General features: G+C 31.3%; 19 protein-coding genes, 1 long non-coding RNA gene and 1 pseudogene across 32 annotated transcripts in view; 8 read left to right on the top strand and 13 right to left on the bottom strand.

The window, feature by feature from the left end:
• LOC107032197 overlaps positions 1-2,076 on the bottom strand; it is a 3,763-nt gene extending 1,687 nt beyond the window's left edge. The window contains exon 1 of one of the 2 annotated variants that reach the window (XM_027912049.1): positions 1,447-2,076. In XM_027912049.1, coding sequence (XP_027767850.1) covers positions 1,447-1,943 — 497 coding nt within the window. In that variant the 5' untranslated portion in view covers positions 1,944-2,076. The remainder of the gene's footprint in view (positions 1-1,446) is intronic. The other variant, XM_015233781.2, reaches the window with a different exon arrangement.
• Positions 2,077-2,380: 304 nt separating this feature from the next.
• LOC107032459 (actin-75) lies at positions 2,381-5,457 on the bottom strand. Of its 2 annotated transcripts, none has more exons than XM_015234060.2 (5): positions 5,349-5,457; positions 4,418-4,483; positions 3,924-4,317; positions 2,808-3,421; positions 2,381-2,723 (listed from the first exon to the last, which is right to left on the bottom strand). In XM_015234060.2, exons 2-5 carry the CDS (start codon positions 4,475-4,477, stop codon positions 2,658-2,660), a joined length of 1,134 nt encoding a protein of 377 aa, XP_015089546.1. In that variant the 5' UTR covers positions 4,478-4,483; positions 5,349-5,457; the 3' UTR covers positions 2,381-2,657. The 2 variants fall into 2 exon arrangements, with proteins under 2 accessions (XP_015089546.1, XP_027768027.1); XM_027912226.1 differs by lacking the exon at positions 5,349-5,457 and adding an exon at positions 5,172-5,261.
• A 3,837-nt stretch (positions 5,458-9,294) lies between these two features.
• Positions 9,295-10,162, bottom strand: LOC107002040 (cyclin-dependent protein kinase inhibitor SMR3-like). Its single transcript, XM_015199967.2, has one exon. The coding sequence runs from the start codon at positions 9,969-9,971 to the stop codon at positions 9,474-9,476; it is 498 nt and encodes a 165-aa protein (XP_015055453.1). The 5' UTR covers positions 9,972-10,162; the 3' UTR covers positions 9,295-9,473.
• Positions 10,163-14,406: 4,244 nt separating this feature from the next.
• Positions 14,407-16,185, top strand: LOC107002744 (dof zinc finger protein DOF2.4-like). The gene is made up of 2 exons (XM_015200898.2): positions 14,407-14,596; positions 14,794-16,185. Exons 1-2 carry the CDS (start codon positions 14,546-14,548, stop codon positions 15,838-15,840), a joined length of 1,098 nt encoding a protein of 365 aa, XP_015056384.1. The 5' UTR covers positions 14,407-14,545; the 3' UTR covers positions 15,841-16,185.
• Positions 16,186-21,143: 4,958 nt separating this feature from the next.
• On the top strand, positions 21,144-25,519 carry LOC114074461. Of its 2 annotated transcripts, XR_003574853.1 has the most exons (4): positions 21,144-21,278; positions 24,119-24,806; positions 25,012-25,150; positions 25,379-25,519. It is a non-coding gene; the product is annotated as an uncharacterized LOC114074461 (long non-coding RNA). The 2 variants fall into 2 exon arrangements; XR_003574852.1 differs by having other exon boundaries at positions 24,119-25,150.
• Positions 22,705-26,791, bottom strand: LOC107002745 (WD repeat-containing protein 44-like). The gene is made up of 7 exons (XM_015200899.2): positions 25,059-26,791; positions 24,631-24,721; positions 24,396-24,553; positions 24,161-24,212; positions 23,993-24,072; positions 23,813-23,906; positions 22,705-23,728 (listed from the first exon to the last, which is right to left on the bottom strand). Exons 1-7 carry the CDS (start codon positions 26,679-26,681, stop codon positions 23,058-23,060), a joined length of 2,769 nt encoding a protein of 922 aa, XP_015056385.1. The 5' UTR covers positions 26,682-26,791; the 3' UTR covers positions 22,705-23,057.
• Positions 26,792-36,645: 9,854 nt separating this feature from the next.
• LOC107002028 lies at positions 36,646-39,089 on the top strand. The gene has a single exon (XM_015199957.2). The coding sequence runs from the start codon at positions 37,381-37,383 to the stop codon at positions 38,881-38,883; it is 1,503 nt and encodes a 500-aa protein (XP_015055443.1). The 5' UTR covers positions 36,646-37,380; the 3' UTR covers positions 38,884-39,089.
• A 1,670-nt stretch (positions 39,090-40,759) lies between these two features.
• LOC107002027 (heat shock cognate 70 kDa protein 2) lies at positions 40,760-43,931 on the bottom strand. Its single transcript, XM_015199956.2, has 2 exons — positions 43,611-43,931; positions 40,760-42,597 (listed from the first exon to the last, which is right to left on the bottom strand). Exons 1-2 carry the CDS (start codon positions 43,822-43,824, stop codon positions 40,877-40,879), a joined length of 1,935 nt encoding a protein of 644 aa, XP_015055442.1. The 5' UTR covers positions 43,825-43,931; the 3' UTR covers positions 40,760-40,876.
• Positions 43,932-45,392: 1,461 nt separating this feature from the next.
• On the bottom strand, positions 45,393-50,132 carry LOC107002742 (THO complex subunit 4A-like). Its single transcript, XM_015200897.1, has 5 exons — positions 49,792-50,132; positions 49,561-49,710; positions 48,651-48,719; positions 48,396-48,577; positions 45,393-45,906 (listed from the first exon to the last, which is right to left on the bottom strand). Exons 1-5 carry the CDS (start codon positions 49,945-49,947, stop codon positions 45,747-45,749), a joined length of 717 nt encoding a protein of 238 aa, XP_015056383.1. The 5' UTR covers positions 49,948-50,132; the 3' UTR covers positions 45,393-45,746.
• Positions 50,133-54,678: 4,546 nt separating this feature from the next.
• On the top strand, positions 54,679-56,944 carry LOC107002316 (short-chain dehydrogenase TIC 32, chloroplastic). Its single transcript, XM_015200285.2, has 8 exons — positions 54,679-54,868; positions 55,111-55,342; positions 55,465-55,544; positions 55,638-55,791; positions 55,875-55,953; positions 56,131-56,215; positions 56,300-56,346; positions 56,502-56,944. Exons 1-8 carry the CDS (start codon positions 54,757-54,759, stop codon positions 56,682-56,684), a joined length of 972 nt encoding a protein of 323 aa, XP_015055771.1. The 5' UTR covers positions 54,679-54,756; the 3' UTR covers positions 56,685-56,944.
• A 153-nt stretch (positions 56,945-57,097) lies between these two features.
• On the bottom strand, positions 57,098-59,106 carry LOC107002314 (annotated as a pseudogene).
• Positions 59,107-60,566: 1,460 nt separating this feature from the next.
• Positions 60,567-62,685, bottom strand: LOC107002315 (DELLA protein GAI-like). Its single transcript, XM_027912072.1, has one exon. It carries the CDS (start codon positions 62,646-62,648, stop codon positions 61,029-61,031), a length of 1,620 nt encoding a protein of 539 aa, XP_027767873.1. The 5' UTR covers positions 62,649-62,685; the 3' UTR covers positions 60,567-61,028.
• Positions 62,686-62,779: 94 nt separating this feature from the next.
• Positions 62,780-70,405, bottom strand: LOC107002317. 2 transcript variants are annotated; one of them, XM_015200287.2, is made up of 4 exons: positions 69,892-70,405; positions 64,898-64,964; positions 64,523-64,783; positions 62,780-63,456 (listed from the first exon to the last, which is right to left on the bottom strand). In XM_015200287.2, the coding sequence occupies exons 2-4, from the start codon at positions 64,937-64,939 to the stop codon at positions 63,025-63,027; spliced, it is 735 nt and encodes a 244-aa protein (XP_015055773.1). In that variant the 5' UTR covers positions 64,940-64,964; positions 69,892-70,405; the 3' UTR covers positions 62,780-63,024. The 2 variants fall into 2 exon arrangements, with proteins under 2 accessions (XP_015055773.1, XP_015055772.1); XM_015200286.2 differs by having other exon boundaries at positions 62,847-63,456; positions 64,523-64,964.
• Positions 70,406-72,020: 1,615 nt separating this feature from the next.
• On the top strand, positions 72,021-77,256 carry LOC107002555 (ras-related protein RABE1c-like). 2 transcript variants are annotated; one of them, XM_015200617.2, is made up of 9 exons: positions 72,021-72,090; positions 72,285-72,396; positions 73,728-73,800; positions 74,193-74,293; positions 75,782-75,847; positions 76,181-76,278; positions 76,390-76,452; positions 76,533-76,625; positions 76,839-77,256. In XM_015200617.2, exons 2-9 carry the CDS (start codon positions 72,324-72,326, stop codon positions 76,920-76,922), a joined length of 651 nt encoding a protein of 216 aa, XP_015056103.1. In that variant the 5' UTR covers positions 72,021-72,090; positions 72,285-72,323; the 3' UTR covers positions 76,923-77,256. The 2 variants fall into 2 exon arrangements, with proteins under 2 accessions (XP_015056103.1, XP_015056102.1); XM_015200616.2 differs by having other exon boundaries at positions 72,072-72,213.
• A 186-nt stretch (positions 77,257-77,442) lies between these two features.
• LOC107002554 (kinesin-like protein KIN-5B) lies at positions 77,443-84,775 on the bottom strand. Of its 2 annotated transcripts, none has more exons than XM_015200613.2 (24): positions 84,641-84,775; positions 84,300-84,506; positions 83,406-83,535; positions 83,141-83,296; positions 82,714-83,051; positions 82,502-82,640; positions 81,977-82,074; positions 81,745-81,901; positions 81,592-81,661; positions 81,411-81,487; positions 81,079-81,132; positions 80,894-80,974; positions 80,700-80,811; positions 80,520-80,606; positions 80,011-80,186; positions 79,753-79,914; positions 79,572-79,679; positions 79,305-79,463; positions 79,132-79,215; positions 78,851-79,056; positions 78,388-78,489; positions 78,199-78,308; positions 77,959-78,110; positions 77,443-77,863 (listed from the first exon to the last, which is right to left on the bottom strand). In XM_015200613.2, the coding sequence occupies exons 2-24, from the start codon at positions 84,476-84,478 to the stop codon at positions 77,666-77,668; spliced, it is 3,135 nt and encodes a 1,044-aa protein (XP_015056099.1). In that variant the 5' UTR covers positions 84,479-84,506; positions 84,641-84,775; the 3' UTR covers positions 77,443-77,665. The 2 variants fall into 2 exon arrangements, with proteins under 2 accessions (XP_015056099.1, XP_015056101.1); XM_015200615.2 differs by having other exon boundaries at positions 84,300-84,503; positions 84,641-84,774.
• Positions 84,776-86,017: 1,242 nt separating this feature from the next.
• Positions 86,018-88,440, bottom strand: LOC107031855 (60S ribosomal protein L23a-like). The gene is made up of 3 exons (XM_015233343.2): positions 88,299-88,440; positions 86,851-87,214; positions 86,018-86,284 (listed from the first exon to the last, which is right to left on the bottom strand). Exons 1-3 carry the CDS (start codon positions 88,312-88,314, stop codon positions 86,200-86,202), a joined length of 465 nt encoding a protein of 154 aa, XP_015088829.1. The 5' UTR covers positions 88,315-88,440; the 3' UTR covers positions 86,018-86,199.
• A 3,929-nt stretch (positions 88,441-92,369) lies between these two features.
• LOC107032400 (ras-related protein RABC2a-like) lies at positions 92,370-105,465 on the top strand. Of its 7 annotated transcripts, none has more exons than XM_027912073.1 (15): positions 92,370-92,449; positions 93,861-95,219; positions 97,118-97,285; positions 97,603-97,768; positions 98,298-98,408; positions 99,295-99,482; positions 100,823-100,980; positions 102,149-102,314; positions 102,824-102,882; positions 103,813-104,025; positions 104,365-104,433; positions 104,569-104,634; positions 104,773-104,894; positions 104,988-105,116; positions 105,220-105,465. In XM_027912073.1, the coding sequence occupies exons 2-15, from the start codon at positions 93,973-93,975 to the stop codon at positions 105,334-105,336; spliced, it is 2,979 nt and encodes a 992-aa protein (XP_027767874.1). In that variant the 5' UTR covers positions 92,370-92,449; positions 93,861-93,972; the 3' UTR covers positions 105,337-105,465. The 7 variants fall into 7 exon arrangements, with proteins under 7 accessions (XP_027767874.1, XP_015089480.1, XP_027767875.1 ...); XM_015233994.2 differs by having other exon boundaries at positions 102,824-102,963; XM_027912074.1 differs by lacking the exon at positions 98,298-98,408 and having other exon boundaries at positions 102,824-102,963.
• On the bottom strand, positions 105,324-107,027 carry LOC114074199 (transcription factor MYB113-like). The gene has a single exon (XM_027912078.1). It carries the CDS (start codon positions 106,140-106,142, stop codon positions 105,579-105,581), a length of 564 nt encoding a protein of 187 aa, XP_027767879.1. The 5' UTR covers positions 106,143-107,027; the 3' UTR covers positions 105,324-105,578.
• A 5,015-nt stretch (positions 107,028-112,042) lies between these two features.
• Positions 112,043-113,517, bottom strand: LOC107001936 (transcription factor MYB113-like). The gene is made up of 3 exons (XM_015199888.2): positions 113,367-113,517; positions 112,844-112,973; positions 112,043-112,682 (listed from the first exon to the last, which is right to left on the bottom strand). The coding sequence occupies exons 1-3, from the start codon at positions 113,488-113,490 to the stop codon at positions 112,136-112,138; spliced, it is 801 nt and encodes a 266-aa protein (XP_015055374.1). The 5' UTR covers positions 113,491-113,517; the 3' UTR covers positions 112,043-112,135.
• Positions 113,518-120,769: 7,252 nt separating this feature from the next.
• LOC107032058 (heavy metal-associated isoprenylated plant protein 6-like) lies at positions 120,770-122,693 on the top strand. Its single transcript, XM_015233617.2, has 4 exons — positions 120,770-120,942; positions 121,060-121,265; positions 121,366-121,456; positions 121,795-122,693. Exons 1-4 carry the CDS (start codon positions 120,819-120,821, stop codon positions 122,337-122,339), a joined length of 966 nt encoding a protein of 321 aa, XP_015089103.1. The 5' UTR covers positions 120,770-120,818; the 3' UTR covers positions 122,340-122,693.
• Positions 122,694-134,304: 11,611 nt separating this feature from the next.
• Positions 134,305-135,552, top strand: LOC107032359 (transcription factor MYB113-like). The gene is made up of 3 exons (XM_015233956.2): positions 134,305-134,465; positions 134,554-134,683; positions 134,764-135,552. The coding sequence occupies exons 1-3, from the start codon at positions 134,336-134,338 to the stop codon at positions 135,281-135,283; spliced, it is 780 nt and encodes a 259-aa protein (XP_015089442.1). The 5' UTR covers positions 134,305-134,335; the 3' UTR covers positions 135,284-135,552.
• The last annotated feature ends 6,286 nt before the right edge of the window (positions 135,553-141,838 follow it).

Here is a 141,838-nt window from a genome sequence, read left to right as displayed (position 1 = left end):
TCCTATCGGCATTCAATTAATTCTACAGAAAGGTATCTCTTATGACATGTTCATTGTCCCTTTCCTATTTGCTTCTCATTTTCTTTTCTTTTTTTCTAAAATTTTCATAGTATAGGGGGCAGGTCACAGTTTGGAGGAAGAAGAAATATGGAATTTTTAACAAGGTTATCATTTATCAATAAAGCAAACTAGAAATACTATATACCATGGAAGTAGGCATTTAGTTAGCTTTTCACTTACCTGCTTATGTTTTCCTGCAAGCATTTTCAATCATTATCAAGGAGGGACGAAAGAAAAAGGAACTCCAGAATATTAAAATAATCGACCAGAAGAAGTTAGATGACATGTTATTAGTCAAACTGCCCCTATCATATATAACTTCAGTTCCAATTTTAAAGCTGCCACATATCTGTTCAGATATGAGTACTTGATATCTTTTTATCCTTCTATAGCAGACACGCTTCACCAATAGTCAACAAAGACATAAGTATAACTAAGAGAGTTGATTGGTATCTAAGCGAAATAATGTCAGACATGAAAGAAATGCTAGAAGTAGCTTCACATCCTTAACCTTTTCAAACCAAGAGTAGCTCATGCTTTGTATCTAGTTTTATCACAGTATCAGTCTCACGATTTCCTGCAGCTTAGTTTAGAATGTATCTAATGTACATTTTCCTCCCCAAGTTTTTTTAATGAAATGGCTGTGTACATTCTTCTACCTAACAAGCTAATTTCATGCTTGTTTGAAGCTTTTAACTTAACACTTCTCTACATTCAAATCTACCAGTATATAAATGGTCTCTAAAGACCACATGCACTAAAATTGAAGTATAACTGATTTCTCCCTCCCTTTCTTACCTTCCTTACCCTCATTATGTCTCAGTTTCTGTCAACCTGACTGGCGACTGCGGAGCTAATTGTTAGTTGTTCGAGCAGGCTTTATGCTACAATCCTTCCTACGGTAAACAACGAATGCTTGCAAACAGGTTTTGTAAGAAAAGGTGTTCAGAATTTAGGTTATAACTCTATATTTAGAAGGTTGCAACTATAAAATGCCCATTAAAAAAATATTAGAAGGTTGTCCATTTGATTTTCAATATTCTGATTTTGTTTTTTCCATCCTGTCAAGCCCGAAAGAAAGAATTATGATTTGATGCCAATATGCATTTCTGGCAAATTATGAAACATATGATCCATACATTCCAACTCAGATCGGAGAAATATATCCAGGTTACATAAGATAGCTAGCAAATTAGTGTAACCTAATTTTGGTAGCTATTTTGGAATGGTATCTCATAAACAATAGGAGCATGATATGTACTAAATGAGTCGGCACTCTACATAATTTACCTATAAATATACAAGGTAATTTGTTTGAATCCGTAGGCAATCAAAAGGAACAGTTTCAACAAAGGCTTGGTAGTCAAATTTACATACAAATCATACCTTCTTACGTTAAGAGGACCTTCACCAGGAGATCCACTGCCACCACGAATACAAGTATTGACACATTTGACCGTGCAAGTCTCTGCTTGCCTTGACTTAGGTCTTTGAATCCTCGCCTTCTTGCAATTCTTCTGACTATCAACACAATCGCCGGATAACGTTTGCGGTACATTCGAAAATGTCTCCCCAAGTACCTCCTGTTGCGTTTCAATCTGCGCCGGCACCGCCAACGCCTCCGCCCCATTCACCGCCACAATCACAGCACATGCTGCAGCTGCCGCCAGTATCGCCGCAGTTATTGGCTTCCGCAACTCCGTAGCAGTAACGTATTTCCGTCCTTCCTGAGAAACATCGACAATGACAGTACTTGTGGCAACTGCTTGAAGTGGTTTGCGACCACTGAGTAAGCAGCCATAGCCATGGGTTTGGCTGACCAACCACTCTGGATAATCTACTGGAAATCTACAGAGAGTTGAACACAAGCAAGATATTCCCATTTGTCAAATTACACAAATCAGTAATTTCGATTTTTGCAATTCGAATTGCATTTGTGGAAACACCTCTACTTTGGATTTGGGATGTTTTTCCACCTTATGTTCATTTTTTTACACTTTGGTCCGCTATTCCTATAATGTGACTGACAGACTTCCATCGGCTTAATGGAGTTTATTCGTGCCAAATAACTCTTCTCATTATTTAATGCATTGGGGTCATAATTCAAATGGATAAATCATGGTACATATTTACTAGTAAATGAAATGATTTATAGCATGCTCTTATTAATTAAAACTTTCCCAAAAATATCTTCTATTTGAGCCAACTCGAATGTAGAATTAAATTTGAAAGACACATGTAATATAAGCAATTTAAGACGTAATAGGCCAGACAATTTTTTTTTAAAAAAAAAAGGCTTCACTCTACTGGGCAAAACATGAAGTACAACAAAACTTCCTTGAGCAATGCATATAATGAAAAGCACACTTCAAGTGAGTTGAACAACTTATTACATTAGTCCTCCAGGACTATAAAAGAAATAAAGAGTATATCGAAATTTGACAAAATCATCATAGACAATCAAATGAAAACTAGAGACCTGAAATTAGTTCAAGAGCAATAATAACTATCCAAAAGCTGCTATATCAAGAAACAAAACAAAAAGAACATAGGCGTAGCGCGATATCAGAGAGATATAGAGATCATCTTTGCTCCGATTAGAAACATTTCCTATGCACAATTGATGGGCCAGACTCATCAAACTCTGCCTTCGCAATCCACATCTACATTTCAAAGAACACAAATATTTTGAGCATCGTTTCATCGTGTAACGAGTATACTAATTGAAAAACTAAATGCTTAATTACCTGCTGGAAGGTACTGAGGGATGCCAAGATGGAACCTCCAATCCACACACTGTACTTCCTTTCAGGGGGCGCAACAACCTTAATCTTCATGCTGCTAGGGGCTAACGCGGTGATCTCCTTGCTCATTCTGTCAGCAATACCAGGAAACATAGTGGATCCACCACTAAGTACAATGTTCCCGTACAGATCCTTCCTGATATCAACATCACACTTCATTATGGAGTTGTATGTTGTCTCGTGGATACCAGCAGCTTCCATTCCGATTGTGGAAGGCTGGAACAGCACTTCTGGGCAACGGAAACGCTCAGCTCCAATGGTAATCACTTGACCATCTGGAAGCTCAAAGTTTTTCTCAACAGAGCTGCTTGACTTAACCATATCCAACTCCTGCTCAAAGTCTAGAGCAATGTATGACAGCTTCTCCTTCATGTCTCTCACAATTTCCTTCTCAGCACTGGTTGTGAATGAGTATCCACGCTCTGTGAGGATCTTTGCCAAATGCTCTGTGAGGTCACGACCAGCAAGGTCAAGACGAAGGATCGCGTGAGGAAGTGCATAACCTTCGTAGATAGGAACTGTGTGGCTAACACCATCTCCGGAATCCAAAACAATACCTACAAGGCAGACAAGAATCATATACTTTTCGTCTTAACCAACAACAACAAATGGGACGTGGGAAGGGTAGTGTGTATGCAGAACTTACCATGCCTTGGAAGATAGACAGTCTATTTTCGATAGACCCTCAGATCAAAGTAAAAGCATATCAAAACATTTCAAAAACCACCACAAGTTACTTCTTCTTTAACTATCTTATGAGATTTGATTTATGTATTATCATGCTTTTCGCTCAACAACCTAGAGAGATTAATTCTTCACTTGTTACCAAGTTAGTAAAATCATTCCATAAATTTCCTCATCTTTTCTAACACTTCTCCATCTATACTCACAATCATGAGTAATAACTAATGACATCTCCGAAATAAATCATCAAAAAAAAGTGTGACAAATATCCATGAGATTGATTCCTAGTAAGAACGGATCCTTAATTATAGAAAATTGGAACATGAACAACATCCAAAAAAAAGAAAAAGGAAGTACAGAATGTGAATATCTTACCAGTAGTACGACCACTAGCATATAAAGACAGAACAGCTTGAATTGCAACATACATTGCAGGGCAATTGAATGTTTCGAACATGATTTGAGTCATTTTCTCACGATTAGCCTTTGGATTTAGAGGTGCCTCAGTGAGAAGAACTGGATGCTCTTCTGGAGCAACTCGAAGTTCATTGTAGAAAGTGTGATGCCAAATCTTCTCCATGTCATCCCAGTTATTAACAATACCATGTTCAATAGGATACTTCAATGTTAAAATACCACGTTTCGACTGAGCCTCATCTCCAACATAGGCATCCTTCTGCCCCATTCCAACCATCACTCCAGTATGTCGAGGACGTCCAACAATGCTAGGAAAAACTGCCCTTGGGGCATCATCTCCAGCAAAACCAGCCTATATAAGATACACATACTACAGCTGAGAACAGATTTTTTTTCTTTTTTTTCGAATTTCTTCAATCAAAATGTTAATAATTGATGGTTCAATTCATTACCTTAACCATGCCGGTTCCATTGTCACAAACAAGAGGTTGAATATCATCAACATCAGCCATTTTTTACTAATATTGAACAACAAATAAGTTAGCAACAAATAATACCTTAGACCACAAAAATATCCTATAACATTCCATGATACATACATACAACTAAAAAACACTACGAAGCTCTAATCTAGTTGCATATATCCTATACTCCTTCTGTCTCAATTTATTTGACACAATTTACGTTTTAGCCACTACTAAAAACAAAGACACGTTTCTATATCAATAACTTACTTTAGACATCAAAAATATCTTTTTTTTCTTAAACTTTGTATCAAGTCAAATAACGTCACATAAATTGAAATAAAAGGAGTAGTATTTTACAAAGGTTGGATAAATTTCACTACAAAGTTTCCTCATGATCTCCAAGTTCTTTGTAGCTTTCCTTAAACATCCCAAGAAATGCTCATGACTCACTCAAATATTGTTGATTTACATTGACAAAATATTAGACTGTAGTTTCACATTTACGAAATTTTAGATAGTTAAAATTTTCTCATAATATATTCAATTTGCACAACAAGGATTTCTAAAAAATCAATCTCATTAACCAATCAATTAAAATTCAAGAGAAGTTAAACAAATACACATAAATAATGAAGGAAATGCACAAACAAAGATATTGCAACAGTCACCTAATGGGAAAACGAATACATTGACGTCAATTCAGGTTTCAAGAATCTAAACTTTCAATAAAGGTACATACATATTCAAGAAAGTAGTAATGGACGCAAATCGCAATAATTAATAATTCAAAAAATATTTCACAGATCACATGCACTAGCAGAGTTTGAGCTAGAGAAGAATAATATATATAGTAATAATAAAATGAAGAAGAATAAAATTAATTGAAGAACATATATGATTGTGATCATATTCTCACCTCTTTTTTTCTTTTTTTCTTTTTTTTAATTTTAAATTTAGAGGTAGAATTTGCTTGTGTATGAGTGAAATCGAAAAATGGATAGTGCTTTGTTAAGAAAGATGAGAAAAAGAAGAAAATAAACGACAAATTCGGATCTGATGATGAAGCGTTACCCTATAACGTTAAAGGGGTTGAGAAAAATTAGAAACGGCCACACATTAATCCACTGATTTTTCCCATTATTTCTAACTCTAATAATAAATTATTTAAGTTTCACTTCATTAAAAAAATTATTTCATGGCTTAATACATTATTATGTCATTTATCTTTAATATTATGTCTTTCAATTTTGAATATGCATAAGTAGATATATATATTTTATTTTAAATGATATAATACACTTAAAATATTACATAGAATATAAAAATATTATATAAAATATAAAATACAATAAATGTGTCTATTTATTTAATTTTATACAAATTTTAATATTTATTTATACACATCTATAATTATGTATTATGCGTTATTTCGTCTATTATGATTGAACCATTTTCTATTATACTTTTTTTTTAATATATAACTTTACTTCACAATTTAAATTAGTAAAAAAAAATTTAAAATAATGAACCACTGAAATTAGCTACCTTAGTATAACCACCGCCACAAATCACTCATCATCACACTGAGTCGGCTCTACGGTAAAACATTTGAATCGTTTGTTAAAGGCCCAAAAAAGAAGTACATATGTACAAGGTTAAATCATTAAAAAAAAATAGAATGGATGTGTAATTTCTATTTTAATATTTTATAAGTATTTTTTTATTTAATATTTTATATAAAGTTATAATAAAAAAATTATGTTATTAATAGATATTAAAATTTTAAAAAAATAAATAAGACAATTACATCTTAATATATTTTAAAGAGTTCGATGAGATTATAACTCGCACATTTGTTCGCATAGCGTTTAGGTAAGTCAATAATCCACCATTTATTAACTAAGTCCAATATAGCTATAACCATTATTAGTAGAATGTTAAAATATTCATGTCATCTTTTTTTCTTTTTCTTTTTTTTTTGAATTTTACTGGCTGTTTAAATGAGAGTTGCAATTAATTAAAATGATTTTTTCTTCCATTATTAATTTGTACTTGCCTTCACTTTTGATTTTGACTTTTCCTTGGTGTGTACTGTACTGTGTAGTTTATTGCTTTTTCTGAATATGAATATTGTATTTTATAATTTCAACCCATTTTTTTAAAATTGATTTTTCTTTATTTCCTGTTTGATTGATTTATAGATAAAATTAAAAGACATCACATATAAATTATCATAAAGTTTATATTTTGTCAATTTAAAAGTGTATGACTAACAATAATTTTAACTTCAAAAATTTCTAATATAATAAAAAGATTATTTCATTTTAACGATTAAGCACTCACTAAAATAAAGTATATGCATATTCTAATTGAAGTTTAACTCTGATTGATCTTTCCACGTACGCTTTTGATTGACTTACTACGTACGCTTTTGATTACACTGTAAAATGACAAACTAAAGCTCAATCGTATCACGTACGTTTGTTATACTTATTACATGACCAACATGCCAAAAGAATCATTCAAATCAGAAACGATGAGAAGCCACTTGTACAAATACCAAATTCTGTACTTTAGTAATTTCTTTTTTTTTGAGGAATATCAGAAAAATTTGTGATCGTTATTTTTTGAGTCCATACAAGCTAAATTTTTCTAGTGCAGCAATTTCATAAATTAGATTAGAAATTTAAATCGCACTAGTGTAATTGCAGTGTGACGAGCTTGATTGAAAAGATGTTAATTGATTCTTAGCTTTCTTTATGAAATATCACCTGCTACACCAATTCAATCATTCTTACGTGTGTTTGACTTATGGTAGTACTAGACTTTCAAGTGTTATTAGTAATTCTCCCTTTTAATGCCTTTATATATATAATGAAAAGTTTAACATAAATACTTGATCGTCAAAGCTATCGAGCACGATGGTCCACCCATGAACCACCATCAAAGGTGGTGATGAGATGTATAAGATCTCTCCGTTCCTTGACAAGTAGTCTGGGATTTGAGCAGGGGAATAGACAAAATTTGATACAAGGGGAACATTGCCCTAACTATAATGAATCGGCTTTTGATATAGTGTGAATCTAAATTAATCGAGGCTCAAAATAGATGTCAAACATTAAATAAAATTACCATGAATGCTGACCTTCAAGCTAAAAACAGTAACTAGGGCTACAAATACAGCGTTATGATTGCTACTATCATTCTTGGCAGTATATATTATTTTTTCTATAGGCATATCATTTTCATGATAAATATTGTAGAAAATCTTATAATAATAAAAGAAATTGTTAAATTTGTTGTCTACCTAAAGTTCAAAAAATCAACCACATTACCAAAGCGTGTTGTGACTTGTGAATTGAATGGTAGTATTTAGAAATATTAATATATTATATCTCCAAAATATAATATTGTTGAAATTAAAGCACCATATATATTTATGACCTAGCTAGAAAGCTTCCCAAGCACTGCATCTGAAACAGTACTAGGTTTTCTTCTTTCATTACTAGGGTTGAATTTCTAGTATATTTTGTTAGAAAATGCTATTGGGTCGGTTATATCATTGTACCAAAAGAGATATTTAATATTGATGATAAATTATTATTTTTTAGCATTAATATTTTGAGTTAAAGTTATTATATTCACAGTTGTTAAATCCTTTAGCGATAATTTATAAAATGATGGTAATAAATATTTATACTTATTATTATTTTTATCAAATATATAATGTAACAATAATTATATTATTACCGCTAAATCATTCATTCGTTGTAGTGGATCTATAAAGAAGCTAGTTAGATCATTAACTCGTATATGTTCTCCCCACCATAAATTTAATTTGCAAAATTATTTGCCTCTCAGACCTTAGTAGATAATATTTAGCTTGTGAATATGAGAAAGTTGATTCGTCTTTGTAAGGAGTTTATACTATCAATAACTCAAAATTGTGATTAATGCAAATTAAATCCACTTCCACAAGGAGAAACTCATAAATTTCCTACACTAGTACTTACTACTATCACCGTTCGGTATTGTTTATCATGATTTCTATTTTTAGAGTCAAACTATAAAAACTTTGACTAACATTCTAAGATATATTTTTTCATCATACTAATATGCAAAAGATTGCAATTTATAGTACTTTTCATATAGCTTTAGGATATCTAATTTTTTTTGTTTAAGATATCGAATTAATGTGATCTAATTTAACTTTGAAAATTAGTCAAATTGATTTTCAAAAAGTAAAACATGACAACAATCCCCGACAAAGGGAGTACTACATATCTATTTCGGTTGCTTAACATCTTGTTTGGATCGTCGTTATATATCATTCTATAATGTATCATATTATATCGTATTATATTGTATTATAATGTATTATTTTGATTAATATAATATTTGAATAGATTATTTTATATTTTGTTATAACATAATGTCAGATATCAATAATCTAAGGGATAAATCTACAAGAAAAATAGGAGACGAGGTAAAACTATAATAGATTAAAAAAAATAAGCGAAATGATAAAATGGAGAATTATTACGTAATAAACAATGATAAATTGAGAAAAAAAGATAATAATATGATAACACCAAATCAATTGTGGCATAGAATGATATGTTTAATTGTATCATAACAATAAATTTAATCATAATGTACTATAAGTTTAAATAAAAAATATTCTATTTAAAATTTAAACTAACAACGCTATACAAATCGTCCAAGATAATCGATCATCAAAGGATGATTCCTTAAAAAACACAAGTTTTTGGAATAATATGCTTCAGAATAAATCTTCAAAAATGGATAAATACCAAAATCAAATGATATGGAGTACTTGTAATTATTATCAGCCAAGGAGATGCAAATATAAAGGTAATTGATTACGGATATATATTAATTTGTATCCTAGGGTAAATAAATACATATAAATTATAAATGTTACAATTATTATATATGGTATTATTCTATGTAACTCAAATCCATAGAATATATATAATGGTCGATGAATTTTATTCCTCACCTTTAATATAAATGAAGTTCATTCTTGATGATCATTTCTTCTTAATTTCTTGATATTCTCTTCCAAATCTTCAAAGTCAACATGAAGAGTTGGATGTATGTTCGGTGAATCTGAAACTTTTCTTTTGATACTTTTTTTAGGTGCTGGTGGACACGTTGTCATCACTGGGATTTTGTGATCCGAAGAAGTTGGAGTTGTAAATCCACCATCATCATCGTCGCTATCATCATTTCTCGATTTATATGTGTCATCATCTTCACACAACGTCTGTGTTGATCTTCTCTGTATCGTTCCAAATTGTCCTGAACATGGGCTTCCTTTATCTAGATCCTCTTCTTGAAATAGTATTTCTTTTTTATCATCATGATCTGGATTGTTTTCATCTTGGTTTTGGTCAACGGTGTCATGTTGACTAGGTGCAATATCCTCTATGCACCTATCTGGAATTTTGTAAGTAATAACCTTTTTCTCATCATCTTCTTCTTGTTTTACTTGGAAAAGGTCTGGATTCGACATATCGAAAGAATATTCTATTTTTGAAGAAGGATCGCAAGTAGACCTGATCTGAACAAGCGCAATGACGAGAAAAACTATGCTCACTTGATTATTGAGTGATTTGTCATGAGTTGAGTTATGAGATCAAAACTTTGAGTAAAAGACGATGGGTTGAGGAAGAGTGGAGGAGAAAAAGAGAAAGAAAAGTGGTTTTTACATTAGTAATAAATAAATAAAAGAGAAGGAGATATATAATATTGGTTGAGGAATAAAAATGCCATCTAAATATTTTTAGTCAGCTGGCTAAACACATTTTCACACTCCTAGCTGTAACAATTTGTAGATATTGCTCGTATAAATTTAGTGTATAATGAAGTATTAAATTATACACATATCATATATGAAATATACATTTCATAATATTGTAAAAATCTAGTACTTATATAATTATTTTTATTGAGAGATTTTTTTATTTTTTAAATAGGAATAGGGGTTTGAGAACTGGTGGAGGAATTTACATAGTGGGGAATCAATACGATGTAAGTACTTGAAGCTAGCCAATTGAGCTACTATGATTCCTCGGGCCATCGTTAAATTTGTTAAGCTATTGTTTAGAGTAAATATCAACATCAAAATCGTCATGTTTACGGAGTTTTTTCAATTGTTACTCTTACTCTGTTCATTTCAGACTTTGACTTACTCTTTAGAAACAATAATTAATATATCTGAGTATTTCACCACAAAATTCATGTTGATTAATATTATTTTTTATGTATATATATGTAGTAGATGTTGAATGTCTTTGACTTCTTCGTGCGCTTACTTCTTTATATTTGAATTTCATTATTGAAAATTTCGATTCCGCCACTGATCGAAATTAAAAACAGAGAAAGGTAAAGTAGAGCCTCACGACCAACGTATATTATAATGGATGACAATTATTTCTCCATTCTTAATCAAAAATCTCATATTTGAATTTAAAAAAATGAACCCACCTTTAATACTATAAGCTTATTCTCAAAATACTTTTTAAAAAAAAATGTAAATCTGAGTTAATCTGACCTCAAAGTGTCAAGACATGCCCTAATTAAGTGGAAAACAAAAAAAGGCGGACTGCCCTCGGAGATCGACCCAATGCACACAAATTCAAGTATTTTACTCCAAATTTCATTTTTATGTGTCTTTGTCAAAGCACATAGAATTAGAATATAGTAAGTGCAAATACAAATATCATGTTCATAGTAGGTTAGAACTTGGTAACTGTAGAAGTTTAATCATACAACAAGGCACGTGTGGTCATCTTAGTTTTCAACTTCTCATGACTTTTTAACAACTACTACTACTAATTCCCTATATAATTTAATGCTCTATGGTGCATGATCATATCTTATCTTAACCAATTTTTAGCATCCAAGGTTTATATATATATCATGCTTTTACTCTTGGTATATTATGGTTGAAATGTAAAGTCAAACACTTTTTGTTGATTTTTTTTTTATTTGCTTCATAGTTAGGAAGATCTCATTTTCTATCTTTACATTAAATTGTTCTTTATTAGACTTGTAAAGAGCTAGTGAAAATGAGTACGTAGTCTTGTACTTATAGGAAATGAACTAGAAGTTAAAATCCGTTGATTTATCTTCAATTTTATACAAATTTTCGTATCTATATGTTAGATGTGGATGGTTCTGAAAGGTAACGTCTTTTTCCTATCGGGCCCTGAATATCCAATGGGCCTACTCTGTCCAAGCCTGTAGGCCTATCTTGTACTGAGGCCCAATTTTAGCCACCCTATGGATCAGAGTTATGGGCCATCTAAAACTTGCAAGGATCATTTTCACTTTTGTCCTTATTTTACGTTCATCTTTAGTTTATGTTCCTCAGTAACTTAAAAAAGAAGTCACAAGGTGTATATTTATGTTTTCGTATTATAATATTTCATATGTTATGTCCAGATATGAATTTTGTTTCTATAGAACTTATATCCCATTAGGTGTAAATCAATTGCTAAGGAAAAAATAAATGAAAAAGAAACAATTTTTTAGGACAAAAATTAAAGATTAGTTCATTTTAAGACAAAATGTACAATTTTGTCAAATTGCAAGAGAGTAATAGACTGAGCTCGACTACAAATTTACCCTCTAGCAAAGGCTTCTCGCGAGTACTCCTATACTCCCCTATAGATATTATGTATCTGGCTTAATAGATGCAAAAGACCTATTCGAGATCAACATTAAGATTATAAGGATCATTATAGTACTTGAACCAACAAAAAATAAATTGGGGCGAGAAACTTAGACTCTCAAGAATCTGCATACCACCACAAAAGAATATACTATTTCATAATTTAATTGACTTCAGACTGAGCCATACAATGAATATTTCGCCCCGAATAAGATCATATTCACACATATAACATTAGCCTCATAAATTTTTGTTATACTAGCTATTTAGACAGAATGTCTGATTCTATTCACTTTAGAATGTGAGGTCCCAACTCCCCAGGAAGGATTATCCTTCTCTTTAATTTCTGTACCACTAATTTTATAATATACGTCACATAACTATTCAATTTCACAAAATATTATATCCACCCCCCCCCCCTCCTTTTAGTAGGTAGGGGCAGGTTTGGGGGGTGGGGTGGGAGGGGGCTAGAAAAAGTTACATTTGATTTGGTCCCTCACAAAATTGAGAATATTTGTCTAAAGCATCCAAGACTGTCCTTTTTTATAAAATTAATTAATTCATCATTAGTTTTAATCATTTATCTTGGGAGAGTAACATATTATATCCTATGCGAGTATTATTTTATTGTATTGGTTTCCTCGCTACATAGAATATTCAGAAAAATAGTAAACTTGACTTTATTTCAAGATGCACATAATACCAGCTAAAAATATATGAGCCATGTAAAATTACATGCAAAGTATTATTTCTATTGGATTGTATATATTATGAATGCCGTGGATAATTAGATTAGGAAAATTATCAAGAGACATATTTATTTTATCATATTTTTACAAATTTCCTCTTCAATCCCTCTCAGTGCATCACTCTCCTCTCGCTAATATATCCCTTTCTTCTTGGATTTACATTCCTTCCCATACATCCCTATCCTATGTATCTGAATGTCTGCTTATGTATCTTTATGTTCAATAATATATCCGGGAGTTCAGTAATCAGTGGCGGAGCTAGAATTTGGTCTAAGGAGTGTCAAAATATAAAGAAATAAAATCATGTATAAGCCAAGAAGTGTCAGTATCTAATATAGATATACATAAAAAAATATTTTAATTCTAGCTATACAATATAATTTTCCGACGAAGAGGTGTCGGTCGACACCCCTTCTGGCTCCACCACTGCCAGTAATGTATTCAAAAGTCTAGTAATGTATTTGAAATTCATAAATTTTAAAGATTTTTTGTAATTTGATAAATAGTAAGAAAATAGTATAATTAGCTCTTCACGCTAAAATTTTTTATGTAAATTACACATTAGATTAGTGCTTATTGTATAAACCTCAGAAATTATATGTAGTTAATTATAAGTATGACAATGGAAATGGTCTTAATTACATTGTCGTTCAAATCAATAGACAACTCACTCACTACTTTTGTTATACGCATTAAACATGACAATATATATGAGACCACGTACTATATTATCTAAAGGACCATTAATTTGGTACTTAAATTTATGCACAAAGGTCCTCGATTGATTATACCATGCATAGGGGCCAATGATAGACATTTGGTACTTAAATTTATGCACAAAGGTCCTCGATTGATCCTACCATGCATAGGGGGCAATGATAGACTAAAAAATCCCTCTAAACAATTTGGTTGATCACATATGAAAAATAATTATTAGAATTTATATAGTATAATTTTATATAAGATTAAATAAGAAAGGAAGTGTATTTGCCATAAGTGAATAAGAGTATATCTAAATGCAAAAAATGCTCTTAAATAATGCAATCCTCATAGTCACATTCTATTCCTCTCTACATTTCAATTTGACAATTCTTTAATTACAATGTTGCATATGACAATGTTAAAAGTGGTTTTTATACATCTTTAGTTTAATACAACAAGATTTAAAAGTTTTTTTTTATTTTTTTGAATTCTGTATCAAGATAAATATTTTTCTTCTATGACTATATTATTTTTTTTTGGTAAATATGAATCAAACGACTCTTATAATTAGCAAGGTAAGATGAGTGTTAACTCAAGAAGTTTAATAATTAAGAAGCTTAAAGACTAAGCAAGCAAAGATCCTCTTGAACTCTTAAAAAGCAAAATAAACAAAACAAAAATAGACAAGTGAGAAATAAACCAAGTACCTAATTGTGTATATATATAAGAGAATAATATATAAATGCAATAGTATATTATATAGTCCTTTATTCAACCTCCTTGCTCCTTATATATATTCTCAATTCTCTTTAGCTTTATTCTCTCTTGCTTTCTCCCTTTCTTTCTTTCTTTCTTTCTTTCTTTCTTTCTTCCTCCATTTTGATGTGATATTCTCCACTAACAATATCCCATTCCAAACTTTTACAAAAGTGAATTTTACATTATTCAAGAAATTAAACTATGGTTTTTTCCTCTATTTCTGCTTATCTTGATCCATCCAACTGGCAACAGGTATGTTTTTTTTCTTCTTCTAACAATAATATGATGATTCTAAATTCTAATGTCAATACCTAGCTTCTTGAACAAAAAAGTAAAGAATTCATAAAAGATAAAGGAAAAAACTTATTCAACTTTAATTTGTATTTAAACTTCTTTAAATTATTTGTACCATATACTAAACAGTTTCTTTTTTTTAATTCATTTTTCAGCAAGTTGGATATAGCATCCCAAATCCTCAGCTTCCATCAGGACTATCACAACCAACACCACCGCGGCCACTAGCGAGCACTACTCCTCCTCCTCCTCCACCACCACCTCCACCTCAGCCTCATCATGTGGGTGGTGGAGGTTCAATCAGACCAGGCTCGATGGCAGATCGAGCCCGGTTAGCAAACATCCCGATGTCAGAGGCAACTCAAAAATGTCCTCGTTGTGAGTCAACAAACACAAAGTTTTGCTACTTTAACAACTACAGCCTCTCCCAACCTCGTCATTTCTGCAAGACTTGCAGAAGGTATTGGACGAGAGGGGGCGCTCTAAGGAGCGTCCCCGTGGGTGGAGGCTGTCGTAGGAACAAAAGAAGTAGCACTAGTAATAGTAGTACTAGTGCTAAATCCAGCAATAATAATACCAAATCTCAAGGTTCTAGCCAAACTACTAATTCTGGTTCTACAAGCAATAACAATAGTACTTTTTCAAGTCCATCAGCAGCAGCTAGTTTACTAGGTCTTATGAACCCTCCAATTCACCCACTACGTTTCATGTCCCCGTTAGGACAATTGACTGATCAACACTTCACCCCAAATGAAATGAATTACACATCAATTTCTTCGTCATCACCAGCTCCAATCGTCATGGGAACAAATGAAAACATGAATTTTCAGCTTGGAATGGGTAGCAACTTAGAGCAATGGCGGCTACATCAACAACTAGTGAACCAATTCCCTTATAATTTATACGGGGGATTGGATTCATCTCCTGCTTCTGGTTCTGGCTCTGCCTCTGCCTCTGGCCTTTACCCTTTCCACCCGGCTCATTATGACGCGAGTGGTGGTGGTGTCATAAGTCAAATAAGGCCCAAAGTTTTAAACCCTATGTTGACTCAGCTGGCATTGATGAAAATGGAAGACGATCAAGATCATGTTGCAAGTATGCCACGTCAGTTTTTAGGGCATGAAAACTGGACAAGTAATGCTAATTGGAATGAGCTTTCCGCAAGTTTTAGCTCTTCTTCTACTAGTAATAATGTACTATAATTACTAATAGATGAAATGTTTAGCAAAAGAGCCAAAATAGGCTGAGTTCGCACTATCTTGTTTTCAATCCTCTATTTGACCTTCTTTTCCTATATCGATGTTAGTAATTTAGAAGCTGACAGTTTTGTCAGCACTGTAGAAGGAAGTCATATGTTAGGAAGAAAAATTGTCTCAAAACCCTAGAATCTCTAGGTTTTTTTTTTAGGGGTTTATCTTTCCATTTTTTTTGTAGTTTGCTTTGTTTTAATTTATGCTGATTATGATTTGGAGAATGGGTGTACTTTTTAATAGTTATTTGTAGTAGCTTTATGTTGGACATGAAATCTAAATTTTAATTTCTGAGTATATATCTTAGAGTAATTTTAGATAAGTTATTGTCTTAACTAATTTTTTTGATCACCAATTCTATAACTCTAAATATTTCTTATGTTTTAACTCCGAATGAGATATTCCTAGTGTTAAATACTTTAGTTATTGTATGTATGCCAATGCTCCAACATTTGATCCATGAAATGATACAAAAGATATTCCCCTTAATGCATGTATTGAAATGCATTTATCCAGCAAATATTTCCACGATCAATTATGCATAATATTGCTCATTTGAATAATGTTGATTGTCTAGTGCAAGTATATGATCGTCTATTGCATATACAACTTCTGTTTATATATTTTGCTATTTTGTTGCTAATATTTTTCTTTTAATCGTGCTTTGATTACAATTTTTTTTAAGTCGAGAATCTATCAAAACTATCTCTTATCTAGCGCTTTCTTAATCCCTTTATAGAATTATGTTAGATATATATATGTTGTTAGTATTGTTTTATATTGCTCCCTCTACAACGCCCAATCACAATCTTTTATGGTGGTCAATATCTTGGTTATTATTAATGTCTCATATTCTTTTATTCTCCTCCTATTTCAATTACTTTAGCAATAGTACTAGCAATTGTTATTAATTATGGAGTAAGATGTTCTTTTTGAAATATTTTTAATTATTACTCCAATAACTATTATACTCTTTCCGTTCTACGATAGCTATTCACTAATTATTCAACAATACTTATAATATAATATATAATACTTCTTATTATATCATCTTTTAATATGTAATTTTGATTTCAAAAACATTGAAAATCTACAGAACTTTTTACCAAAATTAATTTATTCAGGGTTTGTTTGATTATGAATAAGTTATAATTCATAATTAAATTATTTTAAAATTAATTGTCTTAGGATTGTTAAATAAATATAATATTACAGTTATCCTTTAAAATTTCCTCACAAGTGACACGGAGGGAGTACGGCACCAATAGTATTACTTGAAAAATTCCAATTTGTTACTTTTGTCCAATTCTAGGAATTATTCTTATAAATCTAGCTTAGATCTAGAGGGAATATAATATTCATTTTCCCAAGAAACTATAGTCATGTTCCCAATGTTTGATTCTACTAATTGCAATAATTTCAACAATGATTTCTTAAACAATTTTGTACTAATGATTCTATAATGATAAATTTGATCATACAATTGCTACTTCCTCCCTCCCATTGTACTTGTATTGTGTATTGATATGACATTATTAATGAAATATAGTAATATGAAGTAGAAGAAATATAAAAGTGACTAATAAGGGTTGTGGATGGAGTAGTAAGTATTTATTCGTTTTTAATCGAATGTTTTGAGTTTGAATTTTTTTAATCAGTATAAAATTATTTTTGTATCTAAGTTTTTTTCTGCGTGAATATGAATTTTTGATAGACTCCAGCTTAAATATCAAATACTGACAAGATATCAATAAAAAAATTACGAGAAGTGAAGAGAGAGAGTTATGCACACAGTACCATCCACACATACGAGAATATGGGGACAACATTCTTAAAAGACACCAAAATATGCCCACCCATTTCCACACACACACAAAAAAATCTAGACCACCCTGTTACATTCCCAGACTCCGAGGTTTCTGTGTTTACTGTACTTTAACACCTCACCAAAATAATTCTAGGATTTCGTGCCCAATTGTCCAACAATCACGCTAACGATTTGATAGTTTCTACTATAACACACTCACTCCATTCACAAATAAACTTTATGATATAAATTCGGACGGCTTTATTTTTAATTAGAAATTTTAAATTTAACTAATATATAATTTATATATATATTGATTAGAAATTATCAATGTTAAATATGAAGACTGTAGAAAAAATGTGTCGCAATCACTTGTCTTAACTCTTTTATGCCATTATAAACTAGATTAAATGTTATTTAATTTTAGAGAAAAGACATAAAGTCACTATTGAAGTTGTCTCGAATTTTCATAAAGACATCTTAACTTTGCAACTGTTTTATTATCCCACTAAATAATTTTAAAAATTCGAGACAACTTCAATAATAATTTTATATCTTTTTCTATAATTTTAACACAACTTATCTTATTGTGGTATATATATGTGTGTAAAGTTGCATGAAAATTAGAAAATAAGGATGAGGTAAGCAGTCAAATAAAACAAGACTGAAACATGCATGACAAAGTGGTAGGATTGTGTTGTTTCTGATTTGTTGGCACGAAATTCGAGAAGAATAGAACAGTCTTTAAATTGTTCTTCTTCTGGCTTAGAGATACTTCTTTCTTGATTTTGATGAATGTGGCTGACTAAATCGCCATATGGGCACTGCATTACATTGTTGCTTTTTGTATGTATTCTTCATGCTTCTGACAAAGAAAATATCATGTTTTCAGTCTGGTCCACACACCACCATATATATATATAGTCAAAGTTGATCAATTGTTTACTCACAAAATTATAGAAATAGCAAACGTAATCAGGTTTTATAGTTATAATTTTAATAATTGTGATATGTAGAGACGCAGCCCATGTCCGTAATTATAATTCAGATGCTATTTGTATATTTTGTTTGCAAATTGCAAATATACTTATAAACTACTTGTCAATATACAATAAAGTAATTATTATGATTTTTTCTTAAATCGTATCAAATAGTTAGGATAATCATAAATATGAAATTTTGGATTTTGTATAATTATGTATAAAATTGTACAAATCAAACAAATTATACAAATCAGGCGAATATCAACAATTAAGAAAATTATAGCTATGAATTACATTTTTTTTCAAATTATAACTGATATAGACTAATATATTCTATTCTGCATAATTTTTTATCACATATTTACCTTAACACAAAAATTATTAAAGAGAATCCAATAAATCCATGGTGCACATTTAACTAATTTATTATTTAATTTGCTTTTATTATATTAATTTGATAGACTTTTTATTTACTTTATTATTATTATATTTTCAAAGTTTTTTAGTCATGGTTTTGATTTGTTTCTCATGGGAATAACATAAATAGTATGAGATTTAATTTTCAGAGCCTTTAATAACAAATTAAGGTATGTTATATTTTCATCTAAAAATCTTAGCTTAAAGTTATTTTGAAATAAGATACATAATTACTTGATATACATTTGTCTGTTAATAAGATATACATTATTAGTTGCAATTTTACGTCTTTAATTTTCATAAATAATACTCACATAATATATGTGAATATGATATATATTAATTTTTGGGGGAATAATGTACACACTATAGTTCATAACACATGATGACAGTAATCTAAGATAGTATTCCCAATTAAGGGTGTTCTAATATAAGCATGTAACAAATAAGTTTGTAAGTTTATGAAATTTGATGGTAATTTACTAATTTGGTGTACGAGATATTCCCTAAAAATACATACAGATAAAGAAAATCCATACATCTTTATTCTCAAAATCTAAAATTATACATATGTGTATTATGTTAAATTTCTCATTTAAGTACTTATTTTACTTTTTAAGAACTTTCAAAATGGATAACTAAACATGAACTTAGACAGTGATTCTCGTGTACGAAATAAATTAAGAAAGATTAAAATAAATGTAAAAAAAAATCAACAAAATAGCTGTGTACATGCAATGTATATCTCTTAAGTGTATCAATATTGTATAACAATGGATATATGATGCATAACTATATATACATACAAATACATTATTTATACAATATTTTTATACATATTCTATATTCTGACTAACATAAATCTCTTCTACATAATTCCAATTTTATATATGAGCTCCTCTTAATAATTTGAATCTTTCAATGTATACAGTATTTATACGAAATGATTCACATTTGCAACATAACAAATTTTAAAAGTTGAGTTTCAACCTCTTTAATAACAAATTAATATATCATTATTGCATCGTTTTAAGTATCTACTGAAAAACGAAAAATTTAAAATATATAGGAGTACCAAGACCATCCAAATTTAAAAGTTTTAAAAGTAAATATTCCAAAGCTTTCACATAAATAAGCACCGACTTCATTTTTGTTTTGGAGAATTAATACTAGAGTCATTTTTGTTTTAAAACATTTTATTCTTATATTGAACTTTCGCGTCGAATTAAGATTTATTTAGACTTCAAAGGCTCTAATATAATTATCAAACACTAAATAAAAAATATTAAAAAAAAGATAATATATTGAATAAATGTACATTAAATATAACAAAATATCTTAATAGATGTAGCAAGTCCATATACAACAAGTAATAGTTTGGTAAGTAAAAATGAACCAAGCAGTTTATTCTATAAAAATATGATAAACAGATTAAAATTTTCATCCCAATAAAATACAAGAAAGAAGTTATTATAATTAATAAACAATTTTAAAATAAAATAGCAATAATTAAGTGACATTTTACACTTTGTTTGGATCATTGTTACCCATTGTTTCATAATGTATTGTACTCTATTGTATGGTAGATACAATGTCTGGCTTGATCGTATTGTTTGTTGTTGTTTAATAACATTTTAATTGTTTGGTTTGATTGTATCGTACTGTATTGTAATTTATAAATTTACTTAAATATCCTTAATTATTTTAGGGTAGGAGGTTTGACTAGGCTTAAATAATTAAGGTAAACGATAAAATAGTATTTTAAGATATTATGTAAACATATAATTGAAAAAAGAAATTAAGTAACAATGGTTTTTCCATAAAAAAGGGAATCATTGTTACATAACAACGAAATTTAACAATACAGTATATTTACAATCAAAACAAACATTATAGATAAAGTAACGATATAATACAATACAACACAATAACAATTTTAGTTATGAATTTATTTTAAGTTGAGTTTATCTCTAAATAAAATTTGAAAAATCATTAAAACTTACTTTTTTTGGTTTATGTCGTTTGAGAGTAAAAAAATATTTCCTCAATTGAGATTTTTGCATACATCTTATAATATTTTAAAATTATCAATTTTATTGTGACTTTATCTCGAAAAATTACCAATCTCCTCTTCACTGAAAAAATGAGCTCAGTTGAAGTAAAGCACGCCGGCGACAACTATGGTAATTTTCTTCACTTTTCAATTCTTAATATTTTGTGTTTCTTATGAATTAATAATTTCTTTATGTATTTTGTAAATTTTTAGTTAAATTTGGGGCTTTGCTTTGAATTGCTCTGTTGATATTAAACTACTCGTAATCTTGGGACTATGCTCAACAATAAGCTTCAGTTCAACCATAGATTTTAAAGTTGAAACTTGAAATTTTGAGTTTTTGAAGCTGTGATATGTCTTCTACTTGAAAAAAGTTTGAAATTTTGTGAGTAGAACTGAAATTTCTTCAAAAAGCAGATCAAATTTCGATAGTTGGAAGGTAAATTTTAAAAATCAGATCCAAAATCTACAGGCGAATGTTAGCTAAGTCCATTGTTGATTGTTGAAACAGGTAATTTTACTAGGTAACTTAAATCATAGTAGTTGCTGAAATTTCTGTGTCGTAAACAGTTAAAGAAAGTTGCAAGTTATTTGTGTGTATGTTAACAAATTTGAATACACATTTTATTATTTCCAGTACTAGGTTCTAGCCAAGGTCAAACACATGCCTTCAATAATTAGCATTTTTTTTTTGAACTGAATTTAGTTGAAGTTATCTCTCTTTAAGTTGGTCTGTTTATAGGATAGGTTTTGCTTCAATAGTGATCCAACATTTCTAATACGATCATAATTTTCGCTGAATGGGATGACATAGTCGCAGTGTTACAAAAACTAAATCTTGGAAATCCGGTTTATCATAAAAAGGAATACTGAAAGCAAAACTCACAATGGTCCTAACTAGCACCTTAAGTCCAGGTGAGAATCATAATCAAGTTTTCTTTTTACAAGAACTTTTTTCGTGGAGATAGAGAGATTGTTTTTTTGATAGACCCTTGGCTCAACTATAGCAAATCAAAATGGTGATGAAAAAGACAATATGATAGTGAATAAAACATGACAACTAATATTGAAAGCAGTGCAAAAATTCAGTAAAAAAGAACAGTAGCAACATGGTAATAATGCGTTAACAAAAACACAATAGATACAGAATGGTAACAAATATCAAAAGGATACTAAATATGTAAGGCTAATACTACAACAAACAAGGTGCTTCCCTAATGCCATGCTATTTGCATCCCCTCTACTCCCCCGGCCCCCATTGCCTCAACTTCTCCCTGATCTCCGCGCTCGAGCGGGGTTTAAGCCACCCCGTTTGATCCTCGACCGGTCAAACCAAGTATTCTTCTTCCTCTTCCTCTTGATATCCAAGTCCATCGCCAAAAGCTTATGTTGGATATTCGGGTAGTGGGATTTCACTCGGGATAACCTTGCAGTCCTTACAAAGGACTCTATCCTCCTTCCTTAAAGAGTAGGTAATCTATCTGAGTCTTAGCCACCACAATACTGAAGGTAACCAAGTGATCTTCTTTCTTCGAAAAGCACAAATTATCATGTTCTAAAAATTTGTAAGTAAATGTGTTAAAATCTCATGTATCCAACTATTGATTTTATATAGCAGCTGATGTGCTGACACTTATGAAAGACAACAGAGCCTTACACAAAGCAAGTTCACGAGCCAAAAATGCTTAATTTCTTGTAACATTGAACAAAACTGTGACTAATTTGGTTTCTAATCTAAAATGGTACCAAAATCTCCTGTTTGACATCATAGGTGTTTGGAAGCGTAAGACATACTCAGCTTGTGCTTGACTCTACTTCTTAACACATGAAGAATAAAATTGCATGCCTAGAAATGGGATTAATGTAGGCAGCATTTTTTTCTCAATTCACAAAGTTGTTTATTTAAGTGTCAAAAGAGATTGTTCGGTCGACTAGCTTTCAATGGCATCCCGAAGTTTTGATAGACTCTGATTTCCCCTCCCGAGCTTGCTGTCACGATTACCATGCCCCATGCTGTGGACTGGATAATGTTATTTCCTTGGTTGTTGCTACCATCAAACCTGCTGGAAGAAGACATAGAAGGTGAGTCGCCATCTCTGATCGATGGAGCACTCGATGAAAACGATTCACTAGCACCAACTCCAGGATCTGTTGGAGATTCTTGAGTTGAGTCCTCATCTTGACAAGTTTGAATTTTCTCCACTGCACTGTTTTTCTTGGCTGGCAGAGGCGGTAAATTCCTCTTGCTATTTGCACCAGCCGAGTTGTCTTCCCCCGTGGGAGAACCACTGATGGGAAGTGGAGGTGGTGGGGAACATTTTGAATCCCTTCTTGAATGTATCTGATCTGCAAGTGGTGGCTGATTCTTTATACTGCCAGGCCACACGATGGCAACTGAAACATCTTTACATGGGAAGTGCTCGTGCGATTGAACATTTACTACACTTTTAGTTTTACCGGTTGCACTTTTAGGTTCTTCTCTCTTCCAGATATACACCTGAGAGTCTTCACTTGCGCTAACGATATACTTTCCATCTTGACTAAATGTAGCTGAAATTTGGCTGCTTGTATTCCGGAAACCTGATGCAAGTAATGGATCCACAGTTTATGTACTCAATAACCTATTTCAAGCTCTCCAAGTGCATTATATCTTCAAGAAAGTACCTTTAAATTTATGGGTCATTTCTGATCCATCAAAAATTCTGACACGCGAATCAGCTGAAGTTATAAGCACTTCTGCTGGATTCCCTGGAGCAAACTGGACATGAACAAGTTCAGGTCTTAGATAGATCTCCTGCAAAATAAGGTTACCTAATGAATAGTTGATATAGAAAAGAGAAATACCTGAAAACCAGTGACTTTTTTGGCTGGGGACTTCTTTTTGGGTTCGAGTTCAAAGCTGTCCTTTTGTTCCAGCTTGCATTCTAAATCACAAACACGTTGCAAGTTAACGTTCACATTTTTCTGCAGATTATCACTTCAATAGAAGATCCTTTCCAATGATTTACTTACCAGAGGTACTGTACAAGCGGCAGCTCCCTTTATGTGATCCAATTAAAGCACCCTTCAACAATGGGAAAACAAAAAAATATCAGTGATACAGTTCACCTTTTCTTAGACAATCACAATTGTTTTGTTTCTTTTGTTGATTCTGAAGCGAGTTGTGAATGCTCTCTAATATGACTACAAGTGAGAGGAAGCGGTTTTTGGCATGTCGAAAACCAGTAAAAGTTGGGAATATAGCTACCTCGCCATCAGGAGAGTAGCAAGTAGCAGTAACCATTTCATGAAGATCTGTCCAGTCCACAACTTTCCGATCAGATATATTCCAAATTCGAACTTTTCCATCCAGTGAACCGCTGATAAAGTGGTCGTCATCTACTGGATTGAAGTGTATGCAGGTCACTGCCACACACAGATTCATCAGATGTAAAAATATGTGATGGTAAATTTAAAACGGGAAATGTAACATGGTATCTCACCATAATCATTATGTGCAAACATTTTTAAGCAGCTCTGAGTCTCGATATCCCATAGCCTGACTGTCTTGTCCATTGAGGATGAAAGGAGTTGCTGCATCAAAATTTCATCTAGCATGTCATGTCAAGATTTCACTGGAATAATCTTTTTTATCAGATATTTCCTTCTTGTTCAAAAAGTAATATTTTATCTCACTCCATTTCATTTTATATGATGTAGTTTGACTGTTGTGTAGTTATATAAATAAAGAAATATCTTTGACACATGTCAGTAGTGTGTAAATGCACATCCCTATGTCTATAAGAGCATGTCATTAAGAATAATATCAATTCTTAGAGTTAAGTTTATTGTAAATATAGAAAGGTATGTTCTTTTTGGTACAGATTAGAAGGAAACGGAGTGGTAAACTGATACAAGCATGAAAACTGACCTGAGAACTTGACCAAGACAGGTCCAGGACATCATCTTGATGACCACTGAAAGTGCATACTGGTTTTTCTGAGAGAGCAAATACAATTTCAGGTACATTTACATACTCTGGAAGTGAATTTCCCTTCTTCTTATTAGAAGTCTTTCCCTTTTTCCTTTTCTCTGATTGCATATTAGTCATCACTGGCAGAGGTGGACGATCCGAATTACTACCAGCCGTTGGTGTGTCACTAACTGAATTCGGATCATCAGATTGTTTTGTAGACATAACATCACATTCTTGCACTTCCCATACATGAATTACCCTGTCTTCCCCTGCAGTTGCTAGATACCGACCATCTGCGGTGAATCTTATGGTCCATATGGAGCCTTCATGAGCTTGAATTTCCTGACACAATTGCAAAGCTGTGAATTCTTTGTGAATCTTTCCTTGCTGCCGCGCTTTAATCCATTGGGAGGAATTCTGTTTCTGTTTCTGTTCCACTAGTGCAGGTATCTCAATGTCTTTATCAACTTTTGACATGCTCATACTATTTGCAACTCCTTTTATGTTCTTCAAGAGAGCAACTCCTGTTTTCTTGCTATATCTGAAACTCTTGCTGAGATACGCGTTTACGTTAAGTTTTCTTCCATCATTTGTTGAAACATTTGCACGGCGCATTAGTTCCTTAACAACAGGTGAGTATCCCACAGATTTCTCAAATTCCTCCATGGAAAGTTGCTTCCCTGTTTGTAGATCACTGAGCTTATTCCACATTCCCTCTTCATTGGACTCTTTAACAATGAATTCATTTCCAGTGTCCAGATTTTTTATCAGGAAAAACGAAGCAAATCCCGAATCAGCATTTCCATTTGGCAATGTGGATGATGGTGTTTCATCTCCATTTTGTGGTGATGTAGATTTGCATGTTCCCTTTTTAGGCTGCACCACTACAGCAGTAGAATTCGTATACTGGCATATTCTTGTAGCTGGTCCCAAAACTCCTGAAAATGTCCTGGTAAGACGTTGTTTAGAAACATCTCCGAGTAACTGTTCTTTCCTTTTCTTGGTATTTACAGAGAAAAACTCTATGTCACCGTCTGATCTCGACCTGAGCAGTAAAATTGGTGGCGAATGCGAAGCCTCTGGCTCATGCTCTTGTTTAATTATCTCTTCCTTGGAAGAAGTAATTTCATCTTTAGGTATGGAATCATCTGGACATGTATCAACTTTTCTTGAAATGGCTCTCACAACTTTCGCACTTGTTAGCTTTAGGAGTTCCTTACTACTTGTCAATCCCATTCCCTGGAGTAAGCGTTTTCTACGCTCTTTAACATCTCCTGGTTCAGCCATCCACATGCCGTAATCTTCCATGACAATAGGAGGAGGTGGATTGGAGATGGATACTGTTTTTGTTTTCGTTGTTGTCCCCATCTCAAGGCCTGGGAAGGTATTATTCTTGATAGAAACTGAGGCCGAGAAGGAACGTCTACTATCCTCAAACTCGACCTCATCATCTGATCCCGAGGACGCCAAGTCTTGGGGAACGACCGTGGAAAGGCGGTCGTGGGACTCGAAGAAGTGATCATCGTCATCGTCTTCTCCAATACCATCCCAGTTTATAGTCAGCGTCCTGCGATACATTGTAAGAACATTTAAGAAAATCAAATGTTAGATGGGAATTATTGTACTTGTTTGTTTGTTCATCATAGAAGAGAAGAGAGTGGAAGAGAGAAAAAGGAGGAAAAAGAAAGTAGTTATGTTTGTGTAAAGGAAATTGGATGGATTGTGTAGAGGGAAAAAGGAAATGGTCAATGGAGGGTCTTTTAGTTCCCCTCACGTCTATGAGTATCATGTTGACTTTCTTATCGGGTGTTCGGAATTTTTATTGTAACTTTTTTTCAAATAACTTAAACTTAAAACTTTTGATTAAATGAGAAAAGATTTTATTTATCTAATAATATTTTTGTGTCTTAGTTATATATACTCGTGTCAGGAGTCTTGATTAGTTTAAATTTGCATCATATATGATTCGATAAAGGGAAAAACATTCTTTATTAAAAAAAATGGGTAAATCACATAAATATGCTATATTATAAAAATATTTACCATTTATGTCAATATAATTTTTCTAACTAAATATAAGGTTTTTTTGAAATTAAGAAAGTTTCGCCTCTTTCTCAACCTTTTTTCCTCTTCTTCTTGTTATTCTTCTGCTTCTTCTACTCTTTTTTTCTTTTTTTTAACTCTTCTGCTTCTTCGTCTCTTTCTTCTTTTTTTATTCTTTTACTTTTTTTTCTCTTTCTCGAGTGTTATTTATCTTCATCCTCTCTTTTTTTTTCATTTTTTTTCTTTTTAATTCTTATTCTTTTCTTTAAACTTTTCATCTAAATAACTACATTCCTCAAATCAGTTTTTGTCCATGTCACTATTTTTATTCAAAAACAAGACGAAAAGAGGGGAATAAACCTACAAGTTTGTATAAAATCACGTTTTTAAGTAGAAATTTTAAATCTTTAAAATAACAGAAGCGAAAGTTCACCATTGATGGTCATTATAAAGTTTCAAATTTTGAATTCATTATTTGAATTTTATGAATTTGTGATAAATTTGAATAGGTAGTTCCTACAAATAATTAAAAATGTCGTTTGGAGTTTATATCTCAATTTTAAGAGAGTTTGGTTAAGTTTACAACTGATATAGGAGAATATTAGATTGAACAGTTGTATCAAAGTTGAATTAGATAATACAATGTTAATGCACATTTAATTCATTTTGAAGTTTTTTGATTGATTTGTTACTATTGGATACTTGTTTAATTCATTATTGATATTACTTATCAGTTTATTGATTATCGTCATATTCTTCATTAGTTAGGTTTTACATTCATTCTTAATTCTCTTTTCTAATTCAACTTTAAATACGGTGTAATACAATTTTAATGCAAATTTAATTCATTTCACAGCTTTTTGATTTATTTGTTACTATTGGATACTTGTTTAATTCATTATTGATATAAGTTTAATTCACTCTATAAATCACTATCCAATATTTTATTTGTTACATTTTTTTTATTCATGCTTAATTTATCTTATACCTCAACTTTAATACTTGTGTAATATACTTTTGTATTTTTAATTCGTTTTGCAATTAATCTGTTTGATTTGTTATGATTGGTTACTTGTTTAATTCATTATTGATACAAGTTTTATTCAGTTTACATGCAGATCAAAGAATGCTCTTTTGTTTTCTACATTTTGCATTCATATTTAATTCTCTTCTATTAATGCAACTTTAATATGTTTGTAATATATTTATAACTCAAGTTTAATTTATTTTGCAGTTTCTTATGCCTCTTTATTTGTTACGATTATACTACTTCTCTTTTAATAATTCAACTTTAATGTGTTTGTAACACATTTTAATTAAAGTTTAATTTATTTTACAATTTTTTATGCCACTTCATTTGTTACGATTATATTACTTATCTAATTAACTACTGATACACGTTTTATACAATCTAGAATTATTGACTATTTTACGAAAATAAAGGGAAAAAAAGTACGATAGGGAGAAAGAGCAACAAAAAAATCAAAGAAGAAAGAAAGAAACAAAGAAAGGGAGAAGGAAAGGAACAAAGAAGAAAAAAAAGAGAGAGCGAGACACAGAAAAGCAAAAAGAAAGAAAGAAAGAAAGAGCGAGACAGACACAAAGGAAAAATGAAAGAAGTTGATATAAATGGTAATAATTAAAGAATATATCTAAAATAAGTAATTATTTTTTAAAAGAAATCCATTCACGTAATTAATCCAAAAAAAATGTCAGCACAAATATTACATTGAATTTGGCATAGAGTTGACCTCAATCATTTGAGAGGCAGAGGGGAGTTCCACCTTTGTTATCTATTATCTAATAATAATAATAATAATAATAATTATTATTATAGCGTAATATTATTCTCTAATTTCTTTTTATCCTTCCCTTTTCAACCCTAATGAATAATGGTATGACTAATGATATATATATAACCTCGACACACTACATTTGTGGGGTGCAAGTAAATAACTTTGAAGATGAATTAAAAAAAGAAGTCCATATATAGTTGTGAACGACATTATCAGGGGTGTTGACCTGCTTAAGAGCCCAATTAATGTAAAAGTTGGGCTTGCATATTTGGACTAATAATTTATAGAAATTCCTCTAATTAGGAGTTAACTAGTTAGATGCATAGTAAGTTATCGTCAAATTTTATCAAATTTTGGTGTGTTTATATACATGTATCTCGACATATATGGAGACAAAATTAGGTGTGATTTGTTCTAGATACACTGTATCCAAGTGAATTCGCATGTAACGAGGATACATAGACAAATCTGATATCTTATATATATACGAATCATACTAAATACATGTATTTTGAATACATAAATAAATTTTGGTTACCTCCCTCCTATGCTCGCTCGCCTCTCGCCCTATTTCAGTGTATCTAGTAGCAAAAATCATGTATCTAGTTGTAACTGAATTGAAATTTTATATGAAACTATAATTAGTAATTATTTTAAAATATCGAGAGAATTTAGTAATTGAGAATCAATAATTATGGTAGGAACGTAATTATTTTCTATGCATTTGGTTATCACATATATATGTGAATCACATCAAATACGTGTAATTCTCATATATCTGAGATATATGACTATCTCGCTCGCCTCTATATACACGCATCTAGTTATATCTTCATCAACATATAGAAGAAAACTTTTCATCGATGATAAAATATATAATATTTTATAGATCGATGATAAAATATGTAATATTTTAAAGATATAAGTAATAATATTATATATGATAGTAGAATATATCTAATTGGTTAGTTTTTCCATATTGAACTGTGAAGATCAATATGGGGTTGGACAAATGAAAGGGTCTTTTGACTCTTTATGTCTTCAAAGCCCAATTGATCAAAAAGCCAGACCATGTTTTTGACTGGACTTTTAGCCACAAAGCTTAGTCCACTGACATATGACATAGTCACATAGATACGTTCTTAAAATTAATTTTTGACTCTCGCTTTCTCTAAGTCCATTTTTTAATAATGTTGCCTAGCTTAAATTTAACATCACTTATTTTTAAAATTATTCTGATTAATCACTCGAACTATTCAAATAAATGTCCTGAATCACATTTCCACTATATTTTTGCTATAATCAATGTGTGATCGACACCACTTATTTGAAAAAGGAAAAAAGAATGTTTACACAGATTATAGCATTTCAGAAATTATTGATTCTGCAGATCTAGACAAAGTGAACTCCTTATCAGCTAATAAGATTCAGATATCTCTATCAACAAAGTTATAATGGAAATATTATCATCATTTACAATTCCACCAAAACTTTGGTGCTTTCTTCAATTATTGACATGATGATATGATACTTTCTTTTTCCCTCCCTAATTTACTTTTAACGTTCACAACAATTTCTCTGCCTCTGCAAATAAAGATTATGTATATTTTATTCTCTTCGAATCTTGTTTTGTGGATTTTCTTTTTTGGTTGTTGTTGTGCTTCTCTTTCAATTTATTTGTCTGTATTATGTTTATAAAAGTATGTGTATATTTTCTTCTGTGTTCTAGAATTCTCTAGTTTCAAACTTTTTACCAAGAATATAAGATTATAAGATATTTTGATATATTAAACTTATTTACTTTTTTTTTTCTTAGGAAAAAATAAATTAAAAGGAAGAGCAATATATTTTTTTTTTGCTTTTCTGTGAATGGATGGGATACTTTATTTGAACCAACCAACTTATCTCAATTTTGACAACAATGAATTTAGTCATGTTTCTTTGTTAATCCTTTTCAAACATTTCTCTAACTGCCTTTCATGTTAAAAGGCATTTTCGGTTAGTGCTACCTGTATGTGGGGCATAAATATGTTGTTGAAATTAATAAACTACCTTTATTATTTGTCAATTAAAATTTTGTTCATCCTTCCAAAAAGATATTTAATAGCTTTAATTATTAAAGTATTATTTTTAGATTTCTCTGCTTGTTCTAAAATAAATAAATTTGTTGAGGAGTGGCACACCTCATGAGAAGGTTAGTTAATAACTTTAAATATAGAATAATATATCAATATTACTCTTTTGCTTTTATTTTATTTTTATTTTTAAAAAAAACTAGAGATAGTTGAAAAATCCATCCAAGAGAAGGATAATTTTAAAGAAAATTTATTAATACATCTTTAAACTTTGAAAAAGATATCATATTAAACCATAACTAAGTGTATACTACTAATAGGAACAATAAGAGTAAAAAAATGAATACCCCACTTCAAAATAATTGATGTTTTAGCTTTTAAAGTTGATACGAAATATTGATATTGACAAATAAAAAAATATTTAACGATTAATTATTTTAAATCTAAAACAAAAAATACTTCCTCCATTCCATAAAGGACAGGAATTTCATTCTTTTTCTCAAATTTACCTTTGACACACATTCTTTGTTCAATGTACCAAATCTAATGATAATTACTTCAACCTAAAATAAATACACACTCCATTTCCTTTTAGTCCATTCCCTAAATGTTACTGTTTATTTGTTCTTATTTTTTTTCCTTAACACATTCATAATTCAATGTACTAATATAATGATATTATGTCAACCTAATTATTTTTTTAATATACTGAATAAATAAACAAAAGCAAAGCTAATATATTGTAACAAGTTTAGTTTGATAAAACAACTGCAACAACAGTGGGAAATAGAAATATTATTAGGATGTTAAATCTATGAGTTGATACAACAAATTAATCGACTCGTATAATTTTATTTTATCAACGTATAATATTCCAAATCAAGCGACATGACATATATTACACTACAAATCAAGCTATGTGATACATTTATTTTCTAAATTTTTTTAAATCAAATTTGATTCCTCTTTATTTTCTTCAAGTTTTTAGTTAAATATGAGATTTATGATATAGATAAAAATTAATGGCTAAAATTTAATTATAATATGTATCAGATAATAAGTCAAGCGACATAATACGTGACATTCTTTAATGAAGGAGTAGTGACACATGTTGCTTTATAAAATTAAAATGATTTTCCATGTACATGTGTTAATGCAAGTCTAACAGCATATTATCTATCAAAATTTATTTTTTCACTATATTCATTAAGGAAGTTCATTTTCTCATTTTAGAAAATTTATTTTTTAGAGATATTATTTTTCAAAATATGTTATTCAAATTGAATACACAATAAATTTTTCAACTTCTGATTAGTTGATAGAATGTGATAGCTACTAGATAAGTATATCCCATGAATTCAAAAAAAAATAAATTAATAGAAGAAATAATCGATATCTTAGCTACTTAGCAAATGAGTAAAATAAACTTAAATCTAAACAAGAAATTACGAGGTAATCTTTCATAGTAAGAAACCACCTAGACCAAAACCTTTTTATTATGCTTATATTATTAAGGTAATATCTGGGGTTGGGGTTATCCTAAATAAATACTTTTAGAGGTGATTATTGTTTCTGATCATGTCATTAATTCTCTAATTAAAAGAAAGTAAATGCACTTTTTAGTTATTGACATCCTAGTGGTCAACTAAAACTACAGTTATTTCGCACCTCTTTCCATAATTAATTAATTGCATTCTTCCGGTCTATCTTCTTGTAATGGGAAATTTGCGAATATTCTTTTTATTTATATTTACTTGTCTTTTTTTAAAAAAAAATAATCATTTTTATTTGTTACTTTTGATATAAAAAAAATAGTTATATTTTCCATGTTATCTCAACATTAAATACTCTTTCTTCAAATTATTTTTCAAGACTTAATACTAAACATCATTAATAACGATAATTTGATAAAAATATGTATGTTAATAATTATTTTCTTAACGAATATACCAAGGCAAAATGTGATAACTAAAAGTGAATTAAAAAAATATTTGATTCTCCTTTTTCTGAATCTCCAAAATTTGATGAATTATCAATGATTAAACCATTTAATTATTTACTCCATTTATCAGTTTAAATTTGCACTGACTACGAAATGGAACTAAAAGTAATATAGATAAATACAATATATTTTCTACGTAAAGGGACTAAAAACACATTTACTTAGTGAAGTATTACTAGGAGATCAAAATACAAATATATTAATAATTGAGAGATCGAAACTGAAATTATTTTCATAAAACTAATCAATCATTGAGCTCCCTCTGCAGGTGTTAATCCTTATAAGGTTGCACTTTTTTTTTTTCATATGCTACAATTATTTCGAAAAAACAAATTCAAATAGTTACTCAATTAATAATTATTATCTCAAAAAGAAAATATATTTAAAAAATTCAAATAAAAAGAAATAACCTTTTCAAAAAATATTTGACATTTCCCCCCAATAAATTCAAATAAGTTTATCACTATCTTGTAAAATTAACAATTCCTTTTTAAACATTTTAATTAGTTATCATCACATTATTAGTGATATACGTATAATCATATAAAATAGGACAAAAAAAAACATTAACTAAAATATGGAATAAATAGATTATTTAGGAAGGAAAGAAGAAATTTCTTGGTGATCCTTGCTTTATGGGTGCATCTAAAAGAGTCATACTAGGAAACATGAAAAATTATAAATGGCCGGTTGGTGGTAGGGACGCCATTAACTCATAACTTATTAATTTATATAAATTTAATAATTTATCATCAAGAAATTTATCAAATATTTATAAATATATAAAAACTTAAAATCATCATAAAAATTGATAAAATTTTAAATTTTGAATTTACTTCTAATTGCTTTATAAGCAAAAGGACTTAAAATAATATGTATTGTTGCACATGCAAGACAGAGGGACCATATAAACTATGTCTTAAAAACACCAAGAATGCACTTTGTAAGGTTATATATGAACTTGATACAGGGATTGATGATGAATCTTATGGATGGATTAAAATAATTCAATTATTGTTAGTACTAATTAATTAATTAAGCTCACTTAAGCATTAATGCACTTTTAGTTAAAAGAATGGGGATCTAATTAAGTGTCAGTTTTTGTTTATTGGAGGGTTACAAAAAAACAAGAATGTTGACAAATCAATAAGCACCACAAATACTCTGTTAGAAAAGCCAACTCACTTTTCAGTTTTTCTCATTTGAAGAGAGGCTTCTTTTCATTTTTTTTTTGGTGCGGAGTGAAAATTTTCATTAAGGAAATTTAAATGCGAAGAAGGAATACATTAAAAATAAAATAGAGTTTAACGTTTATTATATCTAGATAATCTAAAGCCGAAGTAAATACATAATAGTCCCATATTTACCATATATATAAATACATAAATATAATTTTGATTATATATATACGTTTTTATCGAAAAAGATTGAGATGAACCTATAAATTCTTAGTAGTTTTGTTTTTACACTCGGTTCTCATATATATATCTACAATAACATATTCAATTTAATTCTACAAATAAATTTTGAACATAGTAAGTAATAATCTATTCTCTTTTATCTTTATAAAAATTTTAAAAATTATTTTTGACAAATTCTCAATTATATTTTGAAACAGATTTGAAAGGATATGGTCCCATATATAGGACCACAAATTAAACCAACACTAAAAGAGGCGTGGACTACTTGATGATAATCAAAAACACATAAATGATGTTGCAAAACATGAACTTTTCTTAATAAAAATATGAAACTTACATAAAGTGAACTTGACCAACAATAGCAAAATTCATTGGTTGTTTGATTTCATAAACGACGATCACTTTTTAAGTTTTATTTTTATCATTAAATTTACTAAATTTATTTTTCGTAACATAAAATTACTTAATTTGTTTGAGTGTCACAAAAAGTTACTAATCTATTTTTGTAACAAAAATATCATTCAACTTGTACCTAGAAATCATGCCAAGTTAGCCAAACATTTTTTTGTTGAATCTTTCATTCATTTTTTCTAAATATCATATAAAATTTTCTTCTAATGACTTTTTAAAATACTTAAATATAACTGAAGGATGCTTTACATAAGAAAATAGTTTAGTGACCTTTGTAGTATTTAGGTAAAAGTGTCTTAGAATTGTTATATAGAATTCTTTTTAGTAATTTTAATGCGATTGAATTAAAAAAATGATTAATTAGTTTGAGTTACTCTAAATTACTATATTTGTTTGATTAATTGATTTTTTTTATTATTTTGTTACAAAATTTGAGAGTCAATCAGTAGTGCTAATTTGGCAATTTTATATATGACGTGCATAGAAATTGTAAGCAAGCTTGAGCTTTGAGTGTTAAGACTCGTATAGACCATCTAATTGGGTGCTTGAAGTATTAAGTATTATAGAGTAAAGACCCAACGTAAGCCTCGTAATATTTTATAAATATGAAAGCGAGTCTTATATAAATTTTTTTATAAGTCTTTTTATTTTACTTATTTTTAACAAGTTATTTTAAATAAATTAGTCTTTATATGTTAAGATAAGTAAAATTAAATATGATAAACAGAATTGTACAAATTATACGTTAAATCAATAATCTAAATTTATAACAAGGTTTGCTGAAGATTTGAGAATTCATATTGATTTGTCAATTTTATAACCTTTCAGACTCCTATAACTATTGGGTCATATGTTTTAATCTTGTTTTGACTACTTAGCTACTTAATCCACATTTCAATTCAATAAACATAGATAGAGATAAATAATACAACTTTATTTATTGATCTCATAACTAAGCTATTTATAACTGATAATTGATAATCCAATACTTTGAATTATTAATTCATTATCGATTATATATGTACTATAAACACAATTATTAATAATATTCATATTTGAATCGTACCGACACATAAGTATCCCAATATCAAATTTGTTGGAAACATAAATTATACTAATCTAAAAATGAAGTGGAGAACTTCAAATTGTACAAGCAACTCACTACACACAACACCCAATTAATAACTTATCAATCCGTCTTGTTTTCTTTTATCTGTATCTAAATTTAATTTATTTAAACTCCCATATATAATCTTATTTGTAGGTCGTATTTTCCATTAAGATTTCTTTTATAATTTGAATTTAAATTTGATATTTTGAGTAAAAAATGAATAATTTCATTATTCTATTCAGCATTATTTAAAAAGTTAGTATTGAAGTTATGATTAAATTTAAATTGCGCATTGCAAAATCTTTTTAAGAGTAATGTTTTTAACATAATTTTCTTCATACTTATACTTAAATTTAAAATTTTTAATTAATAAATAAGCAATTTTATTATGATATTAAAATTTAATTTAATTCAAATTATACCGTACAATACAATCTACAATATAAAAATTTAAATTAAATTTGAATCACGACACACTTTAAAAAGACATTTTCAACATAATCTTTTACATACTACATTTCATCCACCCCACCCCCAACCCCACCAAAATCAGTCAAAAAAAGCACCGTCACCGTTTTGAGTAACGGTGACAACTGTTGTTGTTCCAGATGAACGGTGATGATTCTTGAATCATCATTCATTTACGGTGTTATCTAGTACAGGGTATTTCTGTTCACTTTGTCACCACCAAATACCATATTGCATTTGTTTTTGTTGTCCCCTTTTTTTCCTTTCTCTATATTTGTGTGTTTCTTGACTTTTCATCTTCATTTTACTCATGTAAGTTAAGTGTTTGTGTAAATTCCTCAAAGAGATTGTAGAAAAAAAATTGAAGGATGAGGATGGTAAGAGCCATTGATTCTTCAGAATGTCCTAGTATTTGTGGGTTCTTGGTTGTTGAAGCTTATCCCAAAAGGTACTCTTCCAAGATCCCTTCTGATTTAGTCCTTTTCTTGGGTCTTGGATTCATAGATTGGTAATACTATACATTGAAAAAGATACACAAATTATATTATATAGTTCTGTTTATTAGAGGTGAAAAAAAAGAGGTTAATTTGGGGGAATAAAGATTATGGGGTTTGCAAGATTTACTCAGTTTCTCGCACCTGTCTTTGGAGGGTTGAATGAGATTCTTGGGTTAGGGTTGAATATAGTGTTCATCTAGTTTTTCTTTTGACTTGTATGTTATTTTTGACTATTTTGTTATTTGGGTTTTTTGAGGGTTTGTAGTTATGTGATGAATAAGTAAAAAGGATTTGATGGTGGTGTAAATGTTGTTGTTGTTGTTGGGATTAGTATGATGGATGTGTTGTTTGTAAAGATTGAATTTTTTTCAAGAAAGTTCATTTGGGTACTTAAGAATTGGAGCTAGGATTAGTAATTAGAGAGTCCCTATTTTCAAGGGAGAAATTTGTGAAATGGTAGATACTCTTCTTACAACTCTGTCAATGGAGAATCATCATCCTTCAACCCTTTTGTCCATGGATTCCAGTGCTTCTTCTTCACATGATGAATTAGACCTTGAGATGAATCGCCAAGTTGTCATAACTCGTCCCCCTGATATTAATTTGCCCTTATCCGCTGACCGTAGCTCGCCTACTCAGCCGTGGAATGATATTCTTGATGTCGGGTTAGGGACACAGATCTATGAAACTGAAACTTTCCTTAGTGTGCCTAAAGTAGGGAGAAAATGTGCAAAACGTGTAGATAGCATCTGGGGTGCTTGGTTTTTCTTTAGTTTCTATTTTAAGCCTGTTTTAAATGAGAAATCTAAGGCTAAGATGATCCGGGATAGTAATGGAATTTCCGGGTTTGATAAAAGTGATCTCCAGCTTGATGTTTTCATGGTTCAACATGATATGGAGAATATGTATATGTGGGTATTTAAGGATAGACCTGAGAATGCATTGGGTAAGATGCAGCTACGGAGTTACATGAATGGACATTCTCGACAAGGGGAACGTCCATTTCCATTTAGCGCTGATAGGGGTTTCATTCGATCTCATAGGATGCAAAGGAAGCATTACAGAGGCCTATCAAATCCTCAGTGTGTTCATGGGATTGAGATTGTGTCGTCTCCCAATCTCATGGTTCTTGATGAAGAGGAGCGCAAAAGATGGAAGGAACTCACTGGTAGGGATGCGAACTTCACTATCCCACCGGAAGCTAGTGATTTCAGTACATGGAGAAACCTCCCCAACACCGAATTTGAGCTTGAGAGGCCGCTTCCGCCAATAAAGAGTAACCCGCATTCCAACTCAAAGAAACTGCTTAATGGTTCTGGACTTAATTTGTCAACTCAGCCGTCCAATCATAGCAATGGAGATGCAATGGATCTACTACCTGTCAACGGCAAAAGGAAAAAGGACTTCTTTTCAAATGGAACTGAAGAAGAGTGTTATCTGCAAGTGAATCCTCCTTCCTATCAAATTCCAGACCTTGAAATTCACCCAAATGAACCGAATTGGTTAAATGAATTTACTGGGGTGATGAGGGATGCTTATGGCCCTGTTACAGCTGCAAAAAGTATCTACGAAGATGAAGAAGGTTATTTGATCGTAATCAGCTTGCCATTTGTAGATCTTCAAAGAGTGAAAGTTTCATGGCGGAACACACCCACACATGGGATAATTAAGGTGTCTTGTCTGAGCACATCTCGGATCCCGTTCATCAAGAGACAGAATAGAACTTTCAAGCTTCAAGTTTCATCCTCAGAACACTGCCTTCCAGGAGAGTTCGTTCGAGAAATTCCTCTTCCAGCCAGAATTCCTGAAGATGCTAAACTTGAAGCATATTATGATGAATCAGGAACGGTGCTGGAGATATTGGTGCCAAAAGTTCGCGATGGTCCAGAAGAAGAACATGAAGTTCGGGTTTGTCTCCGTCCTCACCTTGTTGGAAATGACCTGATGTTGACCTAGACGCGTACTTGGAGTAATGCGTAGGTGGTTGTTAGGGCTGGTGCTTCGTTCAGCACCAACTTTGTAGTATCTGTAGTGTGGTTTTATCAAAACACACTAAATGTTGTGGTTGGCAGTTGTTTATCTTGACTAGTTTTTATTGTAACAGTGTTTGCTATGAAATTTCACTAGTTGGTTTATTAGTATAGTCACTGATATTGTGTTCATCTATTAATTTCATAGCTTTTCATGCTTAGTTTAGCGTAGCAATTCGGTAAGCTAACGAAAAGAAGTATGACTTCTTTTTATTGTTGGGAGTTTGGTTTTTGGGCTTGCTTCCTTCTTTTTTAAGAAGCATGTATCTGCATTGTAGTGGGATGGATAAGATCTTATCCATCGCGAGAAATCAAATTGATTGGCTATTCAGTGCTAACTTGATAATAGACAGCTTTGAATAGTTTGTGTGCTCTATATGAATGTATTGTACCATGAAATCTTCCATAAAAAACCAAGCCCACAGAAATAGAAAGGTACAAAGCAACCACAAGACATCTATCCTTGAGGCACACTCATCTAACCTGCAAGAAATTGATATTTTCATTGTAGCATCTGCCATCATTAATGGAGAAAGCAACTTTTATGGTCTTGTTCATACCACAACTGAAGAATCTCACTTGATAGCATGAAGTTTCTTCCCCTTAGGTAGACAGAGTTATTCGACATTTATGCTGATGGAGTTAGTTGAGGGCTTGAGGCTGAACACTACTTCTATTAAAGGAAGAAAAAAAACCACTGGAAAACTTTAGCAGACTTGTGTGTTATCAGTTATACACCGCAAGTCCACATCATGAAAGTCTTACGCAAATAAAAATAGTGAACAAATAACGATAAACGGTAGTTGATAGTAGTTGTTTCAACTCTTATGCTCCCTTGCAAATCACTAATGGGAAGTACGAGGTTACATTTGATGTGGTCAGGATTGGTAGGTGCTTAAAGCAATCCCTAGTTTTGTTTTAAATCTATCAACTGAAGTCTTCGTTGTAGTGTTACTATTACTTTTCCTGCTTTTTTATCTGGATGCTCAAGAATTAAATTTTGAGTAAGCTACTTCCTCTCAACTCTCAACCACTAACCCAGCAAATTTAGTCACTTTCTTAAGTTCCTTAATTGGTTTGGGGTAGTTTTTTGGTTGAAGAATCTCTCTTGGGACGCACTAGACTTATCTTATGCGTTAGGACCACAAATCCACATCATGGGAACCAATGACTCCGCGCCACGTATATGTGGACTAGATATAGATACGTAATGATCAAAAACCCAGTTTTTGACAATTCTCTTTAAGCGTGGATTGAGACTACATTTATTATTATTTTCCCACTAATTGTTCTTTGTCTTGGATATAAGTAATGAGGATACCTTTTTTTATTATAATTTCATGTTACGACATTTGTTGTGCGAATTGGCATAAGGTGGCTAGGTGAAGATACTGGAAATTTAGCTATTGCTGAAGCCGAAGAGGTGGAGAAACCTTAAACATAACCTGGCCTTTCAGATTTGAGATTGCTGTTTTCTCAAATCCTTGATAGTACATACATCATTGACCCAAATCTACATCGTCTTGTACACAAACAGATAATATAAACAAATTGTACATAGTCAAATCCGTATATGCAATTCTGAATTCTTTACCTCAGACAACTTAATAGAGTTATTGAGTTTTTGACCCAATATTATCCCTATTGTCCACATTAATTACTAAAGTTTCTCAGACTTGACTAGAAACATCCAACTGTTAAATATAGATGGAAAAGTTAACAGAGCGACAGAGCCAAGTTTTTGGTTAAGTTTGAGAAACTTGAGGCAGCCATGGTAAAGAGCAATATCTTGGGAATTCGAATTACTACAACAAACATAAAACATTGTATTTCATTGAAGAAAGAAAAAGATATTCATAGAGTTCTCAGAGACAAAAATGACAGGGTATCTAATAAAAAACAATATAGGAAGCACAAACTTAGTCCACCTCCTCAATCTTAGGACCAGCACCACCACCACTAGGAGCAGGACCTTCGTCATCCATGTCACCATCTGCTCCTTGGTACATTTTTGCAATGATAGGATTGCAGAGACTCTCTAGCTCCTTCATCTTGTCCTCAAACTCTTCAGCCTCAGCGAGCTGGTTACCATCGAGCCACTGGATGGCTTGCTCAATAGCATCTTCAATCTTAGTCCTGTCATCAGCGGACAGTTTGGATGCAATCTTCTCATCCTTTATTGTGTTCCTCATATTGTACGCATAGTTCTCCAAAGCATTCTTTGCCTCAACCTTCTTCTTGTGCTCCTCATCCTCAGATTTGTATTTCTCTGCTTCCTGAACCATCTTCTCAATCTCCTCCTTTGAGAGTCTGCCCTTGTCATTAGTGATGGTTATCTTGTTCTTCTGTCCGGTGGTCTTATCCTCAGCAGAGACATTTAAGATACCATTCGCATCAATGTCGAAGCACACTGTGATTTGAGGAACTCCCCTGGGGGCAGGAGGGATACCGGAAAGCTCAAATTTGCCAAGCAAGTTGTTGTCCCTGGTCCTTGTTCTCTCACCTTCATACACTTGAATCAACACACCAGGCTGGTTGTCAGAGTAGGTTGAGAAGACCTGCTCCTTCTTGGTTGGGATAGTCGTGTTTCTGGGAATCAACACAGTCATGACACCACCAGCTGTCTCCAGACCAAGGGACAGAGGGGTAACATCCAACAGCAAAAGGTCCTGCACCTTCTCATTACCCTCGCCACTCAAAATTGCAGCTTGCACTGCAGCACCATAAGCAACAGCCTCATCAGGGTTGATGCTCTTGCAGAGCTCCTTCCCGTTGAAGAAGTCCTGCAAAAGTTGTTGAACCTTTGGGATTCTAGTGGAGCCACCAACCAAAACGACATCATGAACTGTGCTCTTGTCCATCTTGGCATCCCTCAAACACTTCTCAACTGGTTCCATACACTTCCTAAACAGATCCATGTTAAGCTCTTCAAATCTAGCACGTGTGATGGTGGAGTAAAAATCAATACCCTCATACAGAGAGTCGATTTCAATGGTGGTCTGAGCAGTGGATGAAAGTGTCCTCTTTGCCCTCTCACATGCAGTTCTCAACCTCCTGAGTGCCCTAGGATTACCAGTGATATCCTTTTTGTTCTTCCTTTTAAATTCCTGAACAAAATGATTTACCATCCTGTTGTCAAAGTCCTCACCTCCAAGATGGGTATCTCCAGCAGTAGCCTTCACCTCAAAGATACCTTCCTCAATTGTGAGTAGAGAGACATCAAATGTACCACCACCAAGATCAAAGATGAGCACGTTCTTCTCACCAACACTGGTTGCCTTCTTATCAAGACCATAAGCAATAGCAGCTGCCGTTGGTTCATTGATAATACGCATCACATTTAGGCCAGAAATAACACCAGCATCCTTGGTGGCCTGACGTTGAGAGTCATTAAAGTAGGCTGGAACAGTAACCACAGCATTCTTAACAGTTGTTCCAAGGAAAGCTTCAGCGATTTCTTTCATCTTAATGAGCACCATAGATGAGATCTCCTCCGCAGAAAACTGCTTTTCCTCACCCTTGTAGTTGACAACAATCATGGGCTTATCGCCAGGACCAGGAATGACCTTGAATGGCCATAACTTCACGTCACTCTGCACAGAAGCATCACTAAACCTCCTACCAATCAACCTTTTAGCATCTGCATGGTCAACAAATTTAGGTCAACAATTAAAGAATGTTGTTCCAAGAAACAAAAAAACAAACTAAATAATTATGTGCTTTGTACTCCAAACAACCATAAAAGCTTCAGATGAATTTCACATAAATGTAATACATTAAAATGCTTGTAATCTAACCAAAAATCAGTCTTTTCTTCATAAGAATACCATCACTAAATAACCAATTTCTATCTGCTCATCAGGTAGTATCTAATAAACAATATGATCCAAAAAGAAAATTAATTTGTTATATATTCAGCTTTTTATCTGAAAAAATAACGAAATGTCAAAATGGCATGAGAAGGCAGAATATACACTAACTCATCTTCAAATTAAATAAGCCAAGTTAACCAAATATGTTAAAACTTAAATTATATCCTGATTTGCATCTTACTAAGTCTGGCAGATTTAGCAAACACAATACCCCAAAATACTACTCTATCTGTTACAATTTGATTTTTACTTTCCTTTCAACTCCCTACAAAAAAATGTCATTTCCCTATTTTAAGGGCTCCGTTCTAACTTCCCAAATGACATTTTTAAAAACACCACTTTAAAGGGCTTTTTGACACAATAAAATCTTTATTTTAAGACCCCATGATTCATTTCTTAAACTCAGACCAAATCAAAATCATAAATTGAACAAAGGGATTAACCTTTAACCACTTCAAGTAGTGCTTCTTCGAAGATGGTAGATAAACAAACATAAGTTCATGATAAACAATCCAAGTAGTCCAAATTATAGATCTAGTTTTAGATCTAATCTAATCCAACCAATTCAAGGACGCGGTACTGAACTGAAGTAACAACAGATCAACATAGCGAATTCGAATAAAAATTTAAAAAATTATGCATAGTTCTAATAACTAAAACACTTCAAATCAACATATCGAAATCAAATCTCGAGCAACAGTAAAGATACACAAAACAAATAAAATCGCACAGGACGTACGATCAGAATTCTGATTTTAGAACCGCAAGCAAGAAATCTTACCAAAAACTGTGTTGATAGGATTCATGGCGACTTGATTTTTGGCAGCATCACCAATGAGACGCTCAGAATCAGTGAAACCAACGTAGGACGGCGTCGTTCTGTTACCTTGATCATTGGCAATGATTTCAACACGATCGTGTTGCCATACACCGACGCATGAGTATGTAGTACCGAGATCAATTCCGATCGCCGGTCCTTCTCCCTTGCCGGCCATATCTTTTCGTCTAGAGTCGGCTAGTTACTGAGGAAAGAGGAGCTGAAATCTGAATGAAAGCTTTGAAGAAGTAGGGTTTTTCGAGACAGAATGTAGGTGGTAAAGACGAAGGTTATATAATGGGAGGTTCATATTCTAGAATGTTCGAACAAAATGAGTATGTCAACTACCGTTACATCTCCAAAAGACTTTAATTTGAAGTTTTTAATTAAAATTACAATTCAAATCAAAATACATTTGAATTTATGCAACAATTTTAAAATTTGATTTCATCTTAATATGTATTTTCCAACATCTAGATATGTTCATCGGTTATGACAAAAAATCTAATTCAAATTAAAAATCAAATTTGATTGATTTCTATGTGTGTGTGTTTGTGTTTATATATATTTAATTGTTTTTTAATTTAAAAAATGATATCATTTGTTCTATTAAAACAAATTCAAGAAAGAATCGAATCAAACAAACAAATTATATACATTAATTTTTATAATTATATATTCAATCTATCCGTATTTTGTATATTATAGTATTTGATTTGATCTAATTTTAATAATTAAATATAAGTAAATTTATTTTTGATTCTATAAAAGTTGGATCTAATTCTTCTTTTAAATTAATAAAAAGAACCACTTAAAAAGCTATATTTTCTAAATCACATTATTCTATAAATTAATACAAACGTATCTTGCTTCTTTAAGGAAAATATCATTTATTTTCGAAAAATTGCGGAGTCAAATTTGTATTAATTGATGTAGACTTATATGCATAAGTTGAAAACGTCCCATATTTTGTGGAAATAAAACATGAAAAGTTGTTCCATTGAAAATTGCGACCATTTTATCTATCCAATTGTCCCCAGCCGACTTCACGCACTAGTAGGCGCCTCTATTCGGTCCAATGAAAGTTGGGAAGTTTACCTGTGGACACGGTATGGTATTGTTTTCAATTTTTTTATTCTACCATATTTAGATATAACATATCGAAGTATATAATTACATAATATACATTATCAAAATATTAATAAATATGGTAATTTTAATATTTTAAAAATCAAATAACAAAATTACGATAGCAAAACTTTCAAATACTATAAAAACATACCATACCATGCCCATTTGAGTATCCACATATAATTCGATTGATATTCAACACTATTCTAATACATTCATATAGAAGCTTAATATATACAGAGAGAGACTAACAAATGCATACTAAATAAAAATTAAGAAAAGTAACAAAAGTAAATTACTTTTTATTATGAGATTTGCTTAGGCTGTTGTAATTTTCTTGAGGCCATTTTAAGTAACTCAGAATTCAAACAGATTTTTTTTTTTTTTTTTGCATATTATCACCAGTATATCGATGGAACTAAATGAGAAGTGCATTCAAAGTTCCTATAGCTCATCGCAAGGCTTGTTGGAAATGAATATTTAAATTTCTGCAGATATCACTTTCACATAGTAGATGACTAGGACTTGTCCAGCAGCTGCAAAAGTTACAATGACACTTGAAATAGGTTTCACTAACTTGCGAGGCGTTCAACCAGACTTGGTAACTCTGGGATATAATCAAAAGATGAACCAACAACTACCATAATTTCACAATTACTCTAGCAATCGATTTGTGAAAGTAAGGAATTTCTCCTCGATTAGTTTTACATAAAGATAAAGCTACAAGGCAAGAGTTGTACACCATCAAATGTGAAGAAAATGTGACAAAAGTACCAAGCACACTCTTTGAAATACAAGTTTTATGATTTTCCAGCAGTACATAGGCTTTGCACCTTTCAGTGTTTTCCCAGAATCTGTATCAGACTTCATCAACAATCGTTTGTACCAATTCATGATAAGAATAACCTTTGATCCTGTGGATGCTTGCACATGTTACTACACAAGTATCTCATCAAGCATGTCTGAATGTTAGTTTGTCTGCATGGCTTCTGCATGATACTTCTCCAATTCAGCATCAAGATCTTCTGCAGAAACATTCTGACCACGGCCTCTGCCCCTTCCACCATCCTTTCTCATGCTCCCTCTACCACCACCTCGAGGACGCCTAAATCCACCACCTCTTTGTTGACTGTCAAATTATTCCAAGATAAAATTAGAAATGTTATTCATGACGAGGACATAATATCTACACAAGATAATAGCTGAAACTGAAGAAAGAAGACCAAAAGTAATATCCTTATCAAACTAAAACAAACTTCACTGATATGGTGTACATTCACCAGTTGCCTCTTGAAAATACAATCATTTTAATACTAAACACCGGGATGATAAAACTGCTTCTGCCACATCAAATTTTCTTTACATATTAATACAAGCAACTGCACTTTAGTGCCAACCAAGTTGAAGTTCGTTATATGGAACCTCATCAACCATGTTACTTCGTTTATTCTCATCTAGTGCCAATATAAATTGTTCATTTCACTCTGAGCAAATCAATACACCCAATTACATAAAAACAATATGAGTTTAATGACACTAGAACTTCTTCACTCTTCAAAAAACACAAACTTTTAGCACGCAACATATAATACATTAAGCTTGAATCCTGTTTTACCAACTATAGGTATGAACATCTCCCAACACTAGAACACTTTTTTTTTTGACAAAGATCTCCCAACACTCTAGTAATATTATTTGAATGTGATCTATATAATATAAATAATGTCTACTGAAATCAAAAACATGCATGGGCTTATTCTGAATAAAGATAAGAGGCCGGTAGAATATAACGATATCCCAGACTGTCCTTCCGTACTAAGCAGCATTCATTTTTAACATAATTCGTTAGAAGTCATCGTGATGAATTATATGCCGGTAGACAGAAAACGCAAACAATACCAGATATTTAAGATAAGAAAATTGAAGGATCCCAAAAAGAGCAAGTATGCTAAAATTGTCTGCAACAAAAGAAGTACCACGAACTTCAAACAATCTTTTTCTTTTAGTCCAAAAAGGAAAATTTCATCCAAACACAAAGAATAGATGCTATATTGTAAGCTTGATATTGATAAAGCTTTCAATCATGTGAATCGGAAAAGCTTACTGGGAATGCTTAAGAAGATGGGATTTGGAAGGAGGTGGATCAGTAGGAATAATCTCACAGGGTTTAAGACTAGGTATAGTCGTGAAGGGTTAAATGATATGTTGAAAACAACAGGGTGTAATAGCTAGATAAGTAAATTAACAACTGGCAGATGTAGACTACTTATTTGCCAAATGCAGATGGTACTTTTATTTATTGTGATACTGACAACAGGGAACAACTGATGTCCCTGAGGGTGATTCTCATATGTTTTGCAGACACTTCCGGTCTACCTATAGATAAAAAGACAACTTTATCCTGTGAATAAGGTGCAAAGGATGCAAAGCCTACCAAAAATACTCGGAGGTGTATTGGGAACCCTGCCAACAACATACTTGGGAATGCCACTGGGATCTGAAAGCAATCAAACGATATCTAGAATGAGGTATTGGTGAGGTGTGAGAAGTAACTAACAAGGTGAAAGGGTCAATACTTATCATTAGGTGGAAGACTAGTTTCCATGAAAAGTATATTGGATGCATTGCCTACTTACATGATTTCTTTATTCTTCATATTTGTCAGTATGATAGTATTAAAAAGATAATTGATGTCTTGAGAAGTTCCTCCTATTAAAGAGACAACTATTTGTCAAATGAAGAACATTATCAGACAGTAAAAAGAAAGGCGAGATAGGGATCAGAAACCTGAGAAAGCACAATCATAGCCAACTTAAGTAATTGTTAAGGAGGGTCAACCACCACGGAATGAAATCATCCAGGAAAAATATGACAACGGAAATCCTTGGACAACAAAAACTACCGCCTCTCATACAGCATTTATTGAAGATAGTCAAGCCAGAAGGAGATGCAAAATTGTACCCATCTAGTATATGGAGGACAAGTTGGAAAGAGAGGAACTCAAGATATAGAAAGAGATGCAAAATTGTACCCATCTAGTATCTGGGGGACAAGTGAGAGAGAGGAACTGGAGATATTTTAACAAATATACAGCTTTCACCAAAAAAATCAAGACGAAATGTCTTTTTGTTTTACTTATGGTGTAAACAGGAATCGCCCTAGAGGACATAAAATCACTTTTTAATGTTCTGGAAGCCTTGTGAGATGGCGGTTGGCTGCTTCTTTGTTTTTACATACTGTAATTATGGTTGTTGCAACAAAATATGTTACAAAATCAAACAACAAAAAAGGGAGAGAGGGGGAGGAGAGAAAATTAACACCTGACATTACATAGCAACCATATAAGGAGTTAATTCACACAAATGATTCATTCATCTTAGCATACAGTACAAAAAACTGTAGTCACAAACTTCATTATTTCATTTTTTTTCAACAGCTTATCTTTCACTTTATACACTAAGTAGTAAATTAAAATATTTGATAAAAGAAAAAATTAGTGGTCCCAAGCGAGTGAAGCTCAACATGTTGAGTCCACACTGCGTGGAGTAGTCTGAGAAATCCCCAACAGATTTTGGATGAGAAGTGGAAGATATAGATCCATCAACAACAGAAAAATACCTTCTTGGAGCAGGATTTGGATTTCCATATAAACGATTTCGAATGGGAGGAAGAGCTGGAGGAGCAATATTTGTTCCAGCAAGCTCAATTTTCATGGGCTTCCCATCTAGCTGAACATTGTTATATCTCTTAATGGCTGCCTCTGCATCCCTTCGCCGTGAAAAGATTACTTCTGCAGTTCCCTAAAATAGATAATCTTTATGGAAACTCCTGAAGCAACTTAATCTTGCCAATTACACACAGCAATACAAATACCTTTGATCTTCCACTCTTGTCATAATGAATTGAGTAACGCTTTATATCACCAGCTTCTAAGAAAAGCTCCTATAAAAACACCACACGAAAGGCATTAGATTTCATGCTTTCATTGTTTTAGTTCTTTTCCCTAGGAAGGGGAGTTATAGCCCGAGAATGTCATTAATTACATGACTTATGATGTGGAAATCAATTACCCAAAACTATAGAGAGCAGAAAGGGTCTCTAGCAATACTCAAGCTGATACAAAATTATCACTAGACAGAAATAGAAGACACAAAAGGATGCATACATCTATCGTTCTTAATCATGGTTCTTCAATTAACTTGACAATAACTAGATGCATATACCTGCCATTGTGTAACATCCATGGAAAAAATATCAATCTTTTCTTTGTATAATCGAACTCAGTACTTCTTGTTCTTTTTTCATTTCCCCCTTTTTTGGCAACTACAAATTTCTACATTAAGTTAATGTCATTGTAACAACAGAAGGCTAACTACATGACTTTATGCAATGAAATTTGGTTGTTGCTACATCATACTACACACTTACACAAAGGGTTAGGAACTCTATTCTTGTCACTGAAAACATATTTAACATCATTAAGCTCATTCCATGGTAAGGGTGTAATTTACAGGATACAGTTATAGCTCATTTATGTACTACAATGAGGCAATACTAATGTGAGATATCAGCAATCTATTGGTGTACACTCCCATTTTTTAATAATGAGCACAAAGAGTTATCCCTTAAGTCAAAGTTCAGTATTATTTAACAAGTTCAAATGTCATTTAGTGTTTTTTCATCGTTCTCCTAAATAAGTAGCATTAGCAGCTTAACAATTTTACCAGCATAATTACACAATTAAAACCCCTAAGAGCAAAAAAGGCAAGCTTTTAACTATCACCTTGATATCTTCATTTGAAACCGCATAATCCAAATTGGAAATGAGGAGCTTGATCCCGATCCCAATACCGGACACCCCAGGTCCTCGGACAGACGACGAGTTATGATCCGCAAACATATCATGGTCCCAAGTAGACTCCGGTGCATGAACCTGTAAAAATTACTTAGACCTAAAAAATTCACAAACAAAATACAATTAACAAAATGGGAACATTAAACAAAGACTTCTTACGGAATATGGCGCCGGCCGCTTGGTGGCATGGTTAGGAAAGCGACGCCTTGGACCTGGAGCAGAGCCGAATCCGGTTGTTCTGGGTCTAGGGTTCCGACTAGTGGAACTTTTGTTCCTTTTGATCAAATCATCGAGAGATACATCAAGATTTGACATAATTTGTACAACAAATTGTATGAAAATTGAGATCTGGATGAGTATCTAAGGGTTATGAAATTTGGGGAAAAAGGGTTTTAGCCCAGAACCGAAAGAGAGAAGATCTTCAGTTAGCAATAAATGTATGGCATAATAGGAAAAGTAAAGATTCTTACAAATATTTTTACAGCTTAATTAATTTTATGATTGTAAAAACATATGGTTTCATTCATTTTCTTTTTGTATAATAGTACATTTTTGTATCGATATTCGACTGATCATCTTCTATCAATATAATAACTCATTATATTATGTACGCTTTAAAATTTTCATCCTCAAACTTTGTTATAACATATGAAGTAAGTTGATCTTTGATTGAAAATTTGATGACAAAAAGTATGTTTACTTATATAATTATATATGTCTAGAGAGTTAAATCAATATTTTGCATGTTTTCTTTTCAATAAAAGAACTAATCTTGAAATTTCTTCTTGACAATTAATTAAGCAAAAATGGGCAGGATTGGACCACTTTTGAAAATAGACAAATGTGGAGGACCATTTATTAAATACTATACTAATAGATTGAATGTCTCGACGATAATGAAACTATCATATCATAAGACACATTATCTACCTGGTTGATATTTGCTCACATGTCTATTAAATGTTGCATGAGTCCATAGGTTTAAGCAGAGTCAAAATAAGAATTAAGAGTTTGGATACTAAAATTTTAAATAATTATCAATTAACTTTTTTAGGGGTTTATAAATTAATATACATAAACATTTAATTATTTTTTGTATAAATATAGAATCTACAAAAAATCTACTAAATTATTCGTAATTCATAATCTATAAACCCCTACATAGCTCCGCCTCTAAATTTTAGGAAGGCTTTGTGTCAAATATTTACTTATTCGAGGACCAAATGAAAAACAAAACAAATGTGTTTTTTTATTTATGGACTTATTATACTCAATGACTTGACCCATTTGTGTTCCATAAATACTCATTTATGATACATAAATGCCTTCACTGCCCAATTATTCCATTGATCTTTGTAATTAAATGTAATTTGAAGTGTAATGTCTCTAAAAATTAAAATTGATTTGATGATACTTATGCGTATTATTTTCATTTGAATCGCCAAACAAACGTATGGAAATAATATAGATGGATCTAATAATCTTTTCGTTTGCAATATATAAGTTTGGATTGATAAGTTTCTTTTAAGAAATGAGCTTAAGGAATAAAGTTTATTAGATAAATGTAATTTTTCCATGAAAAAAACATAAAAGTATTTATAAAAATCAATACATTGCGTAATATATAATTATAAAATTTATGCATATTAATTTTGAATTAAAATATTTTTCGATTTTTTCTTCAATTTATTTTAAAAAAACCAAACCAAACAAAATGTTATTGATTTTCTAAAATTTAAATCCAAGTCAAAACTAAATAAAAATCAATTTCTTTAGATGAATTGATATATAGAAGTTCTGGTTTAAACCATGAACACTTCTGCCAAAAGCTATAAAAAAATAAGAAACTTGTTGTATCCTTGTAAGTTGTAAGTTGTAGGAGAGGGAAAAAACACATACATAACAAAACAAGAAAAATAAATCTTGTCTACTCCTATTAGATAGTGTTAACATGATATTTTATAATTCGCGAGCGAAAGTAGATTCAAATTTTTTATATAAATTTTAAAATATTATTATGATTATTTTACTTACTTACAAGTTCTTGATATATTATCTACGCAAAGTCTTCTGCATTATATCCAGTGACATAGCTACATGATAGTTGCGGTGTCTAATTCGTCGGAAAGAAAATATCATATATACAAGTAAAATGATACATGAAATAATTATACAATATATTTTGGATATTCTTAACATAACAAACTCTTATAGCCCATTGATTTTAGATGCTTGGAATAAGATAGTACTCACATGTTTGAATCTCACTAATTTTACTTTTTGAATTGAATTTTTATTGTGCTATTTCTAATAAGCTGGAAGTTGGAAGTTAAAGTAGTCAATAAGAATTTAGTCTATTAAGTTAGTTTAACTTAGTTCATAATTTAATTAATAAGATTGAGTTATGATTTTTTAGCTTATTTAAAAACATGACTTTTAAATTCAATCCGAGTAAGTCTTAATAACCCATGAGGCTTAAGAGGATTGAACTAGGTCGAGTTAAATAAAAAATCAATTAAAATAAATACTAAAAATCCAGTTAAACCATCATTTTAATACATGAAAAGTTGTCTTTTTCTGTGCATGTTTTATTGTGATCTATATTATCAAAACTAGGTTAATATTTTTGTCGAATTATTGTTACTAATTAACTTGCTCATTAATATCTCTATTTGGTTTGAGTGGTAATGAGTAATAGACTAAAAGTTATTCAATTTCAAAAATGTTTTATGTCCTAACAATTTCATTTTTGAAGATATTTACGTAAAATGATAACAAAATAGTTACGATTGCGAAAAGCAGAGTTTGAATTTATACGGTCAATTTTTACTTAAAAGGCAAATTTAATAAACATTACTTTATTAGAATTATTTTGTTGTGGTGGATATGAGATTTGATTAAAAGTAATGATACCTAGAATATATCATCTTGTAAATAAAATAGTTCTAGATGTTATAATTATTAAAGGTGACATAATTATGATGTGAAATTTTCTTATACTCGATGTGTAACATAAACTTTTTTGCATTTTCATTATGACTTCAACTAGTGTATGTTCTAGACCTTCTACTTTTGGGTGTCCAACCAATATTTGCAATTCCAGCACCAAAGGACTTATTACACCATTATTACTTCAACAAGTTTATGAAAAAGTATTGTGTTGTTAGTATCTTACAAGTTTATTATTGAAGAAAATATATGATCTGAACTCAAATATATATATTCCTCTTAATCATGAATTAATATATATATATATTAATTGTTGCATTAATTTTGAGCAAATTAAAGTATGTCATTTTAAAATGAAATGCGTTTAAGGTCTGCATACACTCTATCTTTACGCGATAGTGATAAGATCCGCACATTTTATTGTGAAATTTCACCATATATGTTGTTACTTTTATTTTTGTTTGATTTGATATTAGCCTGACAAAAAATATCCGGCTATAATCCAGTTTAATCTAGTTATCGATAAAAAATAAAAATTTAGACAATACGCTAAGATATTTATGTTTTTTTTTGTTGTTGCTCAAAGAAAGATATGTAATTATGTATGATTGATAAAAGAGAACCATTATTTAGATGTAAACGCCGTTTAAGTGGCTTCAATACTTATTTGATTGATCTTACGTCTAATCCACCGTAAATGAGGGTGAGGTTCAATAAATGGATGCACTTAAAATATTTTAAGTGTGCAAAACCAGTTAAATTAGTACGTCTAATTGAAAAAAAGTATAATTTTATTTTTTTTCTGACCATGGTCCGTGGATATTGATTTATTGGTATTGAATTGTTATATCAACAATATTTAAAGGTTTTGTAAATTTTGATATCGGGCCATTGATTGGCTTCCCATTTTAAGATTTTAGTTACTTGTTAAATCATAATTGATAGAATTATATTGGTAGTATTTTTTTTATTCTTAATTATATCACGATGACTTTAGATTTTAAATACAAACCCTATCTTTTTTTGCATTTTAAAAGTTATTGTCTTGATCGTTTATTTGGTTGACTTTTACCTATCAATTTGAATTGACCTTATTTTCTTTTTGAAAGAGTATTATGGTGTTACTGCATCCAATTAGTTTGCTATTTAACTAGATTTGGTTTAGCATTTGAATTTTCTTCTTCTTCTGATCGATTTAGTCCAAAATCGCACTATTACCCTAACAAGCACAAATGCAACTTTTATTAGGTCCAAAATAATTAGGTGTCATGCGGAAGCTAATAAAGTAAACCTCGCTAGATCACGAGTAAAAAGATAAATGAGAAATATACCAACAGACATGAAGATTTAATGTAGTTTGGTAATCGACATACATGCACAAAGGAGACTCACTATATAAACATGAGAGTACAAAATATAGAGAGAAATAACATTAACCAATTCATTCGGAATACAAGGAGATCCACACAAGTAATAACGTATCACTTGTTTCCCAAAAAATTTCCCTCCAACAAAAACTCTCGAAGTCCCTAGACTACGTCGTGAAATGTTGATTTGATTACAAGGAATGAATTTATAGAGTTTAAACATTTTCCTACAAGAAAAATGAAAACTTTATGTTTTCTTTTTAGGTAAAAAAAAAAATTAATTATGATAAGAAACTAACATAAATAATACCCAATAACTTTATAATCATAAATTCATTTGAAGCAATAACTTTCAATACCTCACTAACAAAACAAAAGTTCAGAATTAACTAGGCTATTAACATTTTCCACAACTCAATTTAATCACTTAATTACTCTTTCTTCTTCAAACCTAAATATGGAAATACAGTTGAAAAGTTAGTAAAGGGTAAATCAGAGGGGAGTAACCGACTGGAACATTGAATGCGTGCGTATGTCTTTTTGTCTAACAAATTAACTACCAACAATCTCCCAATATCTTACTTTACCATTTTTTTGTATTTTTTCTCTATCTCTGCATATCCCACTGCCACGTCATTTTTCATTTTTGCCATTTCTATCTTTTATATATTTAATTTAATAAATTATATTCCTTTTATTTTATATATATAAATAGAGGTTCTACTTTCTGATCACCTCTCACCACAAATACTTTTAGAATCTTTCTTACTTGTAGAAAAAAAACACAATTTTTTCATCAGGAAAAAAGATGTTGAGATTGATAACAGGCATAAGAGGAGCAACTGGATTTGGCTCAGCTTCTACTGCTGAGGAGGTTACTGATGGCGTTGATGCTACCGCTCTCACGGTTATTATTACAGGTTTCACAGACTTTCTTTCATTTCAATTTGTTTATCTTAGTTTGATCGAATTCTAAGTATTAATCTATGTTATCTTACACTAATGACATATCTAATATACCAAAATAACGTCTAATTATATGATATTAAATATAAGTATATATAGAGTTAAACATATATTCAGAACTCACAATTGTACGTCTAAATTCTGAATCTACTGCTGCTGGTAAGTTTGAAGTAATTTGTATACATTTTGTCCACAGGAGGTGCAAGCGGCATTGGTTTGGAGACAGCACGAGTTTTAGCTCTGAGAAAAGCCCATGTTATTATTGCTGCAAGAAATATGGAGGCTGCAAATGAAGCAAAACAGCAAATTTTGAATGAAAACACTAGTGCACGTATTGATATTCTGAAACTCGATCTCAGCTCATTGAAATCAGTCAAGGCATTTGCAGATAACTTCTTAGCACTTAACCTTCCACTCAACATCTTAATGTAATTGATTCGATCTTCATTCATTGATATATTGTTGGATTTTGCATTACGAGAATATTCAATTTTTTAGCTGTCTAATACGAGTCTACCATGTTATTTTCAAACATATTTTGCGAAAACAGAAACAATGCAGGTATCATGTTCTGTCCATTTCAGCTTTCTGAGGATGGAATAGAGATGCAGTTTGCTACAAATCATCTTGGTATAACGCGTAACTTTGAATATTATTTCGGAGATCATTTCTCTCATGTATATGGCTAATTTGATTCTGTTTTCTTTGGGGGGAAATTTTCAGGTCATTTCTACTTGACTAACCTTCTTCTAGACAAAATGAAGGAAACAGCAAAATCTACTGGTATTGAAGGTAGAATTGTGAATTTGTCATCAGTAGCTCACCTAGTTTGCCCTCGTGAAGGAATACGATTCCAAAATATCAACGATAAAAACAGGTACACTTTATTCACAAAGTTATATAGCCATGGTACGTTGTGGAATCGATTTCTACATTGTGATTACTCGTTTCACTGATCAGTTATCAAGACAAAGTGGCCTATGGACAATCTAAATTAGCCAACCTATTACATGCCAACGAGCTATCTCGCCGTTTGCAGGTAATTGTCTAAGTCTGCATACTAATTACTACTAGCTGTCCTGCCCCTGGATGAATATTTAAGCTAATGTATTGCTGTCTATTTCATTCAACTTCATTTGAGACGAATTAAAGAACGACATTTATAAAAAAAGATACTCGAAGGGTGTTAGAAATGCAATTCTGTCGTGAAATGCAGGAAGAGGGAGCAAATATCACTGTCAATTCAGTTCATCCGGGTCTGATAATGACGAATCTCATGAGACATTCAGCCTTTTTGATGAGTACGCTACATATAACCCTCATACAAAAGATTAGCTAGAGGATTTTCCCAGTTTTAATTGGAATATCTTTCTTCTGATTGGCAGGAATCTTAAGGGTTTTCACTTGTTTACTGTGGAAGAATATCCCTCAGGTAACAACTAAATTGCTCGAACCCTCCAAATATATAGCCTTTGGATGATCCTACACAAACCCGGGAGTACACATTTTAAAGAGCCTGAGAAACAATAGGCCGACAGTTTCTCATTTTACATTTGAAAGCTGAAAAATGTTTGATTTATTTTCCAGGGGGCAGCTACAACTTGCTATGTCGCCCTCCATCCAACTTTAAAGGGAGTGACAGGAAAGTACTTTTCTGATTGCAACGAGTATAAGCCAAGCAAGCTTGCACGAGACGAAGTGTTAGGTAGGAGTCTTTGGGATTTCAGCAACAATCTGATAAATGCATCTCAAAAGGTTATTGATAAGTAGAAGAGAGTCATTGGAAATCCTGCAAGTTGGTATTACTACAATTTTGCATTCATATGTTGTGAAACAGTTGTAGAAGGTAGTAGCTTTAAGCTTATCTGGTTCTGTTCCCAATTTATAGTCTATCTGTGTATGTTTGTGTATGTTAGCTTACTTATGTTTTAAATGTGTCTGGAATTTTAGATTTTTGCTCTCTTTTTGATTCTCAATTGACCTTGTAATGACTGTGAAAACGTCTATTAAATTTAAGTTGAACCTTTTCACGTCTGTAGTAAGCTAGTTTAACGTATCACTTATAGTAGTTGTCAACAATCCTAGTCCCAAGCCTATGAATGAGGGAAGCAGATCGTTGTCCTTGCGTTGTTAAGGGATTCAGCCAAATGTGACAAGTGATCCTATAGAGAATAACAAAAGAATAGTATAATCGGGTGCATTAAGGAGGAAACTTTGATACAGAAAATAGTGTTACAACACAGACAAGTGACATTAAGGAGGAACATCCAGGTGCTACCCTCAACAACAACAACAAATAATCTAATGCAGTCCCATACACAGGTCTAGTAGGGAGGATAGAGTGTACGCAAACCTGCAGGTAAAGAGACAAGAGATTGTGCCCTTTGCGTTATCAAATTCAATTTCTACTGCAGAGATCCTCTCAATAACTGATAACAGTCAGGTCGAAGAAAGAACCATCTTACAAAGATTATCTATTTGGACTTTCTGATACATCTAACGCGGTACCTGTAAACAGTAAAAGAAGAGTAACATATAAAACTACGTATTGGATGCTGCAGGACAAGTGCAATCAAACCTCCTCTGAGTAGCAGGATTTTCCAGGACAGCTGCAGAGCAACCTCACCCATTGACTAATCCCTAGAATTGGCAACATAGCCACGCCAAGCAGATGTGGTGATGAGCGGGCGACTATGCCAACTCAACATAAGACACCCATCTTTCTCTTCTACTCTATATCTCTTTCCATTTGTGTACAAGGCCAACAACATGTTTGCGTGTCTGTACGTATTTGAACCCAGGGGAACCAGGTTGAACCCTGCAGAGTTAAACCTCACTCGCCATTGACCAAACGTCTCGTGTCTCACTACTCGCTTAGTCCCTTCACAAGCCACCAAATTATAGATCTCCCTCCCTAGGTGCTCTGCCGCAATCTCCAAGTCTATAGTGCTGCGCTTAGTCCACTCTGAGTTCTCCAGCAAATCAAACATTGTTGAATAGTAATACCATGCTTCCTTAATCCTGTTCATAAAAACACTCTCATTGTGATTCACTTCACGTTCAGCAATGGTCACAATCTTCGGGTCTATTTGTTTTATCAAATCCAGCACTTTCTCAATTGCTCCAGGTGGAAAACAGACGGTGAAGCTTGAAAACAGAGTTCACGGCCACTGATTCCACATTACTGGGTCTAATATTCAACATTGGTGCTTCAAGATCATCTAAAGTATGGACCACGAATCCACGAAACTCAAATTCTACACCCATTGACTCTGCAAGTTGGGCGAGCTTCCCACCAACTTCTTGTAAGGCATCGGTAGTGTCCTCAGGATGAGAGTGGCCACCAATTCCTGTGAGCCGAAAAGCCGGTGGACCACCAGGACGCAAAGTGAGAGCCTGCAAAAGTGCTGGCCATTGTGAACCTTGATTTAAGCTGAAATCAATTACATGTACTCTCTTGGAATCGGCAAAGGCCTCCAAAATGGATTGATTGGCAATGAAGTGAGCGAATTTGAGGAAGAGGCAGCTGTCGTAGAAGCTCATAATCAAGACTTGATCCTTGGGATAGGATGATTCATCAATATCTTCCGAATTTGTTCTGTGAATCTTATGATACAAAGCGTCTGCAAAATAAGTCGCCTCTTTCTTCATTGCTCCTCCCATTTGTGAAACTGCAATTCTTCTTATATCACTGATTAGTTCATCCGCTAGACTTAAGTTGTTATTTTGGATCGCCTCGGCACAAGCCATCAGCGTATTGACAAGCCTAACACTACTCTCTTCGTATACTAAACAGCCACGACTTTCAGATCCACCACAAGATTTCAGTCTGTTTTCACAAAGTGCCCTGAGATCAACATTAAATATCCTAATCTCTTGCTGATCATCAATTTGCTTATTATTATTAAACCATCTGGAAGAAGCACATGATGATACAATCATTGAATCATCCTCATTACCACCGCCACCAGCAGCAGTCGAAATCTGCTGGTGTTCGTATACACTGGTAGAAGACGACAAATTAGGAATATTGTGATCAGAGATCAAACTGTGAGTCCAGCCTGAAATATCAGAAGCAGCGTAGATGATTGCTTCTGTATTAGAAACAAAGGAATCTTCATCTTCCATAATTGTATCCATGGATATCTCTAGTGAACTCATCTTTTTTTTTTTTGGGTAACTTGCTGGAGTTCCTGCTTCCCTAAAAAAAAAAGTTATATTTCGCTTTCATTTCATATTAAATATCAATTAATATAGATATTAAGATAAAAATTCTCATATCGATAATTAATTATTTAAAGACATGAAATGTGAACGCAGAGAGTATGTATATTTCAACAACAAAAGCATCAACTTAGTCAACAAAGGACAGTGATCCAAATACTAGATAGGTCCCATTTGGATATGGATATTTCTTTATTTAAAAGGTTTTGTCATATATTGAATTATTTTCTGGGCAATTGACAATTGAGTCTAGATCCTATTTTTAATTCTACCAATCAAGCCTTGATTCAATGGTTATTAAAATGAAAGAAACATTTTAACGAAGACAGTCATTCAGCTATTATTTTTTAGTCATATAAAAGTCAAATTTATCACACAAAAGTCGTTTTTCTATTTCGTTGGGACATAAAAGTCACCCGACTTTGGTCCTAATTAACAAAAAAAAATAAAATATGAGTTAAGCTAGCCCATCAGGTTTGCGTACTTTGTTTCAATTTGTACCACCTCATCTTTCTATCAATGCCTACACTATGGCCTCATATAGAGCTGTGACAGGTCTCAACTATTTGACTAAATACCTAAAAATGACGGTAGACGAGAGTCAAGTGTTAACCCTTCAATGCTAAGCTATACACGCGATTGACATAACCAAATTTGCAAATTTAAACTTCAAACCAAGGAGCTTTCATCTTGAAAAAACCAGTAGACTGACTTTTGAGTTTTGAATAAGCACCAAGAGTCATGGAACTAAGGAGTCCTTCTTCGAACTAACATGAAATATAGCATAGAACAAATTAAAGAGTCAGCTAACATAACAAAGGTTGAAAAGTTTAGTATGAACATGCCACGACTAACTAGCAAGAGCCGGACCTGCTTGTAATAACTGCAAAAATGTCTCTTAATTTTTAGTTGAACCTTTCATGCACAACAAAGTAAAATAGTTTAACGATTCACTTAGGGTAGTTATAGCAATCTTATTTCCAACTTCCGAGCCTATGAATAAGGGAAGCACATTAATGCTCTTCTTTACTTTTCTTAATTATGGATTATCGCGTAAGAAGTCTCTTGTGCTCCTTCTCTACTACCACTGCTAAATGCGAGAGCTTGGAAACCTTCTTTGCAGGGAATAGGGATAGATCATTGTCTTTGAGTCATCAAGGGATTCAGCCAAATGTGACGAGTGATCGATCCCTGAGACCTTCAGCTTCAATACTCTGGAAAAATAAGCATAATGAATGATGCAGAGACAAGAAGTGCCTCGTCTCCCACAGAAGGCAAAACCTAATGTATATAGAACAGTAACTATGATGAACGCCTAATTTTTTTCCTTTGGGAATTACAATTAATTTGTCATTCAAGCCTGGAAAAATTTAGACAATCAAAAACAGAAAAGGTATTACAGATAACATAATTGATCTAAGACAAATGTTAAATAGAGAAAATAGCATTGCATCACAGACAATAACAAGTTCTGATAACATAAAAACGAGGAACATCAAGGTACTACCCTCAACAATAACAACAAATCTAGTGTAGTCCCATAAGCAGGGTTTGGGGAGGGTAGAATGTACTCAAACATTCCTATCACGTGGAGGTAGAGACAACTGTTTCCAAAAGACTGTGTCCTTGGCGTTATCTAAGTTGATGGCTACTGCAGAGATCCTCTTAATATCAGTGAGGTCAAAGAAAAGAACCATCTTACAAATGTTATCAATTTGTACTGTCAGACACATCTGAGACGATACATGTAAATAGTAAAAGAAGAGTAACACCAGTGCGCTCTGAGTCAGTTGACATATAAAACTACGTACTGGATGATGCAGGACAGTTGCAGAGCAGCAAGCTTTTCCAGGACAGCTGCCGAGCAACCTCAGCCATTGACCAGACTCCCTAGACTTGGCTACATAGCCGCCAAGTGGAGTTGGCTATGAGAGGGAGACTATTCCAGCTCAGCATAAGAGACCCATCTTTCACTTCTACTTTATATCCCTCTGCATTTGGGAAAGAGGCCAATAACATGGCTCCCTGTTTGTAAGTATTTGAAGTCAGGGGAACCAGGTTGAACCCTGCAGAGTAGATCCTCACTAGCCATTGACCCAGAGTCCCACTTCTCACAATTCGCTTAGTCCCTTCACAAGCCACCAAATTATAGATCTCTGACACCATTACATCTAGGCACTGCTTTTCCATGACCGTGTCTAAATTGTTGGGACTAATTGATTCTAAATTCTCCAGAAAATCAAACATTGTTGAATAGTAACGCGATGCTTCAATAATCCTGCTACTAAAGACTCTCCCATTGTGATTCACTTCTTGTTCGGTGATGGTCACAATCTTGGGCTCTATCTGTTTTATTAAATCCATCACTTTCTCAATTGCCCCTGGAATGGAAAACAGAGGTTGAAGCTCGAAAACAGAGTTCACAGCCACTGCTTCCTCATTACTAGGTCTAATGTTCAACATCGATGCTTCAAGATCAGCTAAAGCATAGGCCATAAATCCACAGAATTCAAATTCGACACCAATTGACTCTGCAAATTGGGCGAGCTTAAAACCAACTTCCTGTAATGGATCGCTACCATCATCAGACATAGGTTGGACACTAATTCCTGAGAGCCGAAAAGCTGGTGGACCGCCAGGACGCAAAGCAAGAGCCTGCAAAAGTGCCTGCCATTGCAAACCTTGATTGAAGCTGAAATCAATGACATGTACTCTATTGAAATTGGCAAAGGCCTCCAAAATTGATTGATTGGCAGTGAAGTGGGCGAATTTGAGGAAGAGGCAGTTCCCGTAGAAACTCGTATGGTTATAGGATAATCCAACAATATCTTGTGGAATCAATCTGTGAATCTTATTATCGAAAGCATCTGCAAAATGTGTCGCCACTTTCTTCATTGCTCCTCCAAATTGTGCAACTTCAAATCTCCTTATTATGTTACGAATTAATCTGTCCGCTAGACATGAGTAGTTCTTTTTGTCTGCCTTGGCACAAGCTACTATGATATTGACAAGCAAAACTATGTTACGAATTAATCTGTCCGCTAGACATGAGTAGTTCTTTTTGTCTGCCTTGGCACAAGCTACTATGATATTGACAAGCAAAACACTAGCGTCTCCGTTCACTGTCCGACCAGTATCCGGCAATAAACCACCACGAGATTCAAATCCACTGCAAGTGTTGTTGCAAAGTGACCTGAAATCAACGTTAAATATCCTAATCTCTTGGTGATCATCAATTTGCTTATTATTATTAAACCAGCTGGAAGATGCACTTGATGATACAGTCATCGAATCATCCTCTTTACCACCGCCACCGGCAGCAGTTGAAATCTGCTGATGGTGTTCGTCTACACTGGTAGAAGAGGATGAATTAGGAATATTGTTATCTGAGAACAAACTGTGAGTCCAGCCTGAGATATCTGAAGCAGCGTAGATGATCGCATTTGTATTAGAAACAAAGGAATCTTCATCTTCCATAATTGTATCCATGGATATCTCTCGTGAACTCATCTTTCTCTTCTTTTTCTTTTGGTTGGAATTACCTTTGTGCTTCCCTAAAATAAGCGAGGTTCTGACATATATTGTTTTTAAAAATAACAACGGAAGACGTGTTTCAAATTTGAAAAAGTTATTCTCACTACTTTTCAAGTCCACTCACAATTTTTTTATTTATTTTCAAATATTATATTCTACTTTCTAAATATGGCATAGAACAAATTTAAGAGTCAACTGACATAACAAAGGTAGAAAAGTTTAGCATAAACATACCACGACTAACTACGATTCTCGTTTCACTGCTTAACAAAGCCCTCACACACTTATTTATTTACACAACACTCTGATGAAATCTTCAAGAGAGCCAAGCCACCAAGATCAAAAAGGGAGTTCAGCTGGCCTTTGCAACCGGGAAGTGCAGTTTTGTGATAGAGTTCTGAAGAAAACTTCTCCCACAAAATGGATCTGGGCTGTCAATATCCAAATCCACAACGCTAGACTGTACCTCGCTTGACGAAGGTTCGATATTGCTATCATCCAGAGGATGGTTACTTATCTGAGAACTCTCTCCATGTTTACGAGCTTGCTTCTTGTCTCTACCCTTGCTCCCTCGTGAGGATTTGCCATTGTTTTTCTGCTTATTCTTCCCATTCTTCTTCTTGCCATTCTTATGGTTTTGTCCCTTGTTTGGATTTGGCACATGTGACACTGATGTTGGAATAGGATCATACACATCTGGAGCCCATGTTACAGTCAGCTTCCTCGATAGACTGCCTTGTTTCTCACGGCCACCTTTTATGGCAGATACAAGCTTCAAAGGAGTCTGTGAATAAATAAAACACAGAAGGAAAGAGGAAAAAACAGGACTGTTAACATCTGCAGTTACTTGATCGCTCAACCGTGAAACAATCGCCATTTAGTGTCGTTCTCTGTATCTGAAACAGCAGTTCTATGCTCCAGTGCTGTTTCCACTATACTGTAACTACAGTATGATACAACTAGCCACATTGCTTACAATACAAACTAAAGCCAAGAAATAATGGCTTGTGGGAGTCATATTGCTGACAAACCCAAGGAGAATGCAGAGACCAGAAGCAGCATACCAGGGAAAGGTGGTCAGAGTATAACCAAAAAAAACAACCAATATATGGGTATGAATGAGTATTCGTGTGTATCCTATTCTTTTTTTGACAGGGTATATTGTATTTCTTCTACAGATTTGTTTTTTCTCTTTTCTAGATATAATACGTAACCTATTCACAAAAATGGATAGCAAAATGAATCCTACACTGAATCGGCCATAACCAAAACGTATCCCAGAAGAAACTGAACCATGGTATACAAACATTAAAAAATCCCAACAGTAGAATTCACGATGACCTAGTACTCATCGTCAAAGTTTATAAGACCAAGCAACTAAAAACCAAGAGCAAGTCATGGTTACAAACAACTCAAATCAAAAACTTAATCCACGAAAGAGAGGAAATTGTGGCTTGTGGAATTTCAAATCAATAATAACCCCAAGAAGAACTGCTAAAAACCGTAAGCAAGATACCACAGAGAAGTGGTCAAACCATGTCCAAAGAAGATAATAAAAAGGAGAGAGTGAGTTCATTCCTACGTTTTAAACAATAATTCTACATAATAATAGAATGTAATACACATCTGTACCTCACCATCAACACTTCACAAGTAGAATCCAAGATTACCACTAACTAAAGTGACAAGAGACGTTGATTGTCTTAACGAAAACAAGATATATGTAAGTAATGGCTATATATTTTCATGAATAACAAATTGGCAAAAAGATCAAGAAGGCCTCTATCATAATATCAATACATTAAGGATAAGGAACTTGATGAACATTATTGAAGACACAGAAAACTCACTGGCAGAGATATGGAACGTGAGTAAGGCAAATCAGGAGATTTAGCTTCAGCACCATGTGTCGTTACTTCAGCATTCATATTTCCCTCTGGCTCCTTCCCACCAAATTCTGCAGGAGGCACGCTAATACCAGAGCATGGAAAAGTTGCACATTTGATCAAGCATTTTACAGAAGCACTACCAGAATCACTTCCATGGGAATCTTTAGTTACATCTTCCTTCACAGTCTCAACATTGCACTTATCATTTGAGTCTTCAGCATCCTGAATATTGAGACATTCAGTGAAATGGTGGCCAAAATCATTTAGAGAAAGACCTTCTATATTTCCAAAAGCACAATTAGGCATCCCCTTTGATGACTCGCAATGAGCGCCTACATTTTCAGACGCCAAATTGTAGCTAGCAGGGCAATCGTCCATCAATTACAAAGAGAGCAGCAAAGACCTGCCAAAATGTGCAAAGAAAATCTAAGCACAATAGTACCAAGAATGTTCGTTTGTAGAACTAATGTAGACAGCTAAAGGAACTGAATTAGCAACAAGCTATGATTTTCTCTGCAATATACGATTAACTTTTGAACCTTTACTATTCCATCCATCTTGCATGAGTTGAAACAGATCTAGAAAACAAGGAATCATAAACCAATCAAATGCAGTAATTACTTCTATCCCAACCGGTCTATTCAATAAAATCAGATAAGGATCTTACATGCCATTCAGATTCATCAAAAACTAACAATCTACCCACACGGTTTAAGAAATAAGAATGATCAAAAAACTTTTAGACGCACAGGTAAAAATGGGAGAAACCCAACCACCACCAGTAGCAGATCCTGCATATATCATGTGCCAGTTAACTTTTCTACAGACCATGTATATATAATAAGAAATCAACTAAATATCTACATATATTTTATAGTGAACCGAGGATGTTCCTGGGTTCAGATGAACTCATAGATTAATTGGATAAGCCCCTGGACATACCAATGTACAGAATTTGAATGTACGCATATTTTACATGTTTTTACACTTAGATTGGATTACTGTGCATGTGGTTATGTGACTTATCTATGCACCGCACATTATATATGACATTAAATTCCTACTGCATAAATTGCTGCCACATCCTTTAAGAGACTTACTAGATGTATATTACTTACTCCCTTCCCCGTATCTGTTTTTATATAACTCTACGTATTCAACTCTAAGCACCAGCAAACCACATGACTGATTGTGATCCAGTTGGATGGCTACTTTAGTGGTAAGCTCAACCACTTTAGTTATGTGATTGCTCAGTGTCTTTATTAAATTACCATTTTATTCTTGTTTGCGGGGCTGAGTTTCAGTTGGATTCTTAGATGCTCCTTTTGCTTTGTGATTGGGTTTAAATTTGTTTTCCATTATGTACTTAAGTATGAATTCAGTTATGCTTTGATTATTAATCTGTGCTTGTTGGATTTTTCTATTTATGTTATTGAATGGTTTGGATGTAATAAATAAGGTTCGCTTAATAAGGACAAATTGAGCACCAGTTACGGATCTTGAGTTTTTGGGTGGTGATTCTTTTTTTTAATAACCGGGATGTCCGGGCCAGCTTGCATAGACCTCGACTAATTTCATAAAAACCTGTCACGTCCCACCAACAACATATTTCAGTTAACTCTATCCACCAAGGGTAAGACAAACAAATAGAAAGAAATCACCTAGTGTTTCCTTTCTAAGAAAAGAAGCTCTTCCTCAAAAAAAAATCACCTAGTGTTTTTGTTCCCTCTAGGATTTCTTTCAACCTGAGACCTCATGGTTCTTAACCCACTTCATTGACCACTCAAATATTTTCTTTTTTTGGTTTCTTTCCTATAGGTTTGTAAATCCTTTTAGATATTTGCTAATCATAGAAAGACATTAATATTTGACTTTCTTCTCCGCTATGTACAAAACATTAGAAACGACAAAAAAACAATTATGATACATATATTGTGTTTGACAAGACACAAATAAATGAAAACGAGCAAGACGTGGACGAATTTTAACAAAGAAATTCACTTTTTTGGGCTAATGTCTTACAACTTCACAATTGCAGATGGATGATTGATATGGTGCAATGGATACACCCACATTAAAAATACAAACAGAACTCAATAACATGCATACACAAACATCAAACTATGTATGTGACTTATCTGCAGCATATTATAAATGGTATTAAATTCTCTACTGCATAAACTGCCGCCAGGACCTTTAGGACGGTCTATGAGACTTACTACATATATATGTACTCACTCTCAGACTCCCTTCACCGTATATCTTTTTATATAGCTTTGCACATTCAATTCCATGCACCAGCGAACCACATGACTGATTGTGATCCTGTTGGACGACTACATTAATGGTAAAAGCCAACCACTTAAGTTGTGTGGTAGATCAGAATCTTTATCCAATTATCGTTTGTATTCTTGTTTTTCGGACTACATTTCGTTAAGATGCTCCTTTTAATGTGTGATTTGTTTGTTTTTTTTTGTGATGACAAGGAAAACCCGCTACCCTTTGGGTGCGCAAAGGGTAAAACCCCGCTTCTATGCAATAACTCGCAAATCACACATTTCAGGCAAGCTCGGTCTGATGAGTTTGACCTAGAAGGCAAACCCCTTGCTTTCATTGGCAGGGGATTTTAAACTGGAGACCTCCAACATGGAAGTCTCAAGCCCGAACCACTGGGCTACCCCGAAGGATACTATGTGATTTGGTTTAACAACAACCACCCAGTGAATTATTGGGTTTAAATCCCTTTTAATTATGTACTTAAGTAAAAGGATTCAATTACGATTTGATGCTTAATTGCTTGTTAGATTAATTATTATTGATGGATGTTTCTATTGATGTTATTGAATGGTTAGGATTTATAAATATGGTTTGCTCGATAAGGGGAAAATTGAGCATCGGTTATGGATCTTGAGTTTTTTGGGTGGTGATTGATAACCCATGAATCATGATATGCTCTCTTTGTTTCAATTTGTTTGTCTGCTTTTCTTTTTAGTTTGCTTCAAAAAGTATGTCTTAAAAACTATTTATTTCTAACTTTCCATGTGACATGTTCAAAATCATAAGATTAAAGGTCATTGACATTCTACATCATCTTTAGTAAACCAAACAATCAAATTGAAGCCAAGAGAGTACAATATTTTGTTTTTCTTCAATCTTTTCTATAGGTTCCTATAGGCTATAAGGAGTACAATAGAACTCTCACATTCAGAAACTGAAAGTGACGAAAATAAGGATGCTACGATGGATGTGTGGATATACTAGAAGAAATAAGATTAAAATGACAATATCTGAGATAAGGTAGGGGTGACTTCGGTGGAAGACAAGATCCAGGAAGGAGATAGAGATGATTTAGAGATGTGATGAGGAAAGACACAGATGCCCTATTGCGAATGCGTGAGAAGTTCTCTATAAATGGATTCAAGAGAGGTAGAGATAAACCATAGAGTATTGGGAGAGGTGATGTAGCTCACTAAAGACATGGCCTTATATAGGAAGGTGTAGCGGTCACGGATTAGGGTAGAAGGGTAGTAGCTAGGATTGTTTGGACTTGTTATTCATTCTATTAGTCATAGCACTCTAGTTTCTTGTTCTTTGATTTTTGTTATTATATGTCATTTCGTGTAGTTTGATCATAATATTATTTTGTTATGATATTGCTCTGCTAGACAGCTACTATCTGTTGTTTTTATTACTTTATGTTCTGTCCGTTGTTTCTATTACTTCTTTTTCTAGAGTGTTTTTATCTTGAGCCAAGGGTCTATTGGAAACAACTGTTCTACCTCTAAGGTAGAGGTCATATCTGCGTAACAGCGTAAGCATTAACTCTACACACACCACCTTGTAGAACTATACTATAAATGTTGTTGTTCTTGTTTTCTATAGGTTTGTAAGTCCTTTTAGATATTTGCTTATCATGTTAGACACAACAAGACCACGTTTGACTTTCTTCTCCGCTACATACAAAACATTACAAATTAAAAGAAAAACAATTAACAATACATATCCACTTAGACAATATACAAATAAATGAAAATGAGGAAGACAAGGACGCAATTTAACAAAGAAATCCACTTATTCACGCTATAATGTTACAACTTCACAACTGCAGATGGACGGACGTCCAATGGATACACACACATTCAAAATACAAATAAAAAAGAGAAAAGACATAAAGTGACACCTGAAGTTGTCACAAATTTTTAAAAAGACACTCTAACTATGCGGACGTCCTTTTACCCCATAAAAGTATTAAATGCCCTTATAAATACACCATTTTAACTCATTTTCTGCCTATGTTTGTATTCACACGGATGACGCGCGTGGTTGAAAAAAAATTCTTCCAAAAACGAATTAAGAAATGCCATGTGTCATTTCTTTCTTTATTATTTGATTACTTTCTCTCAAAATACACCATCTTCCCCAATTCATTCAAAACACCAGTTGGTTAAAATTTAAAGTTAAAGATAAAATCTTCTCTTTCCAATAAAAAAAACCCAAAAATGGAAGAACTTTCTAACTTGTTAAATTTTAGTCATCTCTTTAAAATTTGAGAAATCAATTTATCTTTTGTAATTAGATTTTGAGGAAAAATATTTTTTATAATAGCAAATGCAAATCTTGATTCGTATTTGTAATGATGAGAATAATCGATGTCATATATTACTTCATTCTGCAAAAGTGCGGCAAACTAACCCAAACCTAGGTTTGTCAACGAAGCTCAACTTTTAACAACAATGGTGGCAATGGCGACAAAAACGGTTGAATCCCAAAAGTGAAAGCGTGCTCCAAAAAACCGTAGATAAATTAGCTCACAAGAAACTAAAATCATCAACCCAAGAGGTTCTAAGGAAATCCCATGAATCGTCAAAGCAAGTTCGGAGATAAGAAGCAACAACCCAAGCCCTTATGTCGTCGTTTTCCGGAAAAGGAAATCCACATAGCAACAACCTGTGCTTTATTAATATTTAAATTAAATTAACTAATATAATAGAGGGTGAGGGTCACTCGCCTATTAAAATTCTTGGATAGATGAGAAAACGTGTCGAAATGGTCCCTTTACAAATGTAATGAATACTTTTGTGGGGTAATAGGATGTCCGCATAGTTAGAGTGTCTTTTCGAAAATTCGGGACAACTTCAGGTGTCACTTTATGTCTTTTCTCAATAAAAAACAATAATTAGCATACACATAAACTTCAAATCCTGGATCCGCCTGTAAGTCCAGCACCATAATAACAATTGAAGTGAATAGAAGATTATTCTAAACAACATTTCATGTTTTATACGAAATTAACAAATAAAAATTAAACAAAACTAATCTCAGAATATTACCTCTGCGTTTGACGATTGAAATGAACTTGTCAGATCCTCTAAACAAAGACACGCCAAAGATCACGAACTATACCAACAGATTTGGGTACAAATATCAGGAAACGAAACCGCAATGAGCAATTGGAAAACCGATGATTCAAAAAAAAAAAGTAAACGTTAACTAAGACTATTAGCCCAATCAAATTTCTCCATGTTTTTCAGACGATGAAAGCACAAAAAACCATAGAAAGATGCAGCATGCGGTGGAGTGAATAGATCAAATACAGAAGGCACCGAATGCATTGCTCGATGCTCTTCAACAATAAAATCCCTAATTCAAAACCCTAGCTGGAGGATCAGCTTAGAGAAGATGAAAACGAATAATATTTTTATTTTTTTACGATTTGAAAAGATGAAATCAAATGATTATATCATGAAGATTGACATCGAAAAGGAGTGAAGAAAGTATAAGAGCATAAATCGGACAGAAACGCCTTATCCGGCAAATAAAAAATGAGGAACCGTGCAACCAAACGCACACGGTTAGTGGATATATATATTGATATTTTTGGAAAAAGAAAATTCAGCAGAATATGAATTTTTTTATAATTATAACATTTGAATCATTAATTTTGTGCTTCACCTGTTAAATTTTTAATTCCCTTCTTCCTGCATAATTAATTTTTTTCATTTTCAACCCGCCCCATTCCATTTCGCGTAGATCTTCTTGCATCATAATACATATATTAGATTCTAAATTTGATTTTAAATTTTAACGTTAACCTCCAACTTTCATAATACACAAATAGGCACTTTAACAATCCAACTTTTAAATAAATAAACACATAAATCCTACATGACACAATATACGTAGAACACCACGTTAGACAAAAAATGACATGTGTGTCTATTTGTTCAATGTTATAAAAGTTTAAGTGTCTATTTTTGCACATCCAAAGATGAAGCGTATAAATGTGATTTGAAGTTAAGTTAAATGGCACATTTATGTATTATGCCTAAATTTTTTTATATTTTCTTTTTCTAGTTAAGTTTGGTATTAAAAATAATTCATAATTTGTATTAATTTAATAGGACAGTGACTTGAAATTTTATTTTTTAGATGTCAATTGAAAAACATGTAAAATATTGTATTATTTTAGTGTTTTCAATATTTTAGTAGCTTCATAGAAATTATCTTAATAAATAATATTTTGTCACTATTACAACATGCAAAAAGTTAATAATAAGTTTGAACCCATATACAATACAATCATATATATCCACAATCTATTCCGCCCCACATCAGTTTTGAAAAAACTCACTTCATGATGTAATTATGTATTTATTATAATACTAGTAAGTTTTAGTAAGTTGTATAGTTTGATAGAAATAATTTTTTCGAAATAATGATTCTTTTATTATTAAAAGGTTAAGATGTTGGATTATTTTATACTTGTATAATCATATTAGAAGTTTCATTTTGTATGAGTTTCTTTAATCATGTTTGTAATTATTTTAGACTATTGAGTATTTTTATGATTTGTGTTATTATACTATATTGTAAATTAAAAATTTAAAGATTCATAGGGCTTGCGCCCCACATCTCAAGGCTTACACCTCGCCATATACTAAGTAAAACGTCTCGCCTCACGCTCCGCACTTTGTTTGGATGGTTGTTAAGTGTTGTTTCATAATGAATCATATTGTATTGTATCGTACTGTATTGTTTTGATAAATACAATGTTTAGATAGTTTGTATCATTCTCTGTCGTTACATAATGTCACACAACCATGATTTGAATAATAAACCTAAAAGTAAAGAGAGTACATGATAGAGATACTATGAAAAGGTAGGGTAAAAGATGAAATACAATTATTAAATAATAGATAAAGATAAAATGAAAAGAAATATTAAGGTAACAAGACAAACACACCAAATCAATTGTTTCATAAAATAAGTCTTTTATCGTTATTTAACTATAAATTTAATTGATACGATATAATAAAATTTAAATAACAACCATCTAAACGAGGGGTAAAACACGGTGTGATTGTTTAGTTGGCAACAAATTTTAGTATAACAAAATAAGGATATCTACTTTTATATACTCTAATATGTATTTATGTTTAATGTTGATTGGATTATGGATATAAAATAAAATAAAAGGATGGTGATTAAAATTAAGTCGTGAAAAGTCAAAGGGAGAATAAGAAAATAAGGTAAACGAAACTCAATAACGGACCAGTGCCGTGCTAGTTGAGTGCTGAGAGACTAAAATTTGAATTTTGTTTCCCCTTAAACTGTTAGATCTCCATTCTATTTTCAACTTGTTCTCCGATCCGGTACGTATTTGTATTTATACATCTATATATCTATGAATTTGATTTTGTTCAATTTTACAAACTTTATTTAGGGTTTGTAATTCATCATTTTCCTGGATTGGTGAGACGAAATGGCTGCTCCACCTGCTAGAGCTCGTGCCGATTACGATCACCTCATCAAATTACTCTTGATCGGCGATAGCGGTAACTTTTTGTTCTCATTTTCCTTGATTAATTCAATTTTTTTTTGGTTGTTTTGTTAAAATGATTGATTCTACTTTGTGTGAGCATTTATTGCCAGTTGCTTGCTGGCTGGCTGGCTGGCTGAATCATAGTTGAAATACTGTAAACTGCTAGCACAAAAATCTATGTGATGTAAGCTAATCCAGGGAAGAAGGATTTCTGAACTTTTAAATTACTTAGCTATTGAGAGTTTATTCAAATTTTATTGGTTATCTTGCATTTGAGATGGAATGAGTTGGTCTGTGGGGCGTTAGTTCATTAATTCTACTATCTATGACTTTAATACTGAGAAAAAGGTTAGTTCAAATTGTATCTGATGGAAAGCCTATCTATCGAGAAATGTAAGTAAGGACAGGGATGAAGACTTCTGAACTTAAGTTTAAAGGTAGTACAACTTTAACAACTAGGTGCATTGATATCCTTGAATTTATGGGAGTGATCTAGCGAAAAATACTTTTGTACTGCATTTCTCTATGTTACATTAACTATTTTCAATGTGCACACTGTAAGCACCATATTATGCCATGCCTATGTTGATTGTATATGAGGCACATAAGGTGTGGACTTACAAACTGATTTATGTCATTTCTTGATCCTTTCGTCCATTAGTGCTCCCCTTCATAAATCAGCAACCTTTTTCCTCAAGTCAAAACTCTTAAAAATAATTAGGACTCTGTTCCAAACTAAGAGATAAAAGACTACCACAAATCGATAGATAACCAGTAACCAGAAGATAATGGAAGTGAAGATAAACATAGTGCTTTCTTTTTTTTTTTCCCTTGAGCTATCATTAGCACTAGAGAGTTTTCGAATTGAAGGTCTTGGAAAATCGTTAGCATGTCAAAAAGAGCTGCTTCTGTAATTCCCACCCCCTATAGCTCTTCTCTCATTTCACCAAGTAGATGACTTGGTCGATAAGAATATTGGAAAAATCTCCTCAAGCACGATAGTGCTCATTGGAACAAGTCAAGGAACCACACTGCCGGTGAACTCTAGAATGCTACTGATATCATGATAGTATATCCCCAGCAAATGTTTAGACCAATATTTCTCACCAAGCTCAATCTTCGACATCTGTTAACACACTTGGTCTTCTATTAAACTCTTTCTGTGTAGGAACTCCTAGAAATTTCCATTTGAAGGTTGACTGCTGAGGGTAAAGTGAGAATAGCTCAATAACTATTCTCAAATTGGTCGATTAATTGATCTGTTGATATGATGAACATGATGTTTTTATTACTTATTTGGTCTTTCTGATTTTTATCATCTCCAACATATGTTTGAATTCTCAGGTGTGGGTAAAAGTTGCCTTCTTTTACGTTTCTCGGATGGATCCTTCACCACCAGCTTCATTACCACTATTGGGTAGTTCTCCTCTCATTTCTTGACTCTCTGCTGTTTTCATTTTTATTTTTTTGGTATTTTTCATTAACTGCTTGTATTTCAAACATAAAGAAAAGTTTGGGAATGTAATAGAAGTGAAACCCCCACCCCACTTTGTGGGACTACATCGGGTATGTTGTTGTAAACTTGTAATAGAAGTGAAACTTCACAATGATATAGGATTTCTTATTTTATAGCATGAGAGAACCTCTTAAAATTAAATGTAAATCAGAAAAAAGTTCAATGATGTGGTCTCCAGCAAGATTGAGAATTCTAATGGTCTCTATCAAGTCTTTATGAGTAAGGATTCTTAAAGGTTCTCTATTTTTTATTTTTCTGCAATTGGTTCTAATGCAAGTAATTTCTTTTCACAGCATTGATTTCAAGATAAAGACCGTAGAACTTGACGGCAAGCGAATCAAACTGCAAATTTGGGATACTGCTGGCCAGGAGCGGTTCCGAACAATTACAACTGGTATGCATGTATGTGTTTGCTATTAATCATTTGCCTGAAACATAGAACAAGTCAGGCATCTGTTAAGTTGCTTAGACTCGGGTGCGGATCTAAAAATGAGATTCTTCATCACATAAATTTTAGGATTCGGGCGTATGGATTCAAGAGTGAACACTGGTGCTGAGATACGGCCAATAAATGTATATTCCGATATATTAAGTATATATCTTGATTCATGTTACCAGTTATTCTTAAAAAAAAGTTAGGTATTTTGATTAGATAAAGGTATGGAACTAAAACTAATACTCCCTCTGTTTAAAAAAGAATGACCCTATTTCCTTTTTAGTCTGTTTCAAAAAGAATGACCCCTTTCCTTTTTTGGCAACACTTTAACTTAACTTTCCACGTGGCATGTTTAAGACCAAAAGATTAAAGGGCATTTTGGTATATTTGACATAACTTTGATTTAGAACCACAAGATTAAAAAGTCTTCTTTCTTTTCTTAAACTCCGTTCCAAGTCAAATTAGGCCATCCTTTTTGAAACGGAGGGAGTACATCTTAATTCCATATAAACATCCAATATTATGTTCATATGATATCTTGTGTAATATATATATATATATGTGTGTGTGTGTGTGTGTGTGTGTGACATAAACCCAAAGATCAAACCAAATTCTCAATCAATCTATACTTCTCGGTCAAAGACGTAGTCAAAGCACCCATGATAAGTTACCAAATCCGTTGTGGATCCCACACCCATGTCGTGTCGACATGGAGGCGACAAGGATTTTGAAGAATTCGAGCAACATAGGTCATCTGTATGCTGCCTTTAACCTGAGCATATAGCCTTACATGAATACTCAGCCTTCTCTTCTGGTAATGGAGGTTTCTGTGGTCAGCTGAGAGAATATTATGCCTTTGTAAAAGAGAACTATCACTTATCTTGAAGTCAACTGCATTTTGCATCAAGAATAGGCCATACCTTACTACTATTCAAGAGTTTTGTTCTGATAAATATACAGGAATTCCATAAAATAATGTTTTACTTTCTGATACTTAGGTTTACCATCATTTAGAAACTAAGTTAGGGAGAATACCAAAACGACAACAATAACTGGGAGTGTTTGCTCCATGTATTGCAACACGACTTTGACTGTTGTGGTTGCTCCAACTCCATGGAATAGGTTGCTTATAATACTTTGAACTTTTGCAATTTCCTTTGTTTGAGTATTAAGAATGTAGGAGCATATATGAGATTCGGAGACAGGCATACTGGAATAAATGTTGACCTGTTGAGTTGTTCATTATTATTTATAATTATGCTAAGATAAGTGTCTTGAAAGGTTATGGAGCTACTTATGCTCTTATTAGGAGATTGTTCTTAACAATGTTTGCCGGAATGCTATGCTGTCTTCTTTGTTAATTATCTTTCTTTCAGTCACCTATCAATTTGCTTCTTTTTAGAATTTCAACCTGTTAATATCTTTAGTACTTTGCTTCTCGTGCAGCTTACTACCGCGGAGCCATGGGTATCTTGCTGGTATATGATGTGACTGATGAGTCATCTTTTAACAGTAAGTTCCACTAGTTTATAGAGATGCTTGGAGTAGGACTTTTCAATCTGGATACGGAGTGTTTTTTCTTGCTTTTTAGATGATGGTTTTGTCCTGTAAACCCAGGGTAGGATTAATGGTGAGGGTCCAGTCATGTACTTAGATATATTTGAGCTTAGAAAGATCCTCCAACCTCTTAGCAGGCTTACCATTCTCTGAAATATATTTGTTTGCCTTGTATTATTTGTGGTATGCCTCTCTTCTTCATAGTTCATATTATGTGAAGTTCCTTTAAACAAATTAGAGTAGTATTTGCATTGGTTCAACTCAAGAGTAACACTTGCTATTGTTTAGACATCAGGAATTGGATCCGGAACATTGAACAACATGCTTCTGACAATGTCAACAAAATACTTGTGGGAAACAAGGCTGATATGGATGAAAGCAAACGGGTGTTCTCTCTATCTCTCTCGCTATCCTTTTGTTCACCATTTATTTGCTCATATCTGTATATATGGCCTTGCTTTGCTATTGTTGTCTCACTTGTTATAAGCCTTCTATAGGCTGTTCCTACATCCAAAGGTCAAGCACTAGCTGATGAATATGGCATTAAATTCTTTGAGACTGTAAGTGGAACTGATTTTGAGCATTGGAGCTATTTGCCGGTAGCATTCATACTTAGGTTCTAGTGATATTTTTCGTGCAGAGTGCCAAAACGAATATGAATGTTCAGGAGGCTTTCTTTTCAATAGCCCGGGATATAAAGCAAAGAATTGCTGAATCTGACTCAAAGGCTGAGGTATTAGTTTCTACTTTGTAGAGTCAATCCCCTTTCCCTTTCTGTTTATTGATTAGGAAAAACATTTTTTGTAACTCATCTACTGAGATTGGTGATTATGGTTAATCTGTTGGTTAATCTGTTTTGATCTACAAGGGCAAAATCTTTGCCGGGAGATTTCTCCTAGCACTTGTTGAGTGTACGTACTGATTCATGCTTTCCTGAACGTTGCAGCCTCAGACCATCAAGATTAATCAACCCGACCAGACAGCAGGAGGTGCTCAATCTGCCCAAAAATCAGCTTGCTGTGGTTCTTAATAGATTGGTGGGATAAAAATAGGATGATGGAGAATACATTAAACTCTTTAAGTTACCGTTGGATGGGAGGACAAATTAATCTTTGCCATGACATACTTTGTGGAAGCTATATTATATTTCTTGTTTATTATTTCTGGCTTACAAGAGAACTGGAAGAGCTGTTTGTCGTCCTTTTTATCCAGCCTTCTCTGAGTGTTCTTCGACTGGATAACACTGTTGTTAGAGAAAAGGGGAAACAAGTGATCGAGATGGAAATCAAGTAGACATTTGACCATCCGAAAACAATTAAGTTACTTCTAAAATGATAAAAGGTTTAATATATACTGTTCACATATTTCTGTTTCTGAATTCAGCAACAAACATGAAGAAACGGATTGATTTTAGGTGGCTAACAGATATTGAAATGACGAACAATATTTTACTGACAAAAGCTTATATATTTTGTATCATAATATTTCACAACATAAAGTGCAGCATATATACAATCCCATATTCTACCCTCCCCCCTCCTAAAAATGATTAAGAACATATGGCATACCTTCCATTTCTGTAAAATACTACATAACTTATTTTACAAAACAAGCCAAGCGAATTAGGTTTATAAATTTCATAAATTATAGAACAATATGAGGATTCAACAACAGTTATAGTTGGGGAAAATATCTATTCATCACTCATCAGTAGATGAGTGCACATAAGAATGGTTCACAGAGATGGCAATCCTTCTAATCTAATAATGTCAATCAATTGACATCTGCAAATGGAGTTCTATTGGGTGATACTCCATTACATTGCCTCTGATTCTTGCCCTCAGCACTACTCCACTTCGATTCATTCTCTGAACTAACTTTAGATATCACTGTTCTCATATCTTCAATGAATGAAAGGCTCGGAATTTGTATGGCTCGCTTCATTGGTGTCTTATCAGTGCACATATCAACCTGTCCACAAAATTATTGCTCAATAAACTAGAATGCAGCAAAACAGGGAATAGAACTTCAAAATCATACAACTCAAAAGTCCTAAGCTAATATACCATGTAGTCTTTTTGGAGGCATTGTTCTGCTGTACATTGTATATCTGAGATACAATCACCATGGTTCTGTTGAGTAGAGTTCAGCTGATTCAGGCAGATGCTACTCGTTGACTCGATTCTTTTCTTGTGTTCCATGTCCATTGTAAAAGAATCTGTAAATACATGATAACTTTGTTAAGTGAAAAAATCTCAGTTTGAGGGGGGAGAGGATCATAATCTGTATCCAGAAGATTCAGATACCATTGAAAGAAGTCTGCAAGTCACGACTATGGGCTTCAACATTCTCGTCCACAGATGAGGAAGTAGAGAGAACTTTGTTATATGCACAGCCAATTCTGGTGGAGCTTTCCCTGTTGAGGGGAGATTAAAGAATTAGAATTCAAATAACAAATAACAGAAACCTGAAACAGGTTGCAAGTGAGAACTTACCGTGAAATGTGTTCTATATCCGCAAGATTGTTTGCAAGAATTTGATGGACTCCTAATTGAGTTTCTCCCAATTGTCCATTCAGGTTATCCACCTTGTTTGTGCTAAATGAGAAGAAACAAAAAAACAATGAGTTTCTGTTGCAAAGAACTTCTTGCGAGTCTTTCCAACCAAACCAACTATCTTCTCATCCTAATTTTTTTTTAGAGAGGATTTCAGTGTTCCAAGACCAAAAATTCTTCACAGTAGCTTGTTTATGTATTCAAACACTTCATTATGGATGATCCAATCTTTGAAACTGTTATTTGACAAATTTCAAGTGTTTCTGTTGGTTTGTTCATATATAGCAGTGTTATCACTCCGATGTCAAAACCCTCTCTCTTTCTTCTAAACTTACTTTGCCGGTAACTAACTTGTCTTCCTTCAAAATGAAAAATCAGGCCATAAAAAGAACAGAAAGCTTACCATTCTTGTAGGCAATTTTCCAAAGTAAGTCTATTTTCTGAGTTCATGAATGTGTCTTCCAAGAAATTTCGTTTCACCTCATTTATGTATCCATTCAGTTTTTGCTTTGCACTAGCTGAAACCAGCTGGACACCTGATAATTCTTCGAACAGCTGCTTATTTTCTTTTGCACTAGAATCCTGGAAGTTTCTTGACGCCTCTGACACCTGACAATTAAATATTTCGTGATGAATAAATCTTTTATCGAGCGTCATGCATGATAAGAGATGCAACAAACTCACCATAGCTGCTTTTTTAGTTGTTAGAGTTGCCAGTATTGCAGCAATTTTCTCAAGAGCTGAATTTTCTTCTTTAAGCGACTCTTCCTGCAACAAGGAGAAAAAGAGAGATTTTAGCCTCCTGGAGGCACTTAGTTATTGGTTGAACATAGTTGAGTCACTTCTGTCTCCTTAACCTTGAATTCCTTCTCAAACTTTTGTAGTTGGTCAGCTGTACTAATATTGCTCTTATCTAGAAGTTTCATCACTTCAGAAGCACGTTGATGGAGATCATCAAAGAAGTTTACAGTTGCCTGAGAAATTAACTCTGCTGAAACAAGGCTTCGACGAAGACCCTGTGAAATTCATGATATGTTCAGTTCTATGTTTCAGTAAATAAAAAACATAATGAGGCTGTACACATGATTCTTGTGAAAATAAACAAGGGGAAAAATTTGACTAACCTCTTCTTGTTGTTTAGCAGACCAATCTAGTATTTGTCTTTGTTCGTCCAGAGAATTCTTAATATCACAAACAAAATCTTTCGCCTCTAAAGATGCAGCTGCAAGGAACTGCATTGCAAAGATTCTCGCTTAATTTAAGTAACCTAATATCAACAATTCATCAGAAACTGACACTTCTTACCTTCTCAACTGTGGTAGCTTGAGATGATATTGTAGACTTGATCTGGTCCAAATCAGAAGAAGCTTCCAACTGCAACACATCAACAAGCTCCTTCAAGCTTGTCATGCCAGAAGTGTACGTCTGAGTCATTTTATTGATCTTTGATTCCATGACCTTAGTTACCTGGTTGGTGGTATGCATTAAAAGGGTATTCACTTCCTCAATGAATGACCTTGGAAGGGCTAAAGGTCAGTACAAAGCTCAGAATTAATATCTTACATCATATTTGCTGGCAAGAAATGAGTTGACATGCTCCTCCATGCCTCTTAATTGCTGCTGTTGCTGGGATGTCAACCCGTGAATAACCTTATGCAGGTCATTTAAACTATCATCAAGCCGTGAACCAAACGTACGTAGCAGATTTTGATTATCTGCTTCCAGCTTGTCTTTGTGATCTGTGTTAAATAGAACCTTCAGAAGAATGCACACCTTGCTTATATATAAAAATTGACACGTTCAGTTTACATCGAAATATGAAAAAAGGGTTGCAATCCTGGAAGGCCCAATATATTGCTGCTAATAATAGGGAAGAGTCAAAAAATAGAGAGATCATTTAACTTCTTTAGCACAGCCTTAAACATTAAAAGGGTGTGATCTATGCTAACATGTATAATCTAAAGGCTGCTAAATTTTTTATTCCTGAAGAGTTGATAGTTTACCATCAGTGGAATATAGATACAAAATATAATGCCAGCAAGAAATGTAGACGAACAAAAATCCAAGAGTACCTATTCTTGCAAAAAGTGAAGTTATATCTTCTGATGCATTCTGCAAATTTTTCCGCAAGTCCTTTGCACAATCAATCAGACAATTTTCTGTTCTCAAGTCATGGAATAATCACATAATGATGATAGGTAAAGGTCATATGAAGAAAAAATCATTTGTAAAAGGCTTATTGCTTCAGATACCTGAATGTATCTGTTTAGAAATAATCAACTCTTTTTCCTTCAGTGTTGAAATAGCAATCCTGTAATTCTCTTGAAGCTCATGTAATGCCTTTTTACTATTTTCCAGATTCGCCTGCGCAATATTTGGAACATACAAATTATTATCTGAAAAAGATGCAATATGCATGATTCATAAGCTTCTTCTTTAGGATTACCTGGCATTCTTTGAGTTCAGCTTTGAGGTTCAATTTTTCTTCTTGCTCACTAAGATAAAGCTCACGGAATTTATCAACTTGCTGTTGAGTGAAGGGAAGCATCCAGTAAGTGCATATATCAAATAATTTTGGGTCTTATAAGCTTTAACAAATAAAGTAAAAGCAAACACAATGCCAAAATTTACCTTTTCACTAATGTTTAGATCAATCTCCAGCTGCTCTATTTTCTCATTCTTTGCCTATAAGATACAACAATGAAAATTTAAAATTTAAATAAATCAGAAAGGGCTAGGAAAGTCCTTGAGACCCAGAGAATTGTCCAATCTTGCACGATTTAATTCCAAATATATTGAGGTCTGTAGTCCAGAACAAAATAATTTAAGACTAAACTATAATCTCTGGTTGAAGGCCAATTTTCTACACAAGGGGAAATCGTACTGCGGTCAGATAAACTCACAGATGATCCCGTCTGAGTTAATTATTATTAGAAGTTGCGAGCTAATCTGAGGACATATACCTTCTTTTCCGCTTCATCCTGCAAGAATCTTTCATGAGGAACATAAACTCCATTCTTTTCTCTTGCAGCTCGGACATCTGATTTGATGATAAGGCAAATGACACAACTGGTAAATTCAGTATCCTAGTAGAAAAACAAAGAAAACAGGGAAAAAAATGATAAACGAAGTGCAGTAACATACCTTGTTTCATCCTTTCTAATTCCAAATATAGATCTTTGAGCAGCACTGCCTTGGACATTCTCTGGTTAGCCTGAAATACAGAGATTTTTCCGCCCAATTTACATATATGACTTCAAATAGAAAATACTTTAAGCAAAAGAATCACAGTAGAACCTCCGGTTTGTTTTTGATGTTTTTAGCACGGTGTGCATAATCTAGAGTGCTTAAAGTTTCTTCGAGACAGTGGGCGGAGGGAGAAATTGTTGCAATGATACAAGTTTTTGTTTTTCCTCCAAGTGAATCTCGCAGTAGTCTTGTGAGCTTACTATCCCTGTGTAATAAAAAATAAGAATATTTAAAAGGGAGAAAAGGGAGAACACCAAAAGAAGTGTTTCTTGGCACAAACCTGTAAGGTACATGAATGGAGTGTTCAACCAAAGCTGTTATGACACGACCAAGAGTAAGCAAACTCTTGTTGATTTCTCCAGCTTCTCTTGCACGGCCCTGAGTTCAAGAAGATATATATGTTATGAGCTGGGTTCCCTTCATTAAGGTTAATGCAGTAAATGCGGTCCAGGACTTGTTACCACCACTCCAGAAGAAAGACACAATTATTTCGAAGCGTTTCTCAGGGCTAATTTGTCATTCAGTTTAACAGTTACTTGGATAGCTTGAGAGATAGTTTATGTAAAAAAGCTTCCCCGTATTACTTTTATGTCACGCCTAAGCGTAAATTTTCCCAGCGCTAATTTGACATCTGCTACTCCTGTAAGTCATGGGAGTATAATTTCCTCTCCGCAAACTAAAGTTAGGTTCAGCTTATGGATATTGACACTTCAGGTAGATATTTTGCATTCTTACAGCACTGAACTGTTGTATAACAACAGCAAGTGATCATTTAAGTGCAAAATCTGTGATACTAATATCATACCTCTCGGGCGCCTGATCGAGAAATATTTTCTGATCCTGCTAAATCAACAAGATTGAGCTTGCCACACTTAATGAGCTCCTCATCTCCAACAGTCATTTCTTTGACATGAATAGTTATGCTAAATACAGAGTGAGAGCGACTGCAGAAGAAGAGCATCTTTAAATATTTGCTCCCATTTACTTTTTGAATCAATGAATGCTAATAGGTCCTACCTGCTTCGCTTGTTTAATAGAGTGTCTGCTGTGCGCCTCCTAGCTGCTCCTCGTTCCAGGAGGTTATAAATGTCATTTGCACTGTAAACAGCTTCTTCCTCAAGGCCCCTCACTACAACTAAACCTTTTCCATCCTCCATGAGGGATATGGGCTTCCTTTGTCTCTCTTCTGAAAACTTTGAGGGCTCTTCTGAAGCTAGCAAGTCAATGATTTCCTCATTGTATAGTTCCCAAAAGGTCACTTTCATGCTGTAGTCTGCATGTTGCGCTTCAAGTGTATCAAAAATTTGTCGAACTGCCCTTGGAATTATACCTGCTTCAGCTGGTAATTCACCAGCCTATGACATAACAAAAGAACAAGATTTAAGGACCAGGATAGATCGAAGTGAAAGATGCTATGGTGTAGAGTGAGTGAACCACTTAATACCTTATTCCTCATCCCTCCTTCCATTGTATATGTTTTTCCTGTACCAGTCTGCCCGTATGCAAATACAGTGCAATTAAATCCATCAAGAACTTCCTTAACTATGGGCGAAATGGCTTGATCATATATTGATCTTTGCTGTGCTTTAGGGCCAAAAACCTGGTAAATAGCATTTTTTTAAGCCGATTGTAATTCTAACATGTAGAGCATGTCAACCATCAATTTAATGACCAAAAATCAAGCTACTATAAAAACAAGGGAACTGTACCTTGTCAAACGTGAAGACTTTGTCTACTTGCTTATTAGCTACATTTTGTACAATAGAAATTTCTCTTTTGCTTTCATTACATGTTATGGCCTTTGGAACATTTATCCTTTGCTCATCATCATTCAACGGCCTAAAACAACAACTAAGATTAGCCAAATGAAAAATGAAGCATTTCTTTTGCTTGAAACTAGTGTGTTACAACATTGACCGACCATGCACAACAATACATCATTCACAAGCCACTGATGTGCATGATGAGCTATATTTTTCACATTCAGTTTTATAAGCACAAATTTTTGAACAGGTGACTCATCATGTAAAGGTGATTTAAATCATGCCGTGGACCTATTTTCCTTGATCTGTTTAGAGGCAGTTTTTGTGACTAGGAAATGTTTCATCTTGGTTAAATTTCAGGTACTGAAGGATATACTCATCGTAAAACTGACACTATTGACCAGAGCTCACACTTGTTTTAGCAAATCCATGTAAGCACAGAAAAACAGAAGCATCATATATAAAATTAAAATATCTTGATTTTGATCCCATAGAAAAGGAACAACACTAATTGTTAGCTATAATAAGCTGTCACAAGTCCCAATTCGCTCAGCATTATTGCAAAGAGGAGCAAGAAGCAAACTATACCAGATAAAAACTAAGGGAAACAGAAACACAAATGGAACTTTCTTCATTTCTGTTAACATTTCCCAATTTTATTAAAGAATCAGTCTTATTTTAGGAAAAAAAAAAGCAGCAGTAAATAATCAGACACATCCAAATGCAAATTACAGGAAGGCACAAAAGTATGAAATTAGCACACTAAACAGCATAAATTGATATAGAATCAGTTCGCGTCTTCCAAACCACACACTAAAGAGTGAGTAGATGAACTCGCACCTGCATCTAACCAGAACTTGGACATTGACCTCTTTATCTTTATCCAACCGATTAGATCCGTAATCAATCCCTCTGGGATCCGGTCCTCTCCTCCGTTCCGGTCTAGGTGTAAAAAACGGCGATGGAGATGGAGCTACTCCGACACCAACTTTCCGATTTACATCTGGTGTTAACGACATGATATCTGCAATCCCCCCAAATCTACTGCTGAGAAACAAATCAAACAACAGAAATAAGCTATCAAATTCAAATAATCAATCATTAATAATTACGTTTCAATCTCAAATTAGTTCGAGTCAGCTAAACAAACCAAAATTAAGAAAAAAAAAATGTTTTCTCACCAGGCAACTATGAAAGAAAGAAAAACTCGAATCGAAAGCTCCGCTTGAATTACGCTATAATTTGATTTGAGTATTATTGGTCTTTGGGAAATGTAGTACTATATGATGTTTCAAACGGCTACTACTTTTTGAATAAAATGGGTACAGGTGGGCGGGGCGGGCCCCCGTTTACGTAAAATTCAAAATGGAGATTTATTTTTTTTCCCTTTTTCACTTTTACGGATCACTGGAAAGGAAAGTACATAAATGTAAAAAGAGTAAACAGCTCATAGCACTATAATTGTCTATTGATTACTTAGAATCGAAATATTGTATTTTTTTATGGGTGAAAAAAACATTTTTTTCATTTTCATGGCTCACGAGATTTTTAGTCCGGAATCTCTCGAGTTTTCATGAATGTTTGATTTGGACTTCCATATGTGGTCGTAGAGACATAGACTTATAGTACTCAATATCATTTAAAAGTTTGATTTGAACCATTTATTTCGTGAAAAATACTTATTTTTTATTAGTGAACTCAACTAAACAAAAATCCAACGAAAATAAAACTAATTTAACGCAGAACTTATCAGATCAACCAAATACATACCTCCTCTTTGACTTCATAGTCTCGTATTAAAACAATGGTGTATCAGCTACCTTCAAATTCTCAATCAACCACTATATCCTCAAAATCGGAGAGGGAGAGAAGCAATTTGATTTTATAGGAGAATAAAAGACATCGAAATTACACTAAATAATCTCTTTTTTGCTTTATTGTTATCATAAAGTTATGTTGAAAAGTTGCAGAAATTCAACTCTAGTAAAATATGCATTTGGCTACAATGAATCAGACGGACAATGATTTTAAAAGGCAAAAATGTTTTAGCCGTTACATATATAAAGGGCGTAACGTATGCAGTTTAAGGATTATGTGTTACGATATCTTTCATAAACTTTTACTGAGCTTCAAATACTCCTTTTTTTTAATTTCACTTGAGTATCATCCAAACACCTACATAATTTTGTACGAAATCATTTTCAGATTATTAACTAGTTTGAAATGTCAAAAAATCCTCTCCCTGTAATATCATTAAATACCAAAAACTGGAGGAAAAAAGTCACATCAGCAACGAAAATTCAATTGTTATTTTAGCGATGTAACTGAGTTTCTCTCCATCTCAACAATGGCAATACTTACTAACACTAATACTACAATAGTACACTGCACATTTCATCGAACAGACATGTACTGTTGTTGACTTGACAACTGCGTAGTTAGGAGTAAGAACTTGGAAGCTTGAAAGTTACAAACACACTCAATGCGAGGGTAGAACATACACAAACCTTCATTGTGGATGTGGAGGTAACGAGGCTGTATCAAAAAGACATAGAAGCTTGAAGTTAAAATGCTTAAAATAAATATGTGAAAAGAAGCTTGCCTGACTATATGGAACAAAGTACATAGCTGAAACTCAATATTCAAAATGAATAAACCAAGGAACTTCCGTTCAAAAGTTTCCATAGAACTCATATAAAGACTTAAGGCTGACAGAAATATTCAAAACTAGGTAATCGATTTAGATAATTCCAATTTTGTTGGCCACATCCAAAGCATCATAGTCAGGTGTCAACCTCACATAAGCCTTCTTTGTCCCATCGGGCCTGTACAAGGACGAAGGAAAGTAGATTAGCGAAGACAGGCATAAGTTACCAGTAAAAGCATACACACAGGATACAAGAAGAAACAGGCAAACTTAAAATTTCACAAGAAATGCAGCTAAATTTTCTGTTACAGTATATAATCAAAATACAGCTTCTGAAAAAAATATACTATTTAGCAAATAATCTAACTGGCCAATTGCCCAAAACACATAACAATATTCAATAGTAAAAACAGGGACTTGTTAGCATACAAATTTGATTCCTACAGCATGTCAAATAAAACACCATTAATTCACCCCCTCAACCTCAAGGTTAATCATGCCAATATTTTACCTATTTGGATTAATATAGAGACATTAGTAAATAACAATTATATAATTGAATTGAAACAAGGATGTGGTTTCATGCAACAGGATCAAGATTTGGTACAATTTCAAGAGATACATCATCAAGCAAAACAATCTAAAAACAGATACATGATGATCTTTAAAAAACAAGAGTCAGTCACAAAACAAGTGCTAAACGAGTAGAGCAAAAAACATATGAGAAAAAATGCAGGGTATAACCTGATCAAGGTATTAACTTTCTTTATCTGGATGTCATACATTTTCTTCACTGCATCTTTTATCTTCTTCTTGTCAGCATGAATGTCAACAATGAAAACAAGGGTATTGTTGTCCTCAATCTTCTTCATTGCAGACTCGGTCGTAAGAGGACATTTTAGAACCTGGTACTGATCAAGTCTGTTCCTTCCAGGTGCACTAATGCGAGGGTACTTGGGATTCCTATCCTTCTTCAATGTCTTAGGTCGATGGAAAGTAACTTTTGTCCTTATCTTACTTGACTTCTTCTTAAAGGTTGATCCCGACTTAACAGCCTTGGCAGCCTTGACAGCCTGGGCTTTGGGGTCTTTCTTTTTTGTTAAGTCCGCTGCAAATAAGAAATTAGAATTACATTAACAGAATCAAGTTGCAGGATCTATGCCAGTACAGTAACAACACACAACAAATCCAAGAATCCAACATCCAATTTCCAAACTAAAAAGTCATAGAGAAGTTCCTCCTCATGGTAATTACTAATTAGGAGCATGTCTAAGATGCAACTAAGTCCAAATAATCTCGCAAAACAAGTAAATCCTCAACGTTGCAACATTTCAAGTTATCTATTCAATTATGCTTCTTAAGACTAATGGCAGTCTATTGGTATCAAAAAAGTGGCAGCAAAAACTAATAACACCAGCCTTTATTGAAACCCAGGTAATAAATTCTTTTCCATAAAAAGACAAAGGGAAGATGATCACTAATGGCAGTCTATTGGTATTAAAAAAATGCAGCAAAAACTCAATAACACCAGCCTCTATTCAACAAAATAAACATACATGCCCCAGGTAATCAAATTTTTTTCCAAAAAAACAAACAAAGGAAGATGATCACTGATGGCAGTCTATTGATTTGCGGACAGGAAGCAAAAACTCAATAACACCAGCCTCTATTCAACAAAATCAAACATGCATGCCCCAACCTATACCAAGCCACGTCTCACTCCCACCCTATATCCCCCTTCAATAACAGAAAAGAGAACTTTTAACCAGCAAAAATCTAGCCATAAAAATGTACCATAACAGCAACAAGTTCATCAATGCCTAAATCACGAGCTAATCGTAAACATTGTTATAAGAAAATCAATACCGATTATGCGCTACCGGGATCTTATTTTCACTATCACTATTTATTTGTTCTTTTAAGACAAATTAGGACTACCGAATATCTATCTCTACGTAATCAATGAATTCATACTCACAAACTCTGATTAAAAAACAAAAACAAAGAGTTCAATACCTTCTGTCCTGCCAAAAAGCTAAGAGAAACACCAAACGCTAGAAAATATTTTTCACATTTCTAACAACACAAGCAGACTCATACCGCATGGTCTCTAAATCTATCGATAATTGGAGTAAAATATAGCGAATAACAGAAAATTGACAGCATGAGATCAAGTAGAGCAAAAAGTATACCTTTAGCTGGAGCCATAGCTGAATACAATGCGAAAAATCCAACACGAACTGACAGAAGCTGCTGATTAGGGTTTTGGAGATGAAGATGACTTTATTTGTATTGAGGCTGAGCTTTGCATCACTTGTTAACTTAGGCCCGTTATTTTAAGGCCCAAAATTAAATCAGTGGAAGCCCAATTATGGTAAATTTTGGGCTTAAAATGGTTTGTGTAAGAGTTAGATGGAATGACCCGTTTTCGAGTCTGCTATGAGTTTTTAGTCATCGTTTGGAAAATAATAAGAAATAGCCATACTATAATGCAAAAATAAAATTTGAACAAAAAAAAAAACCTTGCTTAAGGCAGGCATATGACCAAAAAAATTAGAAAGAATTGAATCACATGAATTATTCGTTGATTTTTTCATTTGCGTAAAGTTTGAATTATATGAAATCATTCATCAGTTTTAAAATATTATGTTTGAATTTCATAAATCGTTCCTCGGCTCTTAAACTTTGACAAGTTTTTGAACATTATGTCATTTTTTGGTTTTGAACTTATAAAGGTTTGAACCTCATAAATAGCTCCTTATTTTTTAACTGTCTATTTTTTAAATCACATAAAAATCATCCATATCTCATATCTCTAGTCAATCCTTTGAATTTCAACTCTATTTTCCAGAGATATCACGTGTTTTAATTAGAAATACGTTTATCTAAAAAAAGATTACTTTATATATCAAATAATTAACACTAATTTGTGTAATAACTTTTTTATCTTCCAATTTAATAGCCCCACACGAAAAATCTCACATAAAATTAGTGTCGCGTGGAACTCAAAATAATTATTAATTTTATATCAATCCAGTTTTTTGTAATGATCTGGTTAGTGATACATAATATTATTCTTATTTTGGATTAAAAGAAAAAAATATCTAATAGATAAATACTAGCAAACGGTAAATTTTACATAATATTTTTTAGAATAATCTTTCAACGTATGACACAAACAGATGAATAACATCAAGAAACTCCATTAAAATATTCCCCTTTTTGTAAGACCTTATATATATATACATATATATATATATATGTATATATATATATATATATATATATATTGAAGAGAAAAAAAGATATTGAAAAGAAATGCACGAGAGAGAACAAAAAGAAGTAACATCTAACACAAAGACGTATATAACCTTTTTTGGCGGGTTTATCCAAATTCCTAATTTTTTAATATAAAATTTAAATAAATATGCAAAAACACATTAATATTTTAGCATAATCAAGTTTAAATTCATAATGTTTGCATTACAGTAAATTTGGTCTTAAAACTGATTTAATTCAAGTTAAATCATGAATCTATATATACATCAACACCAAATAGTGTATTGTTAAGGGAAATTTCGCAAATAACCACTATAATAAATTTAATTATGTTTCGTAGCTATAGTTTGCATATTTACGGGTTGTAGGTATAATTCAAGTTGTCTTGTTTGTATAATTCGCGTGTTTGTATAATTTGTGGGTTTGTATAATTATTGGGTGCATTTGTATAATTTGTAGGTATGTTTGCATAATTGGGTTATTTTTATATAAACTCGAAATAACAAATTTATACAAACATAAACATGTAAACTTTAAACAATTATACAAATTATATTACACGAAAATTATAAAAAGTTTGAATTAACAAACTTGAAACTCATATAGTCCACGTGATTATCACTAAATATAGTCGCAAATGATAATTAACTAAAATTATAGCTATGATAACTAATTAACTAGTATATATTTGCTTAATCACGTAATTTTGCTAATTAAAAATGTAATTTTCGTACAAGTATCTCTTTGATAAAGTATAATAAAAAAATAATCTAAACTTTTTTAATTTTTTTAGTTCACAAGGAGAGGCATTTGCTGCTATCTAGCAAGCAAAGCCAAATTGGAAAACCACAACTGTTTTTTTTTGTTTTAAAAAAAAAGGGGGAAATATATTTCTTAAAATTATCTTTTAGGTTTCTAATATAGTTTTAGTACTCATTAACCGACATTTTGTTATTTATGTAAAGCCGTCTTTTTCATTCCAGTTATAAGATTTAAATACTAATAAATCTTATATAATTTTTTTTTTTTAAAAAAGTAACTTCCTTGACCTAGGAACTTCAATTATTTTTAAAAATAAATAATAGGTTTGTTCATTATATAGTGGAAATGATGATATAAATTGAGTAGTCCTTATCAGAATATACCGACCAAAATTATTTTATAACAATGTTGTGCTACACATGTTATGGGCATTCCATTATGATGAGGAAGATTGATGCATTGTGACAGCATTTGGATTGATAATGATATCTTAAATCAATCATTTAATCTACATAGGTTAGTGACGAAAGTTTTACTGAGGGCGCTAAAAAAATAAATTTATAATATATGATATTGAATTAAATTAAATTTTAATATAAATTAAATATTAAATAATCATTTTAAAAAAAAATAAAAGATAGCAAAGAATATATTAAATAAAAATAAGCTACGAAAGAAATTAATACAACAAAAGATTAAAGTCATTTGTTTACCAAAACAAGACAACAATCATGTTAGCTAACAAATATCTCCTACAAAATACTTTTCGTTTTTTCTTTTACTAATTTTTAATATAAAATAATAAATATATAACAACTTATCAATACAACGAATCAAGATAAATAATTTTTTTAACCAATATTATCATTACCACTAAATAACTATAAAAAAGGAATTAGTAAAATAAACGCTTAATGAATGGTTACTTGAAGGAAAAATATCAAGTCAATAAAATGACTAGTAAAAATGAACGAAGAAAATAGTAGGCTAATCTATAAAACAAATTATGAGCTAAATAAACACATCAATAAGGAAAGAACATTTAGGGGTTAAATGTCAATTTTTAATATGAGTTTAATTACCAAAGCTTGCTAATTAAATATTTGAATTCCATATTCAATTCATAATGATTTGTGCACGTTGATTACAACATTCCGTTTCTTAATTAAAAAAAAATTAAGTGAGTATTTGATGAAGCACTAATTAAATTAAAAATAATTATAAGAATTGGTTGACAAATTAACCAAAGTCAGCGTATGTGCAATGAGGCATTCCTTACTTGATGAAAACTCTTTGCTTCAATTTATTTAATACAACTCTATTTGACTTATTATATATTATAGAGAAATTAAGTTAGATTAATTTTTAATCAACTTTCCTTGTAATTAAGAAAGAAATCGTCTCTTTAAAGTAAAGAGTTTCGTTGGATACTTGCACCAAGCAACAAAGAATTTCGTGTAACTCGAAAATTATGGTAAAGTAGTCAATGTTTATTTATTTTTATTAAAGTTTTCAATAATGAAGTGGTAATTATTATTTTATTTTGAGTCGAAGAATTCTCTGTTTCATTAAATAAAGTACTTTGCTCCTAAATAAGATTTCGGTTCGAACATAAATTATAACTGAACTTCAAAAAAGAATAATGAAACACAAAATGAGAATAAAATAATTCTACATTAATTTAGATGAGCTGGCTTGGAATGAAATCAGTAATTTAAGTTGAAATTGAATAAATTTGGTAGATTTAGGGAAACCATTAAAATGACAACTAAACACAAATAATCATATAGTATAACGAAGGATAAACCTAACTAGAGGAGAATTTTCTTTTATCCTTTTCCCTATAATTTATGTGCCAAAATAGGACAGCAAATTTCCTTCTAAATAATACTAAAACACTATTCATACACCTTCTTTGGATGGTAATTGTTATCGTTCGTACGGTATTGTATTGTTAGTTTAATTATAATGTTTATTTTGATTGTTATTTAAATTTTATTATATCGTATCATTTAAATTCATTGTTAAATAATGATGAAAAGATTCATTTCATGGAAAGATCAATTTGATATGATCGTGTCATCACCATAATATTTTCTTCTTACTTTATTATTATTTATTATTAAATAAAAAAAGTATTTGCATGGGCAAAGTTGTCTTTCTGTTTTTTTTTTCTCGTCTGCTAAAAAACGAATTTCATATATATAATGAAGAAAGCGAAACATAAACTGAAACTGAAAGGAACTTTTTACTTCTTCCAATTTCCGCTTTCTTTCTCTCTCTACATTGCTCGTCCTTCAGGGTATCATTCTCTCTCTACAACATATATTTTATTCATATAGTGTATGATTGTTATGTTTCTGTATAATTTTTAATTATTCTCTTTCGAATAGAAAAATATTGTATTGTATAATGTAAATTGTTGCTTTGTAATTCTTTTTGAGGTTTAGATCGTTCTCTTTCAGATTTTTAATATTTTTCCATGTACACTGATTAATTTTACTTTTGTTTATCGTGAAAAATTTGAATTCAACTCGCTTAAAGCGTGATAAAAGATGGCAGCGAAATCTCTTTGAAATTTTGAATTATTAATGTGTAACTGTTTGCAAGCTGCCTTTTTGATCGTCTATTGGAGGTTAGTTTGCTTTAAGCAATAGAAATGATGGGCTAGCGGTCGATGAAGTAGGTTGAGAACTCTGGAGTTTCAGGTTATATCTGTTGCTGGTGGAAGGTGACAGGCATCGTGTAGAATTGGTCGAGGTGGGTGTAAGTTATTCCTAACATAATTTAAGAGGATGGTGAGAAGGTGAATTCCTATTGTACAGTTCTCTCTATCATAAAACATGATAATGTTGACAAAAATAAACAAAGTAGGATCGGTTATGTGAATACTCACTGTTCCATTAGTATTATGAGGATTCATCGTAAATTGGCAAGTTTTACGTTGGGTGTCAGCCTACCATAACCCTTCTCCTTTATTTGGAATTGGGACCGGTTGTGTGATCTTGTTCGAAAGAGACAATTTCTTTTTGTTCCTTTTGTATGGAGGAGAATAAAGTATTTGATATTACTGTGACTTAAGTTGATAGGCATTTGTTTGATGCACCCTTTAAATGGTATTTTCGGGGGCATCATGACTCGTGTGTGTGTTTCTTTATGGTTTCACTTTTCTTCTGCAAATTCTACAGCAGTTTAGAGCTACCAGTAGATATGAAATGTAAATTTGGATCATCTTTGGAGTTTGGGGTAATGACTTGAGAATAAGGATTCCAAGTGAGATGATTAATAGTTTTATGCTTAACGTATAAAAAGATAAAAAATTTGTGTTGATTCTTGGCCGTTAAGATAGTGTTAGCTCATCATTTGGGACTACAAATTTCCTGGAAGTTAGGATGCTGTATTAGGCATACTCTCCTTGTTCATATTATTGAGGTCAATATGATCTGATAAATGGTATTACCCATCTGTTCATGAATATTCAATTCATAGACCTTTTGTGGTAAATATGGTGTTGGATATGACTTTCATGGTTATTATTTCTTAAATGAGTCAACAAACTGCAACTACTATTAGAATAGAGGTCTGGCTTCCTATTCTTATTTGTGGACTGAGAAAGAATTAAATTTTTTCCCCTTATTTTACTTTGTTGTTTTGTTCTATAGGTCAAATATGTCTATCAATGAGTTCAACTACTCTGCTTTTCTTTCTTTCAGGTCAAAGCAGGGGGAATTCATGAAATCATTTTATACTGGGTGTGTGCTTTAGCTAGTGAGGGAATCTTGTCCTCTCCATATAATATTAACCTGAAACTTCTTGGAATTTTGCATGTCTGGCTCTGTGGCCATTGTTGATAGCATTGGAAAAACACTTTCTTTGTCAGATAGAACAAAGTCTCTCGACCCTGTGTCAATTAATGAAAATAACCGCTCTAGTAAATGGACAAACAGTGAAGTCAATCATACTTCTGAAAGCGCCAGCTTTAGAATTAGGGATCTCTTCTTACCAAATGGGGACTCGTATTCTGGATCTCTGCTGGGAAAAATACCTGAGGGTTCAGGAAAGTATGTCTGGTCTGATGGTAGTCGGTATGAGGGTGAGTGGAGACATGGAATGAGGCACGGGCATGGGAAACTAGAATGGTCTACTGGTGCTGTATATGATGGTGAGTTTTCAGGTGGCTATATGCATGGTGAGGGAATGCATATTGCACCTGATAAAGTGACTTATAGGGGACGCTGGCGGTTCAACCTCAAACATGGTTTAGGGTATCAAGTGTATCCCAATGGAGATTTTTTCGAAGGGTCCTGGATTAGAGGAACCCCTGAAGGACCTGGTAAGTATAAATGGGCGAATGGTAATGTCTACGTGGGTAATATGAAGGGAGGGACGTTATCTGGAAAAGGAACTCTCACTTGGATCAATGGAGATTCATATGAAGGAAGCTGGTTAAATGGCATGATGCACGGTCCTGGTGCATATACTTGGAGAGATGGTGGCTGTTATATTGGAACATGGACACATGGACTAAAAGATGGAAAGGGAACATTTTATCCTAGCGGTAGCAGACTTACGGCTGGCCAGGAATTTTACCTCAATGCTTTGAGAAAACAAGGATTACTGCCAGATTTGAGAAAACAAAAACGAGTCTCGCATATTTCTCCCTCCTCTTCAGTAGATACAGGAAATGTTAAAGTAAGTGGAAACAAAGGATCCTCAAGATATTCATATGATAGGCTTTCAAAGGGGGACATATCAAATCTTGAACAGTCACATCCCACTAATGTTACTCTGGAAAGACGATGGAGTCTTGAAGTAGCTATTGAGAAGGTAATTGGAAATGATATAGATGGTGTTGACACTGGGAACGATATGAATACTCCAATTTTAGAAAGAGAATACATGCAAGGTGTACTAATCAGTGAGGTTGTCCTAAATGATCGATTCTCACCAGCTAGAACAGCAGCAAAAAGGAGACAAAGGAAACTTGTGAGGGAGTCGAAGGGGCCAGGTGAAGCAATTATTAAGGGTCATAGGCGTTACAATGTAATGCTTAGTTTGCAGCTTGGTATCAGGTGCACTACTTACATCTGCTCAAAGTTTGTTTTTCTCTCATGTTTGCAGCAGATTGACTTTAGCTGGACTTTGTTGGTGCTGTTTTTTTGTTAATTCCTTTTTGTTTGTCAAACTACTTAAGCAATGCTATAATACTAGTCCCTTTCTAAGTTTATTTCCACTATCTTCTTTAGCTAAGGTAGTTAACAAAAAACGAAAAGAAAAAGGAAAAAGGAGAGAGTTGAATTTGATATTGAGTTGGAAATGAAGTAGTTAACAGTCATGGTTTCGTCTTACGATTTACTTGAATACTTGGAAGGACCATTAGAATTGCCTGCTATGATTCTTATTTTTCTGTAAATCACTATGACTTGGAGGAAGGATGGAAGTCCTTGGTATCATGGCAACTAAAAAAGAAGTTTGCATCTTCGCGAAGTTATGTCTTTGCAAGTCAAAGGACGGTTGCATCTCCACAAAGTGCTATCTACTGGATTTCTGAGTTAGATGCTGAAAGTTGTTAAATTGTATCATGTAATCATGGAAAAATGAAGGAATACCATTCAGTAAAAAAAAGTGTAGTTTCTTTTGATATTTATTTCATATTAAGACTTTAAAAAAGGTAAAATATATCATAGGCGAAAAACAGAATAACAAGTTCCTAAACTCAAAGGGTCAGAGGATTATGTTAACGAGGTTGATCATGGTTGGTATTTTGGTCACCTCCATTTAGGTGGAATTTGTTTGTCATTACTTTTCTGAGATCTTGTAACATTCTTTTTTCCAGAAACGCTTATTTGTTGAAGTTTCTTCAAGACGTTTTGCAAAAAAATTCTTTCATAAAGCTGTTTTTTGAAGAAGTGATTTTGGTGTGTTTTCAAAAAAGAATTTTTTCTTAATTCCACCAAACACTCAAAAATCTTCAGAAAAACTACATAAATCCAGATATTTTTTTCTTTTTGCACAATATTTTTTCCTAAGAAATGTTTACATACACTTTTCTCGAAAGATGTCTATTGGAAGCAGGAGCATACTACGTAATTAATCAGATAATAGTAAATTGAACAAAGGGCAAGTCTTAGAGAAAACTAGAATGTAAATTGATGATAGAAACATCTTATGTCAGTGGAGTTTGTAAAAGCCTTTTTATCCCATCTATAATTTCTGTGTTATTCCTGAAGTGCGAATAGAATAGTATTGGATGTGAAGACTTGTTTATCAGTAGGACCCATTTGTTATATGAAGAGGTTAACCATGTCGACAGTTTTATTTGCTTTTGCCTTGATTTCTCCTAAAATGCTGCGCAAACAAATGAAGGTGAGGTTTGTCTACCACTAAAGTCTTCACTGCAATTCAGCACATGTTTTAGACATGCACTGTAATGTTGCTTATGAAGTTCTTTTGACTCAATTGCGCCAAGTGCGCTAATATTGTACCTCTCAATTTCATTATGAATGTACCAGGTTGATTATTAAAATATATTCAAACATGTTTTGCGTCTCAGCACCCTCATATAACAAGTCATCCAATCTATTTATACAAGCAGAGATTCTCTCTTTACACAAAAGTATAAATGAAACAAAAACGATCCTTTAATACTCTCACTATATTGAAAAGTTCACTGGTTCTTTCAGTCCATATAAGCAAAAGAGACATAGTGCAGTGATGTTCTTTCAGTTACGTTCTTCTCTTTTCCTATCTTTGTAATCACAGCTTGAAATTGGTTCACTGATAGTTTTTGGTAACTCCCGTCAAATATTTGAACATAACAGACACCATGCTCCATATGTGACTGTGAGGTTCAAATAAAGACAATCATACCGGACAAATAGTTACTGTCCTTCTGTTTATCGTATATGAAACTTTATGACCGGTTAAGCTTCTAGTTTACTCATTTTGAGAAGTTTTGAAATATGACCAGATACAGCGTGGGGAAAGTTACACCGCGACAAAGGCGAGAAGTGGGAGCTTCTGATTTTGGTGCCTGTGCGTGCTCTCGGATTTATTTTCCAAAAAAAGGATCTCGATTGACACCTTCTCATCAATCAGAAGATTTCAAATGGAAAGATTATCGTCCAGTTGTTTTCAGGTTTGTCATTTACCATCTTCTACCTTCAAAATCAATTGCAATTTGTGATTCCATTGTTTTTTTTCACGACCGGGGTTACCCCCTAGACGTAACATGGCGTAGTTGACCCCGAAGGGGACGCATACAAGCCCTTAGCATAATCATACAACATTTTTATTTGAATAACTGATCAACTGAGCCAACCACTTGTATCCCTTCATATATTCATTTTCTAGGTGCAACAGATGGTGTCTTAGAAGTCGAACTAATTATTAGTATTTTGTTTCTTCATTTATATGCATGTGTGGAGTAAGTGGAATGAATTTACCTTCTTGTAGGAATCTTAGGGAATTGTTCAAGATTGATACTGCTGACTACATGATGTCCATCTGTGGAAATGATGCACTTAGAGAACTTTCTTCTCCTGGGAAAAGTGGCAGTGTGTTTTTCCTGTCTCAAGATGGTCGTTTCATGATTAAGACATTACGGAAGTCAGAAGTTAAGGTATGCTATGTTAGCTTAAATGATTAAATCTCATGCTTTGATGTATCACAGTCCGCCTCTTAAACTATTTTACCAGGGTGTTGGTCATGATTGTTCAGTTCAGGGAACACATCTACATGTAGTTGGAAAAGATTATTTAAGAGATAGAGATAGGGATAATCGAACTACTTCCTCATTCCGAAAGTTTCATTTATCTCGTTAGATTGCCTTGGAAAAATCGAATCTGGAATTTCTGCTTTCTTCTATTTCAACATGCTTCTTGAAGAGCTATCCTTCCGGGCTAATGCTTGGCATGTTTTCTTGTTCTTGTTATAGCTATAAAGTCTTTGTTTTGATACGTAATTTATTGCATAGCAGCACTGAAATAGTGCTTACAATGTAGTTAACTTCTCAAAACAACTCTTTTTTTAAATCTCTGACTAATTTATCAGCAATCCTCTGATACTTTTAAGTTAGGTATATGAAAAAGAGAACTTCTCCAATTAGTGGGTTGGTAATCATTCTTATTACGTGCACTTTTTACATGTAGGTTCTTCTGCGAATGCTTCCAAATTATCATCGTCATGTCAAGACATATGAGAATACTCTCATCACTAAATTCTTTGGTCTTCACATGATAAAGCCCTCGAGAGGACAAATGGTATAAATTTAGACATTCAAATTATTTCATCATTCCCTTCTTTTACTTGTGAGTTTCCTCAAACCGAGTAACATAAAGTTAGGATAACTTAAGAAGTTATATTACACCAAATATGTGTACTCTTTAATAATGAAAACAAAATTTCATAAACTTCTGTTACAAATTTAAGTAAGATGTTGATTTATCATAGAAACAAAAAATGACTAATCATGAAATATCATATAACACATCTGAAAAACTTTAAATTTATATGTACATACTTACATGTTGAGATATTTAATTATAACCAACTCATATGTTTATCTGAGTAAAATTTGTGAAAGTATATGTTTTATACTTGTCAAAAGGAAGAACTAAACCATCTACGTTATTATGCTAAATGTATAAACCAATTTAATGTGAACGCAGAATGAGTTTTTTGCTTTTGCTTTGTATTGTTTCTTTCTTTCATTTTTCTGTCTTTTTATGATTGATCATTCATCTTAATATATAATGATTTGTTCACTTTTTTTTTTGTACTTTGATCATACATCTCAAGCACACTAACTCTCCTTCCATTTTGGATGTCCCAAAATGTTTGGCACCATTCCGTTTCTATACAGCTTTCACAATATAAACTACTCAAATTTTAAAATTTGATGTGCAAATGTTATATCACCATATGCTTCAGCTTCATTATCATTACTATAATCTGCAAGTTAATTCAATATGTTGAACACATATACAACCATTATGAGATGGAGTATCATTTTTCTCCATGTCTTTTTCATTTGGTGGTATGGTTCCAGAACACTTTTTTAATGTGCATGATCTCATTTGAAGAAAGAATGTGTAGATTCTTGCATATAAAAAGCTTAACTCTTTTTCTTTTCAATTACATTTGCAGTTACGCTTTGTAGTAATGGGAAATATGTTCTGCACAGAGTTAAGAATCCACCGAAGATTTGATCTTAAAGGTTCCTCACTTGGACGATCTGCAAATAAGGTCGAAATTGACGAGAACACAATTCTCAAGGATCTAGATTTGAACTACTGCTTTTATCTAGAGCCTTCTTGGCGTGAAGCTTTACTAAAGTGAGTCTTGGTAAAGTATTCCGTATTTTGCATGTATTTTCTCTGATGTTTATGCACTGAACCTTTTCTTTTCTTCTTATTTGTACATAGATCTTCCATAGGGCTTCTTGTTTAGTTAGCGAATGTTCATATGCTAGGACTTCTTCCTTCCTTCGAATCTTTTTTTTAAAAAAATTGGTGGAATGTAAGTAAAAAGGACTTCTTGTTTCTTAAAATCTTTTTCTAGCTTGAACAAAATTTCATTCTTAAGTTTGATCTAGTCCTTTAGTTATTTAGCATTTAAAATACGAAGTACTTTGTGCAGTTAGATATCCAAGGATTTGAACAGCACCAGTCATGCTTTTCTGGTAACATTGCTGTACTGCACAAGGTGGTTCAGTTAGCCCTTCAATTAATGCCCGTCAGTAGCATGATACTTTTGAGGCCTTTTGATAGTTGAAACAATTATTTTTGGAACAGAGGAAAAACTAATGAATTGCAGTTAGTTGAATAATTCCATGACTTGCTAGTTCTGACATTTTCTATTTCCTTGCATTAGGCTATCAGTATTTCTAAGCCACTATAGTAGCTGTATGCTTTAGTGACAGTTTTTTGAAATAGGCCGTATTCTTTAGTAACAGTTTTGCATCATTCATCTGATCAAATATGGTGGAAAGTTCCGGCTTCGCTCATACCAAATATTTGCAAATAATGAATGTTTTTCTTGCTGTTTTCTCCATTCTTCTAAGATGGAGGTGGCTAGTTCTTGTATTTCTGCATGTTTAATAAGATGGTTTAGAGAACATGGATCTATTAGTGCTTTACCTGTAATCAGTTACCACTTGCATTCAAAAACTTTTCGAGAGTATTTCTCTTTTATGCTTGATGATCCCTGACTTCTCTAGAGCCTCTATGTTAATAAGGATGATGGGTTGGGGGTTGGCTTAACCTGCAAAAATCTCAACCCGCTCCACCCTTCCCTGTGAAGCAGTTCCTTAACTTTTCAACCCCTTGCTGATTTATGCATTCTTGCAAATTTCTTCAAGTTTAAGAAACACAGTAAAGTTTCGAGTTCATTAACACATCTGGTACTTTAACCTGGAATAAAAAAATAGTGGCTTCCAGAGATCATCTGACAGTCTTCACTTTTATATGGTCACATACTTCACACCAAAATGATAAATCTATATGAACTCATTCAAGTTCCTATGGTAATAAGTATACAATTAATGTGTTAAACAATATACTGAAAGTTGAAATAGTTCGATAAGTGATTTGAAATAATGTTTGCTTTTTTCATTTCAATGAAAATCCTTTTAAATGCTCTCGTTTTGTTTGTTGACATCCATGTACCTGTACAGGCAGATTGAGATTGACAGCAAATTTTTGGAGCAGCAGCACATAATGGATTACAGCCTCTTGTTAGGTGTTCATTATAGAGCACCCCAGCATCTACGATCTCCCATCTCGTGCAGTGGATGTACAACAACAGAAGGATTGGGAATTGTTGCAGATGATGGTAGGTTTGTTTCTGAAAGATTATAAGTAATTATGTGGTTGAACAACTCTGAGGCTTATCACCGTGAAACCGGGTAAATTGATATCTGGTAACTATAATTTATAACTGGTCCAGAAGATCTGAACAGCAGTAAAGTCTAGATAATACTTATTTACGAGAGCCCTGAACACCAATCTAATCTCAAAGAATAAATTCCAGAGTACAAAATAGACAAACTTTCTGAATTGGTTGTTTGCTGAGTATGGACGAGTTAGAAATATTGAAAGACTATGGAACAGCCAGCGGACTAGTGAACATTTCTTTCAACATTTAGGCAAAGGTGAGTGCCCTTTAATTTTCACTAATAAACAGGCTTAGGAGTTATTATATTGTTATGCTATCAATCATTTTTGGGACCTTTGTAACCAAAAATGTGAGATAACTAGCAATGGAAGCCCATGTTAGAACCTTACTTCTATTGACTCTGATTTTCGATGAACTTCAGTGGTTTCAAATTTTTGAACTTTTCCATCTAGCTCATGCCATTTCTATAGAAGTTGGGCACACAGATCTTAACTGCAGGTCACAGTGGGACACATTATAATTGTAAAGCCATCAAATTATTTAGAAATGGATGTGAAATACCTCTCCTGTTCTTTAAGAAAACGTCCAAACAAGTATGTGACATAGGCATCAGAACAGGAAAAGAATTTACATTGTACAGTGAATTTGTCATCGACTTCAGCGTTCTAGTAATAGACCAGAGTTTTAAGGCTCTTTTGTGTGTTAAATGTAGCTTGTGCATACTTTGTATATATCAATACTAGATGTATTTATACAATCCAGAAGTTTCGTATCAATACTGGGAGTTCTTTGTAATTTTTTTATGGGGCAGAAAGCATAATAGTTTCTTTAATGTATATTACTGATCTCCCTTTCTAATTTGTGAGGGCGCACGATCACCAGGGGTGGAGCCACCTTTATACTTACGGGTTCGATAGAACCCAATAGCTTTGGCTCTAGCTTTGTTTTTGTATAAACATTTCATTTACTATGTATGAATCATTTATCCAGAACCCAGTAAAACAAAAAAGGAAGGATTATGGTCCAGAACACAAACTAAAAATCATGGATTTGCCTCTAGAACTGATCGCTATTTCTGAACTTTTTCTTCTTTTGTAAATTACAGAGTCTCTAGAGGATGAAATATTACCCCAAGGCCTTGTTTTAGTCCCTCGTGGTGCAGATGATAATTGTGTAGTAGTGGGTTCTCATGTCAGAGGCAGACGATTGCGAACATCATCTGCCACTGGTGGTGACAAGGAAGTGGATCTCCTCCTCCCTGGGACAGCAAGGTATTTTCAAAAAGCTTGAACGTGCTACTTTCCTTTTGTGGTGCATTCTAAGCACACTCAGAGAACCATGCTAAGACAATGTACTGCAGGACTCAGTAGGTTACTAGAACCACAGTGCAGCGAGTATGTTTAAGTATGAATACTACTGTTTATTAGGAGTTCCGTGCCACTCAAAAGACTGTAGTTAACACAAAACTTACAAGTTGAGCCAGTCAATGGCAAAGCCAGGATTTTCACTAAGGGGGGTTCAGTAGATGAAGAAGTAAGCACACGAAGAACCCGAAGGGCGGATACATAAAAAATAATTTTAACTATGTATAAACAATGCAATTTTCGGCCTTACCTGTCTCCATCCCTATAGCCAGAATGCAAGCTCATGAATCTTATACGACCTTAAGGAAGTCAGTATTTCGCGTGTAGACTATAATCTTGATTAGTTTGTACGATTTTAGTTTACTGTTTTTGTTGATATATATTCTAAAAGTCACGTCTTTCATGTCCCTAAACAGGCTCCAGATTCAGCTTGGAGTGAATATGCCTGCAAGGGCAGATCATATACCCGGGAAAGGTGATACACGAATGTTTCTTGAAGTATACGATGTTGTATTGTATGTCGGCATCATTGACATATTGCAAGAATACAATCTACGTAAGAAAATAGAACATGCACACAAATCAGTTCTGTTTGATTCTATGTCCATATCTGCTGTGGAACCAACATTTTACTCGCAGCGTTTTTTACAGTTCATCCGAAAGGTGTTTCCTGCACGTTCTTTAGTAAATTAGAAGAGTTTGTACATTGTCGTTTACACCTCATACTTAACCTCAAACAGGGATTAGTCCCATGATTTGTTTTGTAGTTAGCAGATAAATATCTACTGTTAGCGTTAAGTGAGAATACGCAAGACGGATTATGTACATAGTGATTTTCAATTTTTTTTTGAAGAAAATAAATTTGAACTCTTCTGGCTACAATACTTTTCTTTACTGCCATAACATTTCTTCATCTTATACTTCCGTTTTCTATTATGAAGATACCACCAACACAATGTTTTCTGGATTCCCTGTGTTATTAGTATTCAGATGAGAATCCTCGTAATCATAAATTAGACTATTACTGGTATTAATATTGTTATAGGCTTATAGCTACTAGAATTTCAATTCAGTATAGAGGACCTTGATTTGAAACGGATTTCAGCCATCAATCCAAGATATTTTCATATTAAAAAAAATTACCATATAGTTAGAAGTTCAAATCAATTTTAAAATATTGCCTAAAGTTTGCTTAGCATTTTAAAAAGTGGTAATATTTGTTGGTGGAGCCTGACCCCTTAATACACTCTATATTTACCTCAATGCCACTCCAGGAATGAAAGGAAGTAGAAGAAAGGGAAAAGAATAAGCATAACTTGCAATGACATTGTTCTTACTCTTCAGCCACCCATTTTTTTCTCTCTTCTCTCTGTATATATATTAAAGGGTGAATGATATGTCATAGGATTTTATTGCATCTTTCTCGGTGGAGCTAGAGAGAGTAAGTTTTTCATTGATCGAGGGAGAAAGAGAATAGGATCATCAACGGCCATGCAGAACAGCAGCAGCTATGATCTGTCGTTTAAGATCTTATTAATCGGTGATTCAGGAGTAGGGAAGAGCAGCTTGCTCCTCAGTTTCATTTCTAATGCTGTTGACGATATTACACCTACCATTGGTATATTCATCTTCATCCAACAACAATTATATTACTAGATGTATGTTTTAGTTTAAGCTAAGTTGGAGTTAGTTATAGGAATCCTCTGGAAGATGAGCATTGATCATTTAAACTTATCTTAATCCAATTGTCAATAATTTAGGCTCTCTAGCTCTTTGTAATATCTAGAGTGCATCGGGCTGCCCTTTCTCTTAGCTATGTAATTTGTTTTTTCTTGAAAAAATAATTCTATCGAAAAACTAATCACTCTGCATCCTATGGTTGCATTATTGTGGATTTTGCTGGATTAGTAGCCGTTACTTTTAAGCATCTGAATTGAACGTTTCATTGATCGACTAGGTGTCGATTTTAAGATCAAGACGCTCACTGTTGGTGGGAAAAGATTGAAGCTTACCATTTGGGACACAGGTAAGATTTTTCTGTATTCCGTAACAGCTAAGACTAACTGTGAAGTACGTCCTAATACTTTTCGAGGTGTTTTTTTTTTCCAGTTGTATTGAAGATTTAATGCCAGGTTGTAATCTTTTAACATATCTTCTACAGCTGGACAGGAGAAGTTCAGGACATTGACAAGCTCCTACTTCAGAGGTGCTCAGGGGATCATTCTTGGTATGTCATATGACTGATAGAGGGTCATTTTTTTCCGGATTTATTTTCTTGTGCTATTACTATGTTTCGTCTGAATTTTTCATTTGTGTTTTCGTATCTGTGTTTATAATATCGGATAAACATTACTGTAAATCACAGTTTATGATGTGACAAGGAGAGATACATTCACAAACCTGTCTGATGTGTGGGCAAAAGAAGTGGAGCTTTATTGTACTAATGAGGATTGTGTTAAGATGTTAGTCGGAAACAAAGTTGACAGAGTAAGTTTTCTGCAAGAATGAATATGCTTGTGTATATATTCTTTGTATGCTTAAAGTCACTACGGAGATTGATTAATTGATATGGAATTTCAGGAATCTGAGAGGGTTGTTCGCAGGGAGGAAGGTGTTGCTCTAGCAAAAGAGCTTGGAAGTTTATTTCTCGAATGTAGTGCTAAAACTCGCGCAAATGTAGAGCAATGCTTTGAAGAGCTCACGTTAAAGGTACGTATGTGCTGTATTCCCTTTACTCACTGTACAATTCAACAGAGATGTTACATTCAATGTTCGCCTTTTTATTGATCTTCTTAATGGACAACTTAACTAGATAATGGAGGTGCCTAGTCTTCTGGAAGAAGGATCTGTTCCAGGGAAGAAAAATATATTGATACAGAAACAACAAAAACAACAAACAACACAGTCGCTAAGTAGTTGTTGTTCATGAAACTCTCCGAACTAGGACCAAACGCGAACAGATATATCAAAGGAATGCTTATATGTTTACACATCAACTCTTGATCAAACATGTAAATATTACGTTCTATATAATATAAAATGACACAACTTCAAGTTACTGAGTATACAAAATTACCAGTTACAGAGAAAATGAGGGACAATAACAGGACTCATCAGACAGTACACAATATCATTGATTATAAATAGTCTTTAATAGAGATATTAATGACATTAATTAAGCAGATCCCATAATAAGTCAATATCCCAACCATCACTTTCTCCTTGTAGCATGATTGGTGAATTATTATTTTCGTCATGCAACAAATTTGATAATAACTTAGTTTCTTCTTCAAAGCTCAATACTACTGCTTCTTCATCCTCAATTTCATTACAATTTTCCAGTAAACTTGTCCACCATTCAACTCTGTCATCGTCTATAGACGATGGCAATGTTGTTGTTTCTCCCGTTGGCTTCTCACAAATATTTACTACGATTTCTTTGTTGCGTTGTTCATCATTTTTATCTAATGTGTTTGTGATCATACTTTTGTTGTTGCACAAAGAAACATTCTTTGCATTTGATGATACCGTTCGAGGTTGAGGTTTTATTATTTCATTTTTCGTAATATTAGTATTTAACTTCCTTAGAAGACGAGTAATCCAGTAGTTTTTTATATCGTTTGTTGTCCTTCCCTGAAGTCTACCAGCAATAAGTGACCACCTACACGAAATAACATAATCTTTAGATGATATGGTTACACATTTTACAACATATAGTACCGCATGAACGGACATGTTATATAATACGTAGTAATGTAATTTATGTAATCGAGTGTAACTAATATATATGAGATTAAAGTATTAAACATTATAAAGTACTAATTAATTGCCTGTTGCCTAAGAGCTAATGAAGCGTCAAAATTAAATCCACTTCATCTGGTTCAAAGTCACCTCTCTTGATATGTGGCTGCAGATAATTTAGCCATCTCAGTCTACAGCTTTTCCGACATCTATTTAGACTCGCATGTATTAACATAAAATTTAAGAAAGAAAGAATGATAAATCGGAAAATAGCAGTATTATTATAACGTTTAATTACCAGCTCTAGAAGGAACAAGATTCCACTTTCCTTCACCATATTTTTAATGCATTTTCTCAAGTGAAAATCTTCTTGTTCAGTCCACGAACCTTTCCTACTCCCAATGATGTGCACATAGGAGTATTCATTATATGTTTCACACTGCATATGATGGAAATGAAGTACAGGAATCGATAGATAATAACAATATGAACTACGAGAAATAATAGATAGTAATAAAAATCGGAGGATAAGAAATTACAGGAGCAATATTACGACTATTAATATGAACGAACAACAAGACAACACACTATAACCTATTAACCTTCTATCTAATCTATATATGTCCTTCACACCCTTCTATATATAAGATCATGTCCTTGATAAACTAAAACCAGTCTTATATCTTGTCTAATCATCTCTCCTCCAATATTTCTCGCGCTAATTCTTCCTCTACAATTTTTAAAAGTAACAATTTATATTTGACAAAGTAAAAAGTGACTTGAGAGGTAAATCTAAACAAGTATTTTAACGATAATAGTATATTTGAGATCACAATAATCAATTAGAGGTTACTTATCATATTTCAGTGGCAAATTTGAGTCAGCCCATCTAACAACAAGAGAATATTTAAGATCAAATAAATGACAAATTTATTCTATTTCTCGTTAGTTGAAAAAATTTGAAATACCCTTTTCCTATTTTGAAAATGTCATTTGATTATTATGATCTTATACAAAAGGATAAAATGTTGAAATCAAATATAAAAAGCAAGATATATATACATACATAAAATAATTGGAACAATAACAGTAATAAAATAATTGGAACAATAACAGTATAATAATAAAATATGACAACTAGAGAGGACCTTTCACAAGCTGTTGGCCTGCTGGTAATTATATAACTTGTTCTTTAATTTCCACAATATTTTGTAAGTCATATTTGAGGCTCTTTATATAGGGCAGGCACACTGGACTTATTGAAGGGACACTAATCACGAGAGCCTTTCATGCAAAATGTCACACGTAGTACTCCCTCAATTTCACAAAGAATGATCTGGTTTGACTTGATATGGAGTTTAAGAGTATAAAGAAGACTTTTGTTTCTTGTAATTTTAAATTAAAGTTAGGTTAAATGTACAAAATTGTCTTTTGATCTTGTGACGCTAAACATATCACGTGAAAGCTGATATTAAAATGTTACCGAAAAAAAAGGCCATTCTTTTTTTAGCAGACTAAAAAGAAAAGAAGGTCATTCTTAAACTAAGGGAGCAATAAATAGCATTATACCTACCATCCTCCCTCTACTAGCTAGGTTCTTGGAATTTTTTTGGTATAATGGTCAGACATCAACTTATCTCGATCATAAAAATGATAACTCAAGTTTTTTTGTCTTATTCACATAATGTTGTCAGATAAACAGACTCGGGAGGGCTTGTTTGACATTGAAAATTTTAAAGGAAAATTTATAGATATCACAATTTCTAAAATTTTCTACTATTTTAAAAATTACAAAATCGATATCACAATCTCTAAAAAGTTATAGCTCGAATATATTCATTCCCTCCTGGATATAATCCTACAATTAAGCAACATATCATTTACAATGTAGTGGACATTCAAGAAATGTATTCAATAGTAATAAAAAATTCAATATTGTTATAATTGAACAAACTTTTGAAATAGAATGTAACTAGTCTTCGATTATATAAAATTTCTGTACTTTATAAAAAATCAATATGTGGTTTGTAACGTGCCTTAGAAAGCATTATGGTGGAGAAATGATTTTGAATTTTAATTTTTTTTTTAATTCTATTCTCAATAATATTTTTATGCATATTATTTAAATTTTCTGTTGATGTATATTGCATCTTAATGCTAAAATAAATATTAAATTGAATAAATTAGCGGTGAAAGAAGACATAATTTTTTGGTGTAACTTATATAACCACTAATATATGCCTACACCACTTAATTATTTACCCCATTAAATTTTAAATATTGTAACCATACTACATATATCGCACTACTCTCTCATTTACTAGATGAAAGAAATGCTCACCTGTATAAAGGATGCTTTTTTTTTCTTATGTCGAGTGTTTAAATAGTTATTTATTGGGTGAAGTTTTTGGACTTTTTAATTAATTTAAAATTATTTGAGTACTTATACGGCGTTATTGGACTGTTATTTTTTTGAGTAGACAAGTCAAGAGTTATACTACTAGTACCAGAGTGAAGATTATGTCACACTAAACTTGAATCTCTTTTAAAATAACGAAATATCCACACTTTAATAATGAATATATTTTTATTTCAACTATAACTTATGGTATATTATTAATATATAATTAAAATTACTTTTTATATATATACAAATGTTAAATCCCTTTTAACTTTTCTTAGTGTTTACTTTTCATATTTAAACCCCTTAATAAAAAATTTGCCTCCGTCACCATGCATATACGTCTTTGGAGTGCAACACTTTTTAGGTTTCCTTCTTGCCTCCTTTTGTGTGGCTAAGAAGAAAAAAAAATCAAAATAAGTCAAAAGTAGCTTCCTTTTTTTTTATTTTTTTTTATAAGTAGTTAATTAGAGCAATTGCTCTAGGAATCACTCAACTTCCTTGATGAGAGTTCAAACAAAAAACTGTTTTTCAACACATCTTCTGAAAAATCTGTATCATTATTGTATAGAATATGCATCCTTATGTGTATAAAATATGCATATATATATACTCACTATTTATACATGGGATCAATTAGTATGAGGGAAAAAAATATATAGTCCTGAGATAAAAGTTTGATATCTAGTTTAGTTGACGTGTTTAAAAAAACTTATTTCTCCATTTATATAATAGTGATGAGATAAGTTATCCCATATACAAGATGAGATAAGTTATCGCAGGATAACTAACCTCAAAATAATTAAAAATAACTTGTTCTCAACCAAACGATCATATAGTATTCACATATTATACATGTTTTGGAGATATTTCTTGAAGGCTACCTATTAGAGATTGGAACCTTTTCTGTCCATGAAACCACCACGTGCACCCATATTCCACCATAATAAGATCCACAGTAGTAATTGGTGGAGTGGTAGTAAAATTTATCCATACAAAATTTATCTTAATCATATTTAGCTTTTATTTAAGGTTTTAATAATCAAGATCTATTTAAATCAAATAAGTATTTAAATCTTAATATAACAAATATATTTAATAACTTAAAATCTAAACCATGCAATATAAACAAATAAATCATATATATGACTATAAGATATTAAAATAACATACACTTACCATCATCTCATCTTTGAATGGTAAGTAGAGATGATTGAACAGCACAAAAAGCAAAACAACACATAGTACATAAAAAAAGTATATTTTCTCCAAGGCCTAATGTACACTTATTATTATTATTAGTAGTATTTTTAATAACAAATTTACCATTTTATTAAACATAAAAAATATCAATAGGGACAAGGGGGGCTAGGCCTTACCTTACTAATCCTAGTAAAGTGTACCTACTTCTGCTACCTAACAAGCATGAATAAAATAAGAGCTAGAGAACTAAGTATTTTCTGATCATCACAGAGTTTATAATACTTTACGATGATATTACAAATGAGGATGATTAAATAATGTAAATATATGTCAATCAAGAAAAAATTGAGTTACCAGCCATAAACTTTCTATTACTAAAGCATGAATCAAAAAAAGATTGATTGTCCATCAAAAGTAACTTGAAGCATTTTTGTCTTGTCTTCTTCTTCAAACCTATCCAACAACACATGATGCTTCATACCTTCTTCATGGATTTTTGGATCTAAATGAACATATTGATACTGTCAAATGGTTTGCTTTACCTGTCGCATCGCTAGGTGTCTTGGAACAAACTCCTCAATTATTTTATCATCCCAACTATGTTGTCTTCCATATGTCTTCTTTTTGCTTTTGTTACTTCCACTTCTTTGTTACCTAAGTGATATATCCTCTTCCTTAACCACTCTATCAAAACAAATGTTCAATATATTATCTTCCTCATCTTCATCAAGCGAATCCTCACCCAAATCCACTCCATCACAAAATCATTTTATAAAAATCATAAACATTTATGTAAACAATTACTTTCGATAATTAGGAGGAGAGACCTACCTAATTATAACTAAAGTAATGACAATTTTTAGAAGGCTTTCGCTTTTTCATGTAGGCGGAGAGAGTTACTGAGAATGTAAGAATTATTTTAATAATGAGAAATGGAATAGTTTCCAGTTAATTGTATTTTTCTTTATTACGCTATTTATTTTGTTTCTTTTATTTATATCGTGACGATTAAACTAGACTTATATTATTATTTTTATATTTACATATATCATTCCCTTTCACTAATTCTGTTATCTTATTCTTGAAACTCAAACAGTCAAATCTTATGTAATATGCAAAAATCTATTATTTTTCATTTACTAAAAGATAAATTTGTCTTTTTGGAGTCCTCTTCAATTTCAAGCCCCGAAACAAGCTAAGTCAACACTTAAATATTATTATATCAACTTATCAAATTTAACGCAACATTATTTTAATATCATTATATTAAATTTTTAGATTCTTGATCTATATTTTATTATTCTAATTTTATATTATATTTTCTCTTTGAAATTATTTTTTTATATATTCTTACTTCATAAAATTTGCGTACATATGCTCTATTCTCTCTTCTCACTAATAAAATTACACTAAATATATCATTACTATACCATTTATATCTATCAACTAGAAAAAGAATCTAAAACCTATTTATAAAGTTTGCTTTAGATCACATGCATAGAGAAATCATGTACTAACTTATGATTGCATTTGCTATAGGTGTAGCTAAATACTCTCACACAAAATTTATATTTAATAACTTAAAACTCTAATATGAAAACAGTAAAATATAGACCCTACTTAGATAACAACTGGACACATGTGTCCGTGCTTGGACTGATTCAATATTTTAGTATTTTTTTATTTTAATTTATGTGAGATAGGTAAAATTTAGAAAGATGATTAAATTTAAATATAATTTTTAGATATTTTAATTGTTAATTACTTTTTGTTTTTTTGTAAATTTATTGTGAAGAGATCCATTAAAATGTTCATAATTGAAATATTTTTTGTCATCAATATTGATTTTTTACTCAAAGTAGTTACAAGATAAAAATAAATATTACCGAAATTCAAAATAATAAGGCAATAACTAAAGAATATGAATTCAAAACTAGAAGTCATAGCTAAAACGGATTCCATAATTTTGAAAAAATTGTATACTAATTAAATTAAAGTAGAAAAAAAGAAGTAATTTTTTTTCTGAAACACGCTGAAGCTAGAAGGTACGTTGACGGAGACGTGTCTGCTTCAATGTGAAGTCTTGAATTTAAAATTAAATGTCATAGCTAAAATGAAATTTCATAATTTTGAAAAAGTTATACACTAATTAAATTAAAGTAGAACAAAATAAATAATTTTTTAAATTTTTTTCTCATAATTTCAAAAAAAAATTAAACAATAATTGAATCAAAATAAAATTAAAAATATTTTTTTTGTCAAAACATGCTGCTGCATAACTGTCTCTTATATAATAAAAAGAAATAGAAATAGAAAATATAATGTAATGCTAGTACAAGTGGTACTACAATACCATTAATTATATGTCTTTAATTTTATAAAACTAATTAAATAGATTCCATAGGTCAATATCAACTGAAAAGTCATCATTTTCTCCATGTTGCATGGTTGTTGAATTATGTTCCTCATACAACAAATTTGGTAACAACTTATTTTCTTCCTCAAAGTTCAGTACTGCTGTTGCTTCTTCCTCAAATTCTTTCCAATTTTCCAGTAAATTTGTCCACCATTTAACTCCATCATCGTCTATAGACGACGACGACGGTGTTTCTCTTGTTGGCTTCTCACAAATATTTACTGCGATTTCTTTGTTGCTTTGTTCGTCATCTTTGTCTAATGTGTTTGTGATCATACTATTGTTAGTGCACCAAGAAATATTATTTTCACTTGAGAAGGTTCGAGGTCGAGGTCCTGGCCGTGGTCGTGGTCGTAGGATAGTGCTTTTAGTGATAATCTTGAGGGTATTATTGTACTTATTCTCTTGTATCTGAGGAGGAGTTATTAATAACTTCTTGTGTAGGTGTGTGTTCCAATAGTTTTTCACATCGTTTGCTGTTCTTCCCGGAAGTCTCCCAGCAATAAGTGACCATCTAAACAAAAAAAAATAATAAAAAATATGGCATCAAAGACAACTTACTATAATATATCCGAGAGACTAGTATGTACGTAAATTTATATGTCAAAAATTACTTTTCATGAATATATATATTCAATAATTTTTGAATATTTTTTAACGAAATTTCTAACTTGCCTATTGCCTAGAAGCTTGTGAAGTCTCAAAATGAGATCTATTTCATCCAGAGCAAAGTCACCTCTCTTGATATGTGGCCTTAGATAATTCAACCACCTCAGTCTACAACTCTTTCGACATCTATTTAGACCTGCATATATTCGCATGAAATAGTAAGTGAGGATTTGTGGGTTGAACGAACCCAGTAATTTTTTCGTAAATATTGTATATGAACTAAAAAAATTAACCAAATATATATATATATTCACTTGTAAACTCCTAACAAAATTGATTTACGATTCAATAATAAAAAAGGAGGCGTGAAATGCTATTCATGCTAGAGTTATAGGTTCGGACGCCACTATCACAACAAAAGGTTAAGTTTCTCTTTTCTTAAAAAGGAAATTTTGTATAATCTAATAGATTTTGCCTAAATAGTATTTTTGCATTAACAAATTATTACTTAAAATCTACATAAATTTAAAACTTAATTATTATCATAAAATTTAAAATTCATAAAATTAAAATCTTAATTTTGCTTTACCAGCTCTAAAAGGAACAAGATGCCACTTTCCTTCTCCATACTTGTCAATACATTTCCTCAAAAGAATATCTTCTTCTTCAGTCCATGAACCTTTTCTCACTCCCAATGTCTTGGCAATATTCATGATATATTAAGTCACAAATACTGCAAATAATTCCAAAACCAAAAGCAACTATTGAGTTTAAGGCCTACAATAACGATTTTAATTAAAAATAATATAATATTTGTATATATTAATAAATTTATTAACATACATACATTATTTTAATAAAATATATTGAATTCAATCGAACATGTATCCATGCTAATAACTCTATCCCTAAATTCAAAACACTTCAAAATTTTATAATCTTACATATTAAACTATGATTTTTATAATGTGAAGTGAAATATTAAAATGAAAGAATTACCTAACTAGAATAAAAGAGGAAAGAAAGTAAAGTTAAAACAAGGGGATGATAACGAAATAATACTAAAAACACAACTATATAGAAAAAAGACCTTTTAGAAACCCTTTTGTACTTTGGTGGTGTTTTTTTTTTTTTGCTCTTTCTACAAATTTGTTATACAAAATGAGTGAAAATCTTGATCTATATAGAGATTAAGAATAATAGTAAAGTATAGAAGGGACGTGGATGGATTGTAATCAACCAAATGTGCCGTAATCTTTCTTAATGGTTCCTCTGATTTTGCAAAATAGATAATAATATAATGTCATAAATTAGATCATATATATGGGCTATTATATGTTATTTTAATTAAAAAAAAATTTAAACATTGAAGTTTGAAGACGGAGTGTGGCGATGATTATAATTTTAACAAAATATGTTTAACTGTTTGAATATACTCTTTCTAAAATGCTGAAGCATATTTAAACATTAAATATAATTTGAATGGAAAAAAACTTTTGCGAAAAAAAAGAAGATAAAAATAAAAAAGAAAAAGAAGAGTTATTAGATGTTTTTCAGATTTCAAATACAAGTTCAGTTGCATTTGATGGGCGAAATAATGATTTTAAAATGAAGTGAAAAAATACATAAATGATTAAAAGTATTTTTTGAAAAATATAAATTAGTATTCTAATTAAAAAAATAATAATAAATAATAAATTATAAATAAATTACATTACATTACCTTATTACTACTATATAAAAGTGGCTTAAATAAATCTGTCCACGTGATTGCTTTTTAGACTAGAATAATTTGATCATTATAGAAGTAGAATAATTTGATCATTATAGAAGTAGCTAGAAACAGACATTTCTTTATTGACATGTTTATTTCTAGCTTAGAGTATTTATAAAATCTTTATATTTTTAAAATTTAACTTATTTATCTTGTTTTAAAAAAATAATTATATATTTAAATATTTCTTAAGAATGTTATAGGTAAGTTACAATAATTAGCAACATAGAATATTTAATAATTAAGAAGTTCACTTGACTCTCAATTTTTAATCCATGACACATAAAAATGAGATTGAGGAAATACCGTATATTATTTGAAACTGATAAATATAATATAAAATTCTAATAATTAACAATTTAAAATATTTTTAAAAACATATAAAGAACTCGATTGATTCTAAATTTTTATCGATTCGCATAAAATGAAACAAAAAATTTAGGTAAAATTTTAATAGAACTTCAAGTATAGTTATGCTAGATAAAAAATTTTAAAAGTAATGGTAGATTATGTATATATGGTAGTTATGTTTTTGTTTAGTCATATTGCTTATGCATTAAAACAATATTTGAAAGATATAAAATTTCAAAATACTATAGTTTAGTCTATATTCTATTGTTGTGAGTGATAGTATCATTACATACGATCTCATACGTTGATTTAATCCCAAATTTATCATTTTGATTTCTAAATTTATCATTAACGATATTAATTCATATTCTGTATTAATAAAAAAAAAGATAAAATAATAATTTTGATAGGTGGATAAAAAATCGATAAAAGAAAAATTTTGTGTTCTACCCGATAAAATTTCTAACGACTTTAATAGATTGATGGGTTAACATCAACTATTAACAAATTAAACACCACAACCAGCGCTAAAGCTAATCAATCTTTTGGGATTAAAATGTTATTGTATATCATTTGAGTTCATTATCTATCAGTCTAAATAAATTTTGTCAATATTATATTATTAAAGTTGTCTCTTAAACTTATGAGAATGCCCTTGTTAGTTGTTTGAAAAAATAATAGTAATTACTATATATCGGTGAAAAATAAACTTTTCATATAAAAGAGGAGAATTATCAGAAGAATTCTGACACATTTAAAGTATTATGTCTTAATAAAAATTAAGTGTACTGATTATATTATCAATTTTTAAAAAATTTATAAAAAATAATTATAGAAAAATAGTATATTTTAGGAGGAGATTATGGATTCATGTCTTCTTTTTCTCCCTACGATGTTTCATAATCTGACAAGACAAGGGTGCCTAGTATTTCAAACGTATAGTAAAAAACTAATCATCAAATTTCATCTGTCAATTTTTATGTTATTGACAATAATATTTTCATGTTTTTTGAAATATTTTATTAGTGAAGTCTATAGTATTTTATATAATTTTGTAAATTTTATATCTGAATTTATAATTGATATACTTTTGAACAAAAATTATTTTTTGTAGGAAGATAATCAGCAAGTGAAAAAGGTAAAAAGGAATAAATCAAATAGACGGTTTTTTTTTATTTATTTGATTTTTAGAAATTTAAAAAAGTGGCTAGATTGACTTGATTTTGGCTTTAATCAATAACTGACAAATACCTTACTTGTTANGTATAAAAATTATAGTTGTGTATTTAAGTTATTTTTCCTTATAAAAATGTAGGGAAAATTAGAGAGTATAAAAAGTGGCTAGATTGACTTGATTTTGGCTTTAATCAATAACTGACAAATACCTTACTTGTTATGATAGTATTTTACTATAATAACTATTTATCTCTTGGATCGATTTTTTTTAATATTTTGACGATAATAATAATCACATTTATTATTGTTCGACACTCTTTATAAAATTACCTCTTTGGAGAAGACTTTTATTTTGTAAAAATTTAAGGAATCCCATAGTGTAATTCAATAATTTCATTCTGTCCCGACAAATTTAGTATTTATAAAAAATCCCTTCAATTTGTTGAGCCGTGATACTTTAGACTCTAGTGATACATGGTAAATGATACATGGTAATTTTANTATATCTAATGGATGCAAAAATAACATATAAATTATATTTTTGCAAAATCTTTTTCTTTATTCAAGTTGTTAAAAGACGTCTATACATTTCTTAATCTAATTTGCACCTAATTTCAAAGTTAATCACATCTTAATGATAACACAACAAAAAACCCTCCATCTTTTGAAAATGAAGGTTATATATCCCAATATGTATAAAATAACTTTTTTCATTAAATTGAAATAAAGTTGATGGATAAATTTGTTTGAAGCGTCCACATATTTTGGCTCCCCTTATCGCAAATAGATCTTTTCTGCTTTGCACGATATGTTATGAAATATGATTTTTATTATCATTAAACTAATGGACAAATTAGTTTGAATTGTCCACACATTTTGGCTCCCATTATCGTAAATAAAGGTTTTATCCTCTGAACGATATGTTATGAGATATGATTCTTTTTCACTTTATTTTCATTAAATCAAATGTACAAACTATTTTGAACTATCCACCCATTTTAATTCACATTATCGAAATAGAGGTTTTTCAATGTGAATTAATAAAAAATGTTTGTTATAAAGTATGTTTTTTTTTTTTTACTTTATTTTCATCAAATCAGTTGAATGAACATTTTTTTTACTGATTCAATCAATATATTTATGAAATAATTACTAAATATTTTTCAATGTAAAATTCTAAGAGAAAAATAGTTTATTTTTCAAACTACATAAATTTCACTAGTTTAGGTCTTAATTACTAAGATTCTCGATAGTTTCAAATATTACTTCCTCAATCATATTTCATGTTTCGACATGTATCTGCCGAATGGAGAATCAATTCTAATTTTTTTAAATTAATCAAATTCCTTAATATAAGGCAAAAAAATCAAGAGTGTAATGATGTTTAATTAGTTTTATTTTATTATTTTTTGAAATAATAAATTTATTAATATTATTAATAAAAGAAAAAAACATATATATCTTGGTCTTGTGATTTGATTAATTTCATTTTATTACACTTAAAGTAATAAATTCATTAATTTAATATATTTATTATCAATATATGATTATGCAATAAACTAAACACTTAGATATATGAGTATCATACAAGCACATTCATATATATATCATAGAAGTATCTAACATTAATTTCTTGTATTCGTTATATGTGTCTAGTATTAATTACATGTATCTTATTATATATGTCTATTTATATGTGTCTTGTATTAATTTTGTTATATATATAATTGTTTTAAAGTAGAGGTAAATATAAACCATTAGACTTATCAAGAAAAAGAAAGCTTACCACGTAACTCCAATAAAATGATTTGGTCACTTTGGAATGTCACTATGCCAAAGTAACTTGGTTTTCAGAAACTCTTGGGCCACGGAAAAATCAAGAGACGTATACCTCATTAAAATTAGGGGAATTTTCAGAAATAGTCACTAAAATAATTTTAATTAGATTTCATAGTTATACTTTGCTAATTATAACTCATAGTTACATGTTAGAGGAAGGAGAGAGACGAGCGAAATTTGGGAAATATATTAAAATGAACCCTTGAGAGGAAGTGATAAGCTTAGCTCAGTTTTAAAGGGGTTCAAGAAGTGCCTTTATGTTGTGGGCTCAAATCCCACATGCAGCAAGTCCTTTTTTTTTTAATTCTATGGAATTGGGCTCAATTTTTGGGCTTGGATAATCATCTCCTTTTGCATTATTTTTTTCTTTTGTGTCATTTTTTTTTTGAGAAATTTGCATAATTATAGTATATTAAAAAAATATTTCTTATTCATAGCAATAACATTCTTTTTTCACTTAATTATTTTTAATAGATTTAACATACAGTTTGAAATAAATATTACAAACAACAATTTATAAAGTCCATATAACACAAGTTTTACTGATGGTAATATCAAAATAGATTTATCACACATTCTAATACACTTATAATACAATGTATCAATTTCTTATCAAACAAACATAATATATTTTTGAAAAAAAACAGTTATAATACATATATATTGCATATATGATTCACTTTGAATACATATTACAGATTTATCATAGCATCATTATGTATTGTTATACATGGTAATAAATAAAAAGGGGAAAATGACAAATATACCCCAAACTATTATATATAGTATGTTAATACCCTTTGCTATACTTTAAGATTGTATATACCTTTACCGTCATTCTTTTGAATTATGTATATCCTTAAAGTTAACGAATAGACACGTAACTTCATTTAAAAATAATTTATACAATTTTATTTATATTTTACCCAAAATTATTATATGTTATACTCGAGACCTTTAAGTAACAACAAACCTTGAACCCCTAAACACCTGAGTTTGACTTCAGTAAGGAGTATCAACAGGAATGCATGACATGCTAGAGTGATAATTCCCTAAGGCTTGTACTTTAAACACGTTTATTGGTAGACGTTTTCTTCCAAACACATCAGTTTACGTTATCTCGAATTCAAAACTCATAAATTTAAAAAATATAAATATTTAAACAATATTATTGTTATAGACAAACTATTTTGTCATTTGATTTATTATCTTTAAAGATGTATCTAATCAAATATATACAAAATAATTAATTGTAATATTTGATGAGTGAAAATTTAGCTATAACTTCCCTCAAATACTCTAATTTTATGAACCTTTTAGATCACGTGAATGAAATCAGATAGAATCAAATTTCATTATAATGGAAAAAGGAAACAATGGATGGAAATTGCAATTTGTATAATGACAATAGTATATACTCCACCATGTCCAACAATAGCTGTGAACCTTTGTGTGATGTGACGAAATCATGAACACAAAATTAGATACAATTAAATTTTATTAAAAAATTGAAAATGAAACAACGAATGCAAATTGCAGTCTGTAAAATCATAATAGTATAAACTCTTTCTATCTCTTATTACTTCTTAACTTTTACATTAACATATTAAATTTATCATTTTATTTTTATTTTTTACTAAATAAATAAATAATAATATAAGATATTTCATAGCTAATTTTTTTTTGCCGTGATTTTTGAGTGTTGCTTTACAAACTCGACTAATTGTATCTACATAATTTCGCTATTTCAAAGTGTGTGTACCACGATTAGTTCCGAGGGATATTGATCGTGAAAGACAAACGTTATTGGTGTTTTTAAATTGTGGGGAATGTTATGTCGGATCCGTACAAATATGGCGTTTTTAAGGAAGTTTCTCTTTAGGAGAAATCTTAATTTTTCTCAAAGAAAAGCACATGTTTAATGAGACACACTAGGAAGCTTCTTTTCTCCTTGCTATATGGATTATTATTTTGGGGGGCCTTATCTATTAAATTTTCGATTTATGAAAAATAATAAGTGTCACAAATTGAATAAATATTTTTTCTGGTCATGATCATTTCATAGAAGGAAAATCAAATATAAGTACATAACATTAAAAAAAAAATACCTTCTATATAGGTTGATTTATATATTAGCAATAGTATTTAGTAACTGTGTAGTTTTCTATGCCCAAAAGTGTATTGATTTTATACTATTGATTAACTCGATAATTTAAAAAAATTAAAATTATTTTGAGATTTCAACGTTAAAGATACATAATTTGAATTTTGACTAGAAAAAAACAAAAAGATCGTAAACGAATTAGAAGGGATGAGTGTTGGTTTATTTGTTGGGCCAGCTGAGACAATTATGATCGTCACCAATGACTTTCAACTCAGCCATTGAAACCTACCTACTTAACTTTTATCTCTTTGTGACATTTTTGCTTACGTAATTTTTAGTGTATTATATTATATATTATTAAATAAAAATAATGTTTGAAATTATTGCACGTTGTTCATTATGATTAGTTTTAAATTGTTTATAAATTTAAAGCTATTGTAAAAATGTATGATAAAAAATTAAAATTAAATTATTAAATAGTAATAAATAAATTAACTATATGAATATTACAGGTAACAAAGAAGCATGTTTCAAATTTATAGACTATTTTATACACTATAGCAGTAGTATTATTTTCATGAGGAGAAATGTGGTATTACTAGTCAAAGAAGGCTGGTTTGACACGTAAGCACAAGTAACAAAACCGTCTTCTCATTTTGTAGTCAATATTAGCAGTCAGTTTCCTACCGCCTTCGTAATCATAATTATCTTCTCTTTTTTTTTCTCTATAAATACTTTGAATTGCATTAATTAAATCCTCGCAAAAACTTTATACTGATATTAATTATTCTCAACCAATGGGTGAAAAAATCGAAGTTGAAGGAGCAGAGAAGAAGAACGAAAGTTCAATTGTTTTAAAACTGGATTTGCATTGTGAAGGTTGTGCACAAAAACTCAGACGGTTCATTCGCCACACTCATGGTAAAACTAAATTAATTTCTATTTATCGATTTCCCCAATTTGATTTTATTTTTTTTTCCGATTCGGAATTCAGAATTTGGGGCTTAATGAATTTGTGTTTAATTAATTGTAATGAAGGTGTGGAAAAAGTGAAATCGGATTGTGAAACTGGAAAACTGACGGTTAAAGGTGACGTTGACCCTTCATGGCTCCGGGAAAGAGTGGAGATCAAAACCAAAAAGAAGGTGGAGCTTATATCATCGCCGCCCAAAAAGGACGCCGGAGATAAAAAGTCCGGTGAAAAAACAGAGGACAAGAAGGACGACGAGAAGAAACCCAAAGAGGTAAGTAAAAATTCTAATACATAATTAATGTTGTTTGTGTTGGTTAATTATGGACTATATTAGTTGAATTAGCACTAATTTTTTGTGTGGTTATTTTTAGGCTCAAGTAATCAGTGTGGTGGCATTAAAGATTCGGGTGCATTGTGATGGATGTGCACATAAAATCAAACGAGTTATTAAAAAGATTAAAGGTAACATACATACACTGAATCCCCTTAATTAATTACCTAGTTTAGAATTTGGTCTACCACCATTAATCATGAAAACTTAATATACTGATTCCTTTTTCGTGTTACTATGTTCATAATGGTTGACTATATATTTTCAAAAAGTTATATGACTTTGTATTACAATTTTAAGTTGATGTATAACGATTTTTGTCTTCACAAGGGGCACTTCTAGTCAGTTTTATTTAATCCCAGTCACATCAAAGTTGATTTCTTATACAAGTTATTGAATTTCTTCTGTGAACCTGTTCTATATGTGTTAGATCAATATCCTTATTGTTATGTATATTTTTTTTGAACAGGGGTACAAGAAGTGAATATAGAATCAGAAAAAGATTTGGCCACGGTAAAGGGGACAATGGATATAAAGAAGTTAACTCCTTATTTGATTGATAAATTGAAGCAAAATGTTGAAGTTGTTCCATCTAAGAAAGACAATGAAGGTGGTGAAAAAAAAGCCAAGGAAGGTGACAATGACAAGAAGGAGAAAGAGGGTGGCGGCAAAGGCAGTGAGAAGAAAGAAAAAGGCGATACGGAGAAAAAAGACGGCGAATCAAAGGTGGCTAGTAGTGGTGGTGGAGGAGCTGGAGGAGGGAGTGAGGTGGTCAACAAAATGGAATACTATGGTTATAATGCAAATACATTTTACGCGATGCCTATGCAACATCAGGGTTATATGAATCAAGACTATGGCGCGACAATGTACAATCATGGTTATGCTCATACGGGCTACGTAGTCGAGTATGGCCACCAGCCTCAGTATGTGCCACCACCTCCTCCACCAACATACTTGAACGCGCCTCAAATGTTCAGTGATGAAAATCCTAATGGTTGTTTCATTATGTGAAAATGATCAACTTTCATCAAACCTTTTTGGAAGATGCAAACTTTAATTAGGAGTCTTGTCTATGAAATAGAGCTACCTCATTTTTATTTGATTGGTTCAGCTAAATTGTACAAAAATTTAATATGTAAAAGCTGAAAAATAGATACTAGCTTACACATGAGGATAGACTATAGAGTGTCGTCTTAGGAAAATTTTATTAGCGAATTAGAGCTAAACCACCATCCAGTGGTGGATTAATCAGTATTTATTTATCTATTTATTTGTTTTGATTTGTATGCCATTTATATTCGTTTGTAGCTTTAAATGTAATTCAATTTTTGGCAATTTATATAATTTCGTTTATTTGGTATAAAAGATCATGAAAAATTAGAAAGAGTGAATATTAAAAAGGCAAATATCATTAGAATTCTATAATTGATGGATATTATTTTGAATTTCTTACCTTTTAGTTGCAAAATGTATTTATTTGGGGCCTTAAAATCAGTATTTTTATCGTTCAACTCGATTTTTTTTAAAATTATTTCACATTATTGAGAAGATAACAATGATAAAATGTATGCTTATTTTATAGCAAGAGTAATTATGCTATCAATAAGTAATTTACCAGGAATGTACTGCTCTAATAAATATCATTATAAGTGAAATATTGCTATAAAGAAGTAAAACAAATACATTATGAAAACTGGATTCTAAAGAATATCATATTATTATAATGAAATATCATTATAAAAAATGATCATTATAAACATATTTAACTGCATTGTTATCTTTAAAAGTATATCAAAGTGAAAATAGGCACATTTGATTAATATTATAATTTTTTTTTCAAATACTCGAATTTTGTGGACTCGTTAAAGAATGACAAAAAGTTTTACATTGATAATTAATGAGATGAGTGGACTATTTATAAGATTTGGATAATTCTGCTCCTTTTGAGTTAGCTTTTGATGTAAGATCTAATTTAACACTGTAATAAAATTACGAAAATATAACAACAATCGAATTTCAGAAAGGAAAACAACGGATGCAAATTACAATTTGTAAAATCATAGTATCTCTCACAGCTAATATTGATGGTGAAAGACAAATGTTATTGGTATTCCTAAATTGTGGGGAATGTTATGTAGGATCCGTACAAATATGGCGTTTTCAAGGAAGTTTCTCTTTAGGAGAAATCTTATTTTTCTCAAAGAAAAGCACATGTTTAATGAGACACATTAGGAAGCTACTTTTCTCCTTGCTATATGGAATAATAATAGGGTCTTAAAAAGCATGGGCTAAAACCTCTGTTTTTATATGATGACTTGTACATTACATAATTGACTCCTATTAAGTAAGTTTTGGTATGACGAGCTTAATTCAGAAGATAAATTTCTTATTTTTAATGGTAAGGTATCTTAAACGTGAAATTTTTACTGTGAAAATTTAAAATCTAAATTATTAAGACATTTCGAACAATATAATTATCTTATATTTTTAAAAGAATAGTTGTAAATAATTAAAAAAGAATCTTAATTTATATTGTTGAACACTTGTCCAAAAGAATTTATAAAAACTTAACAATTCACTTAATACATTCTCTTTCTGGCCATGATTATAGATCATTAAAGGAGAATTAACATAGAAGTTTCACATGTTGTAAAACTAATAAAATTGTCATAATACACTATCATAAAATAAAACATACAACATTATTGATGAAACCTTGATTGAATAAAAAATTTAATTGAATATAAGTTGTAATGTTCAAGTAGTTAGTAATTAAAAAAAAGTTCTTTAATTAATGATACAACTATTAATCTTGTCCACTCAATATAATGATGCATTAAACATTTATTTGATCAATGAAATAGTAATACATTTTGAAAAAAAAACACAATCACTTTGGTGGATACAAATGGTAAATTAAGAATTTGTTTTGAAGTAAAAATAAATTTTATATTAACAAGAATAATCATTATATGAGATACAAATAATTTTAAAAATAATCATATGATTTTATTTATATAGGAAACAAATCACTTATAAATGTTAAGGTCATTACTTTTTGGGCAGCTAAAATGCATATCATGGCACAGTCGTTCTTAGGCATTGAACCCACCTACATAACATTAGCACCTGACGTATTTGCTGAGGCAAATTTTATCTATGATTAAACACGGTAAATACTTATACACTCCTATTTTGTTTATACAATATTATACTATCAAATAATTGTACAAAGTAATAAAGTGACATAGTCGAGTGATGAATAAGCATTAAGCAAATTAAATTATTCCAATTAGCATCTAAATGAGGAATAAAAATAAAACTAAAATAAACTAACTAAAAGTTAATAAGCAAACAAATAATGAACTTTAACCAAGACATGAATTCACACCAAAAGTTAGATTGGAACATGAAGGACATTAGAAAATATAACAAAGAATTTCTAATTTTCACATTATTGGTAGTTGAATTAAGACAAAAATAAATGGAGAAGATAAGGATAGCCTTGAAAATGGTACCATTGGATATAATGAAGACTTCAGTATTGAAAAAATATAAATATCACGACACACGTAATTGGCTTGATATAAATAATTTACCTTTTTTTATATTTAATCTAAAAAACAATTGACATATTTTATTTTAATATTTATTTTAATCTTAGTAAATTAATATAATTATTCAAACATCTTTAACTTATTTTAGATTATAAATTTAAAAAAAAAAAGTTTTTAAATCCTAATCATATTATAAAAAAATAAAATATTCTAATGCATCCTACTGCACGATACGATAGTAGTTTTGCGGAATTTGGACAAGTTAATATGAACCGGGTTTGAGATTAAAATTGAATTTTGACCCGGAACCAAACACAAGGGTCTAGAAGGAAGAGAAAAGAAAATGAGCCACCAAATATGACTCTTGTGGTCCGTTCTACGTCATCTTGACATGGCGCTTTGTTGGAGTTTGACTTTTACATCCTTCTCGTTATATAAATTATCAATTTTAAACTTGATATATTAATTTAGTCAGGATCGTTGTTTTTATTGACAAGTTTTAAACTTTGAACTTTGAGTATAAAAAAAATATTACTCCTATGCCACATTAAATATGAGATAATTTTTAAAATTAATTATTTATTTTATAGATTGCCAACAACCTTTATTTTTGACTAGTAGATACCTTAGGTTAGTAGGTCTTGACTATTTTTTAGTAGTTTATGAATTTTTATTAAAAGATTGGACTTTTCGCTTTTAAAAAGGATAATCTAATTTGATTTGGAACGGAGTTTAAAAAACAAAAAGAAGATTTTATAATTTTGTGGTACTAAATTGAAATTATGTCAAATGTATCAAAATATCATTAGTTTTGTGGTCTTAAACATGTCATGTGGAAAGTTAAAGTTAAACTGTTGCCAAAAAAAGAAAACAGGTCATTCTTTTTGAAAAAGACTAGAAAATAAATAGAGACAATTTTTTTTAAACGGAGAAAATTTTTTATGTACTTATTATTATTTTTCGGATAAAGAATAAATACAAATCATATGAGATTAGATGGTGGTATAGGTAAATAAAGGGAAACAAAAAAGATGTAAACATCTATGATTAGGAGAGAAATCTAATGCCTCGGTATCGAAATCTAAAAAGTTTTTAAAAAACTTATACTAATAATCAATCTTAAATACGTTGTTTATGTTTTTTTTTTTCTTTTGCAAAAGTCTTGAAAGGTTAAATATTAGGAATTGGGTTTGGACTACTTAGCTTCCCATACTAAATCATAGAAATTGGTTGATGTAACATTTTTTTTTTTGACCCAAAGAGTGGCCCAAATATTAATCAAGCAATTTTCCTTCCTAACCCACTTCATTTTGTTGGAACTTTCCCCTTCCTCTATGCCAACTTTTGAAGGACAAGGCCCTAGTTTAGAAAATTTTTTAGGAAAAACTATATTATTTGACATACTATACTATCATATATAATTCTTAAGTATACTTTTAAAAATATTAGGTATCTTAGCATTAATTAAGAGTTTTCTATCATATATTGAGGAAGATACATATATTTTTGCTATGAGATACACTAGAATAGCGAGGAAAGCAAGTGAGATTTGTTATGTATCTAGTGTGATGCATATGTATCACGAGTAGATGGGGATCCACCTATAAGGTGGGAGTGCACGTGCACCTGTTGACTTAGGAAAAAATCATGTATATATATGTATATCTATCTTGATATACTAACAGAAATTAGCATACAATCAACATAAATTAGGATACAATCAACAGTGCACCCATGAGGAACATAAGAGTGATGTTGGGCTATTGGTACAAGCCAAAGAAACCACCCTTGAGACCTAGGTTTGAATCTAACTAGACGTCTATTTTCATTGTTTTTGTTATAAGTTATCTTAGAGCTCATATTTGTGCTAAGGTAATATTACTACAACCGAAGTCTTCAAATCCTTTGACCTCATGTATCTCGAAATACATGTATCTAAACATACATAGACCCATCAAAACCTGATAAGATTTGTAATAATACAAATTCAAGTGTATCAAAGTAATTAACTCTTAAACTAATGAAATTTATGTGGCAAAAAATTAAATTGAGCTGTACTTCCCATCATAATTGTCCACATATTGTAGAAATTACCCACGTCCAATTGTTATAGAAATACCCCTTGTTCTAGTGTTGCCATTGTTATGGAACTGATGAAGTTGGTGTTTATATAGTTAAAATTTACAACCCAAAGAATTTCTCATTATAATACGATAGCTCTAGAATCTCATAATAAAATATTTCCTTTCTTTAAGGGAACTACAAGATATATTAGGCATTTTATAATTGTGAAACAAAACAATTATTTTAATTATTACATATGCGGGTTACATTAAAAGAAACATGGAATTATAACATATCTATCTATGTTTTAGAAATGATTTAGGCCACTGAATTACTTCACACATGATTTATTAATGTTGAGCAACAATTTAATCATCAACCAATTTGACACTTGAAATGTACTTCACTTTTTAGCGACTCTAGATATAATGACAATAGATATTGTAACTAAAAGTAAAATTTATTATATTAAATATCTTTTTTGTTATAATAATATGAACATTTAAACAAAGTTACTGAGTTGGTTGAATTCATACATTGATTTCTAAGTGGAATCTCAAAATAAAAATTTTAAATATAAATTTAAATTAATCAAAATATAAAATAGAATTTTTAAGTACAAAACCACCTAAAATATTTCAAACTTCGAGATTTGACGTTTCGACAAAGGTCCCTTTAACAATCTTTTATTGGGCCAAACATGTCGGATTTTTCTTTGTAGGGGAAGAGGAAGGCACCAATAATTAAGCAAATTGTAGCAATCATGCACGTTGTGCTTACCCTAATATTTCATTCTTTTTAATTTATTTATCTGCTAGTGACATATCATTAAATTTATAAAAATAAAAAAGTAAATAATTTAGTCTTATGATATTAGTAAAGAAAATTAATATGTCTTTTTTACTTACTTTTAAATTTTATAGTCTTAAACATGTTATATATGAAAAGAATGGTCAATATTCTTTTTGAAATGATTTTTTATAAAAATAAATATAAAATGAAGTGAGTATTAGTTAATAAAAACAAGCAGCTCTATTCCATCTGCCACAGAAGCAAATGACAAATCTGTAAGTATTACGACAATGAACAAGTAATAAAACCTTCATTTCACTTTATTTCTTTTATAAATAAATAAATAAACATGCTTCTTTGAAGTCTTTCTTGATTTTTAATTTATTTTGTTTTCATGTGAATTAATTGGTCTATAAAAGAGAAGATTTGTTGAAACATTGATATGTGAATATATACATATTTTTTATACGAAAACAATTAATTAAGAAACAGGATTATAAGGTATATAGAAATTTGAGTTTTATGGCCTTTAGAAGGCAAAATTGGGTAGCTACTGAGCTTCCTCTATGTTTTCCTATTTTGGAATTTTTTGTGAATGTGATGTCCCTATAATGTAATTGTAAGTTGGGGGATAACCAAATTGGAAGACCCAACACATAAATTATTGTGAAGGTAATGTCCCAATCAATTATCATTTGTGGGCTAGCCAATTTGGAAATTAAGTATTGTAGTTGAGTTATAAAATTTGTTGCCAATAAATCTGTAATCATCTTATATACAAACGTGGTTTAATTTAATTTAAATTAATTATGTCCTTATATATAAATGTGGTTTAATTTTAATTAATTAGGTCCATTTTATATACTAGGGAAATATAAAAGTAAGGATTGATACTTGATTATTGTCACCATAATTTTTTTTTAGTATTTTGGATCTATAATTTAAAGAAATAATGAAAAGAAAAATGTCAAACATTTTATTGAAAAGAAATGGATGAAATGGTGACTAGCATCTGGCATCTTGTATGATAGAACGCGTTATCTAGTTTTAAAGATAACTTTATGAAGTAATTGTTAGATTAACAATGTTGTATGTGCAAAGTTTTCACTCATCAACAATATAATTCACATGTCGAAAAGATAATAATGGTAATAATAGAAATAAAAATGTTAAGATGGATATGTATGCATACTATATGTGATAGTAATAGGAACGAATGCATTAGGAACAAGATTAGTACTGCATAAAATAAAAAATAATAATTTTAAGATGATTTAAACGTGTGAAAATAAAATATTTTAATACTTAACAGTCTGAAATTAATTTAGAAAGTACTATTGTAAATTTTTTAAAACTATTTTCATTATTTAAACAATGACTTTTCAGAATAATTATACTCTTTAACGAATAAATACAAAATTTTCACCTTGGCCATGTAGACTCATGATCCCACAATGGTTAGCCTCACATGACTTGTTGCAACTCTTTTATGACGTTCATTAAATATCGTCATGTCAAACAAAGAAATTTATAGAAGAAAAAATAAAAATTATGGGGAAAAAGTGATGGAAATGAGAGGCTGGCAGGATAGGTCTATTAGAGAATTTGGATTTTTATGTAGAAAAATGATTGTTCAATTTGTTTTTGTTTTTTTATAATAGTTGTCACTGAATTTGGGGAAAGTTCCCCACATTGGTGTTTAGAATTCATAATAAAAATAATATTAAATATAATATATTAGTAGTGTTTATATTTATTCTTAATATTGATATTAGTCCAATTTTTAATCACTAATTTGATATATTAGAAAAAATAAGTCTTGTATAGCTTCTATAATAAAATGTTTGTCTATAAAAATACCTTCTACATTCATTAATTAAAAACTAGATAATATTTTGAGAGAGACACAAGGAATAGTTATATCATTAAATCAATTAATTATATATATATATATTTGAAATTTTTTGTTTTATAACATCAATGTGTACATTATCTTTTCTAATATATCGTTTAAGTATATTATATTATTGGTTTTTGTTTCTTATTAAAGAAAGATCAGGGAATGACAGTTCTATAAAACTGATATTTATATACCTTCTTTATCTATCAAGTTGTGCATATTAGTTTTGTAACTTGAAACAAATTTACCACTACATTAAAAATGTTTGATTCATATATGAGTCTACCGTCTAATAACTATCATATACATACCTTTCATTCTCTATCAAACGCTGCAAATTTATCCTAAATTTCCTGTAATTCATAACATTAATGATATTTTTTTATTAAATTTAAATACCAAACATCGAATAAATAAAAATTGCATGAGAGGGGAGCCCCCATCCAAAAATGGGTTGCTACATAGCTTCCCTTTATTCAAATGTAGGGTAACCAAACTGGAAACAATTATTGTGAAATAACGCTCAGCATCCCTAAATTTTATTTTATTTTTTTTGAGGAGAAAAGTTAATTATTATATTTATTTATGACAATGTCAAAATTTAAGAAAATAGTACATACAAGGACCATATATTCTTGCCGCGTAAAGAAGTTAAAACGATATCAATTTAATTTAAAAAATTAAGAAATAATTTATCTTTTATATCTATTTTTTTCTTAATATTACATATTATTTATCATCTAACACATTTTTAAAGCATTAAATTTATAAAGTCAAAGGATAACATAATAATATTAACCTTATTATTTATTGTTTTTTAAAAGGTGTACCAAGTTAATAGTGAACAACTAATGTTAGCAGTGTTATATTGATTTTTGAGAAATTTTGAAAAGACAAAAATCCCTTAAATTACTCAGTTATTTTTACTTTTTAATTATTTGACATGAGTGAGACCCCTACCATATGCGTTAATAAATTTTACTTTTTAATGATTTGACATGAGTGAGACCCCTACCATATGCGTTAATAAATTCATAGGGGGGCATCAAGCCAAAAAGGTTCCAATTTATAAATTTTACATAGAACCTATATATCATAATAAATTCATAGGGGCTCATAACACCTTATACTATCTTTTTAATTTGTCCTCCTACAAAAAGCAAGACAGTTTGTAAATTATCTATTCTCAAAAGGCTTCTAAAAAGTAATGAAAAGAATATACCAGCATTTACAAGGTTCAAGCACGAGTACATATCAGCTAAAGTTCAACTAAGGGTGTCATTTCGCACGAATGAAAATATATTTTCCAGAAAATAATTTCGAACATGTTTACGTGATTGAGAGTTGAATGTCAGACTTAATTATCATCCTAACTTACGACTCATGTATCAATTTCTGAATTTGGAATTGGGTGACGGAGTTGGATCCCGAATTAGGTGTTTGGATGTGATTGAGAGTTGAATGTCAGAATTATGTTTTGAGTTGATAATCGAAATTAAATCTCATATCAAATATCTTATTGAAAACTATCTTCCTAATAAATAGATACCTAAAATAAAGATAAATGTTTTCCATCGCTATTTTTTAGGAAAACATTTTCCCTCTTCCATAAAAGGCAAACTTAATAGAATTTTTTTGCATACAACTAAAGAAAGTGAGCAACTTCAACCTTAATAATGAAATTCCATATTAACCTCTCTAAAAGGAGAGTAGGAATCTCACTTCGCTAGAGATAATATCTCAGATGGTCATTCAGATTTAAATCATTTTTTATATAGTTATTCAAATTTGATTTTTAACTAAAATTAAATTAAAATAGAGTTTGAAAAAAGCCAAATTACTTGCGGAATCAAATGGGTGATAAATTTTTGAGTGGTTATTTGATTATTTGCGGAATCACATATTACATATATTACTCTGTCACGTACTTTTCCCTAAAATAATTAATAGGGATGGCCCGATCCAAAAATGGGCATTTGTAAATGCTAGTATAAATTTCCAGTGTTTTCCTATTTTTGGACTTTTGGGAATATGATTTTACAAATAATTTGTGGGTTAACCAATTTGAAATAATTACTATTGTGAATGTAATGTCCCTATCATTTGTGGGGCTACAAAATTGGAAATTATTGTTGTCAAGTGTCACAACACTTCCTGTCGGTGAAACTATATATTATAATCTTTTATATATATAAAACTTAAAACTAATATTATTGTGGTTTATTAAAATGAACTTTATAACAAAGATCTGTGATAAACACAGAATGTAGAAATTTTGTTTCTTTTTTCTCCTCAGTTTAGGTAACACATTTCAAATAAGTTTATCTTTGATTATAAATTTTTTTTATATATTATTTAAATATTATGAATTGTAAATAATTGTTACTTATAATATTTTTTACATAATTTATAAATATATAAACTTCAGTTATTTATTTTTAAATGTCATGAGCATATTTTCGTCAAAACTTAAATTGTTTGACTCTCGAGAAACGAAATGTATCACATAAATTGAGATAAACAGAATAGTTAAGAAAAACTTAACACATGTATTAGATTTGAATATTAGATATATTTTTAATTGATGTATAAACTACTATATAGAAATCTATGATATTAGCTACGCAAAAGATCTGAATATATGGATTCGCCTGGTTAAGATATAATAATAATTATTTAAGATGTAATTAAGAAAAAATTTAATATTAGAAAATATTTAAGATAATCGAAGTTAAGAAGAAAATTTATTTGTCAATGCCTTTGTGAATAGTTAATCGATGTTCTGAGGCACTATTTGGAAAGATAGTTGAAGTGAAAAGTTTTTTAAAAAGATATTGGAGATTTAGTATTATATATAACTTTTAATTTATATATTTTATACAATTTTTAATATACAAAATATAATTTTTTGACGTATTATATTGTACTATTGCAATTCAAGAAGATCCAACTACTATCAAATTGGGCTATTGGAATTTGCCATGTGCTGTTGGAAGATTATTCTCTTTCACGAAAAAGGAAAAGGAAGATAGAATACACAATGATTTGCAATTTGAATTGAGAATTTTCAAAATTACAAAGTTTAGAAACATAATGAGACATAAATATCTAATAATTTCTAATTACATAATATAGCTACGTATATTGAAGTAAATCATCTTAATACAATATCTCTTTAAAAATAGTTAGAAAAAAAGAACAAATTTAAGAAAGATTGTTACGTGATGTCATTTTCTTTTTTTTGTTATATGTTTCTTTATCTGAAAAATTTTGTGTGTGTAAACTAAGTTAAAATATGTAAAATGGGGATAAAAACATGTGCATTTTGTCCAATCACGTTTTTTTTTAAATTATTATTTTATGGTTAGATAAAAACAAACAAAGCAATGACAATGACTATAAGTGAAATTGTTTGTTAATATCAAGATCTGAAGATCAGATAACAAAAAATGTATGAAAGAAACTATCAGTGAAATTGTTTGGTAACATTATATAGATTTTTTTTTAAAAACTACTTCAAGATAATTTTTATATTTATAAAATTTAGGGGATGACTTTTTTATGTAATTATTATGCTTTTCTACAAATAAATAATATATGTTCAGCTTTAGACCTCCAAATATCACAACTTAACTATGCAAGAAACTTGAACTTGCTCGTCTCACGTGACTTGTCGCAACTCTTAGGGCATGTGAGATAAAATTATAATATAATAATATTTGAGGTAAAGTTAAAGCTTTATTTGAACATATAATTTGGAATATCAGATTGTATACTTTGGCTCATCAAAATAAAAACTTCATAATTTGTGAAAAGTCGAGATTATCCAAAAAAATTTATACAATATGAAAAAATAAGAAAAGATTATTACAAATGTAAAATACAATATCACACACAAGGGTGTTGTAACCTTGTGGTAAATGAATTACTTTAGAGTCACGAGATCTCAGGTTTAAATCCTAGTGAAGATAAAAAAAAAATACTAAGCGATTTTTCTCATCCGTTTTAATCGATGATGAGAAGTGACAAATATCTAATGAAATTCAAATTCAAATTTTAAAAGAAACATCCAAACTCCGTTTATATATCATAATTTTAAATCATGAAATAATACCGCATATCCAACTGCATATTAGAAATCTTCACGTCAAACGTAAAAAGAAGTGATGAAAGTGAATTTAAAAGAGTATCTCAAGGCTGGCATGATAGGTACATGGGCAAATCTGGATTTTTGTGTTTGAAAATGAGTAAATGACTGATCAATTTGGATTTTATAACAGTTGTCACTTAATTTATGGAAGACTCCCTACTTTTGTGGTTCGATTTTTTCCACGTCCATAAAAAGGTTTTAATGCACCTTTTAGAATCTAATTACTACCTTCGTCCACAATTGTTTAATTATTTTTATCAAGATATTCTTTTTAAGAAAATTTAATATAAGGGGTAATTTGATGAATATAATCCTATTATATTAAAAATATCAAAAGCTTACAAAATTTTTTAATTGAACAAAATAGAGTAATTATTAAGCGTAGAATTGGGAAAAAATGAGTAATTTTTTTTTGATTATTTAAATTGATAATTAATGTTGGACATTTATTTTTAATATACATATCAAACAATTGTGGACGGAGAAAGTATATATGTGTATAACTATATATAAAGACAAAAAATAGAGGTAAAATCAAATCATCATGAACAGTACACCTATGTCTTCTTTGGGAGTAAGAAAAGGTTCATGGACTGAAGAAGAAGATTTCCTCTTGAGGAAATGTATCAACAAGTATGGTGAAGGAAAGTGGCATCTTGTTCCCATAAGAGCTGGTAATTAAACTAACTATCACGCTATTTTGTCTGTCTATCTCATTTTATGTGATATATTTTATAAAATCATGTGAAAATGTACGTACAGGTCTGAATAGATGTCGGAAAAGTTGTAGACTGAGGTGGCTAAATTATCTAAGGCCACATATCAAGAGAGGTGACTTCGCTTCGGATGAAATAGATCTCATTTTGAGGCTTCATAAACTTTTAGGCAACAGGTATATATATATGCAATTTTATGTTTTAACATATATATATGTGTGATTATTTCATCCAAATGTTACGTTATTTTATGTAGATGGTCACTTATTGCTGGTAGACTTCCAGGAAGGACAGCAAACGATGTGAAAAACTATTGGAACACAAACCTTCTAAGGAAGGTAAATATTACTAAAATTGTTCCTCGTGAAAAGTTTAAGAGTAAACGGGGAGAAATCAGTACTAAGATTGAAATAATAAAACCTCAAGCTAGGAAGTTCATATCGAACACAAAGAAGAATATTACAAACAATATTGTAATTGTAGACAAAGAGGAACAATGTAAGGAAATAATAAGTGAGAAGCAAACTAGAGATGCATCGATAGACAACGGAGATGAATGGTGGGCAAATTTACTGGAAAATTGCAACAACGACGTTGAAGAAGAAGAAGAAGAAGGAGGAGGAGGTGTAACTAATTATGAAAAAACACTAACAAGTTTGTTACATGAGGAAATAACACCACCATTAAATGGTGGAGGTAACTTCATGCAACAAGGACAAAGTGATGGTTGGGATGATTTTTTTGTTGATATTGATATATGGGATTTACTTAATTAAAGAAATATGTAATGGCATTATTGTTGGAATCTTGTAATAGGGATATACATTTGTTCTTTATAATTTGTATCCCAACAAGAAGTTGTGAGGAAAGTAATGCTCAATATATATTTTTATTAATATATAAGTGCATGTACTCTGATAGTGTTTAGGATATTTATGTTGTTCTTTTTTGGGTGATCGGTATCCGTATTAAACTTTAGGTTATTTATGCTTGGTTATATATGTGCAACATCTTTATGTATATTCCCTCTGGTTTATATTAAAAAGAATTGTTGAGATTTTTTTTTCATTCAAAATAAGTGAATTATTTAAAAGTTCAAGAGAATTATCTAGACTTTTTCCATATTTACCTTTTATTTAACGAGGTTCTTAACTATTTTTTTTGTTCACTTTTATTTGTTCGTTATTTCAAAAATAAATATTTTATTTTTATTTGTCACTTTTAATGTAGGCGGTTGCGCGTTATAACTAGTCATGTTAATTTTTTTTTATTAATTATACTAAGTCAAAAAGTGACAAATAAAAGTGAATAAAGAAAATACTTTATATTTTCTAGGAGAATAAATTTATAATTACAATAAAAAGGAGGAGTGGTTCACTGATTTTGGCGTGGGACTTCCATGTTACCCCTTGCCAGCAAAAATAAGAGGTTTGCCTTTTAGGTTAAGCTCGTCGTATTGGGTTTATCTAGTACGAATTACCACTCTTATATGATTTGTTAGCTATTACATAAGAACAGAAACTTTACCGTGTGCACACCCAAAGACTAGCGACTGTGAATTTTCTTTATCATGAAAACAAATTGTAACCTTTGATTTATGTATTTACAAATATTTTTCTCAAAAGATATATAGTATCCCCAACATTCAATTAATATGAACTAAAGAGAGAGTACATATGCTTTTGTGTTTTATAGTGTCCAAGTTCATAATTGATACTCCCCCTGTCTCTATTTAGTTGTCCACTTTAGAAGTGATACACATATTAATAAATCAATGATTATCATAGGTTAGTTACAATTTTATCTCTAACTTAAATGATTATTTAACTCTCCAAGTTAAAATGAACAAATAAATATGGATAGATTATAAAAAATATATATGAACAAGTAAATAGGGACAAAGTATGTAAAAAATAGTTTTTTTTATCTATTCCTATCAATATTGATGAAAATGATACATTAACTGTTTTGGCCAAATTCCAAATTTTGAGCTACAACAATAGCTACCTAAACATTCATCTCCAACTCCCAAGCATGTGTTTTTATTGCTCATTTGTAATTTCCTATTTTTGGTTTGGTGTTTTTTTTGTGAATGTGATGTCACTATAGTGTAATTTGTGGACTAACCAAATTTGAAACAATTAATATTGTGAATGTGATGTCCCTATCATTTGCCAGCTAACCAACTGAAAATAATTATTGTCTAGTTATTAAATTTCTTAAAATTAGTCGTCTCAATATAATATTGTGTTAAATTTAATAAGTTGATATAATGTAACGATCTGTTAGATTGTTTTTAGTTCTAGACATATTCTTTCATAAAAGATCCTCTTGTAAAATTATAAATGAAAATTTTAACTATTCACTTGTTGCACTTTTTTGTGGTGCAGATCCAATTTCGGATACAAGCACACACTTCGAGTTTGGAGTATTTTAAAGTCATAGTGAGCTGTTTGGTTGTTTCGAAGTCTATATCTCCCTTTATCTTATTATTTATTTTATTGTTTTAGTACGTTGAAAAGATATTTCTTACGTTTAAACTTGTCATTTTTAGTTTTAGACTTGGATTGTATTTTAGAAGTTATTGTATTTATGACACTGAAATCTCGAGTGATAATTTAGCTTTTGCACATTTCATATTTATGAAAGACTGGTGTTTGAGGTATTATATTTATTATTTACCTTTTCACCTTTATTATTTAGTTAAGTTGATAAAATAGTGTACTGATTTATTTATCGATGAAAAATAGATATCATTACGACATGTGAATTTTGAATCGTAACAAATATTGAAATATTATTAGCTTGTTGCAAACTTGAATTTGACGAAACACTAAAAAGCAAATTTAATCTTTTTGTAGCAATATACTTTGTGAGAATGTTTGCCAATTTGGGAGACTTCAACCGATTCAATAATAAATAAGAGAGTAAAATAGTGAAAGAGAAATAATAACGTAATTTCATGTTAATTGTCATAAAAATAAAGTAACATAATATGTAATCATATAAAAAGGATACTACAATTGGCTAAACACTTATTAATTCCATAATTATTACCACAATCCTCATACTAAATAAAATAAAATAAAATAAGGGGGGTATCTTTTTTTTTGAAAAATGGTAAAGTCCTCATCAAAGAAATAAATTTTTAAAAAGGGATACATCATTGTAGAGGTTTATTTACAGAACCAGGACATAGTAGGACAATTTGCCAAGGATGAGATCATTTTTTAATGCTATTTCTAATTACTTGCAGATATATTTTGGACCAAAAAGTTAAACAAGAGAGCATTTTTATTTTATTTTATTTATCATAACTCAAATGTACTCGTTTTCATAATAATAATGAAATATATTGTATCATAAGTGTATCACACTTTTAATAAGTATATATGCATATATACATTAACATTTTTTCCTAATTGTATTCGTGTGATTAATAATATGTATTCAAACGCATACAATATACCTTCCTAATTGTATTCACGCGGTAAATAAGTGTATCCATCCTCATATATCTTCTATAAGTAGGAATAATCTTGGCTTGGACATTGTTAAGCAACCATGGTTCAAACTATGTATTTATCTAAAAATATTATTAAATACGTAAAAATTATTATTTTAGAACTCAAATTACATATTCTGATTTATATTAATTCTACTCCAAATATTTCTTGGCTCCTTAATTCATGTGCAAATCTAAATTATTATCGAGTCTAAGAAAAATATCGAACACTTTGCAAAACAAACAAACTCCAAATATATAATTTTAAAACAAAAAGAAAAAATAATAAAGAAAACCCCAAAATATGAGATTTGACATTTTTAACAATCTTTTTTTGGGCCAAACATGTCGTATTTTTCTGTGAAGGAGGAAGAGAAAGGGTACCAATAAGCAGAGTTGTAGCAATTATGCATGTTTTGTCCTTACTTGATAATACAAACAAACAACTCTTTTACATCTGTCGGGTATCATATTGGGGGATAAAACGTTTCGTAATAAAGATAATTTTATGTGTAAAACAATTCAAATTTAAAACACATAGTTAAGAATAAAAAAGTATATACCATTAATTTTTCACATACTTCTTAGATGTCTCTCTTGATTTATCTATTTATTTCGTGTTCAAGTTAATTTAATTAGTCTAGAAAATTGAGAAGTGAAGACTAATTGAAATATTAAATATATGAAAATATTTTACAAAAGAAATAGGAAAATAATTAGGAGTACAAGGTTATACTACTAAAAAATATTATTTATTTATAAATAACTTTACTATTATTATATATATTTTGATGAATCGATGAAAAAATAAAAAAAAAATAATATTTTCATACAAAAAAAGAGATTAGAAAGTTTCCGACTATATCAGGTATTCTTCACTAATTCATTTTTTCAGTGAACTCATTTGATGAAAAAAAACATTTATTTTTGTAGTGTTATCCATAATAAATATTGTAGTTCAACCATATTTTAAGAGGAAACTTTAATTTATACTCCATCCTAACAGTTTTTGTAACTGAAAGTTTAACAATGAAAGAAATAACTTTGTAAGTTGTATAGTCCAAAATAAGTCATATATTTATGTGGTTATATATAAGTCATATTTTCATTAAAAATAGAATGATAAATTTAGTTAAAAATTGAATCATTATTAAATATAAAGCGATGTTATTTTTTTTTTGAATCTAACTAAAAGAATTATATAAAATTATTATTCTACGATTCAAAACCCGTTAGTTGAAATTCAAACTTCGTCTCTACCTCTCCCATGGATTAATTACTCTCCTAATGATCGACTAGTACTCTATCAGAAAAGCCACATTTTGTATAGAAAATTTATTATCATATATGAATATCTCATAAAGGGATGAATAAACAATGTTTCAAGTAGGAGCTTTATAAATTATGAGTCAACTTAAGTCCGTTATTAGTGAAATTAAAATTAGAATCTAAATTGAATCAATTTAATTAGATTTTAAAATTATTAAAATCAAATCAAATATGATATATATCAATAGTTTGACTGTTATTAGTTTTAATTTAGTGTTTCAAGTATTATCATATACAAAATAAAATAAATAATTCATTCAAAAGAGAGGAAAGAACAACTCATTCGAAAGGAAATAAATTGTCGTCGTGCCTTTTTGGTCCTAATATTTCTTATATCAAAACTCTCATTATATTAAACCTCCTATTTATATTGTTGGTTAATTTAATTTACTAAACAACATAAATTTACTGAATAATGCATAAACTATCGATATTACTAAACAAATAAAAAACACATTATATGTTTTTCTCTTTTATTAATGTCTTTTTTCTTTCATAAAAAAATATATTATGTATATAATTTATTGTTCGTTTCGACAAAATCAAAATCAATATAAACTTAAATAATATCAAGTTTTAAAAATATAAAACTCAAATAAAAACTAATTTTTTATTTAAATTTAATTTAATTTATTTAAATCTAATTTTTTGGTAACAATTAATATTATTTTATATATATGAACCCCCTAAAAATGAGGAGGATGCCCGATCCACAAATGGACATTTGAAAATGTAAACTAATGTGTTTTCCTATCTTGGAGTTTTTTGAAAGTGATATCCCAATAAAATAATTTATGGCTTAACCAAATTTGGTAACAAATAATATTATTTTATTTAATATTGACATTTGACTATTGTTAATGTGAAGTCCCAATCCTACCATTTGTGGGCTAACCAAATATTCTAGTAATCTAGTAAGGGCTAAAATATTAGTTTTCTTGTTACAATTTATATGATATTTTTTACGAGTTAAACATTTTAAGTTTAATCAACACTTTATGTATGGAATTTTAAATTTTTTAAAATGAAATTTATATATTTATAAACTACAAATTGGATCGTGAGGGCTAAAATACTACTTGGTCGATTTTGCATTTATTTGTTTCAGCCTATCCTGTCCATTGGTATTTTTTTATGACTTTAAAACAACTTCACCATTCGATCGTACGTGCTCAATATTGCCTTTTTTAAATATTTTCCAACTGTAATTTCTTACTTCAAAAATTGACAGAGTCTATCGATTTTTGTAGGAAAAATAAAACTGAGAGATTGCATTGATTTTCTTTTTAATTTTTTTAGTCTTTTTTTACAATATAATTTTCATGTATTTTTACATAAAAACGCATCGATTTTCCTAAGTTCGTTGGTGTGATATTATTATTATTTTTAGAAAAATAAAAAAGTGACAAACTAAATTGGTTTTCCCTCGATTTGTTTGCATGGTTTTTGATAGTGTCAAATATCTTCTTCTTTTCTTTTGTTTTTTATGGACTTGAGAAAGTTTCTTTAATCTGTCTAAAATAAAAACATCACTTATTTTAAAATATAATAAGTATCAAGGATAAAACACGTTAAGATTCAACTTGTATATTTCCTTGAATAGATGTTTCGTCATTGACAACTATATATCAAGCATGATTCATAATTGCCGTGTTTTGCTTGAAGACTAGTATCTTTCAACCAAAGAAAAAAAATATTACACTCAATTGCGATGATCTACGGTAACAAAAGGCTACTCCGTATTCAAAGAGATTCAAATTCGATATCTCTAATTAAGGATGGAGGAGTACTTACTACTCAACCACAAAACTTGTCCGTGAGATTATTTAATGCTGATTAGATTAGACAAAATTAGTTAGTTGGTTAAGTTAGTTTTGAGTAGTGGCGTAAGTGTAAATAATTAGTCTCTTTTTTAAGTTAGGAAATAGTTTAATCCTTAGTATAAATAGTCAAAATCACTGAATGAAAAACAGTTTTTAATTTTTCCAAATTCGATTCTGATACCATGTTAAATTCGTGGTTCAAAATCACTGCAATGAAAAGAGCAATATTGTTTAACTTTTTTAGGAAAATCGAATTGTTTTATAGTCAGTTGATATAGAGTGAATACATAAGGAATATATACAGTTGATACAATTGTATAATTCGTTCATACACTTAATACAAAGTGATTCCACAAGGAACATATACACTTAATGGCTCTTTCCTTCTTCTAACCTGTAGCTATAAATCGTAATTAAACAATACTATATCTCTAAATCTCTTATTAAGCTCAAACTATGGTCATATTCGACAAATTCCTTTTAAATATTGGTCCCCTCTCACGATTAATGATAATTATAACTAACATCCAAATTTTAGTTGTACTTGACATCTAAAACTTAGAAAATTGTACAAGTTAACTTTTTTTAAAAAAAGGAAATACTTGTATTTTTTTTATGTAGTTGTATTTTCGGTTATTTGAAAATACTTGATCTCTCATGCATGCTCAGTTAAA

This window comes from Solanum pennellii, chromosome 10, assembly GCF_001406875.1.
Source record: "Solanum pennellii chromosome 10, SPENNV200".
Classification (NCBI taxonomy): Eukaryota; Viridiplantae; Streptophyta; class Magnoliopsida; order Solanales; family Solanaceae; genus Solanum; species Solanum pennellii.
This window is presented reverse-complemented; position numbering and strand designations above follow the sequence as displayed.

Excerpts from the sequence above, each read along its gene's own strand:
- LOC107032459 (XM_015234060.2), bottom strand. The coding sequence starts at position 4,477 with ATGGCTGATGTTGATGATATTCAACCTCTTGTTTGTGACAATGGAACC. Across the intron at positions 3,422-3,923 it reads TGCTAGTGGTCGTACTACTG|GTATTGTTTTGGATTCCGGA; the intron begins GTAAGATATTCA and ends TCTGCCTTGTAG. Across the intron at positions 2,724-2,807 it reads CCCTCAGTACCTTCCAGCAG|ATGTGGATTGCGAAGGCAGA; the intron begins GTAATTAAGCAT and ends TTTGAAATGTAG.
- LOC107002040 (XM_015199967.2), bottom strand. The coding sequence starts at position 9,971 with ATGTCGAATCCAGACCTTTTCCAAGTAAAACAAGAAGAAGATGATGAG.
- LOC107002744 (XM_015200898.2), top strand. The coding sequence starts at position 14,546 with ATGGTTTTTTCCTCTATTTCTGCTTATCTTGATCCATCCAACTGGCAA. Across the intron at positions 14,597-14,793 it reads ATCCATCCAACTGGCAACAG|CAAGTTGGATATAGCATCCC; the intron begins GTATGTTTTTTT and ends TTCATTTTTCAG.
- LOC107002745 (XM_015200899.2), bottom strand. The coding sequence starts at position 26,681 with ATGTATCGCAGGACGCTGACTATAAACTGGGATGGTATTGGAGAAGAC. Across the intron at positions 24,073-24,160 it reads CCGCTTGTACAGTACCTCTG|AATGCAAGCTGGAACAAAAG; the intron begins GTAAGTAAATCA and ends TTTGTGATTTAG. Across the intron at positions 23,907-23,992 it reads AAAAAGTCACTGGTTTTCAG|TTTGCTCCAGGGAATCCAGC; the intron begins GTATTTCTCTTT and ends GTTCATGTCCAG.
- LOC107002028 (XM_015199957.2), top strand. The coding sequence starts at position 37,381 with ATGGTAGATACTCTTCTTACAACTCTGTCAATGGAGAATCATCATCCT.
- LOC107002027 (XM_015199956.2), bottom strand. The coding sequence starts at position 43,824 with ATGGCCGGCAAGGGAGAAGGACCGGCGATCGGAATTGATCTCGGTACT. Across the intron at positions 42,598-43,610 it reads TCCTATCAACACAGTTTTTG|ATGCTAAAAGGTTGATTGGT; the intron begins GTAAGATTTCTT and ends TTGACCATGCAG.
- LOC107002742 (XM_015200897.1), bottom strand. The coding sequence starts at position 49,947 with ATGTCAAATCTTGATGTATCTCTCGATGATTTGATCAAAAGGAACAAA. Across the intron at positions 49,711-49,791 it reads AGCGGCCGGCGCCATATTCC|GTTCATGCACCGGAGTCTAC; the intron begins GTAAGAAGTCTT and ends TAATTTTTACAG. Across the intron at positions 45,907-48,395 it reads CCAAATCCTGCTCCAAGAAG|TCAACAAAGAGGTGGTGGAT; the intron begins GTATTTTTCTGT and ends ATAATTTGACAG.
- LOC107002316 (XM_015200285.2), top strand. The coding sequence starts at position 54,757 with ATGTTGAGATTGATAACAGGCATAAGAGGAGCAACTGGATTTGGCTCA. Across the intron at positions 55,792-55,874 it reads AATATCAACGATAAAAACAG|TTATCAAGACAAAGTGGCCT; the intron begins GTACACTTTATT and ends TTCACTGATCAG. Across the intron at positions 56,347-56,501 it reads TGTGGAAGAATATCCCTCAG|GGGGCAGCTACAACTTGCTA; the intron begins GTAACAACTAAA and ends TTTATTTTCCAG.
- LOC107002315 (XM_027912072.1), bottom strand. The coding sequence starts at position 62,648 with ATGAGTTCACGAGAGATATCCATGGATACAATTATGGAAGATGAAGAT.
- LOC107002317 (XM_015200286.2), bottom strand. The coding sequence starts at position 64,939 with ATGGACGATTGCCCTGCTAGCTACAATTTGGCGTCTGAAAATGTAGGC. Across the intron at positions 63,457-64,522 it reads CACGTTCCATATCTCTGCCA|ACTCCTTTGAAGCTTGTATC; the intron begins GTGAGTTTTCTG and ends ATTTATTCACAG.
- LOC107002555 (XM_015200617.2), top strand. The coding sequence starts at position 72,324 with ATGGCTGCTCCACCTGCTAGAGCTCGTGCCGATTACGATCACCTCATC. Across the intron at positions 76,453-76,532 it reads GCATTAAATTCTTTGAGACT|AGTGCCAAAACGAATATGAA; the intron begins GTAAGTGGAACT and ends TTTTTCGTGCAG. Across the intron at positions 76,626-76,838 it reads AATCTGACTCAAAGGCTGAG|CCTCAGACCATCAAGATTAA; the intron begins GTATTAGTTTCT and ends TGAACGTTGCAG.
- LOC107002554 (XM_015200613.2), bottom strand. The coding sequence starts at position 84,478 with ATGTCGTTAACACCAGATGTAAATCGGAAAGTTGGTGTCGGAGTAGCT. Across the intron at positions 81,662-81,744 it reads ACATCAAAAACAAACCGGAG|GCTAACCAGAGAATGTCCAA; the intron begins GTTCTACTGTGA and ends TCTGTATTTCAG. Across the intron at positions 79,680-79,752 it reads AAGCTACCACAGTTGAGAAG|TTCCTTGCAGCTGCATCTTT; the intron begins GTAAGAAGTGTC and ends TTTGCAATGCAG.
- LOC107031855 (XM_015233343.2), bottom strand. Across the intron at positions 86,285-86,850 it reads AAAGTTAATACCTTGATCAG|GCCCGATGGGACAAAGAAGG; the intron begins GTTATACCCTGC and ends GTCCTTGTACAG.
- LOC107032400 (XM_015233994.2), top strand. The coding sequence starts at position 93,973 with ATGTCTGGCTCTGTGGCCATTGTTGATAGCATTGGAAAAACACTTTCT. Across the intron at positions 102,315-102,823 it reads CTCCTCCCTGGGACAGCAAG|GCTCCAGATTCAGCTTGGAG; the intron begins GTATTTTCAAAA and ends GTCCCTAAACAG. Across the intron at positions 102,964-103,812 it reads ATTGCAAGAATACAATCTAC|GATTTTATTGCATCTTTCTC; the intron begins GTAAGAAAATAG and ends GATATGTCATAG.
- LOC114074199 (XM_027912078.1), bottom strand. The coding sequence starts at position 106,142 with ATGTCCGTTCATGCGGTACTATATGTTGTAAAATGTGTAACCATATCA.
- LOC107001936 (XM_015199888.2), bottom strand. The coding sequence starts at position 113,490 with ATGAATATTGCCAAGACATTGGGAGTGAGAAAAGGTTCATGGACTGAA. Across the intron at positions 112,974-113,366 it reads TCTTGTTCCTTTTAGAGCTG|GTCTAAATAGATGTCGAAAG; the intron begins GTAAAGCAAAAT and ends GAATATATGCAG. Across the intron at positions 112,683-112,843 it reads CACAAGCTTCTAGGCAATAG|ATGGTCACTTATTGCTGGGA; the intron begins GCAAGTTAGAAA and ends TTTTTTGTTTAG.
- LOC107032058 (XM_015233617.2), top strand. The coding sequence starts at position 120,819 with ATGGGTGAAAAAATCGAAGTTGAAGGAGCAGAGAAGAAGAACGAAAGT. Across the intron at positions 121,266-121,365 it reads ACGAGAAGAAACCCAAAGAG|GCTCAAGTAATCAGTGTGGT; the intron begins GTAAGTAAAAAT and ends GGTTATTTTTAG. Across the intron at positions 121,457-121,794 it reads AGTTATTAAAAAGATTAAAG|GGGTACAAGAAGTGAATATA; the intron begins GTAACATACATA and ends TTTTTTGAACAG.
- LOC107032359 (XM_015233956.2), top strand. The coding sequence starts at position 134,336 with ATGAACAGTACACCTATGTCTTCTTTGGGAGTAAGAAAAGGTTCATGG. Across the intron at positions 134,466-134,553 it reads TCTTGTTCCCATAAGAGCTG|GTCTGAATAGATGTCGGAAA; the intron begins GTAATTAAACTA and ends ATGTACGTACAG. Across the intron at positions 134,684-134,763 it reads CATAAACTTTTAGGCAACAG|ATGGTCACTTATTGCTGGTA; the intron begins GTATATATATAT and ends TATTTTATGTAG.